General features: G+C 48.7%; 4 protein-coding genes and 1 non-coding gene across 10 annotated transcripts in view; 2 read left to right on the forward strand and 3 right to left on the reverse strand.

Moving 5' to 3' along the window:
• The window catches only part of CST7 (cystatin F), a 14,180-nt gene extending 10,770 nt beyond the window's left edge, over positions 1-3,410 (forward strand). The window contains exons 2-4 of the mRNA XM_054468190.2: positions 133-305; positions 1,790-1,906; positions 3,113-3,410. Of these exons, the coding sequence (XP_054324165.1) occupies positions 133-305; positions 1,790-1,906; positions 3,113-3,190 (368 nt within the window). The 3' untranslated portion in view covers positions 3,191-3,410. The remainder of the gene's footprint in view (positions 1-132; positions 306-1,789; positions 1,907-3,112) is intronic.
• Positions 3,411-5,807: 2,397 nt separating this feature from the next.
• On the reverse strand, positions 5,808-37,870 carry APMAP (adipocyte plasma membrane associated protein). Its single transcript, XM_054466946.1, has 9 exons — positions 34,676-37,870; positions 26,008-26,124; positions 21,200-21,315; positions 16,082-16,174; positions 14,330-14,446; positions 13,063-13,237; positions 12,407-12,541; positions 11,775-11,967; positions 5,808-6,891 (listed from the first exon to the last, which is right to left on the reverse strand). Exons 1-9 carry the CDS (start codon positions 34,918-34,920, stop codon positions 6,682-6,684), a joined length of 1,401 nt encoding a protein of 466 aa, XP_054322921.1. The 5' UTR covers positions 34,921-37,870; the 3' UTR covers positions 5,808-6,681.
• On the forward strand, positions 16,609-16,715 carry LOC129022225 (U6 spliceosomal RNA). Its single transcript, XR_008496307.1, has one exon. It is a non-coding gene; the product is annotated as a U6 spliceosomal RNA (small nuclear RNA).
• Positions 37,871-48,380: 10,510 nt separating the features above from the next.
• On the reverse strand, positions 48,381-102,940 carry ACSS1 (acyl-CoA synthetase short chain family member 1). 4 transcript variants are annotated; one of them, XM_054466948.2, is made up of 14 exons: positions 102,304-102,939; positions 92,602-92,698; positions 72,877-73,076; positions 65,564-65,739; positions 65,074-65,190; positions 63,502-63,649; positions 62,130-62,267; positions 57,225-57,317; positions 56,052-56,164; positions 55,627-55,753; positions 54,831-54,958; positions 54,620-54,683; positions 51,396-51,514; positions 48,381-50,050 (listed from the first exon to the last, which is right to left on the reverse strand). In XM_054466948.2, exons 1-14 carry the CDS (start codon positions 102,632-102,634, stop codon positions 49,871-49,873), a joined length of 2,031 nt encoding a protein of 676 aa, XP_054322923.1. In that variant the 5' UTR covers positions 102,635-102,939; the 3' UTR covers positions 48,381-49,870. The 4 variants fall into 4 exon arrangements, with proteins under 4 accessions (XP_054322923.1, XP_054322922.1, XP_054322924.1 ...); XM_054466947.2 differs by having other exon boundaries at positions 65,038-65,190; positions 102,304-102,938; XM_054466949.2 differs by lacking the exon at positions 65,074-65,190 and having other exon boundaries at positions 102,304-102,940.
• A 14,009-nt stretch (positions 102,941-116,949) lies between these two features.
• On the reverse strand, positions 116,950-127,175 carry VSX1 (visual system homeobox 1). Of its 3 annotated transcripts, none has more exons than XM_054468007.1 (5): positions 126,707-127,130; positions 124,457-124,535; positions 123,846-123,969; positions 122,700-122,880; positions 116,950-117,047 (listed from the first exon to the last, which is right to left on the reverse strand). In XM_054468007.1, exons 1-5 carry the CDS (start codon positions 127,128-127,130, stop codon positions 116,950-116,952), a joined length of 906 nt encoding a protein of 301 aa, XP_054323982.1. The 3 variants fall into 3 exon arrangements, with proteins under 3 accessions (XP_054323982.1, XP_054323983.1, XP_054323981.1); XM_054468006.1 differs by lacking the exon at positions 116,950-117,047 and adding an exon at positions 120,476-121,560 and having other exon boundaries at positions 126,707-127,175; XM_054468008.1 differs by lacking the exon at positions 122,700-122,880 and having other exon boundaries at positions 116,964-117,047.
• Between the last annotated feature and the right edge of the window lie 16,174 nt (positions 127,176-143,349).

Below are 143,349 nucleotides of genomic sequence, written 5' to 3' on the forward strand. Positions count from 1 at the left end.
AGGTGAGGGGTAGGTGGGGCCAGGAGACACACTCCAGCAGAGAACTGAGCATCACGGAGGCATGAGGCGTGACACCTGGACTGAAGGCCCCGCTAACATCAGTGTTCTTGTCTGGTTCTTTGTCTCTTTCAGATACTTGTTCCCAGGACCTTAACTCACGTGTGAAGCCAGGATTTCCTAAAACAATAAAGACCAATGACCCAGGAGTCCTCCAAGCAGCCAGATACAGTGTTGAAAAGTTCAACAACTGCACGAACGACATGTTCTTGTTCAAGGAGTCCCGCATCACAAGGGCCCTAGTTCAGGTAACGGTCTGGGTTCTGGTTACACGTCACAGACACCCCTAGGAAGCTGAGCTGCTACAACGCAACACCTAGGAGAGCAGGGCGGATCTAATGTGAAGTCCCTCCTGAGTGCAGAGCTCTGACCAGAAAGCAGATGCATATGGGGTGGGAGTGGACAGCAGCAGCTGAGGCCAGCATCCCCCAGGGCCAAGCACAAAGGTTACACAAAGCACACGGCTCCCGGGCGGTTACCAGGCCCCTGGCCCAGAGCCTACTAGGCATGGGGTAAGGAGGCGCCAGGGCCCTAATGGGGCTCCTGAGGCGGGCGCCAAGGCTGACGGGGGAGAAAGCCGCTGTCCGAGGAGCTGCCCCTGCTGGGACCAGGGTCCTCACCCGGCCTCACCCCTCACATGCCCTGCAGCCCAGAGGTGTCCTTGCCACTTTCCCCCTGGAGTGCTCACTCACGTCCCAGAGTCCCAGAGCTCTGCCCAAGCCACTGCCCTTTCCCTGACTCATTCCTACTGCGCCCGCTCAGCACCCTCCCTCCTAGAGGACCCTCATCTGTGTCCTGAGAACATCCACTTGCTAATGTGGGATGCAGGCTACGGATGACACCCACCACCGTGTGCTGGTGCCTGTAAGGGAGAGAAGCAGCCCTGTCCAAGGCAGTCTTCACAGTGTTCATGGTTATGCTGGGTCACAGGGCGGGGTGATTTTTATAACCTAATTATTTTTGACAATTGCAAACTTGTGAAGGGCAGCATGTTTTCATATGAGAAGCGTGCTACAGAAGGCAATGTGATGTGTAGCCAGGGTCCTCGCTCCGCAGCCTGGCCTCAGGGACAGGGGATCTTCCTTGGGTGATGCAGGCCCTCCCTCCTTCTCCGGGGAGGCCAGCGGGATGACCTGGGTCTGAGTCCTTAGGGTTCTCTGAGGGGGGACTTGGAGGTTGTCCCTCTCTAGCTTGGCGATATTGGGGACAACATAATTCCCCTAAAGCTGAGACTAAAACCTGAGGAATTTTTCTTCAACTCCTCTAAGACCACGAATGAGAATGAACAAGGCGGCTGCCATATCCAAGTGGAGAAGGGCTGTCCAGAAACTCAAAACTCCCGACCCCAGGAATGGGGAGGGGAAGCCCGCAGACCCCAGGCCTGACACAGAGGCCACAAGAAATAGCCATCATGGGGCTGGAGTGAGGGCTGCAGGGCGGGCCCAGCAGGGCATGCAGGACACCTAGTGTGACATCCCTCCTGAGTGCCGAGCTCTGGGCAGAAAGGAGACATCTGTCTCAGGAAGGGGCACAAACCCAGCACGGGGCAGGGAGGGGAGTGGGAGGGGTCTGCAGGCTCTGCCGAAAGCCCGAAGCATTGCCCCAAGATGCTGGCCCACTTCCCTTCTCCTCGGTGGGCACCTGCACCACTGTCTTGAGGCCCCGCTTCCTAGTGGAGGAGCCTGCCCTCCCTTCCCTGTGCTCAGTAACCCAGTCCCTTTGCTCCCTCCAGATAGTGAAAGGCCTGAAATATATGCTAGAGGTGGAAATTGGCAGAACTACCTGCAAGAAAAACCAGCACCCGCGTCTGGACGACTGTGACTTCCAAACCAACCACACCTTGAAGCGGGTAAAGCAGCAGGCCCTTCTCTCAGATGCGCCCTCTCTTCCCTAGCCCACTCCCTCCCAGGGCTGTGAAAAACACCCTGTCACCACGTCTCTAACGCAGCGCCCCAAACCTCACCCCTGAGGAAGCCAGGCCTCCCAGACTCCCGCACGACCAAGGATCCGGGAGAACAGGAGGTACAGCCTGTGCCAGGAGCTCCTCAGACAACATCCTCCCGTCCCAGAGGTGGAGACACAGCTCTGGAAGAGCGTCCTGGGGTGCAGGTGGAGAGGGTTAGAGTAAGAAAAGCTTTCAAACAATCCAGAAATTATATATATATCATATACATACATATGATATATATCATATATATCATATACATACATATGATATATATCATATATATATCATATACATACATATGATATATATCATATATATATCATATACATGCATGATATATATCGTATATATATCATATATATATCATATACATGCATATATATCATATATATCATATACATACATATATATCATATACATCATATACATACATATGATATATATCATATATATCATATACATACATATGATATATATCATATATATGTCATATACATATGATATATATCATATATATGTCATATACATACATATGATATATATCATATGTCGTATACATACATATGATATATATCATATATCGTATACATACATATGATATATATCATATATATCGTATACATACATATGATATATATCATATATATCGTATACATACATATGATATATATCATATATATCGTATACATACGATATATATCATATATATCGTATACATACATATGATATATATCATATATATCGTATACATACATATGATATATATCATACATCGTATACATACATATGATATATATCATATATATCGTATACATACAATATATATCTATATATAATACACATACATATGATATATATCATATATATATCATATATAGCATATCTCTGCAGAGAGAGCAAGAGAACGGGAACATAGCAACATTTAGCAATTATAGAGGTGAAAAGCACATCTTAAATCATTCTTTCAAGTTTTCTGTGGGTTTGAAATTTTTCAAAATGAAAAATAGGGGCAGGAGAAGAGCTCCTCCATGAGGAACACCCCTCCACGAGCAGAGGGCTCCCCGCAGGGGAAGTCTGAGCTCTCAGGTGTGCCCTTCTCTGTTTCAGACTCTGAGCTGCTACTCTGAAGTCTGGGTCGTGCCCTGGCTCCAGCACTTCGAGGTGCCTGTTCTCCATTGTCACTGACCCCCGCCTCTTCAGCAAGACCACAGCCGTGACAAACACCAGGATGCATGCTCCCTGTCCCCTCCCAGCCGCCTCATGACCCGGCCTCACAGACCCTCTCAGGCATCTGACGAGTGAGCGGATGAAGTGCCGCTGGGTCACCGCAGGGCAGCTGGAATGGGAGCACGGTAGCACCTCCTAACAGATTAAATAGATCACATTTGCTTCTAAAATTAACTCCTGTTTCTGAGGCTGCGCACCTAGATTCCGGGTCCGGGTGTAGGGGACTGAGTCAATGGAGGGAGTTGTGAAACTAAGGGATGATCCCCTGTGGCTACAGGCCCCCAGGAGAGCAGGGGTACAGCTCTGGGTCTGAATAATCGGCAGAGCTGTGGGTGGGGACCCTGTTGGCCACTGGGTGCCTTGGCCTGTTGTGATGAACACAGCTGGGAATCAAAATGAACAGCCAGCAGCAGCCACGCTGGCCCTTTTAGGGGAGAGTCGGGAGGTGAGGCAAGCCTTACCAGGGATCCCCCTTACCAAGGGGTCTGACAAGTTGAAGTTACTTCCTCTGGGGGCCTGGCCAGCCTGAGCTGCTAGCTATAAGCCCCCGAAGGCCAAAGCCCCAGAACAGGTGAGCTGTCCACACCAGGAGCAGCAGCGCCACAGCTGTGCCTCCCTGAGGTTCACGCCTCCCAGGGACTTGCCCTGCCGCCTGAGTGGGGGAAGAGCAGCAGACCGCTGCCCAGAGCCCTCCAGAGAGGATGCCCCACTGAAGATGAGTGTGTTGGGGGTGCAGGAGGAGGGGAGGCCACCGAGGGCTGGAGGGCACCAGGATTGGAAGAAGACTGGGCTACCTTGAGCCCTGGGCACCCCAGAGGACTCTGCTGTGCAGCCAAGGTTCGAGTAAGTGCTCTGCCATGATCCACAGGCTGCAGGGGCCACTGCCCAGTCAGGCGCTGTCACCCTTGCTCCCAGCTTCACCCGCACTTTCTCCAGTCACATCCCCGGGAGGCTGGCTCGGCTGTGCTAGCTGTGACTCTGGCAGTCACTAACCTAACCCCTCGGAGCCTCAGTTCCCATTGGTGCAATGAGGCCATGTCTTCGGGAATCATTTAGAGTCAGCGTATGTGAACAACTTTCAGAACTACAGACCACTCTGCAAGTGTAAGCTGATGATAAAAATCTCAAACTGAGATCTCTGTCCTATGAAACGTAATAGTTGAATCTTGATGGAGTTTCTGTAAGGGATAACAGAGGCACACAATCAGTCACCTGATTAAGAGCATGTTAGTAATTCACGTTAGAACGAATCCCTTTTATGTTTACAGCAAAAGCATATCACATATTTAAACCTAATAAGAAGACTCTATTTCACACCTCACCATGTCAAATTACCAGATAAAACACAGGAAATGACACTTGGAGACAGAAAATCAACAGCTAAGTCAAAATCAAGACTCCATTGCTGAAAACTGTGAAAAACAGTTTGCCAGCTTCTTTATATTTCTGAAAATTAAGCACTGAAAGCAAAGCTCTCTGTTCTCAATTTAAAAAGGGAAGTCTACCTATAAGCCCAGCACATTTAAATTGTTTGTATGACAGAATGATTAGGTATTATCTTATTTTCTTCGTATACTTGACATACAAGGCACATCATTTGTTACTAAAAGTATTTCTAATGACCACTAATTTTCTTTCCTATAGAGTCACACAAAAAACTTTGAGTTGTTTATTTGACACAATGTGGGTCACACCAATTAGACAGAAGCCAGTCCTTGCCTCTGTCCTACTGGTGCTGCCTCCAGGAGCCAGCCTGGAGAAGCGGGGACACTCCCGACTCTCTTCCCCCAACACGGGGCCTGACCAGCACTGGGGGAATTAACCATCAGACTCCCAACTCTCTTCCCCCAACACGGGGCCTGGCCAGAGCTGGGGGAATTAACTATCAGACTCCTGACTCTCCTCCCCTAACATGAGGCCTGGCCAGTGCTGGGAGAATTAACCATCAGACTCCCGACTCTCTTCCCCCAACATGGGGCCTGACCAGCACTGGGGGAATTAACCATCAGACTCCTGACTTCCCCCAACAGGGCCTGGCCACCACTCAGGGGAAAGGAGGGCACAGGAGTCCAAGGCCAGCCAGTGCACACAGATGGTCCCGATGTTACCATAGCTATCAGTTCTCTGAATTTTTGTATCATTACATATTTATCGGATTTTTTTCTGACTTTTATATCTATTTAAAATACTGTCTCTGTGAAGTTATTCCAAACATCTTTGGAGATACAATCTCTTGTTACTCTCACAAATACCCAGGAAAGAAAGGAACAGATGTCAGCCCCATTTCGTAGGCTGGAAAACAGGAGGGAAGTGTAATATCAACTTACGCCAGAGGGAGTCAACATCAAGAGCAGATGGCCTAAGGCCGCCTGCTCCCTGCCTGAAGACGGCTGCCTGAGAGAAGTCCCGCAGCTTCCCTCCTGAGCTAGTCGGATGGACTGCTTGGCCTTAAAACATCATCCTCACCAAGACAATCCTTACATCAACACCTGATGGAATTAAATTTCAGTACTGTTAGTTAAAGTAGAGAAGAAACTCCCAGGCCACACTATCAAAAAAGGTTAATCAGCAGAAGTCGATTTATCATTATTTATTATCAAAATCATGACCAGTGTGTAGACATACTTGTGAAAATATACAGCAAATCGGGGCTTATAACACATGAGCAAAGATGACATTAACACGTGCACTGTTCACATCTTGGGGTCTAGAGGTCAAGAACAAAGGTCACAGACAAGACGTTACAAAATGGACCCCTGCAGTAGGTCCCGAATTGCAGAATCATCCAATTCCAGCACAGTCAGTGCAGAGATATTCACAGAAAGAAACCCAGCAAAGTCCTCTCTGAGCCGCTAGAGTCAACATGCTTTTCATACACACTATGGAGAGCCCACGTCCCACACAACCCTTGAGAACATAGTTCCACGTCTTGGCTTACACAGCTCTCACCGCTGGCCTCAACACCACTGGGCCATGCTCCCTCTGCTCTTCCATCCCCACCCCAACAAAGAAAGGTATGACCGCACATTATATAATAGTAAAGAAGGACTTTGAGGCCGCAGGACAGGGCCACAGCAGCAAGTTCTCTGGGTAGTGCGTTACTGCTCCACCCACCTGAGCCCTGTTCCAAGTGCAAGGAGCTTCCCAAGTCCTAGAGAATGATTGTACTTAGAAAGCTTTGTTTTGTTTTTTTAAGAGAAAATGGCTTTACATGAATTTATGTTCCTCATGGCAGATATGTTACGCTTCCCTCTAAACAGAAAGACGAGCCCAGGTGGGGCCCGGGCATCCTCGAGGGATGAAGCAGCCATGCCCACCACCCCTCAGGGACTGACAGGTGCATGTGGACACTTGAACCACGACTGTGTCCACAGCTCCTCCTGGACCAGGCCTGGTGCCTGAGTGTGAAGACTCCTGGCCTGTGTGGCAGGGGCAGCTATCCGGGAGGGCTAAACAGCCTGGAGGCTGAGTCTGCAGAGGAAGGGGGACCTGAAAGAGCCCAGGTACAGGTGCCCATCGTGCTCGTGCACCTCACTGATGTAGGTGGCTACCAGCCCGTCGGGATCATGCAGGCTTCTCCGGAAGGCACCGCTGTCACTGAGTTCTAGGACGAGGCTGTACCGCGGCACAAACTTCATCACCGTCTCTTGACTAAAGAGCTAGAGGGAAACAGTGCAGGGAGAGTTCACCAGCTGGCCAAGAACGCTGTGCGCAGATCAATCGCGCTGCCCCCACCATCCAGGAATGGGGTCTGACTCCTTCCCATGACAGGGCAGCCCCACAGGGCAGTGCCCCACAGGACAGCTAACCCAGCTCCCACTCCCAGCCCAGGGGCCCCAAAGCAGGCCCCACCCCACCCCTGTCCCTGTGAAGATTAGGCCAAAGAGGCTCCCCAGCACAAGGACAGCAGCGCAAGCACATCTCTGCATGGCCCAGCTGAACTCAGAGAGACATATCACATCCGAGGTGGTCACAGCACTGGAGCCAAGGCTCAGAATGATCTCTACTCACCAGATCACAACCAGCACAGCTTCCCTGGAATACACAAGTCTTCTGTTTAGATTTAAAACATTTCAAATAGGCAAGGTGCAAATGATGGAGATTTGAGAGCAGCTCACGTTCAAAAAAAGTGAGCAGGTCCACAAACCACACAACATGGCTTCCAAAACAGAAAGCAAAATCCCACTGCTTTCCTCAAAGCGGGGCGTGCAGATCCTGAGGGACGCCACCAGGGACGGAGACAAAAGAGCTTAGACCTGGACTCTGTGGTCACATGGGACTGTTGAAGAGTTTTAAGCAGAGAACAGATGGCGAGAGGTGTGATTTCTGGCAGAGCAGAAGGACACCTGGTCGGAAATTATGACAAAGCACTCCACTGCCTAAGACCAAGGAATGGAAATTAACAGACAGATTTCTAGCTTTTAATACAAGGGAAAATACCCAAACAAGTGTCCAACGAATAATTTCTCCCAGTCACTGAAAATGTTCAAGCAGACAGACAAGCTGACTAGACTCTAGGTTCAACAGCGATAGATCAACTGCATTACAGCTCAAAAAATTCCCAAGGCTTCCCACTACCCACGAAATGCCATCTCCTGCTGTTTGGCCGTGGATCCTTCCCACTCTCCTCTCTTCTCTCTTCTCCCTAAGAGATCTCATCCTCTCTCACTATTACAACTAGTCACTTTCCCAGAAAGCTCTCAAATCGCCATCTCCATTTCCAACACCAGTGCTAAGTCTCACTGTCTGGGACCCGTGTCTGCCTGGCCTTTCTAATAGCACTTCAAATTCAACAGCCTCCCCATCTCCGGAGACAGGGCCAGGACCCCAGCCCTCCCTTGATCCCAGTCTCTCTGTGCCCTACAAGCCCAGCTGCCAGTCTTGCCATCTGTTGTGTGTGTCCCTGGCCTAGGTCCTGTCCTGCCGCCTCTCCCCAGTCACTGAGACAGCTTCCACACAGGCTCCCAAAGCCAGCTGAGCCCTGCTGCAAGCTGTTCTCCTTGCAGTAGCTGCAGTTCTCTTTAAAAACATTCTTTGTACTACATCGCTCCCCTCCTAAACAACTCCATCAGGAGCATGGGGCTGAGCAGGGTACATGTGTGCCGGGGATGGCAGACCATGGTGACCCAGACCAGCCCACTCTGCTTGGGTGAGGAGGTGTCCCTGCAGGGGGGTGGCCTGGCACGGGCTGTCAGGGCCCATACGGGGTGAGGAGGTGTCCCCACAGTGAGGCCCAGATCAGGCTGTGAGAGCCCATGCAGGTGAGGAGGTGTACACCCAGGGACAGCCCGGTGCAGGGATCACAGCCCTTGAGGCGAAAGGCAGCCTCCCGCACATGGTCAGGGAGGAAGGGGACAGCCCAGCGTGGGGTGCTACAGCCCTGGATGGGGCCATGTGATAGGGCACAGCAGCCATAGATTGGTCACATTCACAGAAAATGGTTGAACAGGTAAACCTAGGGAGGACAATGGGATCCAGGTTTCTCACTGTTACAGAGGTACAAATAGGGGGAAAAATAATGGGAGAAAACTTGGATCAGTCCTGCGGTGCTGTCATGGTTTTCAATTTACACATGACAGATGCAGGCATAAGCGTGAGTGGTGTGTGTGTGATGTCTACGCATGCAGGTATATGTGAGTATGCATCGTGTGCTTGTACTCCCAGCGTTGTCCCTTGGGGACCTGGGAGCAGCGACACCCAAGGCAGTGAGTACACTCAGCACCCAGATCTCCTCCACAGGGAACCAGGGCTCCTGGGAGAAATGGCCGATTGCAGAGCTGGAGCAGGGACAATACAAGAGGAACCTGAAACGACTTATGTGCTGGAAAGTGAGGAGCTAGCCCAAGACAACAGGACATGCCCAAAGGCCCAGAAGCCACATTGAAGGGGCTCCTCCTGGCCACAGATGGGTAATCTGAGCATCAAAATCAATGATGACTGTAACACAATCACCATTAAGAACATGGGAAACCATAAGATGGCACTGGTGATTACTTACAGAAACCACCTCTCTGCGAGAGACTCAGTAATTAGACATGAAAGAACCACGTCCAGGTGGAGACACCTGGCATTCTCTGCCTGAATCAGGTGGCCGAAGTTGCCACCACCCCAACAGAGCAAACTGGTATTGCGCCCTCATGACAGCTGCGCCAAGATGAGCACAGCTTCACTGCTGTGCCACTGCTGCCAACAATGTGAGACCAGAATCCAAACATGAAAAACAAACCCTACCGGAGGGACATTCTGGGACACAGCTGACCTGTACACTTTCAAAGGATCAAGGCCAAAAATTCAAAAAAAGACAGGAGCTGAATATCCCCTAGACTGAAGGAGATTAAACAGAGCTGACAACTAAACACCATTCCTGATCCTGGGTTGAATCGTTTGTTATAAAGGACAACACCAGGACAACTGGCAAAATCTGAATGGGGCCTGCAGACCGGACAGTCACAGGGGAGCTGTGGGCATCTCCTGGTTTTGATCGGTGGTAATGAAGGAGAATGTGCCAAACACATGCTCAGGCATCTGTAGTGAGTGACAGGGCATTAGGCCAGCAGCTAACTCGAAAACAGTGCTGGGAAAAAAAATCCCTTGTACCCTCCCTCTTTCCGCAGCTTTGATACTGCCTCGAGATTAAAAAAAAAAAAAAAATCAGGCCAGGCATGGTGGCTCACGCTTGTAATCCCAGCACTTTGGGAGGCTGAGGCGGATGGATTACTTGAAGTCAGGCGTCCGAGACCAGCCTGGCCAACATGGTGAAAACTCGTCTCTATTAAAAATACAAAAAAATTAGCCGAGCGTGGTGGTACACGCCTGTAGTCCCAGCTAGTCAGGAGGCTGAGGCAAGAGAATCACTTGAGCCCAGGAGGCAGAGGTTGCAGTGAGCCAAGATCGCGCCACTGCACTCCAGCCTGGGTACAGTCTGGGTGCGAGACTCCGTCTCCAAAACAAAAAACAAAAAAATCTTCAATGACTTGGATTACATTTTGAATAAAACTGAACCTTCTTTCCAAGTCCATGGGGCTGTGGTCCTCCCTCTCACCCCTCCTCACCCAGCTGCAGGAAGACTCCATGTTCCCTCATGCTTGCAGCCCCCTCCCTAACTGTGCCCTCAATCAATGGTACGTCCTCGCGCCTACATGTGCCAGGCACTGTTGCAGGTGTGGAGGACGACAAATGAACTATGCATGAACTAAACAGAAAAATACCTGCTCTGATGGTATGCACATTCTATTCAGGGGAAGAGACACAACCACCACTCATACTACCCTACGCTAAGGGCACTATGTGCAGATTCTCACTAAATGTTCCCAGCACCTGATGAGGCGCTATTATTCTTTCCACTTTACAGACAGAGCACCTGAGGCAGAGTCCAAGTCCCCGGCCCAGGATCCCACAGCTGGTCCGGCAGCCTCCAAAACCCCTGTGCTAGCCCATCTGCCATTTTGCCTCCCCCTAGGTCCCAGCAGGAACAGATGCTGTCTCTGGAGCCAATAAGGCAAAGAGAAGGACAGATTTCTCAACAGATTAGGACTTCCCACACAGTGACCCACAGAACTCACATCACTGAAGGCCGTGAGCCAGTCTAACTGAGAATGTGTGCGCAGCCCCCAGGAGGGGTCCAGACACACAGCCCAGCAGCAGGACTCAGCAACTGCTGCCTGTCAGCCCCAGGACCATAAGCTAGTATTTCCGTATCTGTTCAAATATTCAGTATCAATTTAAAATACGTATTCAGCCTGTGACATGGAGCTTGCTGGAAAAGCAGATCTCTGTATTACACAAGTGCCCACGTCAGCAAGTGACCCCTCCACAGTGTAAACGTGCTGAGTTATGATGTGGGGTGCTTCATGGAAGCCACTGGGAAAATGGCAAGATTTAAAGGCTGTGTTGAAGGGGCTGTTGTGTTGAAGGGGCTATGGCTGGCCATTGGTGGGGGTGGGTGACTTTTTTTAAAAAAGGGAACGATTTGGGTGTGGTAAGAGATCAAAGGGCACCAGAACTCCATAGAGAAGGGTGCCTGGCAGTGAGGCTGCAAGAAGGCAGCAGGGAGCAGGCGGGACGGCAGCTGTGGTGACTGGGTTACAGGGGTGGCCACACCTGCAGGGAAGGGAGGAAGGGGCACCTGCCGACTCTTTCCCTGAGGAGGCAGAGAGGAGGGTGGAGAGCGGAGAAGGCCTGGCACAGCCATGGCAGATGGAGGAGCGAGACTGACAGGCACGTGGATGCCCACAGCCACGATGGTGAGGGTGGCAATCAAAACACCCAGAAACAGGGAACCAGAGACTGACAGGCAGGCAGATGTCCAAAGCCGCGATGGTGAGGGTGACAATAAAAACACCCAGAAAAAGGGAAACCATAAGAACCAAAGGGTCCAAATGTTTAACTCTGCATTTCAGGATGAAGAATGAAATGTGTTTCTAAGTGTCATTCAGAGCCAAATACTACAAGCAGAACTAGATTTTTAAGCTATAAGGGTCAAAAAAAATATGATTCAATTCATTTCCATTTTCTTTCTTGGAATAACAGTTTTTATAATTACCTTAAAAATCATCCTTTTAATCCAGGGTCTCTCAGATAAGAAATCCAGCATGGAAAACCCAGGGTTAGGGCGGATGGTTGACATGCCCACCCAGTACCCCCCAGAGCTGCTGGGCCGGATGTTGTCTGGAAATCCAGGCATGTTCTCCACAAACAGATCAGCCCCGCCCTTCATCAGGCCAGAAACGTAGACTCTGAAAAATTCACCCAAGCAGACAGTGAACCACAGCCCCTCAATTTCAGAAAAAAAATTTTAGCCAAGCACCAAACTGGTCTTGGTCCAAATATATATATGGAAAGTGCTCTATGTCCATCATGAACAAAGGCACAGCTGCTGAGAAGAAACCTTTGTGCACAGGGCCCAGTATGAACAGAGGGGAAGCAGGTTGGGGGAGGAACAAGGCCCTGCCAACAGGGGAATGGGGCCCGGGCTGCACCAGTCGGCCTTAAGACTCTCCCAGACTGCGACTCGCAATGGGAGAAAGAAAGCGCACCCTTGAATTTTCTTTAACATGCCATGCAGAAGGTGCGCTGCTGCCTCTGATTTCTGTCGATCCCATTTCCGTGCCCATCCCACCCCGGCCATGATGTGCTGTGGCCAGTAACTGATGGCTCAGCTAATCCCGCACACACCTTCGTATCCTGGCCATGGTTGTTTCTGCCACCAGGACAAAGTCTTCCGCAGGAGACAGCTGGACTCCATTCGGGAACCGCAGCTGGTCCAATAAAACTTTTACTTCCCTGGTCACAGTATCGTACTCCAGCAGGCTGTGGAACACCAAAAGCAGAGGGTTATGGGGGAGAATCCCTGGCTCCCACTCTGGGCCTGCAGAAGGTGACTCCGCCTCACCCTGGAGCAACAGGCCCTGGGTGCCCTGCTCAAACTTGATTCGAGGTTGGCCCCTGGTGGCCCTTCCCCATCCAGAGCAGATCCAGTGTCCCCTCCAGGGAACCCCAAGGTCAGTTATCTTGCTGACCTGGGAGCTGGACAGGAATCCCCCTCAGAGAGGCAACCCAAAGCCCAGGCCTGCCTCCGGGGTCTCTCCCGACTGCCTAGACTTGCACCCTCAGACGGACTGGCCTGTTTTATTTCCTCAGAGAAAACGAAAGCACCTTGTTCCATTTTGTGACATCCATCACCTGCCTCCAGAAGCCACTAAGGTCCTGTCCTAGAAGCTGAAACATGATGCTGGAAATACTCCCTTGGTCCCTAGAAGTAATAGGCTCTGCTGAAGCGGCTGGCCTGGCTGGTGAACTCAACAAATGGGAGACCTGGAGCAAGGCCTCACCGCCCGTCATCAGTGCCCTCCATCACCAGAAGCAGGTAGTCTCGTCTTTGCCACTTGCTGCTAGAATCAGTGAAATAAATCTTCCTCCCATCCTGAGTGACTGTAAGATCATTCACAAAGGACATTTTCTTCCCCTCAATGGGTGTCTCGGAGGACAGCAGCAGTTTCACTTCACCTGAAGTTTAAAAAGAAAGAAAAAGATTGACTTGAACTAGGAACTTCTCAATAATTTCAAAATACTAACTAGCCTAACTGATTTAAAAAGAAAAACTGAAACTTCTCCATGTCATTTGTCAGAAGATTTATTCCTTCTTATAGTAAAAACACTATTAGGTGTTAAATGATTTTTTTTAGACTAACTTCATTAAAGGCAGAATCTTTTCTATAAGGATGAAGAATTCTTTCTTTTACTAAGGCCAACTGACTTGATAACATCTACTGCAAGTGTTAGGCAGGCTTTAGTTCTATTTGTTAGTTCTATTTGAGAGAAATGACATTCTACTCATCTGCTTTTAGAAAAAAAAAGTAGTAGTAAGTTTTTAAAAATAATAGAAAGAACATGGATTGAGTGCTAAACACCCTCGAGGTGTGATCACCTTTAAACCTTCGCAACAATCCCACAGGCAGGGCTACTATAACCCCAATTTGATGAGGAAGCTGGGCACAGAGCAACCAAGGGACCTGCAGTCACAGCTGGTGCCCAGCAGAGTGGAATGCCCCCAAGCAGCTGGGCTGCAAGGCCTATGTTCGGGACCCCACGCACTGCACAAGACAGCGGACTCCTCCCCAGCAGGAACCTCCACTGAGACACACAGCACGTATTACAGCCTGGTCAAGGGGACTCACAAGCAGTCAGGGGAGAGAAGAGTAGGAATTACAGGAGAAAATAGAAAGGAAGAGACAAAGGGGAGGGCCACAGAGAAGAAAGACAGAAAACAAATAGACAAGATGCAGAGAGACACACAGAAAAATAAAGACCGAAAGAGGTCTAACTTCCTCAAAATAAGTCCTTTTGAGACCCTGTGGCTAAAATATAAATACTAGGAGGAAATTAGGGTATGGACCAAATGGAATCATGGGTAGGGAGTTTTCTGGTGTTTAAAACTAGCTGACTTTTGCAGGCAATGTTTTCAGTACTGTTCAGTGAATAAGAAATATCAGAGTCTTTAGTAGATTGTTGTTAACAAATCCTATTAAGTCTACACATACATATATTGTTTAAAAGATCTAAAATCTTCATAGAAGGAAACAAGATATTGTCACATACGTTTCCAGGGATTTACTTCAAATAGTCCCTTGTATGCATCAGCCACAAAGAGAGTCCCATTGGGCCCTGCACGGATACCCAGGGGTCTCCCACACACAGGCTCATCATCTCGGGTTTCTAGAAAAACAAACAGATGGGGATTGGTAGCTGGTCCCAGATTCTACCTGTGCTGTTCTCAGTATCCAAGCATCTCATCCATCCCTTCCCATACATCATGCTGTACAGAACAAGACTAGACCATGGCATTAGAGCTACAACTGCCCTGCAGGTGCTCACTGCAGGTGCTTATTGCAAGGTGTTCATTGTGGGGTGCTCAATGCAGGTGCTTACTGCAGGGTGCTTACTGTAGGTGCTTACTGCAGGGTGTTCACTGTGGGGTGTTCACTGCAGGGTGCTCACTACAGGTGCTTATTGCAGGGTGTTCACTGTGAGGTGCTCACTGCAGGTGCTTATTGCAGGGTGTTCACTGTGGGGTACTCACTGCAGGTGCTTATTGCAGGGTGCTCACTGCATGTGCTTATTGCAGGGTTTTCACTGTGGGGTGCTCACTACAGGTACTTACTGCAGAGTGTTTGTGTGGAGTGCTCACCGCAGGTGCTTATTGCAGGGTGTTCACTGTGGGGTGCTCACTGCAGATGCTTATTGTAAGGTGTTCACTGTGGGGTACTCACTGAAGGTGCTCACTGCAGGTGCTTATTGCAGGGTGTTCACTGTGGGGTGCTCACTACAGGTGCTTATTGCAGGGTGCTCACTACAGGTGCTTTTGCGGGGCATTAACTGTCGGGTGCTCATTGCAAATACCACTGCAGGTGTTCACTATAGGTGCTTACTGCAGGGTGTTCACTGTGGGGTGCTCACTGTGGGGTGCTCACTGCAGGTGCTTACTGTAGGGTGCTCACCATGGGTGATCACTCCAGGTGCTATTGTAGGTGCTGACCATGGGTGCTCACTGCAAATGCTTATTGCAGGGTGTTCACTGTGGGATGCTCACTGCAGGGTGCTTACTGCCAAAATGGCACGGAAAATGGCAGGTTAAAGAACTGATGTAGAGTATAATTCCATCATATGTGTGGGTGTGGATGTCCATGAACAAAAAAATGTCTGAAAAGTCAACCACTAAAATGTTCATAACAATTACATCTGAAAAGACTCAGGTGATTTTTATTTTCTCCTTTGTGCCTTTGTGTTGTTTGTGTTTATTAAAATGCATCATTTTAATAAAAACATTCCAGCTATTAAAAAATGGTAACTATTAAGTCTATAGACTATCAATTTTCAACAGTGAGTCTTCTACTCTAGTTTTTCAAAATTTGAATGACTTAAGGGTATTCTCACTTACAGGGCTGAAATTCCTGAGACCAAGGCAGAATAACACTTACACATCCAAGTAATGACAAGGCCACCTGCTTTTCCACAGCAGCACTGTGATAACACCTATTAGCCTCTGAAGTACCACAAAGGTAAACAGGGACCCCAGTAAAATGGTGAGGGGCGAGGCCCACACAGTACCAAGCAGGGGCCACAGCCACTGCCTAGCTGCAAAATGGGGACTGTAGGTGACCATCAGGCACCGTGAGGCCCAAGGACCACCAAGCAAATGAAGAGCTCATGGTGACGTCATGTTCCATCTACTAGATGGTCAGAGGTTCTTTTTCTCCCACAGGCATTCTAGGGAAAAGCAGTTCCACACAACGATCCGACATCTTTCTGAAAGACTGGAAGAGACACGTCGAGGGATTATCACCAACTTACTGCAAGGGCCCGAACCAAACCGGGCAATGGTCTCTATTTCACCATTTTCAAGTTTTACGACCCGGCCATCTGCTGTCCCGGTAAACATCACATCTGTTTAAAAACACAAAGAGGAGGAAGAGCAATGTTAGCCTAAGAAATGTGACTAAGCCGCCTTCTCCTACAAGAGGGCTTGTTTACGTGTTCCCCCTGCCCTCTAGAGGAAATGCCAATTCTCAAGATGGAAGAGAAGCAATTTCCGGGAATATAAAAAAATCCTTAAAACTTACAGCGATAAAACTGCGGGGGCCTAGAGAAGCAGCCTGTGGGCGTGAACCTGACTCAAGAGCAAGGGTGCAGCAGATACCAGTCAGTGATGAGAACTGTGAGGATTTTCTCTAGTCCTGAAGCACTCAAGCTGACACTCAGCACCTAGGGGCATGAGTTCATATTCACCTCACATCAATGTCTGCTGCTGATATTGATTATATCCAACTAAAGGAGAAGAACTGCCAGAAATCCTTTAGGAGAAAATTACAGCACATTAAGTGCTTACTTCAGCAGCACATATACTAAAATTAGAACGATACAGAGAAGACTAGCATGCCCCTTGAGCAATGATGATACACAAATTCATAAAACATTCCATAGTTTTCAAACGTATATTGCAAACTCAAGGGTAACCACTACAAAAAGTAAAAAAAAGAAGTATAACTGATATGCTAAGAAAGAAGAGAAAATGGAATCATATAAAATACTCAGTTTAAAACTACAAAAGACAAAAAGAGAGTAGAATGCAAAAATAGAAACAAAGAATAAGGGCAAAGAATAGAAAACAGTAACAAATATGGTAGATATTAATCCAATATATCAATAATCACTTTAAACATAAATAGTCTAAATATACCAACTGAAAGAGAGACATTGCCAGAATTATTCAAAAAACAAGACCCAACTCTATGTTGTGTACAAGAAACCCTCTTTAAATATAAAGACATATATAGATTAAAAGTGAAGGGATGAAGAAAGTACATCACGTTAACACTAACCAAAAGCAAGCCAGAGTAGCTGTATTAAATTCAGACAGAGAAGACTTCAGACCAAGGAAAGTTATCAAGGATAAAGAGGAGCATCACACAATGACAAAGGGGTCAATTCCTCAAAAAGACATAAGAACCTTTAATGTGTATATGCTTCACAATAGAGCACCAATATGTGAGGCAAAAACTGATGAAACTGCAAGGAGAAACAGAATCCACTATCACAGTTAGAGACTTCAACAATCTAAACAAGAATAATCACATGATCATATCAACAGATACAGAAAAAAACATCTAGTAACATCCAACACCCATTCATGATTAAAAACTCTCAGCAAGCTGGGAGTAGAGGGGAAACTTTCTTAACTTGATCAAGAACATCTACAAAAAAAATCTACATATAACATCATACTTATGGATGACAAACTAGAAGCTTTCCTGCTAAGATCAAGAACAAGGCAAAGATGCCCCTATCACCACTCCTTTTCAATATCATACTGGAAGACCTAGCTAATGCAATAAGACATGAAAAGGAAACAAAAGGTATACAGATTGAGAAGAAAGAAATAAAACTCTCTTTGTTTGCAAGTGACATAACTGTCTAGGTAGAAAATCTGAAAGAATCAACAACAACAAAAAACCCTCCTGGAACTAAGCAATTATACCAAGGTTGCAGGATACTGCAAGATATTGACTCACCTTCCTTTATACTAACAATGAACAAATGGAATTTGGAATTGAAAACACAACACTATGTACATTAGCATCCAAAAGACTGGCATACTTAGGTATAAATATAACATAATATGCGCAAGGTCTATATGAGGAAAACTACAAAATTCTGATGAAAGAAATCAAAGAACTAAATAAATGGAGAGATATTCCATGTTCATGGATAGGAAGACTCAATATTGTCAAGATGTCAGTTTTTCCCAGCCTTAATCTATAGATTCAATGCAATCCCAATCAAAATCCCAGCAAGTTATTTTGTAGATACAGACAAATTAATCCTAAAGTTCATATGGAGAGGGCAAAGACTCAAAATATCCAATACAATATTGAAGGAAAAGAATAAAGTCAGAGGACTGAAACTACTCAACTTCAAGATTCTCTATAAAGCTACAGTAATCAAGACAATGTGGTATTAGCAAAAGAATAGAAAAATAAATCAATGGAACAGATAAAATTTTTAGCCCAGAGACAGACCCACATATATACAATCAACTTGATCTTTTGACAAAGGAGTAAAGGCAATACATAATGGAGAAAAGAGTGTTTTCCACAAACGGTGCTGGGACAAATTTGTTTGCATCCACATGCAAACAAATAAGTCTAGACACAGACCTTATACCCTTCACAAAAATGGAATTCAAAATGGATCATAGACCTAAATGTAAAATACAAAACAAATTCCTAGAACATAGGAGAAAATCTAGGTATGATGATGAATTTTTACATATAACACCTGGGTATGATGATGAATTTTTAGATATAAAACCAAGGTGAGATACATGAAGAAGTAACTAATAAGCGAAACTTAATTAAAATTAAAAACTCTTGCTCTACAGAAGATACTGTCAAAAGAATGAGAAGCCACAGACTGGGAGAAAATATTGGCAAACAACATGTCTGATAAAGAACTATTATCCAAAATACACAAACAACTCTTAAAACTCAACAATAAGAAAATGAACAACCCAGTTACAAAGATGGGCAAAAGGCCTGAACAGACACATCACCCAAGAAGATATACAGATGGCAGGTAGGCACATGAAGATATTCCACATCAAATGTCATCAGAGAAATGCAAATTAAAACAATGAGACACCACTACACACCTATTAAAAGGGCCAAAATCCAAAACACTGACACCACCAAATGCTGGCAAGGACACGGAGCATCAGGAACTCTCACTAATTGTTAATGGGAAGGCAAATGGTACAGCCACTTTGGAAACGCTTGGTGGTTTCTTACAAAACTTAACTCTTACCATACAATCCAGCAATTATGCTTTTCAGTATTTACCCAAATGAGCTGAAAACTTAGGTCCACACAAAAACCTGCCCACAGGTGTTTATACCAGCCTTATTCATAACTGCCAAAACTTAGCAGCAACCAAGATGTACTTCAGTAGGTAACTAAACTGTGGCACATCCATACAATGGAATATTATTCAGTGCTAAAAAGAAATGAGCTATCAACCCATGGAAAGACATGGAGGAACTTTAAATAAATGCACACTACTAAGTGAAAGATGCCAATCTGGAGAGGCTACATACTGTATGAGTCCAACTACATAGCATTCTCGAAAACACAAAACTATGGAGATGGCAAAAAGATCAGTGGTTGCCATGGGTTAAAAGAAAAGAGTGGGATGAACAGGCAGAGCAAAGAGGATTTTCAGGGCAGTGAAAACACCCTGTATGATACCATAACAGTGGATACATGGCATTTGTCCAAACCCATAGAATGTATAAAACCAAGAGTGAACCCTACCGTAAACTACAGACTCTGAGTACTATTGATGTATTGATGTGAGTACATCAGTTGTAACAAACGTACCCCTGTGGTGGGGGATGTTGATCATGTGGGAGGCTGTGCATGGCATGTGTGCAGAAAAAGTATTTGACGAAATGCAACACCCAATCGTAATAAAAACTCTTTTTCAGAAAATCTCTGTACCTTCTGCTCAATTTTGCTGTGAACCTAAAACTGCTCTTAAAAATAAAGTCTACTTAAAAACAAATAAAATAAAGACTGCTATAGTTGGTGATTACTCTCTCCCAGCACTCCCCAGAGCTAGTACCTCCTTCCACTGTCAGCAACCTGCCAGCCAACCCCCAGGGCAGCTTCCAAATGAGGTGGCAGAGACAGCAATGGCAGGTCCCTGTGGCTCACACCCACCAGAGGGGACCCCACTGTGCCTGGCCAAGAAATGTCACCAGCTCATCAAAGAAAGAGATAAAGCTGGGACCTGGTGACAAAGTACAATGAGAAGTAACCCAGTGAAAAGGAAAAAGACAGGGAAGTGCTCTCTTTGGGAGGTAAGATCATTGATTTGCACTTCAACTGCTGTTAAGCTTCAGTTTTAAAGAGTAATATTTGATTTTTCACCAAAAAAAGCTAAAGCTTTTAAAATTTACACAAATAAATGCCAATGTCTTTTTAAGAGAAATACAAAGTTCTATCATGATATTTACTCTTCTTGAAACAATTTTGACTTTGACAGCCAAGAAAACAAACCAACTGCAGAAATGGACCAGTCCTTGGGGCCTGTGTCAAATAACAGGGCCCGGGCAAGAGAAGCTGGTCAAACGTCACTAGAAGAGAGGCCACTGACCGGCCTTGAGAGCACAACAGAAGCACCCTGTGTGCACATATCCACAGCCACCCACTGCCTGGAGAACAGAGTGTGTTTCAGAATAACAAGCAGCACTTCCAAAGAAGCTGCTCAGCAAGCCCACACCAGATTAAGTTTTAAACTATCTGTGACTATCTGTGCCTTCCCAATACTAAACTTAATTCTCATTTTAACAAACAGAAAATGCCTTACTCAAGGTCGCTAGAGATGCAAGTATTAGAACCAGACCCAATTCTAGTTCTGAGGCGGGGGCAAGTGTGATGCAGATGGGTACGCTTAAGTGTACCCATCAAAGTGAGCTTTCAAACATACAGACAAAAACAGTGGAAATATTGAGAACCATTTGTCTTCATTTCACAGTGAAATCTATACAAAGCAAATGGAACTAAGAAATACTGTAGTGTCAAATACCTATTTAACTTTGATAAATGAACTAAACATCAGTATCTGTATTTGGCCTTTTTCCTTTCACAACACTTTGAGCACAACAAAGTGTTCCATAGAAATGAATTCAAAATCACCCAGTGCTAAAATGGCATGCAACCTGGGCAGATGAGACCAGCAGAAAGAGCCACTAGGGCCTCCCATGTGATGTCTGAGGGCCAAGTCCCACGTCCGCAGCTAAGAAGGATGTGCAGGGCCCCGGTCCAGGGGCAGCGTGCCACTGCAGCTGCTCCCACAGAACCCGCCCCCTCAGACAACAGACAGCCTGGAAGGCCCCCCCCAGCTCAGACTTACCCCCAATATGTGCTATGGACTCCGGTCCAATAAGTTGATTTTCAAACAGCCTTTCTGCCTGTCGCAACTTCGTATTTGGATGCAGAACACCAAGCAAGAGCGGGGGTTCTTTGAAGCTGCAAAATAATGCAATTCCAGAGATTTGTCTATAAATACACATGTGAAGAAAATGTGTACCGAGCACCTACTCTCGGTTCTTTGATAAAGATGGCACTTTCTAACAACATCCTCAGTTGCCAGAAATACAAATGTTAAGAAAAAACTATTCTAGGATATCAGAAAACATCATGATACAAAAGAAATATAAAAATATAAATGTGCTAGTGCAAGGCCTTCAGCAGTCCTGTCACCTGAGAGCATCCTGGGGCCTGTGCCCACCCATCCTCCAGCCTCCCCAGCTCCCCACCCCATCCAATGCCTCAGGGCAGCTGGACCTCCTCACCCCTGTGACTCACAGCCCTACAGCCACTGGAGTCTACCTAGGGTGGTGGGGGGCAGTGCCCACGTTTCACACCTGATGATCCGGCCTCGTATTTCACAGAGAAGATGGAAGGAGCTAGGGGAGACCTTCCTGGGACTGGAGCCACCGTCCCATGGTCCAGCACAGGGCACTCCACCTCCCGCTGACACTCTCAGGGCCCACCAGGCTCTCCCTGAAGCAGGAGCCTGAGCTGGGCCCTGGAGCCCTTCTACTCACAGACACGGCTCCAGAAACTCCTGCCTCTACTCCTCCTTTCCATCCATGTGCCAGTATGTCACGCCTCCCAACCCACCATCAAGTTCTGCTGAGGCCACTTTGAAAAGACACCATTGAACCCTTCTCCCCATGTCCTCCTTACCACCCTGGCTGGGGCCACCATCCTCTCGCCTCGCCCCTGCTCCCTCCCTTGACCCCTGTAGTCTACTCTCAATCCAGCAGCCATGCTGGATCATGAGCTTCCTCTACTCAGAGCCCCACAATGGCCCCTCTCACCTAGAGCCAAGTCCTGGCAGCAGCCTCTGAGCACCGCAACCTGGCCACAGCACCTTCTTGCCCCCTTTCTCCCTTGTGCCTTCTGCATCCCTCACACCAGCCCCTCCCTGCTGGGTCCTAACCACACCAGCATCTCCCTATCCGGGGCCTTCTCACCAGCTCTTTGCTCCACTTGGAACAGCAACCATCCCCCACCCAGGAGGCCCACTCTGACCACCCAACTGAATATCCGATACCTCCCCCGAACCCAGGCCCTTGCCCTACTCCATGCTCCTCATAGCACATACCAGCTTCTCATGCCCTGTGTAATCTGCTTCTGTTATGTTTATGGTCTGTCTGTCCCCACTAGAACATACGCTTCATGACATCAGGGATTTCTTTCTGTGTTTTTCTCTACTGTATTCCCAGCACCTGACACCCAACATGGCACACAGAAGGCTTCCAATGAGCACTGCTGGAGGAAAGCAAAGTGGAGAGGAGTATCTTCCAATTATCCCCTGCCCCCTGCCTCCAGCAAGGCAGAGAACTCAAGCACAGGAAGGAGAATTGGGGAAAAGTTTATGACAACAGCAAAAAGAGCTTCTTTAAAGCTCTCTTCACAGCAAATGAGGAAGGAAGGGAAACCCCACCTGGGGCAAGTGGTGCCATGCCACGATGACAAGCAGAGCTGCCAGCTTCGCTCGGCCTCGGTCACCTCTACACGCCAGGCAGTGCGGGGCCACCATGGTCAAGAGGATCAGGCCAGCAGACAGGGCAGAAACGGCCACTCAGCTGATGAACGGGTGTTTGGGAGTCTACCCAGGGTACTACATCACTCCCGTGAGAGCTTAGACCACACTTAGAAATCTCTAAAAAATCAGAGAACAGGCAGACCAGGAGTATGGAGGGACAAAGAGAAGGATGGTGGCTCTTCCAGTCTGGACTATTACACAGCTGGTTTCAGTACTTGAGGACAAAGTCACCAGGAAGGCTGCAGGGCTTTGCCAAAAACCTGCCCTGCAAAGCCACTTTCCCTTCTTTTTGGAAAGACTAGAGGGCTATCACAGACATAGCATATATGACATCCTGATTCCTATAGCATGTACAGAGTGGTTTTCAAGATCCCTGTGACAATGTGGGGAGATGTGAACAGAGTAACAGGGCATCTGTATGATCACGGATGGCTGGCACAGGTGAAGAAAGCCTGCACTAATGCAGTGATACTCAACTGCAGAGAAGTGACCCACTGTGACCCACAGACTGCACAATGGTTTTCCTAAGCACTTCTGAGAACCAGTCCTCTGAGGTCCCCCACATCTCTCTCCCTAACACAGGAAGCCAGGGTGTGGGGCACTGCTCTCTCCCTCCCCAGGGGGTCTCTTGTGGGCCCTGCCTGAGTTTTATACAGTGCTTCTATTTGGTCTTGATGTCCCAGACCACCCATAAAGGTTGTTGCTATTTTTAAATGTCTCTCAGTCTGACAGTTTCACCCGGTAGTAAAATGTGTAGTTCTAACAGTACTGCAACTTTCATCTCTCAGTAGAATTACTCTTTCTGTTGGTCTTTAAAATTACAGCAACCAAATCCATTCTCCAAAATGCTCCTGTATTTTTTTTGTTACCATAAATTTGACTTTAACTGCTATTTTTTCAGTGACTAGAAACATCCATATCCTTCTATGAAAAATAAACTTTTTGTTCCCTTCTGGAGAGAAACCATGTCCTTTCACAGAGTGACTGTGGGCTGAGAGGGCTGCAGCTGAGTCGGCACCCGCTGGGATGGCGTGCATGGGGCATGGTCTGTGTCGCAGTCACATGTACTTGCATGAGACACACCAAGCTCTGTCACGTACCAGGCTTCTGCTTCTGCTCTGCATTTTGGGGCCTATCTTCCTGTTTTTGAGTGTGCCATTCTGAAAGCTGAGTCCAGGAGAGAGGTCCCTGTTGGCTGTGATGGTTCCACTGCCATAAGCTGAGCCCAGGAGACAGGTCCCTGTTAGCTGTGATTCCAATGCCATAAGCTGAGCCCAGGAGAGAGGTCCCTGTTGGCTGCGATGGTTCCACTGGCATTCCGAAAGCTGAGCCCAGGAAAGAGAGAGACCCCTGTTGGCTGTGACAGTTCCACTGCCATTCCGAAAGCTGAGCCCAGGAGAGAGGTCCCTGTTGGCTGCAACGGTTCCACTGCCATTATGAAAGCTGAGCCCAGAAGAGAGGTCCCTGTTGGCTGCGATGGTTCCACTGCCATTCCGAAAGCTGAGCCCAGGAAAGAGAGAGACCCCTGTTGGCTGTGACAGTTCCACTGCCATTCCAAAAGCTGAGCCCAGGAGAGAGGTCCCTGTTGGCTGCGATGGTTCCACTGCTTCTCTTCCTTTCCTCCCTCATCAGGCTCTTCTACTCAACAGACAGAACTCACTTTGTACAAACAACTTCCAATCCCCAGTAGGCCCTACTTCCTTTCAGTGTCTGGCCAGGGCTACATACCCCATTTCCCAGTGCATTTCTTCACCACCCTTTCAACACATAAAATCATCTTTCCTGCAATCAAAGGTCTTCAATCATTGAGGCTCCAACCTCTCTCTCCAACTCAAAACTCAGTCTCAGCCTCCTTTTCCAAGGCCAGCCTCCCAACCCAAGCTTCTAATCCCCGACTGTGGACACAGTTCACTCCCCCACCTTAGCCAACTGGACTATCCAAGAAGGCCCAGGTCAGTTTCCCTTTGGGTAGAATGAGACATCGTGCTCTGTAGAGAAGGGTTAGAAAGAGAGAAGCCCCTCCCTCAACACATCAGGGGATCTCCTCCCCACCCGCCACCCGACGCCCGTCCTTTGGAGACAGGATGTCCTCAGGCCTGGCTCAGGCAGAAAAACGCATCTGAGGACCCACTGGCACACCAGGAATTACAGAGCTGACACTCTTGGGGCTGACTAGAGTCCCCAGTCCTTCACCCATTCTCAATTTTACATGAGCAAATTGTGTGTTTACAGCAACTTGTGCCTTTACTATTCTAAACCCGACAACAAAAAGTTCACTCAGCTACACATGTCAATCTAAGGTCAGAATTGTGTCCTCTACATTCTTAGTGAATCAGATCCAATATAAAGCCTTAATTTTTATGGATAAAAAACTACATTATTCAGTTAGTATGTTATATTCACTCTTTAACTAGATATGATTCTTATCTGAAGTTTTTAAAGCCTTACCTGGACTAACTCATTTAAAATAAGCTTCAGATGGCTTCACCCCATCAGCAGTTGTAAGGGGAACCAGGAAATTACTGAACCAGACTGCACAACCCTCCTGCAACTATGTCAACATGGAAGTCATAGATCGTCACATCGATGAGAGCCTGGCTCTATCCCACTATAATTATAAACACAAATCTATTTCAGGGGGCTCTACATATACAATAGTTTTTTCAAATTATAATGGACTGCATTACTCATAGATCTCTATCGGTGAAAGGTAACTTAGGAAAAAAAGAACACTAATTGTGGGTTTTGTAGAAAATCAGTTACTTATAAAATATAAATGAGCTAACTGAAGCTCCATTTGTGTGTGTTTTTGCTACTTGAATTACGGTTGACTGTCTAATGATTATTAAGCTTCTCTAATTCTGAATTTTTGTTTTTGGTTTATGCAGTTTTTTTAAACAATGACAGGCAAAATACCATGCATATTTCCTGAGTAACATCTAATTCAGCATAAAAATCCAGGTACTAAAGAAATCACAAAACTCTGTTTCTCCTAACTTACCTTTCAGATCAGATTGATTTAATCACCCTCCTTTCCTTGGAAATTATTTCAGCCTATTACATTTTGTCAAGCAACCCCTCCTGAGGACTGCGGGGCAGCCTACCTGAGAGGCTGTGGATCTATAGGAGATTCCAGCAGCATCATGGCTCCAAGCAGGGGAACGGTGAGAGAAACAGCCAGCATCAAGAAGGTCACTCGGAAAACTCTGCCGCTAAAGGAGCTGCCAGAAATAAAAGATACAAAGGCAATCAGCTGAGTCTCAGACAGTGACAAGGTCGGCTGGTCCGAAAGCCCTCCCGGCAGGAGCAGGGACGCTCATTCAGTTTCCCCACTGCAAGCTGGCCGACCTCTGGCCTGTGATTAAACTTTAGCACTATTTGCTAGGATTGGCAAACACACTTTTGTTGTTGTTCTTTTTTTTAATCTTCCAGCTTCCCCTGTGTGGGATACGTTGGATCAGTTACTTTCCAGATCTTGAATCCTCCAGCAGGGTTTTAAAGAAGGCAAACTCAAAGAACTGATGAACACAAAATGTAATGGGGAAAAAGAGTTCTAATGACATAAATGATACACACTCATCCACAGAAAAGTTCTCAAAAGCTACGCGTTCCCAGTGCATGGATTCAAAGCAGCAACACTCAGTACTGTGCAGCCCTAAGATTCTCACAGATAGAAGAGACAGCTAAAGTCATGAAGGAAATGGAATCAGAACAACTTCCTGAGGATCCAATTCCCCAATCACTTTTCCCAAACTACTTTTAAGAATTTAAAAGGAAATCCCAGCTCTTCAACCTAATAGAAGAAGTCTGACAGATACTGACAGTTATCCACACAGGATCTATAAAATTACAATTCAAAGTCATCACTCCTAAACCCTTGGGAAGATGTGAAAGCTTCCCTGGGAATCCTGGGTGAAGTTTTTGGACAAATGACCAGTGCCTTAAATATCTCTGAACCAGTCTTCACATACAGTATTTCTTATCTGGCAAACAAGCGAAAACATCTGGCCTCTTGCTACTAAATAAACCTCACAGGATCATTACTTGCTTACATGAATTGAACTCGAATTTACTAAATGCTTGACATTAATGTTAACTTAAAACAAAATCATGAGTTCCTAAGGTAGCATTTTTTTCTTCCATCAAAAAAATTAAAGTGTTGACAAAGAAAAAAGTCAAGACTCACACTTAACAAAACAGACTTGATTTAAGGTGGCAGGGTTTGATTTTTGACAGAAGTGTAGTCTTCTGCCATTTAGATGTGTTAAACTCTGTTCCGGGTATGGTGTAGAAACATATAGGCCAAGCCCTCTTTCCCAACAACCAGCCAGGGAACTGCAGGCCAGTTTCTCCACTCCAAAACCCACAGTTTCCCCCAGTGTGAAACGGGGTATTGGGCAGGGTAACTTCCTGAACACGCATGATCCAGTCCTGAACACGCATGATTTTCACAAACGAATAAAGCAGAAAAGAAAATAAATCCCTCTATTTCTACTGGGGTAGGTGGAAATAAAGACAAAGGAAAGACTAAGGGGAAGAAGAGGGAGCAGCTTTCATAAAGTGTCCCTTGCATTTTGGATAGCACCTCTGTAGAGTGGCTGGGTTCTGCCACCAACCTGAGTGGGCAGGAAACAGAGCCTCCCCAGAGCCTCCAGAAACACAGCCCTACTGACACCCTGATCTCAACACAGTGAGACCTGCCCAGGACTTCTGACCTACAAAACTATTACATAATAAATTTGTGTTGTTCAGGACACTCGTTGTGTGGTAATTTGTTAATGGCAGCCATAAAAATTAACACTTTTCTAAGTAAACTAGTTTCCAGCACCCTGGAAGTGCGGTGTTGCTGTAGCAAATATCTAAAAAAATGTGGAAGTAGCTTTGGAATGGAGCTGTGGGTGAAGGAAGGAAGAATTTTGAGGAGCAGCACAGAAAAAGCCTAGATTTTCTTGAACACAGTAGTAAAACTACAGATGTTAAAAGGCTGTTCGTGAGGTCTCAGAAGAGAGGAGCATAGCAGGAAAAAACCATCGCCTTGGAGAACACGTAACTGGGCACGAACACTGTTGGCACTGCTGGGGAGGGTGCGGAAGGATGTCAGGAGCATGGGATTGGAAACTGGAGCAAAGTGGATCCTGGAACACAGTGGTAGAAAGCTTGGCTGAATCGTGTCCTGCAGTTATGTGGAAAGCAGAGCTTCTAAACACTGAAACTGGACCCAGCTGAGAACATTTCCCAGCACAGTGTTGAAGGCAAGGCCCAGTTTCTCCTGCTGCTTCCTCCTCCAGAGCAGGACAGGCCCGAGGGCAGTGTTAACCACTGCCTTCTTCCTTTGGCATTTCCCTTTGCTGATGAGAATTCTGTGTCTATTTTTCTTCTAATAATCTTCTGAAAATGAATTTTGTCCCTAACTTCCTCCTCTTCACTCATAAGGGGTTCAGAGCTCACCCTGTACACCTGAGACCAGGTAAAATGCCACAATGCCAGTCCTTACCCCTTTTATTAGGTGGGAAAGGAGGTGGTCCAGGCCCTACAAACCCAAACAGAATGCCACAGACCCAACCAGGGAGAGGCCAAGAGAGCCCAGCTCCTGGAAGACGGCAGGTGAGAATGAAGGGGAAAGTCAGGTCAACCTCTCCCTCCCAGTCTTGTCTCCAAACCCCAGGACCAAATAATCTTCTTCTAATGTGACTGACTTATACCAGTCAAGGGTATAAGCACCACCGGCATAAAAATGTCTACAAAGCACAGAACTATGACCTGATACAACGGCAGGCTCATGCAACCTGAGAGGTCTGCAGCAGGGAAAGGAGTAAGGGCCAGGAAAAGAGGAATGGCAAACAGTCAAAATGAGAGTATGCCAAGAAATGTGCTTTACGTGGGCAACCAGATGGAACCAGGTATCTCTCTCCTTCACAAATGAGGGAAGTGGGCAGGGAAAGGCTCAAGTGGCTTTCCCACAGCCAATGCAAGAGCTGGAAAAGCACGACGGGGAGCCAGCTGTGACTCTATGGCTGCGGTCACCATTAGAAGCGCTGCCTGCCAAGAGCAAGAGGAGGGAGTGGAGGATGCCCAGACCTAGAGCCCTCAGAGCGGGAGTTTGAAAGCTCTGTGAAAATTCATGGTGATTTGCCTATTCTAGGCATTTCATATAAGCGGAATCATACAACACGTGACCTTTCATGACTAGTTTCTTTCATTCAGTGTGTTTTCTAGGCCCATCTAAGTTGCAGCATGTATCTGTACATGGTTCCTTTTACCGGTTGATTATGTATGTATATACCACAACTTGCTGCCCACTCATCTGGCTTTTTGTTTTTTAAATATAAAGACACGGTCTCAGTATATCAACCAGGCTGGAGTACAGTGGCATGATCATATCTCACTGTTATCTCAAACTCCTGGGCTCAAGTGATCCTCCTGTCTCAGCCTCCCAAAGTAGCTAGGACTACAGGTGTGCACCACCACGCCTGGCTAATTGTTTTACTTTTCGTAGAGAAAACATCTTGCTACATTGTCCAGGCTGGTCTTGAACTTCTGGCCTCAAGCAGTCTTCCCACCTTAGCCTCCCAAAGTGCACCCTGAAATGAGCAGGCATGAGCAACCACGTCCAGCCCCACTCATCTGCTGAACATTTGTGTGGAAGGGGGAAATGGGAGTGATTACTTAATCAGTACAAGTTAAACACCTTGCTTTTATGGGGTGATGAAACAGTTTTGAAAGCAGAGAGAGCTGGTGGTTGCCCAACATTGTGAATACACTAAATATCACTGAACTGTGCACTTTAAAGTGGTCAATTGTATGTTATGCGAATATCACCTCAACTAAAAAAAAAAGTTGACAGTGACAAGAATGTTCTAAACTTGGATTGTGGTAATTACTGCAAAACTGGCCATTATACTAAAAATCACTGATTTGAACATTTTAAGTAGGTTAATTTCATGGTATGTGAATTACATCTCAATAAAGATGTTAAAAAAAAAAAAAAAAAAAAAAAAAACAAAGTCAGTGACTCCACCATGCAAACTGCCACTCCAGTGGCTAGGACACCCTTCAACCCAAGTGATTTTCTTCAAGTGACCTAAAGTCTTCCAACACAATAGAAATGAAGTACTTGTACAATAAAGCAGGGCTGGTTACAAGTAAATGACAGAAATGCTTCTGACAGTGCAAACTCCAAAGAGAGACAAGCACATGGAAAGGTGGATGGTGAAGATGTGTGGCTGCCAGCCCTGAGAGCTGCCCTCACTGCACTCTGGTACTGAGTCCAACAGGGGCGTGCCAGTCCTTAAAGAAATCTGATGCCATCACCCACCCCATTCCCAGGAGAGGAGAGTCCCTCTAGGGAAGGTACATTGTGTTTTCACCTCATGACCTTCATTACAAACAATAACAATCTTGCCAAAGCGCTACTTTGTTTTTCCTTGCCTAACATCATTTTACCTAAGGCAGATTTTCCTCATCTGTCTTGACTCCAACATTGTGACCTCTACTTTACCACACCGCAGCTTACATTTTTAAAATCTCGATGTGGTAATCTGATTCAGAACTGGTGGCACCCCATCTAAATATCTGGTTGCCCCTTCACACAATAGTTAGAGGCTCAATTACGTCCCAAACAAAAAGTCCAGCCAGGACTGAAAGCCACGGGGCTTACAGCCAGAAAGGAGGCCAAAAATCCATTGACAAAGATTTGTGTCCCAATGCTGGGGGATCTACCAGTAACACTCTCCTAAAGCTGGAGAAGAATTTAGAGGTCACTCAGTCTACTGTTCCCAAAGGCAGCCAACTCCTGGATGGGCTACATCAAGATGACCTGGGCCAGAGATTCTGGTTTGGTAGGTACAGGGTGGGCCTGCGAACTCTTTCATCCATTGTTCCTCATGTGCAGCTGGACACCACTAACTCTATGCAGCTCCCTTCCCAGTCAGACTTCACCAGCACCTCCCCAGCCTCACCTGATCAGCATCCAGCCTCCACTAGAAAGTTCTGTGGTCACGTATTAGAAATACTAGCTTAAATTTAAACAAAACTCCTTGAGCAGCACTGTCCAATAGAACTTTCTGCAACGATGGAAATACAATAGCTACTAGCCACGTGTGGTTCCTGAGCACTTGAAATGGAGTTAGCTGGTTATACAAATGAGATAAGCACAGCTCCTGGGCCCCTGCTCTGGGCACCACACTTATTTTAGCCCAAGGTCCATTAACTTTTTGGCAGGCCCTAATCAGTGTTGCTTCCTGTAAACTCACAGTTAACCACAATTCTTTTGTCTTTTCTCGGTGTCTGCCTCCCTCTTACTCATTTTTTAACTTAAATAAAGGACACTGTATCGATCCCTATCCATTTTCACTGACAAAGCACTGCAGGTTCCCAACCTGTGCTGACACATCCAGGAACGCTGGCAACTTAGTTCCCAGGCGCAGTTTGAGAAATCAGTTTGTTTGCCCCAATCTCTCGGAAGAGCCTGGAGGGATGCCCATCTCCATGAGGACATCTGCACCCTGAAACTTCCTATACTCTCTAAAGGCACAACCACAGTGATGCAACAGGATTTGACAACTGCTGTTGGCTGGGCCATGATTTACACAATCTTCTGTAGATTCACCAGCCAGTTTGGCAGACTTTGAAGGGTATCCTCTAACTCTGCACACAGGGCATTAGGGCCTTGGGTCCTGAACTGAAGTCCCAACAAGCAGACTCCAAGAGATCAAAATTCACCTGTGATTGTTGTGGAAAACCTGACAGCCCCAAATCCATGGGGTACTAGCAACCTCATGTGTCAAGGTGATCCCTGGAACCTGAGAAAGTCAAATAGCATCAACCCATCTTTTTTAATGACAGCATCTTGAATTTGTTCATTTTTCACAATCCTTTAAACTGGGGCTCCTAGATTCATCAATTTATCCTTGAAAAAAATTAAGAAATCAAGAAATAAGTTTAAAAAGCCACCTGAAAATACACACCTGGGGCAAAGCTGAGACAAACACTCCAGCTGCCTTACTCCTCATGAATTCGTGAATGCCCAATCTGTTTCTCCATACTTCCTCCCTTACTCTTCAGTCTCCAAGAGGAAAAAGGAAAATGGACCTAGCAGAGACTTTTAATTAGACTAAAATCCTTCAGAAGTTTATTGAAAAAACAGAATTATATGGAATTTAATGTACTGAAATATATTAAATCCTCAATATATTTATTCTGCATCCCTAAACAGTCATATGTGGACATTAAACAGTTCTCTTCCTAGATAGAACTGTGTTTCAAACAGAAAGGAATAGTTCCACAGAGTACAATTAAGTTTCTAAAGCATTTCGGGAAATCAATGTCAAATAATAATGATAAGCTTGCACTTGTATGTTAAAGTACTTAGCTCATCTATGTTCCACACTGAATAAAAGAATTTACCAACCAAATTCTCCATTATATCTCAAATACAATAATTCAAGAGCTTTGGCATAAAATCTTATTTCCAAAGCATAATTTTAAAAATACACTTCTCAATCATTGTCCAGCTGCCAGTTCTATCCTTCTTCATTCATTTTCATTTCTCTTTTGACTCTATTCTCTGTAACTTCATATAAACCACCTCACACACATAGACCTCAATGATCTCATCAGCAAAACAAAGCAAACACCCACCTTTCATGCCAAGAGTTGGGAGACCACCCAACGTATTGCTAGGGGTCCCTACCACTGCTAAAATCTATGTCTTAGTTCTGTCAGTTTAGTAATATGTCTTTCAAGGCTTCCTTTATTCTATTTAGCACATCTAAAGTGCTAAAGTTTATTCTAATAGTTTCGTGTTTTTACTTCTGAATTTAGATTCCTTTACTTCGCCCACTATACACAGGCTTTCCTGGCTTATGTTGAACCCTCGACTTTTAAGGTAATCAAGAATACTATTACATGAACTACTAGAAATGACCACAAAATAAATGAAAAATATAGGAGAAATGCAGAAGAAAAATAATAAAAACAGCTACCATGTTACAATAATAATTGCGGAAAGGAAGGGTGGTGACAAGACCTCACTTTGAAAGAGATCATTACAGATATACAGAAAAGGGATAAACAAACAAGAAGGACAAACACAGGGAAACAGGAACAATGTTCATGGACAGGGAAGTCAAGGAAATAAGTAAACACAAATGTAAAAGGCACACTGGAAAAGATCAGGCAGTAAAATATGACTTTAGAATCAGATTTACTTACTCATTAAGGAAGAAATCCCCACAGAGAACCTGAAAAAAACAATTAAGTCTGCCTGCTTGCCCTGGGGCCAGAAGTGTGAGCCAGCCGACTTGAGAGTTGGGACCACCTAACCGGTCTGTAGGCCGTGGTTTTCAACACACTGCACCTAATGACAAACTCAGGCCACTGCTCTTTCATTTCTCAGGTAAAAATGCCTTGTTTTCAAGATTTCCATAGGAAAGTGTTGCCAATTCTTGCATGTCCATTCTAAATGGCTCCTCAATCATCAACAGATGATTAATTCACAATATTCACAGTAAGTAGGGTGATCAAATTGTCCCAGTTTGCCCAGGTTTAGCACTGAAAGTTCTACATCCTTGGAAACCCCAGTCCAGGGCAACACAGGATGGTTGGTCAGGATATATGGGAGCATCTTCCCGATCTTTTCACTGGCCCAAGGAGTCAACTATCACTGCAAAGTCTTCTCTATAAATTGCCTCTCTAGAGCCTAAATGCTCCTTCCTGCCATCGCTCTCCTTCAAATGTGGGCCTCTTATCATCAGTCAATAAACTCAGTCTACAGGGGCAAAAACTGCCTCTCATTCATATGTACCCCACCACCTCTTGGCACACTACTGATGAACAAATATTGCCAGTATTTCTATCAAATATAAGTCAATCAGTTCCACAACTTCAAGCTTGGTCTATGGGGCCTCTTGATTCTCCCTGAAACTTAAAAGTTATGAAATTCAGGACACAGAATTGAAAAGTGAGTTTTAAGTATCTTATATTGAAATCTATGTTTACGAATCATGATTCAGTTTTTAGCTAACAAAACACAGCATTCTTATATTCTGGAAGATGGGAGAGGAGGCAAAGGGCAAAACCTGATATTTCTTAGGTGTCAACAACTACAGTTTCCTATGTTTCTCCATCCCTATCAGGAAAAACTGCCAGGCTGAATTCTCACACAAATTGCCTACAATGTCACTTCTGTTCTCTACTCTTTCCAAGAACCGCGGTGAGGACTGGTCACGCAGCGTGAGGGGGGCAGGTGCAGCAGAGCAAGTGTAGAAGCCATCTCTTCGCCGGATAACGAGGACCCCAGCATCTCGTGGGACCTCCTCCCTTCGAGAAAGTGCGAGCGGGGAACCAGGAAGACGCAGGGCCCTGGCCAGGTAGCTGTGCCCAGGAGGATCAGATAAGCCAAAGGAAGGACAGCGCGAGGAGAGCGAGGGAAAGGCGAGGAAGCAACCGCTATGCAGGGTGGGGCAGGAGTGAGGGAGGGAAGGCACAGGAGCGGCGCGAGGCGGTCTCGGGTTCCGGAGAGCCGAGGACAACGCGGCGACTGGGCGCAGGGTGCACCGGAACCTGAAAGACCTGGCAGGTACATCCGCCTTGTCGGAGCCTGCTTCCTCCTCGGAAAAATGAGTTTTTCTTGGGGATGAAACGAGAAGGCTCTGACAACGCGCTCGGCACCGCATCCCCGGGTTACTGTTAGTGCCGTCGCCGCTGTCCAAGAGGGTCGCCCTCCACTCCTAGCGGCCCGGCTCCAGCCCCCAGTCTGGGAGTCCGGCCTACCTGCCGTCCTTAGCCTCCGGGGCCTGGCCATCATCGTCTGTGACGACCTGCGGCCGCAGGGGCCGGCGTTGTCGCAGCCCGTCCGCCTCGCTCATGGTACGGGAGCCAACCTCACCCGCAGAAACCACCCACTCTACACTGAGCAGCGCCGGCTCAGGCTCCAGGCCCGCCCTCCTCCGTGCGCGGAAATGACGTTGCGCCCAGGGACCATTCCGCAGCGTTCTCCCCGCCCCTTCCGGCCTCATGGGCGGGCGGTACCCGCGCGTCGCTGCTCCGCGCTTGGAGGCGAATTCTGACCGCCCGGAAGCGGGGCTCGGAACCCGCTCAGAGCTGGCACCGGGCGCAGCGGACGTCCCCGTCTGTCTCGGACTCCGGGGCCCAGAACGCGAGTGGTTCAACCTCGGGCTCGCCTAGCCCAGTCCCTGCGCATGCCGCCTTCGTCTCACGTATCTGAGGACGGGGATGCTCATGGCGCACTTGGGAATTGCCAGCACGAGATGTTGGCCACTTTTATCGTTGGAGAGGATGGCGCTGTTTATTAAATGTCAGCGACCCTGCTCTTACAGGCAGCGTCAAAAATAATGCATTCACACCCTTGGAACGAAGTCACCTCTGCCTGAAAATTACATCCTTCCCCGACTCATCCGGTTAAGGGGAAAACTTGGGCTAGAAAATGTTTCCCTCTGGTTAAGGCCAGATGTTGAGTGTTAAATCTTTTTGTGACGATTACAACAGGTATTTGATAAGGTTTGTTAAGTTTTGATAAAGTTTATTAAGGATTACCCTTAAGTAAAGTCCAGGTAGAAGTAGAAATTATCACTAACAAAGTTTAAGAAAGCATAGAGAGGCATCGTTCTTTCAACAGTATTGCAGGAAACCAGAAATGTTCCCAGGTGCTGGGAGATGATGGTGGGCAAATCACAGACAAGGCCCCTCCTTATAGAAATTAAACTAGTGGGAAAGATGACTTTAATCAGATCATCATCATAAAATAGACATGTAAAATTATCAAACATAATAATTGCTTCAAAAGGGAAGAACTGGATCTTGTGAGAGCATTTGACAGGCACAGGGGTTGAAAGAGGAATCGAATCTGGAGGAAGTGACAGGCAGAAGAAATCAAAGCCCGTTACCAGTGGCACGAGGAATTATCTCTGGAAAAGCCACGTTCAAAATGCAGTGTTAAGAAATAATTTCCTCTTGGAGACTTTCCTGATGGAAACATGCCTTTACCTTTTTAAGTGCTAGATGGCACTAGAATTCCAAGTGAATGTTTTTTATTTATTCATTCAAAGAGCTGAAGAACCAGCTTGAGGGAAGTGGAGAGCTGTGCAAATCCAGTTCTCCAGAGATCCCAGGTAATAATTCAGGCCTCGGCAACATTTTACTTCATTCTGTGTCATTGAGAATAGCCAATACAGCTATTAAATCAGGGATAGTGTTGACAAAGTACTGTATGGTCTCATGCCTTCCTGCCTGTCTGGACTATCCCTCTTGCTCCCCACCCCCCATTTCAGACACTCAGGATGGCTTACCATGTCTAATCACATGCCTGGCTGCCTTTGTCCTTGAGGTTCCTTCTTCCTGTGATACACTCTCCTTCACCTCCACTTGGCCAATTATTTTGATCATTCGGGACCCACTTCAAGTATCCTTGCTGAAAATTCTTCTCCCAGTTTCCCAAGCAGAACATCTTCCTCTTTGTCTTCAAAGCACTTTAAACATGCCCCAGCCGTAACATCGAACTCACTGCATTGGAGCTATTTGTGTTCCACGCCCAGTTGTAAAGCCCACGCACTGCAAACACCCAGGGACACATTCAGAAGAAAAATAATGGCAGTAAGTTGGGTTTACTGAACTTGCTGCAGCAAAGAAATGCACCAGAGGATCGGTGAGGCTCCTCAAAATGGGGGAGTCATGGGAGAGTCCTTGTGGGGTTTGGGGGCTGGAGTTAGTCCATCGATAGTCTTGCCCGGGATTGGTCAGAATCCGTTAACAAGGGGAGTCACTGGAGGAACCGTGGCCTTAGCTCTGGGACATGTAAGTCCATTCGTAGTTACCAGGAGGTCAGCTCGTGGGCTTATCATGAAGCAGGTAGGTAGTTGGTGTTACAGTGGTCTGAGCTAGATCATTTGTGCTGCACAGCACAGGTTCAGTACAGTTTGTCTGTTTTCAAGTCGTGGTGAAGCCTGCTTTGCTTGTTATATTTGTTTCAGTTCTCAGTTCTCCCACCCCACCTTCCAACCAGACCGACTTTGTTTCTCATCGTGCTGATGCCAGTTGTTAGCAGAGGAATGGGACCACTATGATTAATTTGATCAGGTTTCTCAGCACCACTGATATTTTGGGCCAGATAATTCTTTGTTAGGAGGCGGAGGGCGGCCTCTCCTGTGCGCTGGTGTTTCAGCAGCATCCCTGGGCTTCCCCCACTAGATGGCAGTAGCATCCCACCTAGTCGTGATGATAAAAAATGTTGCCAGACATTGACAGATAGCCCCAGGAGGACAAAACAGCCCTTGGTTGAGAAGCACTGAGTGAGACCAACCAAAACCCACACCCAACCCTGGCACTGGGGATGAGGCTCACTTCCATCGGAACACTGGCCCACGTGGAGGGCATTTATTTCAACAAAAGCAGGCTCTGCCAGCATGGAAGAAGAAGCGCATGATGCTGGCAGGGAGCCCACAGTGTGCCTCGCAGCTCAAACCAAAAGCAAACCCTAGTTCTAGTCCAGTGCTTTTTCCCAGTCCCATGCTGTTTCAACTCCTTCCACAGAGATCTCCTGAAAGCCTGCCAGGTGCCAAGTGCAGTGACAAAACAAGGGTGAAATACAGTGATCCAGCCTGCACAGGCGTTATCATCTGGGAGAGGAGAGAGGAAGCGTAACGAACGACACTATAAAGCACTGCTGCAGAAGAGCCGCAGGGTACCTTGGGGCTGCAAGGAGGAACAAGTGCTATTAGATGGGACTGACCAGAGATGGCTTCTTGGAGGAAGGGGCTTTGCACCAGGACTTAGATAAATAAGATTATAATGGGGGGGGGAGGTTGGGGGATAGAGAAGGACAAGAAACAGGCTAAGAGGGAAGAATGGGGTGCCCAGGGATTGTTAAACAAGGGGGTGATGATCAGGGATGTACATCAGGGTTACTGAGTGATCAGAAAGAATAACCACAAATATATACGCCTGTTATGTACCCACAAAAACAAAAAATAAAAATAAATATTTTTAGCAAAGAAAGAATAGTCTGAAAAGGGCAAAGCAGGGCAGGACGTAGCTGAACCTCTTCTTCCCCACAAGTCCAGGAACGCGCAGAAGGCGCTGCCAACTCGGAAAAGGGCTGCGAGGGAAGTTGTTCTGTCGTGATGGGAAGCTCCGGTTTTAATTCAGGTGGGACAGTGGAGACAGTAAAGTTAGGCAATGTACACTAGTTTGTTCGTCGCAAGAAAAGCACCTTAAAGATCATGCAGCTACCAGAAACAGACATCCACCAAAGCTGGCGGAGGATGAGGGAGGAATACATTGGAAGGATCTGGGCATATCTTATGGAACTCAGGCTCAGAAAGTACAGCCAAGCCTCACAGGGACTGGAACAAAGACCTGGGAACACAGGGGCAGAGTCACCGTCTGCCTCCTGGTGCCTCACACTGTCCTGTCTCTGCACCTCTCCGTGCTCACATGGCATGCCCTCCTGGGCTGGCCCCTTCTCTTTTGCTGCCCTCCCCTGGAGAGCTGGGAAAGATCAGTGTTACTCATCCAGCTGTCAAAGCTAACGCAGCCATAGGCAGTATTTTGGCACAAGATAAAAACAGAAATATAGGGATTATTTTGACCTTTAGGAAAGTTTTTGCATTTCTGATAAAAGGAACAAATGGGACTAGCACTGCCCCTTCTTCTCCTGCCTGGAACCCGAGAGTTAAGCATGGAGCAGCAGCATCTTAAGACCACAGGAATACACCTTGATGTCTAAAAAACACACCCAGAACAGAAGAGCCTAGGTCCTTAATGGTGCCCCTGAGCTGTTCACCACAGCCAGCAACCACCTACCTCTGGGCTGCCTATCACATGAGAGAAACAGTCCTTTTATGCATTGAGGCAGCTGTCAGGGGAGCAATTTGCACTGCCCCTCAGGGCCAACAGGCTAGCATTGTCTACCTGGACATATCCATGGTGAAAAAGCATCGCCTAAGCCCAGCTCTCCCTGGCTCTCCCATTTCAAGTATCCCACACCAACTAAGTATGGTCTCCTTCTCCAAGACTAGATTCCTGGACTGAGAATCTGATGTTCCCAACTTTGGTGAGGTTGATGATCCACGTTAGAGGAGAAGATCCCGTGGCCCATTGACCATTCAATGGGAACAACACAGCAGCCTCCCTGTTGTAGGCAGAAGGGCAGGACAGGCTCACTGAATGCGTAGTCACCCCATGAGAAGGAGGGAGGAGCAGAGGTGAGCACTGAAGAGAGGCTGGCCAGGAAAATTGCCCTAATTGCCCACGAGGAGGATTCTTAAAGTCGACCTAGACTTGGCAGGAAAAGTGCTCAGAAGGAAAGACGTTCAGCAGTCACCTCCACCACGGGTGTGTACATTCCTGATTGTCTGTTGTTGAAAAGTGAATGGCCAGCCCCTTTGTTCCCTTTGGAATCTTAACACTGACATTTCATGATTAGCACAGATCACTCATTAATCATGTTTTACTACATCCAGAAACCATCTCTTGAGAGTAACTACACTTGACCCTTGAACAACATGGGTTTGAACTACACAGGTGCACTCACAGGAGAATGTTTTTTCAATAAGTTACACCAGCCTCCCCTTCCACCTCCTCCACCTCTTCTGCCTCTGCCACCCCTGAGACAGCAACAACCCTTCCCCTCCCTCCTCCCCCCAGCCTACTCAATGTGAAGACAATGAAGATGAAGACCGTCATGATGATCCACTTCCCCTTCATGAATAGTAAAAATATTTTCTCTTTCTTATGATTTTTAATGCCATTTTCTTTTCTCTAGCTTAGTTTACTGTAAGAATACAGTATATAATACTTAGGACGTACAAAATATGTGTTAATCCAATGTTTACAGCTATCAGTAAGGCTTCTGGCCAACAGCAGGCTATTCATAGTTAAGTTTTGGGGGGGTCAAATGTTATACGTGGATTTTCAGCTGGACTGGGGGTTGGCACCCCCAACCTGCACTTTGTTGAAGGATAAACTGTAATCATTTCCATTTTGATGATTCCTGTCCCGCTTTTTTTCTGTTGGTTGAAAAATTTATGCATATTTGTAAGAGTTCAATGTTTCTTTGGCTCTCAGTAATGAAGAGATGTGTTGTTTGAGTAAGGTGATGTCCTTCTTTAGGAAGGGAATTGGCCCCATGTGTTTATTCATTCAGAAGGCTGTGTGGCAAAAGTTTGGATCTACAGGAACAGAGAGACTAGAAAACCCAAGATTAACCAACTGGTGGCTCTTGCCAGAAAAGTTCCACCCTGTTGCAAAAGAAGTTGGCAATGTTAGTTCTCTCACAAGGTTTCCAAACTCAGGTGCGTACTGGTAACGTCCTAGGGAATGGGACACCCAGCTGTCTTCCGTCTTCTACTTCTGGGTTTGTTTAGGATAGGCTTCTTGCCCTCTGGCTTGTCACCTCCATAGCCAGGGGTGGCTCCCTGTGGTCCAGTTCCATGGGCACTAACCAACAACTTTTCTTGTATCTGGAATAAAGACTGGCACAGGTGGGAGCCTCAGGCACCCACAAGTGGCAAGTTTGGGGGGTAATGGCATTCCTGAAGGATGGCTGATAGGGAACAAGTTGACAGGGAGGCCTCCACTCTCCCATGGCCTTAAGAGAAGGAGAAGCAGCAGCTGGACAACTGAACAAAAGCATGACTCTTCTCCCCCGGATGGATAAACTGAGCCTATCTTCTCTGTTTCTTCCCTTTCTGCCCTCCAGAGAGTAGGGTGGGTGAGGACACCCTCATTTCCTCACTCTGATGCTTGTGAGCCAAGGCAGCAGGCAGGAGGATTTTCGTGTCCCACATAGGTCTTGCCTTCTTCATAGGTCTGCCCTGTGCCTTCATAGCAGTTTATTCCACTTTCTCCACTGCAGAACTCCAGAGCCTGAGTCAGCGCCTCCATCCCCTGCCTTTCTCCACCAGGCCAAAGCTCTGTCCTTCCCACACATCAGCTAGGTCAGTGTGACGTCTGTTCACTCTTCATTCTACAGATATCAGTGGGCACTTGCACATGCTGGGCACTGCTATAGGCACTGGGGATTCAGATTGGTGTTATTCGCCATGTTTATCAGTATGTGACTGCAGACGCAAGCTCTGAACACTCTCACTTTCACTTCAGTAAGTGCCACAGAGCTCCTAAGTCTTTATAGGGAAGCAAATCATTTATGAACTCACAGGAGGAAGGTCTCCTGACCTCAGTAATTGACTTAAAGCATTTGCGTTTTCTCAGGGGCCAAGTTTCTTGCTCCACTCTTTGTTTACATGCACACACCAGAGAGGCAACCCTAAGGAGACGAACACCTTCTCCTTCCCTTCCGACGGCTGAGGTCCTGCTTCTCCAGTTTCCTTCCTCCGAGTGCCCTGTGCCAGGAGGCCATGACAGTGCTGGGCTCCAGAATGAGAGTGTGGGCACCTTCACAATGGCAGCAACTGGACTCAGAGGCATTCCATGGAAGGGAAGAGGAGCTGCGTATGCCAGGCAGCAGAGGCAAAGGCTTCAACCAGGCATTGTGAATTGTGGCTGTGCTCGATTGTGTCACCCCAGAGGGGCTGAACTTTAAGACAGTGGCTCTCAACTTTGGCTGCATGTTGGAATCATCTGGAAAGATGCCTGTATGCCACTCCAGAAATTCTGGTATCACTGGTCTGGGGTACTGCTTGTGCATTGGGAGTTTTAAAATACTTTTAAAAACTAAATTTGAAATAGATTAGCACTTTAAAAGCAAATAGGAAGTAGAGAAATACGTAGAGCATTCCAATTTGGGGAACCTGAGTCCAGTGTCTCTAAGACTGGAGACCTTGAAGAATCACTGCTGCCACCACTTTGTACTGGGGACCTGAGGGACTGCCCGCCTGCAGGAGACACCTGAGAGGCAGCTCTGGGCTGGGAGGGGCTGCAGGGATGTAGGTGAGACGCTGACGAAACACCCCTCTCCTCTGCTGGGGTGGGACTCTGCAAGGCTGTGATTTAGCCGTGGGACACAGATTATGATCAGGAATGGGCGGGGGTGGCATCTGAAATGCTGATGTTTTGTATCATGACCTTGGAGGGGGTTACCTGGGTTTTGTTTTACAACAGCTTGTTTAGCTGTATATTTATGTACACTTTTCTATGTAAGTTTGTACACTTGTACACTTTTCTGTATAAGTTTGTTATATTCCATCCTCTCCCCAAAAGTCTAAAAAATAAAACAAAAACAAAAACACCTGTTGCCTAGCTTGAAAGTTCTCTCTATCCAGGTCCCTATCTTAAGTTGAAATAAAACTTAGGCTTGGTCAGTGATCTCCAAACACTGGTTGACTGGACCAGGGCCTGGCTGACTGTGCAAAACACCTGGGGAGTTGTTAGAATTTACAGATTTGAAGACCCCAGCCTCCTGAGAGTGGGAGGAGTTGAAACAGCATGGGACTGGGAAAAAGCACTGGACTAGAAGTAGGGTTTGCTTCTGATTTGAGCTGTGAGGCACACTGTGGGCTGCCTGCCAGCATCATGTGCCTCTTCTGACATGCTGGCAGAACCTGTTTTTGTTGAGATAAACATCCTCCACACGGGCCAGTGTTCTAATAGAAGTGAGTGCCAGGGTTAGAGGTGGGTTCCAGTTGGTCTAACTCAGTGCTTCCCAACCAAGGGCCATTTTGTCCACCAGGAGATATTTGTCAATGTCTGACAACAATTTTTATGATCACGACTAGGTAGGATGCTACTGGCATCTGTGGGGGAAAGGCCAGAGATGCTGCTAAACATCAGTGGAACATTATGCAATATTTTCCATTTAGATGATGACTAATTAGATAGGCTCACACTCCCAAAGGGGACAACAATGAACAAAATATTTAAAGCATTTGCTTGAAGAAATTGGAGAGCCTGAAACTGGTATGGAATTGCTAGACCAGGATCTGGGAATAACAGAGACCCAGGATGATGAGCCTGGTGTGTAACCAGTTTTGTTTTTTTACACAAGGTCTCGCTCTGTTGCCCAGGCTGGAGTGCAATGGCACAATCAGGGCTCACTGCAGCCTCAGCCTCCCAGGTTCAAATGATCCTTCTGCCTCAGCCCTCTGAGTAGCTGGGACTGCAGGCATGTGCCACCACACCCAGCTAATTTTTTTTTTTAATTTTAGTAGAGATGTTTAGTAGAGGTCAATGTTGCCCAGGCTGGTCTCGAACTCCTGAGCTCAACCAGTCCTCCTGCCTCAGCCTCCCAAAGTGCTGGAATTACAGGTATGAGCCACCACACCTGGCCTTGTAGCCATTTTTCCCCTGGGTGTGTATGCAGCTTCCACAGGAGAAAGTTGAGATGCCAAGCCATATTTCTTTTTTTTCCTTTTCTTCTTTTTTTTTTTTATTATACTTTAAGTTCTAGGGTACATGTGCACAACGTGCAGGTTTGTTACATATGTATACATGTGCCATGTTGGTGTGCTGTACCCATTAACTTGTCATTTACATTAGGTATATCTCCTAATGCTATCCCTCCCCCAACCCCACAACAAGCCCCGGTGTGTGATGTTCCCTACCCTGTATCCAAGTGTTCTCATTGTTCAATTCCCACCTATGAGTGAGAACATGCTGTCTTTGGTTTTCTGTCCTTGTGATAGTTTGCTCAGAATGATGGTTTCCAGCTTCATGCATGTCCCTACAAAGGACATGAACTCATTCTTTTTTATGGCCGCATAGTATTCCAAGGTGTATATGTGCCACATTTTCTTAATCCAGTCTGTCATTGATGGACATTTGGGTTGGTTCCAAGTCTTTGCTATTGTGAATAGTGCCGCAATAAACGTACGTGTGCATGGGTCTTTATAGCAGCATTATTTATAATCCTTTGGGTATATGCCCAGTAATCAGATGGCTGGGTCAAATGGTATTTCTAGTTCTAGATCCTTGAGGAATCACCACACTGACTTCCACAATGGTTGAACTAGTTTACAGTCCAACCAACAGTATAAAAGTGTTCCTATTTCTCCACATCCTCTCCAGCATCTGTTTTTTCCTGACTTTTTAATGATCGCCATTCTAACTGGTGTGAGATGATATCTCATTGTGGTTTTGATTTGCATTTCTCTGATGACCAGTGATGATAAGCATTTTTTCATGTGTCTGTTGGCTGCATAAATGTCTTCTTTTGAGAAGTGTCTCTTCATATCCTTCACCCACTTGTTGATGGGGTTGTTTGATTTTTTTCTTGTAAATTTGTTTAAATTCTTTGTAGATTCTGGATATTAGCCCTTTGTCAGATAGGTAGATTGCAAAAATTTTCTCCCATTCTGTAGGTTGCCTGTTCACTCTGATGGTAGTTTCTTTTCCTGTGCAGAAGCTCTTTAGTTTAATTAGATCCCATTTGTCAATTCTGGCTTTTGTTGCCATTGCTTTTGGTGTTTTAGTCATGAAGTCCTTGCACATGCCTATGGCCTGAATGGTATTGCCTGGGTTTTCTTCTAGGGTTTTTATGGTTTTAGGTCTAACATTTAAGTCTTTAATCCATCTTGAATTAATTTTTGTATAAGGTGTAAGGAAGGGATCCAATTTCAGCTTTCTACATATGGCTAGCCAGTTTTCCCAGCACCATTTATTAAATAGGGACTCCTTTCCCCATTTCTTGTTTTTGTCAGGTTTGTCAAAGATCAGATAGTTGTAGATGTGTGGTATTATTTCTGAGGGCTCTGTTCTGTTCCATTGGTCTATATCTCTGTTTTGGTACCAGTACCATGCTGTTTTGGTTACTGTAGCCTTGTAGTATAGTTTGAAGTCAGGTAGCGTGATGCCTCCAGCTTTGTGCCAAGCTGTATTTCTAACAGCTCATTGTGAGTGAGTGAGTTCAGGGACATATTTTATAAGATTCTTCCTGAGTCCTGAGATGGAGCCCAAGTTGTCTGTCACACCAGCTGACTCAGTCAAATACTTGTATTGGTTCTTGCTCCTTCCCTGTTCCATACCCCTCATTCCTCACATTTGTTCCTAGAATCACATCCCTAAGTAATGTACCTGCATGCAAGCCTTTATATCAGGCTCTGCTTTCCAGGCAACCCAGGCTAAGGCAGCAAGAGATACAGAAATTAGAATGTGAGAAATTTCATCATATGGGAAGTTGGGGTCCTCAACAAAAGAAGAGAGAATAGGCAAAAATGATATTTAAAGAGATAATGGTTGAGATATTTCCAAAATGTTACAGACATCAATACAGATCTAAGAAGTCCAAAACTGATACAGACATCAATACAGATCTAAGAAGTCCTGCAGAAGCCAACCAAGATAAAAAAAAAAAAAAAGTCAACAAAAAATAAAACTGCAAAAACCAAAGACAAGGAGAAATATTAAGAGCAGCCAAAGGAAAAGTGGTAGATTACCTTTAAATGACCATTTGTTAGTTTAACAGCCAACTACTCAACAGAAACATGGGAAAACAGATACCAATGGAAATGAGATCGTTGTAGTGCTGAAAAAAATAATTAACAGGCTAGAGTTATACACCCAGTCAAAATATCCTTTAAGAGTGATCATGAAATAAATACTTCCAAGTAGACAAAAATTGAATGAATTTCTTATCAGCAGACCTTTATTAAAAGAAATGACAAAAGTCCTTTCAGGCAGAAAGTAAATTATTCCAAATGGAAGTTTGAAAGTATAGAAGAGATACCAAAAAATGATAAATATATGGGTAAATCTAAGTTAACATTGTCTATATAGAACAATAATAAGATGCATACAACTATAATAATACTGCCTTGTAGAATTAAAATAGAGAGAAAACTAAAATGCATGATTTGTAAGTTGGAAGAGAGGTTTATCTGTTGTTAAAGTGTGTTCTTAAAGTCTTTGTATTGACTGGAAATAGGGTAAGGTACCAATTAATATTGAAGGCTGCAACTTATAATCTAGGGTAACAATTAAAATGGTAAGAGTTTATAACTTCAATCTAATGGGGAGAGGGCAAAAATTAGAATAATAAAAAATAGTCACCCTAAAGGAAGGCAAAAAAAACAGAACATAGAACAAACAGGGCAAATAAAAAGTACTGAGTTAGATGGTGGATTTAAACCCAAATATATAAATAGTTACATTAAATGTAAGTAGACTAAATGTATCATTTAAATGGCAAAGATTGCCAGAGTGGTCTAAAAAACCAAGGTGAAGCTACATGCTATTTAAAAGAGACACATCAAAAACATAAGGCTATAATAAGATTAAAGTTAAAGGAATGATCCACTGGACACAATGGTTTCCTCCTGTGGTCCCAGCTACTTGGGAGGCTGGGGTGGGAGGATTGCTTGAGCCCGGGAGTTCGAGACCAGCCTGGGCAACACAACAAGACCATGTCTCAAAAAAAAAAAAAAAGAAAGAAAAGAAAATTAAAGGGATGGAAAAAATATTCCATGCAAATATTAACAAAAAGAAAGCTGATGTGCCCATGCAAATATTAACAAAAAGAAAGCTGATGTGACTATACTAATATCAGATGAAATACATTTTACAGCCAAAAGAAAGCACATTTAGAGACTAAAGGGGGATGCCTCTTTTAGAGTCAATTCGTCAGGAAGTTATAACAATTTTAAATAGCACCTAATACACAACAAATAGATAAATACATAAATAATTGTGCTAGATAAATATGTAAATAGATAAAGTTTCAAAATGTCCAAAGCAAAAACTGACAGAACTAGAGAAATAGAGAAATTCACAGTGGAAGTGGGAACTTTTAACAAGTCTGTCTCAGTAAGTGATGAAACAAGTGAGTAAAAGTGAGATGGGACATGGATTTCAACAACATGATCAGCAAACTGGACCCAGTGGATATGTATACAATCTTCTACCCAATGATTACAGAATACTTCTTTTCCATCTCAAATGGGACCTTTCTAAAAATTGGCGATAGGCTAAGGCACACAGCAGGCCTCAACAAACTTCAGAGCACAGAAGTCATAGGAGAGCATGCTCTCTGACCACAGTGTAAATAAGCTAAACACCAATAACAAAAACTATAAAATAAAAAAAATTAAGTGTTTAGAAATTTTAGAAATAGGCCAGGCGCGGTGGCTGACACCTGTAATCCTAGCACTTTGGGAGGCCAAGGCGGGTGGATCACCTGAAGTCAGGAGTTTGAGACCAGCCTGGCCAACATGGTAAAACCTTGTCTCTACTAAAAATACAAAAATTAGCCAGGCGTGGTGGTGTGCACCTGTAGTCCCAGCTACGTGGGAGGCTGAGGCAGGAGAATCACTTGACCCGGGGAGATGGAGGTTGCGGGGAGATGGAGGTTGCAGTGAGCTGAGATGGTGCCACTATACTCCAAACTGGGTGACAGAGCAAGACTCCATCTCAAAAAAAAAAAAAAAATTAGAAATATTTTTCCAAACAATCCATGATGCAAAGAAGTCATAATGTCAAGTAGAAAAGCCAGAACTGTACCCCCAAAAGAGCAGGTACCTCTGCAGACCTGGCCCTGGCACAGGATATCTGGGAGCAGGTTGGAAAGCCAGTCTGTTTGCTCTGCAGAAATTTCTTTGTGGAATAGCAGAGGGGTATTGCAGCGATGCCAAATAAACATAGAACAGGATCCTAGACGCTGGAGAAGGAGGAACCCTTGGCCAGAAGCCCTGGAGCAGCTCTGTTTGTTAATTATTTCTGTAGTAACCAAGGGAACATTGGTGAGCACCCCACAGAGTAACCACAGATCAGCATCAAAGTAGGCAAGTAGCTGGCTGGCAGTATTTCACAGCATCTTTGCTTTTCTTCCCAAATCTGCAGTTTGAGAGAGGCGGCTTGCCCTGGGAACTCTGCTGGTAGGGCATCATGCAGCATGGTCCAGAATCCCTTTCTTTTTTGTCACAACTTCTGTACAATATGAAGTAGGAAAGTTGTATTCGTTTGTATTCATTTGCTGCTGTAACTAAATATCATAGGCTGGGTGGCTTAAACCACAGAAATCTGTTTCTGTGGAGGCCAGGAAGTATAAGATCAAGGGGCTGGCAGATGGGTGTCCGGAGCAGACCCAGACCACTGAGATTCCGCCTCTGTGGCACTGATTCAGTGTGTCCTGATGAAGGACCAGCCCACCCTAGCAGAGGGATGACCCAGGGACCGGGCCATGCTCCTCATGCACGCTACTCAGAGCCAGGTTGTCCCTCGCTCTTGCCTGTGCTCTAGCCCAGTGCCGCCTGCGGCCTCCAAGTGATGGTGGCAGTGTGCCTATCTGACCTGCTGTGCATGGCCTCTGGGCACTTGAAATGCAGCAACTGCAGACTGGGAACCAAATTTCTATTCTGTTTAAGTTACAGTTAAGTGGCCACGTGTGGCTGATGCATCAGTGCAGTCAGCCATCCTTGGTAAGGCAGGTGAGCTCACCAAGGAGCAGTCAGGGCTGTGAGTGTGAACCCCCCAGGAGAAAAGGCCCCTTCCAATTTTGTCTGTAGGATTATATTCAGGAAAAAAAAAAAAGAGTAGCATTATTGGACCAAAAAAAATCACCACAAACAGGAAATGAACAAAATAAAGCTTTATTTGAACTCCCTCCCCTACAGATCATTCAGATGCCCGGGACCATGTCCAGGTTCCTCTCAGCAACATGGAAAGCTAAGCCATTTCACAAACACACAACTGTAGCTACACTACAGCCCCCCATGCCCAGGGCACAGCTTTGTTGCTAAGCCTGTAACAAAAGACCACCACTCAGTATTTGTGTACGCTGCAGCCAACACCACCTCCTGGGCATCACAGGCTCACTCACCCAAGAGGCCAGCACAGCCACGACCGAGTGGGTACTCAGTAGCCCAGACACCCCCCGAACACTGGCACTGCCACAAGGCCCTGAGGGGTAGACTTTGGGGCAAAGAGGACAAACTCTCCCTGCCCTAAGAGACCCGGCTCACTGGGCCTCCTTCCCCTGCCAACCGCCAGCCCCTGCATGCCTAGCAGGGAGGTAAGCACCCACTGGCGTCGTGATTTCCATTATCTTGCTAATGTTGACAGCACCTAAGTCACATTAAAACAGAGAGAGACTGGATCCAGACCTCCAAGTCTCATCATTGGACCTCAGTGGTTCTCACCACCCCAACCACAGAGTGAAGGTCAGGCAGCGTTTGCCAGGATTTGGCTCTGACCAAGTTAGTGCTCTAACAAGTCACCTGAGTTTCTAATAGCTTCCCTGAAGAACCCAACTATTTGGAGTATGTTGCCTCTCCTATCAAGAGGCATCTGGGGGCACAAAAATCTTTCTGGATCACAGCTTGAAGAAACAGAACATAACTGGAGTAGCTTCAGAACTAAGGTGGCCACATTCACCCCACTGCTTAGGAGTTAGCTCCATTATACACAACCAAGCACAGGAGAAACACCAGGAAAGGATGCCAGAGGCTTGGAAGTTCTCAAGGGAACTGTTTAGACAGAGGTACAAACATCTCCAATTCAGACAATAATTAAAAATGTGGCCTCTGATCCTCATGTTTCCTCACCAGTAGAGGCAAAAAAGGAGATTTTCCTAACTACATGTTAAAAAGAACATGTTCAAGTAAATCCACACACTACATGTGAGTGTTGCATGTTGTTCTTCCACAATATAAAAGTATGAAAATAAGATTTCTGCCCTTTGTATCTAGACAGATCTGGAGAAAACACGGTTGCTACTAGCTAACTAGCCCTGTGTTATCTGAGCAGGTGCGCTATCCCAGGGCCTCACCTTCCTGTGAGAGGAGTGGAGATGGCAATACCTTTTCATTCCAGGAAACCAAACTCAGGATGGCAGAACCAGCCCTAGCCATGTCGCATAGCCTCTCCATGGGTGACATTCCTGGGACCTCCAACGGATGGGAGAAAGGGCTCTCACCCAGCTTCACGTGAGGGCGGTGTGGGTCATGTGTGGGGTGGGGGCTGCTTCTGGGACTTAGGAAGACGCCAACCTCAGGGGTACCTTCTGGGAAGGACAAGCCAGGGCTTGGGTGCCCGCCCATCCCAAGAGCCCCACAAGGCGCCAGCTCACTTAGCGGCAGCCTGCTTGTCCTTGCACTTCTGGTAGACACTCAGGATCTCCGTGATGATGCTGGGGTCCTCCAAGGTGGTAGTGTCCCCCAGCTCCTGGGCCTCACTAGTGATGATCTTCCTCAGGAGCCGCCGCATGACCTTCCCAGACCTGGTTTTTGGAAGACGTTTCACCACCTGGCAAGGAACAGGTATGGTGTTAGAGCGTGGATGGTGCCCAGCCTGCGTGCTAGTGTGGACTGCATTGAGATCAGAATGGCTCTGCTCAGGGGGGATGCCCTCCCAGGGATCCACAGTGGATGTCTAAGCCTCCACCCCAGAGAATGGTGAGGCCCGAGGTCTTGGCTTTATCCTCCTACTATCTGGACCTAAGCTGAAATCCACCCCGATGCCCTCCGCCAGGCAGGGTCCACCCAGGCCAGGTTAACCCCGTACTGCCACCTGTCTGTCCTGCCACTGTGCCATGTGCAGGCACCCAGGTGACACCCACTGGGTGCCTCATCTCCATTCCCTGGCCTGGGACTTAGCACTTAGCAGGTTTTGTCTTACATCAGAGGTGAGAACTACTTAAGAGAAAAATTTTGTCTTAGTGTTTGAAAAGCTAACATGGAGCATGCTCAAATAACTACAGCCCATTCACTGCAAACGGCAATGCATTAAGAGCTGTGTTTGGGATCTTTGACAGTCATTCTGTCTTTTGAAATAGTTCAGTTCACCTAGGGTGAGTCCGGGTCTCCTGAAACTCTGGTCACTGGGCCAAATGTGTCAACTCTCGTAATACCAAGTGGAGCCTGGCCCTGCTGCCTCCGAGGGCCGCCAAACCCAGAGTCACTGCGCGCAATGTTCATAAAGGAGGGAATGAAAAGCCGAGGGCTGAAGAGACAGCCCAATCCTCCCCTGATTCTGACCCCCTGGGTTGGGGGTCTGCGATCTCCGTCACTGCCCCCAGGAAAAGTGCTCAAGAACCACACAGGGGCTGGAGAACCCTGGTACTGTCCCCATGTCTCTAATGAAAATCCCTAAGCTTCTTCACCAGCAGCCCCATTTCTGTGACTAGCCTGCACATGCCAACATACGAGAGCAGAAGCCTGCCTAGGTGACCTCCTGGACAGGTGAGCTGGCTGGATGTGGAAGCCTGCCTACGTGAACTCCTGGACAGGTGAGCTGGCTGAGTGTGGAAACCTGCCTAGGTGGCCTCCCGGACAGGTGAGCTTACTGAGCATGTAGGCCTGCCTAGGCAACCTCCTGGACAGATGAGCCCGCTGAGCATGGAAACCTGCCTATGCGACCTCCTGGACAAGTAAGCTGGCTGAGCTTTTGGAACTACATCTCCCACCCTCTCTTCTCCCTCTATGACAACACAGAGACACACCATCCTCACCACCAGCCAGGAAAACCAAACAGCTAGTGTCAGTTTTGATGCTAATTGGAAAAGAGTAATATGCTCCTAAAAGATCATTGTCACTTGACAGTTGTGGGAAGCACAGCAGCACAGCCCCACCTTTGTGGGAGGCCCACTCACCAGGATCTCATCAGGCACAGCATATTTGGCGATCTTGGTGGCCACCATGGACTTGAGCTCCTGCACCACCACATCTGAGTCACCCGCACTATCTTTCACCACAATGAAGGCAAAGGCGGCTGAAAATAAAGCCAAGTTTCGGGACGTATTAAATATTAGACAACGAGCCAACTCCCGAGGCAGGGTGCTGTGCACAGACTGCCAGAAATCCGAAGGGCTTTTGAATCCTATGTTAGTGACATTGTAGCAGCTGGTTTCTTTAGTTGCAAACCCAAAGATGCACTTCAGTTTCACGAAAAGTGGCAGCGATTCTAACAGCTCCACAGATGTTCCAGGTGAGTGCACATGTGTGGCTGACAGCTTGGTATCTCAGCTCTAATGCTGACTGGCTGTGTGTGACCTGGGACATAGGACCTCCACTCTCTGTGTCCTCATCTGTGAAATAACCCATAATGTGGTTTGATGGAATGAGACTTCCACGAGAAGGTGCACAGATGCACAGCAAGTGGGCACCACCAGCCTTTGGGGGCGTGTGTGCAGCACGGGCCAGCCCACATTTTAGCATAAATACTAGGTTTCATTTTTCAGTACCCTGGCATGTTCCAGGAAGGGTTCACACTGTGAAGAGGGATCTAATTTGATTGTTTTCCATATAAGGAGTTGCTCGTCCCGGTGCCATCCCTGATAGCCTACCCATCCCCACTGGCCTGTAAGGTGCTCTGTCTCTCCCTCGAAGCTTCTATATATGTGTGGTCTCCTACTGCTCATCTGCCCCAACCCCATGCCACCTTCACCCATTCTTCCCCTGGCATGTAGCACCTAACTCCCCATGCCACCTTCACCCATTCTTCGCCTGGCATGTAGCACCTAACTGACTGTGTCATTTCCTTGGTGATCATCTTTCTTGCTCTTTGTCTCTCTCCTCTACTCTTGACCCCTCCAGCATGCTAGCTCTATGGGGTCAGAGACCTTCTCACTCACTGCTGTGTCCCCAGCATCTAGAACCATGCCTGGAACACAGGAGGTGCTCAACACATGGTTGTTAAGTGCATGAATGGATGATTGGTTTTCTGAACAAGCTACGATCTGTAAAGACCTACAGCCTTTGCCTGAAAGGCCTTCCCATATCCATGTGGCAAACTCCTATTCATCCCTCAAGACTCAGTTCAGCCGCCTCCTGCTCTGTGAAGCCTTTCCTGATGCCACCCATGAATCTAGTTTATGGCACATGCTATGCCGGAACAGTTGTCAGTCCCCCTGCTGCCACCCCACTAGGCTGTTAGATCTTTGAGAGAATGAACACCATTTTTCTCTTCTTGGTCGTTGATATGGGATCAGAAGTAGGCCTAGACTGTTGAGTTCTGAGGATGGTGCTGGAGGGAGGAAACCTTCCACATGGGTGGAGGAGCCAGTTAAGAGCCAGGAGGAGGCAGGCAAGGCTCAGGACACTGGAGACAAGAGAGACAAGAGCCTGGCCAGCAGCACCAGAGGCTTGCTGGGTCTAGGTCCTAGACAAGGTCCAGGGGCTGCCCTTTTTCAGAGCTGGTGCAAAGCAGAGAGAGTGGGGACAAATATATGATATTCACAGGCAGCTTTAGAGCCAACCAAGAGCTGTTCATCAGCTCTTCATAATTATAGAAGGGATACTCAAATTCATTAGAAATCAAGAAAATGCACATCATCACACACGATACACAAATTCTCCCCACACATCTGGCAGACATTAAGAAGCCTGGCAACACCAGACTTGCAATAGCTCCACACACGCAGAACATGCCCTGGGCAGCAGCGTCCACAGCAGACCATGCCCCAACACCACCCCAACAGAACTAAGGCTAGGCTGCCCTATGAAAGACAGTGATTGTGATGCCCAAACGTTTGTCTAAAGGTCACTTCCATTGTCCTTTCCTTGATCTTGCACTTGCTTTATGGAGTTCAATCCAGGGGCTGCTGAACCCCCAGACACAGTGGACCATGCCCGGACCCCTCTCAGTGGCCCCAGGGAGTACTGGCTCAGCCACTGGACGCAGACATAGATGGGGCTTTCAAATCCCAGGACACATCAGTGCCCTGTGGACCCCCAGCCCAGAGAGGTGAAATGCAGGAGTCCTCAGAGGAGGGGCCCAGGCTCCTGCCAGAGCGAGGTACCCTCAGGGGGGCACTAAGTTACCCTAGTCACACCTGAGAAACTGTCCTTGTCTCCGTCCTCTCTGACCCTCCTGATCACATCTGGACATGTCACCGGGCAGGGGTCCCTACCAGCTCTCTCCCACATCCCAGCCTTACCAGCATAGCCTTTCCATGGCAACTGAAAATGCTGTTTGTAAAGCACTGAAACAAATTCTCAATCTTGCAATGCATCAATTTAAAGAGAGCATTTAAGCAAATAATGGAACAACGGCACATAGAAGTGCAGGGAGGCAGGTGACATCTGGGACACACTGTGACACAGGGTGGCCTGCCAGCGGGAGGGCAAGCCTGACCCCAGGCCACTGGGCAGGGCAGGAGAAACCAGTCTGCCCAGCAGTGCCCTGGCATGGGGTCAGTGTGTGTCCAAGTCACGCCAGGCCAGGCAGTGTGCCCGGATGGACCTGGCATTGCAACACCTAGGTGCTCCCGCCCCTTCCCAGACCCAGCCACCAAGAAGCTGGCAGACTCGAAACAAAGCAAGGCCTTGGTAAAGACCATTCTAGTCCCTCATTCTGCATTCCCCCAGCATGTCACTGTGCAGTGGGAACCACAGGTCAGATTCGTCCAAAGAGTCCCAGCGCAGCACACAGCCTGCACACTCCAGAGTACACTCTGGCACACACGCATGGCGGCTGCAGAGCTGGCTTGAGTGCTATGACCAAGCCCGTGAGGACACGTGAGGCTGGACATTTTCTCATAAACTTTCTGTAATGGGGCTGGACGGTGTCCCCACCAGATACACCATGGACAGAGGGGGAAACCCCCCAAGCTTAGCCAAACCCAACTGGGTCTTGGCCACTGTGGATGTGTGTCCTGAAAGGACAGCAGAACCAGGGCATTTCAGAAACCTGACCGAACACGAGTGCTGTTCAGCGTCCTCCCCTACAGTTTCCACTTGAGAGAGAAGAACACCGAGAGCTTGGCCCACAGTATCCCCTATCATCCCATTCTCCAGAGTCTGCTCCTCGTACAGAGGTGCCCATAATGGGTGTGGGGTCAGGAATCATGGAGGAGCTCATCTCCAGAACACTCACCTTCTCCTTTGATGTCATGGGGGTAGCCAATGACAGCACTTTCCGGCACTGCAGGGTGGTCGGCCTGTGTACAACAGAGAACAAAAGGGTAAAATGTGGCGGCCCCGGGGGCTAGAAGTGACTCGGGCCAGGGACTCCCACCCCGACTTGCAGGTCCACAGGGGCATCAGGGAGGTGCAGGAGCGAAGGGGGAGGCCCAGCCTGTGCTCACGATGGCGTCCTCGATCTCTGCGGTCCCCAGCCGGTGGCCACTGATGTTGATGACATCATCCATCCGCCCTGTGATCTGGTAATAGCCGCTCTCAGTTCGGTAAGCCCCGTCTCCAGTGAAGTAATAACCTGCACCACAGCAGGGAAATTCAGCACCAGGAACCCTGAGCCAGGACCCACGTCCCCACCTCAGTAGGCGTGAAGCTCTGCAGCCCAGCACGCGGCCAAAGTCTCGCCCATTGGCCCTCCTTGCAACTCCGATGCTTTCCTATGTTCTAGAGCATGGGCAGGTGGCTCCAAGACATCGAGACTTTGGGGAGCAGAAGGTATACAAGCAGCACATCCATGATGCTTCTCCAAAACACTGAGTCTTGTTTACAAGCTTGAGACTGAAAATTACTGGTTCCAACAAGACAGAGGAGATAGCGTTCATACAAATTTCCAACCCAAGGACAAAAAGGGAAACTGGGAAAAAATAAAAGTAAACTGGAAGAAAACTCCCAGCCGTAGCTAACAGGATCCTACCACAGGCCTGGCTGCAGTGCAGGACTTCACACCCACACCTAAGTAGCCCCAAGAAAGTCCCCGAGCCGGGAATCACTCCCAATGTCAAGATAAGGAAAGCCAGGGAGGTACAGCAAAGGGAGAGGGGGGCGGAGTCAAACTCTGGCCTCGGGAGCACCTGTTCCTGGCCACTGTGCTATGCTGCACTCAAATCCCATTAAAAATGTTTTCTGAGAATAAGATTCCAGCAGTCAGCTGAAAAGGAATGAGAGGGTCCCTGACAGCCTGCTCACCTGGGTAGGCCTTGAAGTAGGCATCCACAAATCGCTGGTGGTCGCCATAGATGGTCCTGGCCATGCCTGGCCAGGCCTGGGAGATGCACAGGGCCCCGGAGACGTTGCTGCCCTCCACGACGCTGCCCTGTAGACCCCGGACATGCACATGAGAGAGGGCATGCTCTGGGTGAGAAGTGTGCCAAAAAATGGCAAGCCCTGCCCTCAAGGGAGCTGTCCATAGCTCTCCCCTCTGCCCCTGAGGAGGGCCCCAAGCTGCCTGTGTGGCCGCTACCCAGTGCACGATACCAGCTGCAGTGAACACTGTGAGGTCAGCAGCCTCCTGCCAGGTATAGACCTGGGCACACAGGAGGGAGCTGGGCTGGGCAGGCAGGGACAAGGGAGGGCAAGCACATGACCCCCATGCGGGGGAGGCCCATACACACCTTCTCATCCATGAGGACAGGGACGATGCCAAAGAAGGGCCTCATCGCCATGGCAGGGAGGATTTCCGCCCCTTCTTCTGAGGGCCGTGGTGCGATGCAGATGCCACCTGTTTCTGCAGGTACGACAAGAAAGAAATGCATAATTGGCCCCGGACCCAGGGATACGTGTATCCAGAGTGGGTGGTGGGTGGGACTGTCCCTGTTGTAGGCAAGGAAACGCCTCAGGGGCACAACGATCTTTGAGGCAAACCAGATGTGGGTCTGGTGCCCTCCACTGCGGATACGAGAGGCGGCCCCACGGTGGCCTCAGCCCCAGGAGCTCTGGCATCTCACAGTCAGGTGCAGGCCCCCTCGCCATGTCAGGCCCTTGCTTGAAGTGGGAAAGGGCAGAGCCCACTTGCACATGAAGATGGGGAAAAAGAACTGCTTCTGGGCCAGCGCCTGTTTGACATGAACCCAACAACGAAAAAAGATGCCCTCAAATCCTACCCTCACATTATTTCCAGCCTGTACCAGGAAAATGCCCCAGAGACTCAGCTAGAGAATCTCTGTCCCGGGTTTTCCTGAATGGATAGGACTGTCCCATGGGAACACCTCATTTTCTGACTTGAGGATGAGCCCTCAGATAGTTACATTCATTACATCTATGGTGGCCTCTCGCCCCAAGCCTCCTAATAAGTCAGATGCCCAAGAGAAGGGGGAACAAATCCAAACAAAATGTCATAGGAAAAATTTCTTTTCCCACTAAAAGTTAAATTTAGACTCATGCTACCTTAGAAGATGGGGCCTGTCTCATCAGATGTTCCCCTGTTCAGAAACGGGCACTAGGAAGGGACATGGCCCCTGAGCTCCTGCTGCACACCAGGCCTTGGGCAGCAAGCTGGGCTGTGTCACCTCAGTTCACCCTCACCCGGGCGTGTGGGGGGCACCCCCACCTCACAAAGGAGGAAACTGAGACTCAGAGAAGTTGTGGCAAGAGGTCCCACAGCTGGGTAACAGCAGCCAGGCGACCTCTGAGTTCCCTCACTCTAGGCCCCAGGGTTTCCGCAATCTCGGGCGTTGATGCGTCTTCTATCGCACCTGCTGTTGAGAGCTCGGACCCCAGTCCCAGCCTCACACCCAACCCTGCAGACCCAGCACTTAGACCGGAACCTGTTCCCCAGGCCTCCTCACCTGTCTGCCACCAGGTGTCCACCAGCGTGCACCTGCTGTCCCCCACCACCCTGTGAAGCCACTCCCAGGCCTCACAGTTGATGGGCTCTCCAACTGAAACCACACAGAAAAGAAAAAGATGTTAACAGGCTGCAAATAAACCTGAAACCAAAAGGAAGTTTTGTTTTTTGTTTTTTGTTTTTGTTTTTCTTTGAGACTGAGTCTCACTCTGTCGCCCAGGATGATCTTGGCTCATTGCAACCTCCACCTCCCAGGGTCAAGCGATTCTCCTGCCTCAGCCTCCGGAGTAGCTGGTATTACAGGCGCCTGCCACCACACCCGGCTAATTTTTTGTATTTTCAGTAGAGACGGGGTTTCACCATGTTGGCCAGGCTGGTCTCGAACTCCTGACCTCAGGTGATCCACCTGCCTTGGCATCCCAAAGTGCTGGGGTTACAGGTGTGAGCCGCTGTGCCCAGCCAAATAAAGAGATTTTTAAGGAGAAAACAGCTCCGTAATTTTTGTTTTTGAAGAACATACAAGGAGACCTGAAAATGCAGTGAGACGTACCATATTTATGGTCATCAGAGAAATGCACATGACCGTGACGTGTTTTTACCATTAGATGATTGATATCAAAAAGCCAGTAAGAATGTGGGGAAAACAGGATTTCACAGACACCATTAGGAGGGTAATTTGGTTCAGCAATTTTGAGGAGCAATCTGGATGTTTCTCTTAACATTTAAAACTCCATACATCCAATACAACTACTTTGAGCAACTGCTTGGGGCAGAATCTACTACAGCTAAACACCTCAAAACATGACCCCTGACGTACACCCCACAGAAATGACTGCAGATGCCACCAGAAGTGGCTATGTAAAGGGTGTCCTCAGCAGCTCTGCTCATGTTAGAAACCACACACATCCCTCAGGAGTAGGTGGCTAAATACAACATGGCACGCTCCTGCAGAGGAATGCCACATTGCAAAGAAGATGGCGAACCTCCACGACCCACAGCGGCATGGGTGAGTCTGAGGCATGATGCTGAGCAAGGGAGGGGTGCGCTGTGTGATCCCACCCAGCTGAGGTTCAAGTGCAGCCAGATCTGTCTGTGGTGATGCAGGCCACACTGTGGTCATGGCTCGGGTAACTCCCGTGACTGGGAGGAGCCATAAGGGGGCTTCGGGGGACTAGGAATTTCTGTAGCACTTATACACGTAAACATCTCTCAAGTTGAACACTTAACATCTGTACCCTTTAGTATACATTATATCAATAGAAAGGAAGAAGATATGTGTACACCCTAGGATTCTCAGTGTCTACCTCATGACATTTCCACACCAGACCAGCACTCAGCCAGAACTCACCAGGCTAGATGTGCTGTCACTAAAACACTGAAATACTCTCCTGCTCGTGGTTGCCTCTTGCTCAGGACAACTTACAACCCACAGCCTGTCCCGGCAGTGGCCCCCGCGTCCATGCTGCACGATCAGTGCTGGCCACATGGGTAGCTCAGTGTCTTGTGTGTCACACCTGCACTCAGAACATCCACAAGGGGCAGGGAGATGCCCCGCAGCGCTGGTGGACACACTGGGAGACCGACAGCCTGCACCCAGCCACGGGGATGTGACCACACAAGCCAGGGCAATCCCCACAGCAGGGCAGATGCATGTGGAAAAATGCATATTCTACAATCTTAAAAGAAACGTTACAGCATAATAGCACGGTGTGGTAACTTTGGTGTTAAAGAAAACATCATTTAACAGAGCTGCATCCACTACAGGAACTTAACTGCGGAGACAGGGCCGAAGGCACAGGAGCAACAACCCCTGGAGCGGAGGTCGAGGAAAACTTCAGTTTTTTTTTTTTTTTGAGAGAGAGACAAGGATCTTGCTCTGTTGCCTGGACTGGAGTGCAGTGGCACAATCATGGCTCACTGCAACCTCGACCTCTGGGGCTCAAGGATCCTCCCATCTTAGCCTCCCAAGTAGCCGGGGGACTACAGGCATGTACCACCACGCCCAGCTCCTAAGGACATCAGCTTTAAGTACAATGCTCCAATTTCTTCTTTTCACAAGAGCATATCCATGTATTACTTATGAAATTGAAAGTTTAAAAAAGCTTTGAGAAATACAAATCTAGGGGGAGTGTCTTGAGTGAGTGGGATTCTGACGACTCAACAGATTAAATGTGGTGAGGGCTGATCCCAGCTGCCTGGAATGGGTCTGGGCTGTGGAATTGCACCGACAGGTGTGCCAGCACAGCGCTGGCCCTGGCCAAGGTGTGGAACACACTGCCCCCAGCACTGCTCCGAGGTGCTGGGAGCCCCAGGTGCAAGACATCACAGGACGCCACACTGCCTGCCAACACTGTATACCGAGAACAGAACAGCGAGGTGTATGATTAGCACCTGGCCTCCCGCAGGGCTCTGCGGCTAGAACCGGTTATGCAACAGGAATAGGAATGTGCCTATCAACCAGCTAAATACACAAAACCCAGCTGAGCCTCTGCTGGGGGCTGGCGCCCTGGCTCAGAGGTGTTCCAAGTCTGTGGGGACCCCTAGGTGAGGCAGAGGCTGCTGGGATACACATCCCACTCTAATGCAGCTGCCAGAGCACACCCCTTCCTGAAATGCACTTAGGGTGGTACCCCTTGTCATTGGACCCCGTGAATCTTCCTTCAGGAGACAAATCCCATGAGTGTATCTGGAAAACCAAATCTTGCCCTTCAGCCCTGTCCACACCTAATGCCTAGGGCCCACTCAGGTGGCCCTGCTGAAAACACCTAGAGGATCTGGGAGAGTTTCTATGGCCCTGGCCACCCCGCTGTTTGTTCCCAGTCCCCAAGCACTGCATGGCCCAGGCAGTCAGAATCACACGGGCCTTTCAAGCCCAGCTCCAGCATGCCAAGAGAGACCACCCAAACTCACCACTTGTTATGGCTTGAATGTTTGTCCCCTCCAAATCTCACGTTGAAATGTAATTGCCATTGTAACAGTATTAAGAGGTGGAACCTTTATGAGGTGATTATGCCAAGAGGCTTCCACCCTCATGAGTGGGATTGGTGCCATTATAAAAGGGTGAGTTCAACCTCCTCTTGCTCTCTCTTGCCCTCTCTTTGCCCTTCCCCCATGGGACGATGCAGCAAGAAGGCCCTCACCAGACGTCAACACCTTGATGTGGACTTCCCAGCCTCCAGAAATGTGAACCAATACATTTCTGTTCATTATAAATCACCCAATTTCAGGGTATTCTATTACAGCAGCACAAAGCAAACTAAGATACACCACATAGAAAGGAGCCCCATACTCTTTCTGAGAGGTGGAGGGGACAGTATGGGAAGGGAAGCAGAGTGAACCAGGACCCTAGGACCTGTTGAGGGTACAGGGTGGGGGCACAGAGCCCATCAATCAGGTGGGAGGCAGAGTGAGTTTGATGGACTCTAGAACCAAGTGCTGGGTTCAACACAGGCTGCCCTACTTGCTGAGTGACCTCAGGCAGGTTCTCTGACCTCTCTGTGCCTCCTCTTCCTTCTCTGTAATGTGAAGCAACATCTGCTGTTTGCTCAAAGGATTGATGTGAAGATAAAGGCATTTAATACATATTTGCTCTTATTAATAGTATTCAAACTCCTCCTGCTTTTTAATCTAGAAAGCTCTTTGAGAAACAGAAGGTTTTTACTGTTAATGGGGAAAATAAGGGAAAAGAGGAGGAGTCATTGGGTGCCTGCTATTCCTCAGGAGCTCTCCCCATTAATCACCTCCATGCTAACCATTACACTAAGGCTCACATCTGACCCTCTGTGGCATCATCACCACCCTGTAGGTAGGTCTCATCCCCATCTCATATTTGGGAACAAGTGGTGAGCTCTGCAGGGCACAGCCCCAGCTGCTGTGCCTCTCAGCCTGTGGCCCAGATGCCCGCATGGCCTCGTGGTCACCCAGCAGTAGTGAAATCACATGTTCACTGGATGGTACATGCTCCCTTCCCAAGGATGCATGTGGCAGAATGGGACACTCTTCCATGGTCACTGCCCTGCATGCTTCCCCGGTGAAAAGCCACCAAGCAGGTGGCTGACCATGCGTGACCACACATGTCAAGGCAGACATGAAACGTGGCAGGGACAGGAGAGAGAACAGCAGTCACCGGCACCCAGTCCCTCCCGGCACCAGCCCAAAGGACAGACACTGCCGATACTGTCAAAACCATGCGACCATCACGTTTCCAAAATGTTTCCATGTGATTTGGCAATATCCATCAACATTACTAATAGGCCTAAGCTTTGAACCGTCTGCCTGGAAATGTCTACAGTAACAGCAGGGCAAAAGTGCAGGATGGTATCCACTCCACGGACTTGGAGACAATCAAAAGGTCCAACTATGGGGCAGTGTTTAGCAAACTGTAGTTATACTATTATTATTATTATTATTATTATTATTATTATTATTATTTAGACGACTGAGTCTCACTCTGTCACCAGGCTGGAGCGCAGTGGTGCAATCCTAGTTCACTGCAGCCTGAAACTCCTGGACTCAAGCAATCCTCCCACCTCAGCCTTTGCCACCACACCCAGCTAAGTTATACAATTAAATCCCATGCAGCCACTAAAGAACTGACTTGGCCCTTAACTTATTGAGTGGGTAAGTATTCCTAATGAAGATTAAGCCACAGAAATTGGGCACAGAAACAACGGCACAGAAAATGTCTGGAATGTTGTTCCCCAGACTGGTAACTGCTGCCAGCTCTGGGGAGGGGCTTACAGGTGGGAAGAAGTGCTGGTGCTTTCTACCAGATCCGGTCTGGCATTGCATGAATTCACACATACAAAGCCAGGCAGCTTCATGACTGAAGTCCTGCTGAAGCCTGTATTGGCTCTGAGGGTCTAGGGCAAGCACACCCTCTCCTGCTGCAGGGCAGGCCGCTCACCTGACCCCAGGGTCCGCAGGGAGGAGCGATCGTACTTCTTCACCCAGGCATCACCGTATTTCAGCAACAGCCGGACAGCCGTTGGGGCGCCATAGAACTGATTGATCTTCAACCTCTCTACTGTCTCCCAGTACCGACCTACAGAAAGGCCGAAATTCACTGTCAGCAGGAGAGCTGACATGATTTACTTTAAACTCAGAGATCAGCCAAGACTTCCTGAGTGCTGGGCATGTGTAGACGCACGTATGTCCATATAAAAGGGATCCCCCCAACCCCCCACCCCTGCCAGTGAAAGATGGAAAGAAGCCCCATGGGACAGGTCCCCAGTGGCTGCTCTCCTCCAAGCACTCCCCAGATCCATGAGTGGCACATTCAGGAACGGTCTTCACCTGGCTTAGGGTGATGGCCTAGTTCAAGGCGATACTACGTGGATTTAATAACCCATGGAGCATTAACACAGAGCTTTCACTCAGTCACACTTACATGGGCTCTAAAGTGGTGACTGGTGCTTCCCCTGGTGACAGTAGAGCTGCCACTGCATGTATCCTAGGGAGGAGGGCCATGTGCCCTGCATGCACACCCCTGATTCCTGTAAACCCACCACCCACACCATCCCCTCCACATGGGACACTGAGCTTCCAAGGGCTGAAGTGGTGGCCTGAGACAGCACCTAGGCCATGGCCCTTAATCCCTGGTCTTGCCCCTACAACTTCTTCCTTGAGTACACCCAGCCCCCGAAGGCAGGGATGGAGCACTGGGAGGTGATAACACAGTCCATGCACAGTTGTCAGCGCCATGGAGCAGCAGCCTTTGGGCAGAGCCACCATGATCTGCTTACATTAAAGAAAATATTTGAAGACACTGTGCTCTGTGGGAGGACGATGCCCAAGGGAGCCAGACATCACCTTGTCCTCAAAGTGATCTCAATTTAATGGAGATGGTTCTAGGCCATGCATAATGTGGTCTGACGGATGGCCCTGAAGGCTCAGGGGGCAGGGCTGGGGAAGCAGAAGAGGCGGGCAGCTGGCCCTGGCTTCGAGAAAGGGCTAGATCTGGGCAAGCGGCCTAGAGGTGAGAAGGATGCCAAAGCGATGGCCCGAGGCGGGCAGTTTAAGTCAGAGGGCAGGAGCACAGGAGCAGGGGCCTTGAGATGACCTCCAGCACCAAGTCAGACTCCCTGCTGCTGCCTGTCGGATCTTTCCGAAGACCCGGTGCCTGGCCCCACCGGGCATTTCGACAGCAGGACCTGGAGAGCCACACCCTCTCCAGAGCCCAGGCGTCCCGCTTCCATGAACCTCTCCACAAGCCTCGAGCCTCAGGCTCTCTCCCCTGACACCAGCATGGGGTCCCAAACAGGGTTCACCATCCTTACCAGCATTGGGATAAACTGGGGTGCTCTCAAAAAGGACGCTGGTGGCACCATTGCAGAGAGGCCCATACACCACGTAGCTGTGTCCTGTAATCCAGCCGATGTCGGCCACACAGCCGAAGATGTCACCTGGCTGGTGGTCGAACACAAGCTGCAGAGACAGGAAAGGAGCATCAGGAGCTTGCCCCCAACCCCACCATGTTCACACCAGGTCACTAGGAAATAGGCATGCGTATGCTGCAGTCCATAGCTGTGAGAGGCAGCTGGCTCCTCAAATGGCCTCCAGCAGCAGGACAGGTGGGCACACCGCAGAGTCCGTCTAGTTGTATGTTTAACACATGGACACCTTTTTGCATTACCTTATGCCACGATTTTTTAAACCCCTTAAGAACTACAAAAAATAAAAGCAAAAAAGGCCAAGAATGGCATCAAGCATCATCAGCTTCGAGGAACATGAGAGGACAGACATCCGAATCCCCTTTATTCTTCCACAGCAGCTGAGTGGAGCCTGATCCCATCTCAGGATCTAACTGCCCATGTGCAGGAAACACAGAGGCAGAGGGACAACAGGCACAACCCAGACCAAAGGACACCAGAGAAAAATGGCTGGACATGACAATGGCCAAGTGTAAGGAAATGGGTGAGCATAGGCTTAAAAAGACTTAAAAGACATATCAACAATATTTTAGGCCGGACACAGTGGCTCACACCTGTAATTCCAGCAGTTGGAGAGGCCAAGGCGGACAGATCACTTGAGGTCAGAAGTTCAAGACCAGCCTGGCCAACATGGCAAAACTCTGTCTCTACTAAAAATACAAAAAAAATTAGCAGGGTGTGGTGGCAGGTGCCTGTAATCCCAGCTACTCAGAAAGCTGAGACAGGAGAGTCACTTGAACCCAGGAGGCAAAGGTTGCAGTGATCTGAGATCACACCACTGCACTCTAACCTGGACAACAGAGTGAGACTCCATGAAAAAAACAAAACAAAACGAAAGAAAAAACAATATTTTAATTGGCAACAGTAAGCTACAGTGCCCATGGATGCTCATCTGGGTCACAAAACTATCAAAATAAAAACACAGGGCAGGGGCACAAGACGCATCAGGACATGCTGGACGGGGCTGTGGCCACATGAGCCTGGAAGGGGCTTCTGAGAAACCGGCGGCCTTCCACTTCTTGATCAAAGTGGGATTTGCCTTATAATAATTCATTAAGCCACACATTTAATTTGGGCGGTTTTCTGTATCTGTTCTAAAAAGAGTTTTTAAAAATCTTTGGGTGAGTGGCCCTTAGTGTCCTGCTGCTGTGTTACACGGTTAGATTATCTGGAAGTTTCCAGACAGTGCAGTGGGGGCTTGAGGCAGCCAGGGCCCTGAGGAGCTGTAGGGTGGGAGGACTCGAGGGGCCCTGCCCCAAATAGGCCAGGAAGAAACACTGACCTCTCACACCTACAGGCCTCGCTCTGCAGCAGGAGGACTTCCAGCCCTGCCCCTGCCTGGAGCCCTGCCGAGGGCCCAGCACCGCCCGCACAGGCCTGTACCTTGTGGGTCAGGGCAGCATAGAGCAGGTAGCCTGCCTGGGTATGGACGATGCCCTTGGGCATTCCGGTGCTCCCTGAGGTGTACAGCATGAAGAGCATGTCCTCACTGCCCATGCTCTCTGGGGCGCACACAGGGTCCTCCTTGGCCATTTCCTGGCAGGGAGAAGAAACAAACAGCCCACCAAGGGCACTCAGCCTCTCTGACAGCAGCACTCCCCCTCCGCAGCAGGACTCCGCACACGGGATTCAGAATTCACCTGCTCTGATCTGTCCAAATTCAATTCCAAACGTGGAAAGGACACAAAACAAAAGGGTGGGTGCAAGCATTTGTGTTACAGTAAGTGTTCCAACATGCTTGTCGTATTGGAGTTATATCTTCCCAGTCAGGACTCAAGCTCACCAAATACCACAGAGGAACCCTGGGCACCTCTAGGGAACCCAAATTGAGAACCACAACCCGAGAAGCCTCAGAGCCAGCTAACTTGATATGACCTCTCCTCAAACTGTGCAAAGCGAGGTAACCCACCTGCTCCAGCGGGACGTCCAGGTCCCCCATGTGGACCTTGTTGTCTGTCCTTTGAGCCACCAGGACGTGCTGCACGGTGGGGCAGTGCTTCACAGCCTCATCCACTATTTTCTTCAGCTCCACCACACGCCCACCCCGGAGTCCTTGGTTGAAGGTGATAACCACCTTGCACTTGGCTAACAGAGACAACACAGACATTTCTGATCAGTCTCCTCCCGACTTTAACCCTCATAGCTCTGACTCACATAGGACATCTAGGCCTAGGAGTGTGAGAAACTCAGTCCAATCTTGAGCAAAAGACTCAATGGAAAAAGTGAGGGGCTGCCTGCTCTCCAGCCTTTGTGTGCCATGAAGAAGCACCAGGCCTTTGTCCAGTTCTGAGGCTAAGGAGAAGGAACCAGAGATAAGTTAGTCTGAAGCTCAACTCTTCCTCCTTGAGTCAGCAGCATAAAGACAGTTTCCCAACCAGACTTCCACCTTTCTCTCTTGTCTGCCCATGAGCAAACCCCAGGAAAGGGGCCATCATGCCACCTGCAGCAATCAAGGTGACAGAGAAACATCGAGAGGTAGAGATCAAGAAAGCTGGACAACCAGAGGCCAAGCCCGAAGGTGTTGCCCATGTGGCCAGGCCCTGTCTAGAGTGACTTGTGTGGGCCAAGAGCCTTCACTGTCCAGAGATCAGAAACCACACCCCAGTGGATGACTGGGAGCTGCCTGCCCTCCTTTCCTTCAGGAGAAGGCCCTCCTGATCCCACACCTGCTCTTCAATGACCAGTGGTGCTCAGCCAGGCCCAGGGGGAAGCCAGGAGGACCCTAGCTTCCATGGCTAACCTAGGGGGAGGCCCAGAGCAGGGAAGAGGGGTGCACACACAATGGGCCTCAAGACCCCAGGAAAAGGAGGTGTCCTCCACGCTGTGCCCCAGTGCGGGATGACCCAGAGGGATCACAGCTGCAGGGGGTTACTACACAGCCCCTCAGGAAGAGCCTGGGACAAATGCCCAGCTGTGACCCTGACTGGCAGGGCCTCACCCACATCCCTTGGGCCTTTCAGTCATTCTGCACCAAAGGCCTCTTGCAGAGCTATGGGCAGAAGTGCTGGTGAACCCTCGACCAATGGCTCTCCATAATTGTGGTACAAATCCTGCAACTCCCTACCCTTTGTGTGGAGCCATTTGAGGCATGTGTGCCACATTCCCGTCCAGAGCCACCACTGCCCTAGCACACTTCCAAGACAGACTCTGGTCTCAATATCCCCTCTGGGAGAGTCCCACCTAAATAAATCTGAAAGCACTTTTGCACAACATGCCCACCCTTTCTCCTCCTAAGAGCCCTGGAGATGTCATGGCCATGAGGGTTCCCTGAGAATTTTCCAGCACACACAGGGCCATCCGGGAGTCAGAGAGATACCCTAGACCTGCCCAGATGCAGCCACCCCTGCATCTGGCACCAAGAGCCGTGGCTACACACACTCTTTGCCCTTCAAGCCTCAGCGATAGCTCACCTGGAGAAACCAAGTCAGTTGGGTGGAGCCTATCAGAGACTTTCCAGACCTACATCCCCAAGCAGGGGTTGGTCCAGGTGAGCCCCCTATGGGCGAGGAAGGGAGATGGACCAGCAGGAAGGAATGAACCTTTCTCAAGGGGATGGGAGACAAAGAAAGCTCATGGGGGTCAGGAGCTCTCAGGATACAATGACCCCAGCCCACGCAACATGCTGAAATCACACTACACAGCAGGCAGTTCCTTCCCTGCCTCCGAAGATGCACACCTCACTCCTGACTTGCACCTGTCCAGGGCCTCCCTGCCCAATAGGCTCTCCAGGAGAGGCCTCTAGGAGGTACCCAGGAGCTTCTGAGCACCATGAGCATGTCTGGCCCACTGGCGCCCTCCAAGGCTGGGCCACAGCCTGGGTGCTGGCAGGAACCACGTGCCACTCTGGGAGGATTCGATTGTCCCTCCCTGATTTTGAGCAGGTACCAGCATCTGCGTTCATTTTCTGCTGCTTCCATAACAAATGACCACAAACTTAGTGGCTCAGAACACTCATTTTTAGCTCACAGTTCTGTCGTCTGGACAGGCTTGGCGGGGTTCTCTGCTCAGAGTCTCACAAGGCCAAAGTCAAGGACAGGGCTGGCTCCTATGTGCTGGCTCTGGGGGAGCATCCACCTCCAGGCCATTTCACTGGTTGGCAGAACTCAGTTCCACGCGACTGTGGGATTAAGGTCGCCCTTTCCTTGCTGACTGTCAGCCAGGGGTCATTCTCAGCGACTACAGCCACCACCTGCCCTGGTTCGTGGCCCTATTTATCTTCAAAGCCAACAACAGTGGGTAAAGTTGCTTTGAATCTCTCTGACCTCCCCTTCTGCTTCACTTCCTCTGCCTCTAGTTGGAGCAAGTTCTGTGCATTAAGGGCTGTGGGATTAGATGGAGCCCACGTGGATATCCTATTGCCTTATTCACATGTGCAAGGTCCTTTCACCATGCAAGTGACATAGCACAGCTTCTGGGAGATTACAGTGTGGCCATCTGAGTGGGTCATTATTCTACCCCCACAGTCTCTCTCAAAGCCATTCTCCTGACCTCTAGCCTCCCCTGCAACACTCTCCACTCCTCAAGCAGCCTAAAGCAAGAAGGAAGACAAATGAAGAGGGATGGTCCAAGCCTGGAAGCCAGGCCAGGGGACTGAACTCTGGAACTGCGCCTGCTGACTGAGGTGGCTGCCCAGACATGTGAGAGCCTGGCAGTCAGACTCACAATATGCACCCACCTCCCAGCGGCCAACTGAAGATGGCTGTACATTCTTTCACCTGCTCTTATAGAGAAGCAGGATCCAGATCTCCTCCCCTTGAATCTGGAATGGCCACAGACTGGTTTGGCCAATCTAGTAAGGCAAGAGTGATGCCAGGCCTGTGCCAGCCTGGCCTGTAGAACACTGGCAGTTGCTATTTCCTTCCTCTTGGAGCCATGTGCTGCCATGTGACAAGCCTGACTGCTGAGGCTGCAAGGCTATGAGGAAGTCCAAGTCAGCCACGTGGAGAGGCCACATGGAGAGAAAGACAGGCCTGCCAGTCCCCAACCCTTCAAGTCAACCTGACTAATGTCCCAGATGTCATGGAGCAGAAAACAGCCATTCCCCTGTCCCCATCTGATTCCTGTCCGACAGACCCATGAATTAGAATACTAAAATTTATTGTTTTCAGTTGTATTAAGCACTAAGTTTTGGAGTAGTTTGTGACACAGCAATAGAAAACCAAAACAGCCCCTCATTCACCCAAGAGGACACAGATACCCATCTCAACAGAATCTTGTCCCCAGGAACCTGGCACCTGCAGAGCTGCACAAAAAGGCTGAAGGATATTAGGACAGAGTCCTCTTCAGGACAAAGTCCTGGCCCCTGCCCTCCCATTCTTGGTTGTTTAGGAATTCTGAGGTTCTGGGAGCTGCCCCAGCACACAGCTACTAAATCCCCACATGCTGAAGTCACCAAGAGTCAACTGCTATTGCTTGTTTCAATCTTAACAGAAGCACTGGGTGACCATGGCCACACCAGCAAGAAAGGAAAGGGGCAGCTCAGCATAATGCCGAAAGCATCAACTATGGCAGCAGAATGTCTGTGTTCAACTCCTGGCTCTGTCACTTACTAGGTATGTGACCTTAGGTAAGTCACTTAAACTCTCTGCGTCTCAGTTTACCCATCTTCTTCCCTTTCTAAAGACCAGAACCAGATGACTTCACTGGTGAATTCTATGAAATATTTAAAGAATTAACACCAATCCTTCTCAAACTCTTCCAAAAAATTGAAGAGAAGGAGATACTTTCAAATTCATTTTATGAGGCCAGCATTACCCTGATACTAAAGCCAGACAAAGATTACTACAAAAAAGAAAACTACAGACAAATATCTCATATAAACAATGATGCAAAACTCTTCCACAAAATGCTAGCAAACTGTATCCAGCAGCATATTAACAGAATGCACCATGACCAATCAGGACTTACCCTAGGAAAGGAAGGGGTGGTTCAACATGCAACAATCAATCACTGTAATACATCACACTACTACAGTGAAGGAAAAAAACACATCTCAATTGATGCAAAGCAAGCATTTGACAAAATCCAATACCCTTTGATGATCAAACACTTAAAACCAGGACTAGAAGGGAACTTAATTGATAAAGAGCATCTGAAAACCCACAGCTAACATCATATTAATGGTAAAAGACTGAAGCCTTCCCCCTAAGATCAGGAACAAAACAAGGATGCCCACTTTTTACCACTGCAATTCAACATTGTAAACGAAGTTGTTGCCAGAGTGATCAGGCAAAAAAAAAAAAAAAAGAAAAAGAAAAAGAAAGAAAAGACATCCAAATTGGAAAAGAAGAAGTAAAACTATCTCTATTCACAGATGACATGATCTAATATGTATAAATCCTAATGAATCCACAAAAAACCATTTATTAGAGCTAATAAATCATTAAATTTGCAAGATACAAGATCACTATGCAAAAATTAGCTGTATCTCTATATATTAGCAATGAACAATCTGTAAAGGAAATTAGGAAAACAATTCCATTTATAAAAATTCATAAAAGAATAAGATACTTAAGAATAAATTTAGCCTAGGATATGCAAGACTTGTACACTGAATACTACTAAATATTGCTGAAAGAAATTTTAAAATACCTAAATAAATGGAAAGATATCCCATGTTTGTGGATTAATATTGGCAATATGGCAATACCTTCCAGTTTTTCTACAGATTGAATGCAATCAAAATCCCAACATCTTTTTTTGCAGAAATGGAAAAGCTAATCCTAAAATTCCTATGAAAATACAAGAAACCCAGAAGAGCCAAAACAATCTTGAAAAAAGAAGAGCAAAGTTGGGAGACTCACACTTCCTGGTTTCAAAACTTACAAAGCTACAGTGTCAAAACAGTTTGATACTGAGATAACAATAGATACATAGGTAATCATATGATAAATAGAATAGGATAGAGAGCCCAGAAATAATCCCTCACATATATGGTCAAACTATTTTCAACAAGAGTACCAAGTGCATTCAACAGGGAAAAGAACAGCCTCTTCAACAAATGGTGCTGGGACCACTGGATAGCCATAGGACAAAGAATGAAACTGGACCCTTACCTCACACCCTGTACAAAAATCAACTCAAAATTAAAGATCTAAATGTAAAAAGGTAAAACTTAAACTCTTTGAAGAAAACATACAAACAGGGAGGCCGAGGCGGGCGGATCACAAGGTCAAAAGATCAAGACCATCCTGGTCAACATGGTGAAACCCTGTTTCTACTAAACCATAAAAATTAGCTGGGTGCAGTGGCACGTGCCTGTAATCCCAGCTATTCGGGAGGCTGAGGCAGGAGAATCACTTGAACCCAGGAGGCGGAGGTTGCAGTGAGCTGAGATCATGCCACTGCACTCCAGCCTGGCGCCAGAGCGAGAATCCATCTCAAAAAAAAAGAAAACATAGGAAAAAATATTCATAGCATTAGATTTTGCAATGTTTTCTCAAATAATACAGCAAAGGCACAAGCAACAAAATAAAAAATAGATAAATTAGACTTCATTAAAATTTAAAACTTGTATACACCAAAGTTTACTACTGAGAAAGTGAAAAGACAACCCACAGAATGGGAGAATATTTGCAAATCATATATCTGATAGAGGTCTAATATTCAGAATATATAAGTAACTTACATACTCAACAACAAAAAGACAAACAAGCAATTAAAATATGGGCAAACAGCTTAAGTAGACTTTTTCCAATGAAAACATACAAATGGCCAACAAGTATATAAAAGATGTTCAATATTATTAGTCATTAGGGAAATGCAAATCAAAACCACAATGAGATACAACTTCATTCTTACTATGACGGCTATAATTTTTTAAAGTGAAAAACAACAAGATGCAGAGAAACTAGAGCCTGCATACGCTATTAGTGGAAATGTAAAATGGTGCATCTCCTTAGCAAAACAGTTTTACAGTTCTTTGATAAGTTAAACATTGAATTACCATATGAGTCAGCAAGCCCACTCATAGGTATATACCCCCAAAATTAAAAACAGGTGTTCCTATACATGAACATTCATAACAGCTCTATTCACAATAGCCAAAAAATGGAAACAACCCAAATGGCCATCAATTAATGAATGCATATTTTTCACCTATTAAAAATATGAAATACTGATACATGCCACAACATGGATGAATGGAGAATGTCTGCTTAATGGGTGTAAAGTGTACATTTTGAGTGATGAAAAACTTCAGGTACTAGATACTGATGATGACTGCATAACACTGTGAATGTACTTAATGTGACTGAATTGTACACTTTAAGATGGTTACAACAGTAAATTTAGGGGAGGGGAATAATAATAGTATTATTGCATAAAATACTTATGAAGACTAAGGTAAATTAAAGGACATAATCTTTGTAGAGTGCTTAGAACAGTGCCTGGTACACAGTTGGTATTACAGAGTTCTAGAGAGAGGAAGAAAAACAGAAAGAGGTGGCAGCGTCACCCTTGAACGTGGGGGAAGAAACTGAAAGGAAGGGGAAGGGCTTCCCAGCCTTTTATACAGAGGGAGGTCAACAGGGGTCTGAGAACTCTACCCATTAGTTCTATTTACTATGAGACACAAGAATTCTCAATGGCCCCTGGAACCTGGCACCTGCCTTGCGAAGCCAGCTCAGGGGACTCCCTCTAGGAGACAGCAGGGAGCAGAGATCAGACCGCATGGACATAGGGCCACCATCCAGACACTCAGTCCTTTGACAACAGCAAAACAAGGAAGTTATTGTTCTGCACAGTGTCCAAAACACACTGACCCACATGCAGACAGAAAGACCCCCTTCACCTGACTCCAGATCCCCAAAGATGGTCCACCCCTTCGCTCCTCAGGATAGAAGCCTTCCAGTTGTTGACCTGCAGGACCTTCCCTGTGCATCTCCAGCCTCATCCCACCTCCACACTTCCCTCCTGCTGCACTACACCCACCTCCACTAGGCCCTCATGCTGCGCTCCTCCTCCACTTGGCCTGTGCCTCTGCTTTTCCCTCCAACTGGAACTCTCCCTTTTTCACCTGGCTAAATACAATGCACTCAGATCTCAGCCCACAGAACAAATTCTCATTCGGCCATGTGCCTGTCCCTAGTACGATCTGTCATTTGTCTGTGAAACATTTTATTAATGTCTGCACTCTGGTGGTCTCTGCACTGATGGCCAGGCCCCCAGGAACAAGGATCGGGGAACTCCAGGGTTCCTCCCTCCTCATGTCCACCTCCTCACCATCATTGATCCTCCCAGCCAAGGACTCCGCACTGAAGCCAGCAAAGATGACTGTGTGGACAGCTCCGATCCTGGCACAGGCCAGCATTGCTGCCACAGCCAATGGGGACACGGGCATGTAGATGGCAATACGGTCCCCACGGTGGACTCCATGCCTCTTCAGCGTGTTGGCCAGGCGGCACGTGGTCTCCAGCAGTTCCCTGCAGCACAGGGAAGAGAAAGTCATCAGAGACGGAAGAGGGCCAAAATGCAGAACAGTCTGGGGGTGGAGCAATACTGCAAATTTTATGTCGTATACACCCAGCCCAGTGCCAGGATAACAGGCACTTGAATACTTAATGCATGGAAAGTACTTTTCCAGAAAAAGAAAAGTTTTTAACATTTGTAGATTGCTATTGGCAGAGATTCACTGCCACATTGCTAGGGTGACAAGGCTATCCTTAAGTCCACTTGTGGCAGGGTTTTGTTAGAGGAACAGAAGCGTAGGGGAGCCATGGTGACACCATTTTAGAATCAATTCCATCTTAAAACTAGCAAGGCACATTCCTTGCCAGTCATGACCCACAGTCATAAGATGTTTACAGCTGAGGAAGCAGCTTAATACCTGCAAAGACAACCTCTTGCAACAAGAGAATGTCCAGATGCCCCAATATTGCATAACATATGCTTTTAAGATGATTATAGGCATGCTTTGATGTACTTATGCACTAAAATGCCAAGGATAGCTTTCTTTCAATCAACAAAGTAATAAATGTCACTTTGTCAGCCTACCCGCAGGGAGACATAGCTTAGCTTTTACATAGATAAGACCCCTATATGAGAAAAAAAAAAAACAGAGGCATTCCTCCTCTTGCTGAGGACACCCTACTATGTAACTGAGAGGCTTTCAATAAACTATCTCTTTTCACCGCGCTCTGCCACTCGCCTTGGATTCCTTCCCAGCAAGATCCAAGAACCCTCTCCTGGGATCTGGATGGGGACCCCTTTTTCCAGCAGCAGCTTCTCAGGGACCACAAGTGTCTGAGGCATAGATCATCATGGTTCCAAAACTTCCGAAAATGTTTGCCTCCAAAAGAAAGACTGATCTGATAAGACATTTAGTCGAGAAACAACAGGTCCCAGATTTCTGAATCAACACAGTCCAGGGGCACCAAACAACGCTCTCAAGGAGCAGGCCCCCAAGCCCAGATAGGGCGGACTCCAGCTCTGCAAAGCCACAGTGAGTCGGGAGTGAAGGCCGCATGCAGGGCAGCCACATCTCCCTGCAGCCCCGAGACAGCACTGGCGGGTAGAGCAAGCACCCTGCTTTCTCCCCAAGCTAGGGGACCATGGACAAGGGGAAGGGAAAGCACTGGGCACAAGGTAGGTGAGCAGCACCCCCGCCCAGCCCTCATGTCGTCCACCACGTCGCCTAAGTCTATGGGGTGTGCGTGCCCTTCCTCTCTGGCCACTCTGGGCCCTATCACCAGGTTCACCCACCACTCAGGGCGCATCATCATCTCTCTGGGCAAGCTGATTGGCTCAGGGCTGACACGTGACCCAACCTGGTCCAGCCAGAGTCAACCATACTCAACTCTGGGAAACCTGGGAGCAGGCGAGAGCCGCCAACTTGCCGGCCATGCAGCGGGAAGTGGAGGAAGTGGAAGCGATCCCAAGGTTGTCTTTCCTTTCGGCGCCTCATCCCTCTGACTCTGGACCTGGCAATTGCATTAACCACTTTCCCACTCTTGCTGTACTGACTTTAATTAATTATTTGCAATAAAAACAGCTAACAGAAGGAAGAATGAGGGGAAGCCAAGGCCCTTTCTCTCTGGGCGGGGCAGGCCACCAGCCCGCGACCCCTGCCCTCTGCAGGGGCCCAGAAAGCAGACCCTCCTCGGGCTCGCAAGGCCCCTCGCAGCGTGTTTGCATAGCTCTCCTCTGTTCAAAGGGTAGTCAAGGAAAGGGCTCCCAAGAACAGTGAAGCTCAACGAGGCCACCCGGGAAACCACAGCAGAATGAAAATGAGCTGTCCGCATCACAGGCAGGGGCCTCAAGGAGGCCTTTGTTTCTTCTCAAGGCCATCTGCAGAGGGGACCACATGAGAACCAGATCGCAAGGCCAGCCCGCAGTTCTCCCCGCAGCCAGCACGCCTGCCCAGCCTGGCTCCAGCGGCCTCTTCTGTGGGATTTCATCGTTTTCCCTTCAGGCTTTCAGAAGGAGGACAAAGGCGCCTTTCAGTGGCACCCCACCCACACACCCCTTGCCAAGGTTTATGATAAAAGACGGAACACTCCCCCGGAAAACCCCCAGCACCAAGCTCTTCAGAATCTAGGGCTCAGAAACACTCCTGCTACTCCGTGGAGGAGGCTGGGGTGGCCCGTGACCGGCTGAAGAGGGAGCCGTGGTCAATAGCAGGGAAGCGTCACTCAACATCTTTGGCCAGATTCCGTTTTCATAGCTCTGATAGCTTAAGCCTCGCTGCTATGAGAGATGAAGTCTTGAATGTATGCTCACCAGTAAATGGCGATGAAATTCAGTCCCTGTTCTGCAGACGGAGGGCAGCAATCTGAAGCCAAGAAAGGACACTGGACTGTCCCTACAGAAAGGCCTGGGGTAGCTTTCTGTAGTAGCTGACTAGGCATGGGAGCTTATCTTTCTGAGCTGTCATGTGACCATCTGAGAAACAGCAAGCACCCTCCACCTTGTACAGCTGTCACAAGTATTAATAAAAACCAAGACTGACTTGGAACTCTGCCAAACATTCAGTAGCTATCGTCTTTCCCATCAGATGGAAACTCTCAGAAATCTTTGTTTGAAATCGTTTTCTAAAATGACAAAAATCAGCTAACTCACTTCAGTGAATTCCTGAGATGTTAAAAATCCCATTCTAGGCACCTTAGGAGTGAGTGGGGTGTTTGCACTGGAGAAAGGAATTGACAGGGAGAGTGTCCTCCAGGAGCACAGCTCCCATGAGGAAATGACGGCACATGTGAAGGTGTACAGGGCACTGAGCAGCTCAGCTTGGTGGTACAGCCACTGGGGGTGGCAGGGAAGAGCAGCAGGGAGAGCTTTCTGGATAGATTGGCTGTTGGGAGGAGGACTGGGGCAGAAAGAAGAGTGGATTTTCCCTATAGGGGCAGAAGTCACCCAGTCATTGGAGCTGGACAGCTAAACGACAGCCTCCAGGGAGGGTCTAGAGACCAGGTTTCCGTGGAAGACTGAGGGGCCTCAACATGGGCCCAAGAGCTGAAGCAGGGTCTGGTGAGTCTCACACTGTTGCTGCTGAGTCCAGAGGAGGGGCTTCTGATGAAGGATTTGATCCAGGTAAATCTCAGAGCTCTCTCCCTTCCTATTTTCTCTGCCAAGGTCATAAACCTTGAAGTGGAAAGGATCCTTGGAAGTCAGGCAGTGCAGCCTCCTTGGGGTTCTGAAATCTGGCAGCCACATTCTGGCCTACAGCAGCCCAGCCTCTGCTTAAACATCACACTGCCAGAGCTCACCTCATGGGGCCACCTCTCTGTCACTTTAAAAGGGAAACAGTCTACCAAAAATTGGACCAAGATTTGCAGCTCTTCAAACTCCACCCCTTAGTCCTACTTCAGACCTTTAAAGCTTCCCAGAATAAATCCAATTTCTCAATGACAGCCTTTCAAATTCCTGAATACTCCCTGCCCCTCGTCCTCTTGGAAGGTTTTCCTCCCCCAGGTTCTCTGGTCGAGCCCTCCATGACGACACTCAGTCTCAGTAGATACCCCCAGACTTCCAAGTGGACCCCCACATTCTCATGGTGCCTTCCCAGAGCTGAATGTGGGTACCCAGACCCTTGACCTCAATTCTATGTTTAACCATCTTTTTTTTTTTGAGGTGGAGTTTCGCTCTTGTTGCCCAGGCTGGAGTGCAATGGCATGATCTCGGCTCACCGCAACCTCCACCTTCCAGGTTCAAACGATTCTCCCACCTCAGCCTCCTGAGTAGTTGGGATTACAGGCATGTGCCACCACGCCCAGCTAATTTTGTGTTTTTAGTAGAGATGGGGTTTCTCCATGTTGGTCAGGCTGGTCTTGAACTCCCGACCTCAGGTGATCCACCCACCTCAGCCTCCCAAAGTGCTGGGATTACAGGCATGAGCCACCACCGCACCAGGCCGACCATATGGATTTTTGTTTGCTGTTTTTTTTTTTTTTGAGATGGAGTCTTGCTCTGTTGCCCAGGCTGGAGTGCAGTGACACAGTCTCCTCTCATTGCAAGCTCCGCCCCCTGGGTTCACACCATTCTCCTGCCTCAGCCCCCCAAGTAGCTGGGACTACAGGTGCCCGCCACCACGCCCAGCTAATTTTTTTGTATTTTTAGGAGAGACGGGGTTTCACAGTGTTTGCCAGGATGGTCTCGATCTCCTGACCTCATGATCCACCTGCCTCGGCCTCCCAAAGTGCTGGGATTACAGGTGTGAGCCACCGCACCGGGCCGACCATATGCATTTTTAAAATACCTGACAGGTGGTTCAAATTCAACATGAGGTCACTAACCTGCACCCTCCCAACTCCTAATGCATGTAACAGATGCCCTTTAACTAGGGCTTTCTCATATTATGGCCATGGAAATGTTTTGTGTTTTTTTAAAGCAGGCTTTCCATTTATCCCAATCTAATTCTATCTCAATTTCTCCCCATCTTTCCAGCTGACTTTTTTTTTTTTTTTTTTTTTTTTGAGATAGAGTCTCGCTCTGTCACCCAGGCTGGAGTGCAGTGGTGCCATCTCCGCTCACTGCAGCCTCCACCTCCCAGGTTCAAGGGATTCTCCTGCCTCAGCCTCCTGAGTAGCTGGGACTACAGGCGTGCGCCACCACACCCAGCTAATTTTTGTATTTTTAGTAGAGACAGGTTTCACCATGTTGGCCAGGCTGGTCCCGAACTCCTGACCTCAAGTGATCCACCGGACTTGGCCTCCCAAAGTGCTGGAATTACAGGCATGAGCCACCACACCGAGCCGATTTTTGAAGCCTGGATTTTTAAGTTTAAACTCTCATTTTTCATTAGCAATATCCTCCAGACATATATTATTGGAAAATACGGTCAGCAAACCTAGGTCTTCAAATCATTGAAAAATAAATGTTGTTCAAGTAAGTGATCCTGCCATTCCAAGTACTCAGGAACTATTTGAAAGCATGTTTTTGGATATTCATAATTTCTCAGACTTCCACAAACCGAAATGTTACTGTTTCTGTATCAGAAAGATAATGCAGCCACTCAGTGACTGGTGCCTTGGGCTACAGTTGCAGGAAACAGTGGCTTCCTCACTACCTGCAGGATCCTCTTATGTAGCAGCCTAGTGGGTTTCCAAACCACGGGGAAATGCAGCTTTCTGAGTCACTAAAATGAGTTAGAGTCTTACTTTTAAGTCCAAGAAGAAATATAACACTTGTTGTTCAGGTACTGAGCAGGATATTTAAGTTTGTCTGCAATGTACTCTGCCGGGTCAAGCTTTTGGTGCAGACGTATGCAAATGATGTGCACAAAAATACAAATTTGGCCTTGTGTTCCTGGTGCTTAACACTAGGAGAACGCTGACTGGCCTTGGGGAAGGAAGAAGACTTATTACCAACTCTTAACATCAATTGGGAATAACTTTTATGCAATGCTAAACATACAATCTGACTGCAAGTAATTGTGACCAACATGATAACTGCCTGAACTCAGACGGTACAAATGCACCCCTGCCCCCCACCCCCGCCTCAGAATTTAAAATTAGTCCAAAACAGGAAACAGCTGGAAACAGAGTTCAGTGAAAAGAGAGGAAGAAATACACTGGTATTTATTTTTTCATCTATCTTTCAATCAGAGCTAGTTTCGTCATGGTTAATATTGAAAGTGTCTTTTCCTCCTAGACATTTCCTGATGAAGGCCCAGGGTAAGTAAGTCCTGTGTGTGCTGTCGTGTTTAAGAAATAAACAAATTGAGGCTGGGCATAGTGGCTCACACCTGTAATCCCAACATTTTGGGAGGCTGAGGCAGGCAGATCACTTGAGGTCAGGAGTTCAAGACCAGCCTGGCCAACCATAGCAAAACCCTGTGTCTACTAAAAATACAGAAATTAGCCGGGCATGGTGCTGCATGTCTGAATCCCAGCTACTTGGGAGGCTGAGGCAGGAGAATTGCTTGAACCTGGGAGGTGGAGATTGCAGTGAGCTGAGATCCCATCACTGCACTGCAGCCTGGGTGACAGGGCTAGACTCTGTCAAAAAAAAAAAAGAAGAATAAGAAAGAAAGAAAAAGAAAGAAAGAAAGAGGAAAATAAAAGAAAGAAATTGAGATTGCATGATTGCTTATTGCTTACAATTATTCTGGCACTCAGTATTCATGAAATAAACACTAGCTAACAGACTACTTTGTTGTCCATCAAGTACAAGGTCTGCTTGGGTAGAGATCTGGGTTTTGCTTATTGGCTTCCTCCTGGCATCCACCTAGCTCATACAAGGTACTCAATAAATATTTGTTGAGCAAATGGGCACAGCAGGTGAGCATGAAGTGGGAAGGACCTCAGCCAAGAGCGACACCCACCCTGCAGACACCCTGTGTCCCCCTTCCCCTGAGGGGCTAGGCTGCTGTCACCTTGCATCACGCTGGCATGAAGATGTGCTGCCGCTCTGAGAAGCAAATGGGAAGGAGCCCCCTCTGAGAAACCAGCCTAGAGAAATGTTTCATTTTCTTCTGCCAATAAGGGAAGTAAACCCAGGTAATTGTCTTGATATGTGAAGGCCTCTCACAGACACAAAGCATTTCCTCGGGCTCAGTCACTTCTCTCCAAGCACCGGTGCTGACGGGGGCTGGGGAAGGTCAACTCCATGGTCTAGATCCAAAACTTGAAAGGATATTCCTATGCTGTCTCTAGAATTTGATATTTTCTTCAGCATGCTGTGTCAGGAAGATAGACGTAGCAAGAGAAGAAAGGATCGGCCTTAGGGAAGGGAAGCCTGGCGAGGCTGACCCCTTCTCATACAGGAGGAGCGTGGAAGGCCACACAAAGCATGGATGGCCAGCTCACGTCTCATGGACCCAGGCCTGGGGAACAGACCCCTTCTCTCCTGGCAGCCTCCTCTGGCCCTGACATTACTGTAGCCACCGACTGTCATTCAGTGGTGGTAAGATTTGCTCACTCTGCTCTTTACTACCACTGAGAGAACAGAAGACCAGGAAGTCAGCTAGCAGGGCTCATAAACCAAGTATGAAATTTCTCACGTCATTATTTGATGTCATGACCATGACATTTAGCAAAGAGAAGCTGCCGTGAAAACATAAAGTGGCAGCCGCACTTGAACTTGAATGGTCCCTTGGGCCAAGGCGGACCCAGGCACAGCCTGGGCCCCCAGGAGACATGAGCTGAGTTGCTAGTAGTGATGCCAGCTCAGCCAGTAACAAGATCACTAAAGCTATGTGTGTTCTAAATTCCTTATGGAAAGTGAAAGTCTCTTCCCTGAGGTTTTGCTAGACTCTGTGGAAAGTGCTGAACCTGCAAGCTTATCACTCAGGAGTCTCACGGGAGGCCAAACAATGACTGATCAGAGAGCAGGGTTCCCAACACAGCCCCCCACACCACTGGGGCCTGAATTGTCTCATCTGTGAAATGGTCTAATAATAGGACCCACTACCAAGGTGGTCGTGGAGACCAAATATGAAGTTGCAGGCACCTTTTAAGGTGACCTGTGAACAGTGGCCATAATGACTGCAGAAAATACAAGACATGGGAAAAAGAGAATTATTGAACACTGATGGACCTTTAAGAAAGGTGGGCACCTCAGGCACCTCCTTCTCTGGAGGGCAGGTGCAAAATGCTGGTTTGCCTTATGGAAGCTGCAGTCTCCGTGTCGCCGGCTCAGGGCACATGCACCTCAGCTGTGTGAATGCCTTGCAGGAAGCCCTCACCTGCACAGCCTGCCTGCTCCATGCCCCCAAGGCGGGTGCTGAGGGCGGGAGTAGATCTGAGAAGGATGCAGAACCTCCTACAGTTGGGGTTGCTGCCAGTCTGGGGGTTCCAGGCACTCAGCCCGAGGCCTGTGCTTCCAAAAGGCCAGAGGGAAAGCAGGTCCACTCCACATGCTCTGCACAGCCTACCACCATCTGCCATGTCGTCCTGTCACTGCCCCCCTGCTGGCTACCTAAGCTTCTCCAGCCATGACTGCCTGCCACTGCCAGCACAGGAAACCTCCTCTCCAGGCCCATGGCCTCCTACCTCCTCAGCATCCAGGGGGTATTCCCTCCCCTGCCTCTCCTCCCACTTGCCCTCACCCCACCCTCAGTTCACAGCCCCATCCCATGGAACAAGGACAGAACAGCTATCAAGCAAGTATCCTGTACCCAGGGCTGCTCCCACGGAGCAGGTTCCCATGGAGAACCCACTTAACTCTCACAACAGCCCATAGGCTCTGAGCTCCCCTTCCCTTCTTCACTTTCCTGATGAGGAAATTGAGGCATAGAGAAGTTGGGCCACTTTCTCAAGGCTATTCAGCTGAAGGAGTCAGGGCAGGATTCAAACCCAGGCCCAGCTCCAGGGGCCTTGCTGTCAGCCAGCTCCTCAGTATCAGAACCATTTCTATTACAAAGGCTCCCAAACTTCAAAAGATTTGCCATCTGCCAATGCTATAATTATTCATGTAACATGTTTCTTGAGTTAGTTCACTTTTTTAATATAAATTTATTCTAAGAATGAACCTGAGGCTGATTCTCATTCAAAAGGGAAAGTTAGCAAGAGAAGTGCCCAAAGTCCCCACACTCATGGGGGTTCAATCGAGCCTTTCTTCTTGTCCCCAGAATGGAGGACAGGGCTGAGGGTGGGTGTGGAACGGCATTTTCCTTCATCGTTCAGTGTTTGGCTCCTCGTTCAGGGCCAGCTGCCCAGGGCACGCCTCCCCAGGCACAGCCAGGTCAAATCCCACATCCTTAGTTTTTCTTTTCTCCTCTGACCAGAGCCCAGGATGCAGTCAGCTTCTAAGAAAGCCTTGTAGGACGAAAGTACTAGGCCAGACTCCAGAGAAGCTCTGTCCTCATTCCTGTTAACGCCTGGTTTTCCCTTCGACCTCAGCACTTGGCCTTTGGCCCAAGTCTTGTCTCTGGAAAGGAAGTTCTTTCCCTTCCAGACACAAAGCCCAGCTCACATGACTGCGGGAACCAGGTGTCAATGCCTGAAGAACTCTGGAGGTTCCTGCAGGCTGGCAGCCCAGGACAAGAGCACACTGGGGGACTGAAGTCCTGGAAGCCAGCCCCGAGAACAGCTGGTGCCCTGGCAGAACATTCACCCCTGGCTGGACAGACTTGTTTACCTCCTGGGAGAAAGCCACAGAAGTGAGTCCTTTCCCTTGTGGAATTTGGAAAAGGATGTAGGTTTTAACATTCTGTAAACATTCACTTTCCCCTGTGGTTAAAAAAAAACCACAGGAGATTTTTCAGGTCCCACTCCAGGTTTGCACACCCCACATGCCCTCTGTTCCGTCTCTCTGAATGGCTCTACCAGAGCCCATTCGGCTGCCACAGACACAGCACAACACAGGGCAGCCAAATTCACACAGAACACTCCAGAGCCTGGACGCAGGTTGGGGGTCCTTCTATTTATCAGGCTTTCCTGGGAGTCCACACAACATTCCAGATTAACACCTGGAGGAGAGTAAGCCCTGGAGGGGAAGTTCGCAGACACAGCCACACAGGTGGAAATCCAGAGAGCACAGCCGCTTGGCATACCTGCCTCAGGCCCGGCAACTTTCCCTGCCTCTTGGCAACAGCCTAGAGAAGCATCAAACTCCTCCAAAGAACAGGAGGCTCCTGCTCCCCAGTGCTGTGCTGGATAACAGCCAGTTTCTCTGCAAAAGAAGCCCTGACTTATAACATTTGCCAGTGATCATGGTGCAAATATTTCCACCGCTGATTTTCAGCTCCTGATAGGACTGACCGGACAAGGAAGATATGCACACACAACTGCTCCACGGAGCCCGTTCGACACTAGCCCCAGCCTGGGAGCCTGCAGCCCCAATGCCCAAACCACCCAGCCCCAGGGGCAGCCTCCTCCTCTCTCTTTGCAGCCACACCCCAGAAGCTGCCCAGATGCCCCACCCCGGGCCACCCTTAAAGTTCACTTGAACTAATTTTCCCCTTTATAAAACAATAATTGTTAATAATTTATGATTTAATTCCTTTTATTGAATAATTATTCATTTAATGATAAGTAATTGCTAATAAAAGCCTGTTAATTTGGCCGGGCGCGGTGGCTCATGCCTGTAATCCCAGCACTTTGGGAGGCCAAGGCGGGTGGATCATGAGGTCAGGAGATTGAGACCATCCTGGCTAACACGGTGAAACCCTGTCTCTATTAAAAATACAAAAAATTAGCCAGGCGTGGTGGCAGGCGCCTGTAGTCCCAGCTACTCAGGAGGCTGAGGCAGGAGAATGGCGTGAACCCGGGAGGCGGAGCTTTCAGTGAGCCAAGATCGCGCCACTGTACTCCAGCCTGGGTGACAGAGCAAGACTCCGTCTCAAAAAAAAAAAAAAAAAAAAAAAAAACCTGTTAATTTGGAAGGAAGGGGAGGAGCAAACGCATGCAGCTTTTTCAGTCCACGCTGTGTGACCTCCAGGCCACAGTCCCTCTGACCCTGGGTTTAAGATGGCATGGAGGGTCTGCATAAGCTCAGGACTGGGCTTCCATAGATGGCACAGTACTCCCGGGCATAAGGCCACGGGCTGAGAGCACGCCCACAGACTCTCCATGGCAGCCCTTGTCCCCAGGCCACCGCACATGGCCTTGCAGCTCATCCCTGTTCAAAGGCACTACTCCAGGGATGCTGGAATCTGCACCAGGCTGAATACCCCTTTGGGAGGGGAGCCCTTCCACAAAAGTGGCCCCATTCGCACCGGGAAAACATGCCAGAAACCATACAAAATGTTAGCCTGGAAAACTGTCCCACAATTTAGTTGTGAAGTCCAAAAAACTAATGGGTTTCTAATGTGAAGATAGAAGACTGTTCTTGTTGAAAGCAGGTTGGCTTACAGGGAATTCACATGAGGTGGGCCACCGTGGGTGGAATAAATACATCAGGGTGAAGACCAGAGCCTGTTAGTTACAGCAGATTTTGAACAGCTGTGGTGGCCAAAGGCCTTTGCACACTGGAGTGACTTTAAGGATTTGGTCACCTGCATGAGGAGGAAGGACGCCAGGCTCCATTCGAGTGGCCTGGGATCCAAGAAGGTACAGGTGGGATCCTCCTGCCCTAACAGTGGGTTGTGGAGCCCAGGTGTCAGCCCAGTCAGGTTCCACAACCCACCCGCTGGCCCAGAATTGCCTGTGGTCACCACAGCGTGTTCTCCCTCCCCATCCATGCCAGCCTGGCATCCTCCACCATAGTCACCCTTGCTCCCGAGGTTCTACCTGTGAATCAGCTTGCATCAGACAGCTGCGCATGGGAGCGGCTGCAAGGCGTGCTGCTGTGCAGAGCGGCTAGAGGATGCTGGGTTTCCTGGGGCAGTCCCGCTCGCTGTGAGGGTGCCAAGACACAGGTAAACCAGCAGCAACGGTGGTTTCCTGAGCCCTGGACCGAAGCTGCAGCAGTGTGTTTGGAAACTCAGCAGTGCCAGTGAGGTCTCTGGAGGCCCTTCTGATTGTGCCAGACGTCGGGGCTGAGGGTCCTTCCAGAGGCTGCTCCTCCTATCTCCCAGGGATTTGGAAGCACCCTGCCTAAACTCCCTTTCCACTTAAAAGAACAGTGAATCCTGACAGATTTCTGACAAGCCATTGCAGCAGCATTCCTGGGGATGCATTTTCAAATACAGATTCTCAGGGCCTTCCCAGAAACTCAGAATGGCCCAAGCAAGGCCTGGGTACTGTCTCACTAGAAACCCTCCCCAGGGGACTCTGAGGCATGACCTGCAGCTGGAAATCACAGCTGTAAATTCCAACCAGAGTGACACAGTTGCTAAAGCTGCCTGGCGATTTCCCTGGCATGTTTGGAGACCACGAGGAATTCCTGAGGACGTTCACGTCTGAGAAGATCCCACATGACCACTTCTGAATTCCCTGTCCACACGGCCTCCCTCCCTTGGTCGAGGCTGTTCCCCTAAAGGCTTCTTCCACGCAGAACCAGCAGGGAGAGTGGGACTGTGCTGGCCCAAACAAGGGGCAGACACATTCACCATATCTGCCATTGGCCCTGAAACCTCTTTCTAGGCTTCTCAGGGGAACTAGACTGGATTTGTTGGTGGGAAATTGTCAAGCCCCCACCCGTCCCGAACCCCTACTGTCACCATGTTCAGATGAGGTCAAGACAGCCGTGGGGAGGGTCAGGAGAAAGAATGACAGGGGAGGCCCCTGTTCCAAGAGGCCAGCAGCACCGTGCCACCACCCCCTGTCCTGGCACCAGTAACTCCACAGCCTTTGACCCTACCTCCTCTGGCAGCCGGCCCTCAGTCCCTGAACCCTGCACAAGGGGTCCTGGAGTCCCCTGGCATAAGCCCCTTAAGCCCCAGCTGGTGTCAGTGTCTGATGAGTGTCTGCTGGTCTCTGAGGCCCCAGACACCTGGAAGACATGGCCCTGGCCAGCAACAGGGCATCCTGTCTGCATGCAGCGGAGTTCAGCCTGGGCACACAAGGACAATGTTTATTTAGAGGTGTGTGGAGGGCCAGAAGCCTCAGCCGCAGAGCCCAGGGGTCCCATTCACACCTGAACTCCACTTCTGATGGGACTATAGACTCCTCAATACATCCACCACAGCCAGAGCTGGGGGACCTTTTCAGCTGCATGAACTCCCAAGTTCCTAAAGCTCTGTTGATACCAGAGTCCCCAGCTTTAAAAATCAGGGTCCCAGGCAAACATCAATATGAACTGAGATCCTTGGTGTCAGCTCCTGCCAAAGTCAGACCCACAGAGGCAGGGTAAGAGTGGCAAGGCCAGACTGTACACCAAGGAGACACCAGGTGACTTGAGGAGGATGGAGGGCTGGTGACCCATCCATCCAAGGCCTTGTGTGCAGGCCCGTTACCAGGAATTAGGGGTTCCTGGGCCAGCTGGGAGGTCTAGTCCATCCTCACCCCACTGCCATCCCCTACCCGGGGCTGCACTGGGCACCCTGCCACAGGGGCACACTCACTACTGAATGAGCTTTGGTTTCCATTCCATGCACTGGACCCCACATCTAACCCATAGTGACACCTTCACTCTGTGTCTGCCTAGCAGGGCGGGAGGCAGTGTCAAGGGCAGGAACTTGGGAATGAAGATGTAGCTCCCCCATGGGGAAGGGATGGGGGTGAGCTGAGCTGAGCTGCAGTTCTGGGCAGGTGAGAAGGTTTCACCCACTGGCCTCTGTGCTGCCCACACTGTGCTGGTGGGGACTGGACATGGGCAGGACCGAGGGACCCCACAGTGCAGCCCACAGCAAATTTGCGAGTCACTTACCCCCTGCCTAGTGCCTGCAGAAGCAGGAGGGAAAATGCAAAACAGGGGCCACAAAGCCGTGTCCTGGTCCTCGCAGACTCATCTCCAGGCGTGGCCCTCCCACTAGGGAGGCTGTGCCCCCACCAGCCCACGCCCCTCCCCCACCTCCTCACCATCACCCGCTAGCTCCCACCCCTCCCCTCAGCCAGCTGTTCCTCCCAGTCCCAGAACTGGGCCATCCCCAAAGGCCCCTGCATGGTAGCAAGGGGTCACAAAAGCTGGGATCCAGCTCCACAGCAGGCATTTGCTCGTGTGCGTGCCCTGCGAGTTAAACCTCGGCACGCTGTGCCCCAGAGAATTCTCAGAAAGGTCCCGTCCCCAACAAAGAGGTCTCTGTGGACATAAACTCCCTCAGTGTGGGTCACTGTGCTGCAGTCTGAAGATAGGGCTTTTCTAAACTACGACGTGCCAGGACCTCAGCACCCAGGAGAACGCAAGGGAGCACAGTCAGCATGCGTAGGAAGACCCCAAATATTCCAGTGGCAGCAGCCGCAGCCTGGGGCTGGAGGAAAGGTGGATGCTGCTTCAAAAATAGCCCGTCCCAAGTAACATGGGTTCCTATCAGATTCTGGCTGTAGCATGCAGATTCCAGACCAAGCATCCCAGCCCAAGTCTCAGAGGCTGCCCGGGCACCCTCCTCTCAGGTGGGGCAGCTAGGCCGGGACTCCACGCCTCACCCCACCCTGGGAGCCCCACAGACCACACTGAGTTTGCCTTCCACGACAGCCGCTGTGTCACACACGGATCAGCGAGGCTGCTCCCCCACAGCCTCCCGTGAGTTAGGATCCTCCCCCAGCTGCCCTGATGTTTTCATAAGGGAGTGTGCTCACTAGGGTAATTAACTTGGGAGGTGAGCAGAAGAGCAAGGGGCAAGGGTCACCCACTAGGGACATGGGGAGGGGGCACATTTTAGCTGATGCACGTATCCTCCCAGGCAAAGTCCCGCTGAGTACCATCACCCCTGAAATCACCACCCACCCACTCTCGGCCCCAGCAGCCACGGGGCCACCCATGTCCTGCCCTTCTTCAAGTCTGAAACCCTTTGCTGGCCTTCCTTCACCTGGCCCCGACCTACAGCTGAAACGGACCCTCATCCTCCAGACACCCCTCTGGTTTTCATCCCACATGCCCCTCTCCATGCCCAGCAGCCCAGTGGAAGAGAAGTGTGACTGCATTTTGCAAATGAGAAAACCAAGGGTGGGAGAGGTGGAGTGACAGGCTCTAGGTCCACAGTCAGGGTCAGGTTCGGCAGAGCACAGCCTCCTGCCTCCACCAGGTCCCGAGCTCTGGCCCCTCCCCCTGCCAGGGTCAGGTTGGGCAGGGCACAGCCTCCCGCCTCCACCAGTTCCCAGACCCCGGCCCCTCCCCATGCCGTGTCCTCACCAGTCCCCCGCTCCTGCCTTCACCACACTTCCCCTTCCTCTGCCTCTCAAAACTCAACCCTCCACAAAGTCTTCTCCACCTAAGTGTCTGTGACAGGACTTCCTGCTTCCTGCTCCCCCCAAGGGACCAGCCACTTCTGACCCCCCTAAATGGCTGTGTTTGATGACATCCAGGGCCGACAACAGAAACAAGCCTCTCAGAGAGGTGGCCTCAGTCTCAGTCCCCGCCCCACCACAGCTGGAGTGTGTGGCAGCTCCCTCTCCCTAGGGTGAACGGCCAGGCCCCGTCATGCACAGCCCTGCGGGCCTCCGCATCAGGTACCAGGCTGCACAGATATGCAGTAAAACCCCATGCCCAGCCCAGCACACCCAGGGTGAAAGCCTCCCTCAGGCTCCTGGGACTGAGGCAGGTGGGGTTGGGGGAGGCCTGACATCCCCTCTGCTCCTCTGGTCAGGGGTTTCTCACTGTACACGACCCCACCCAATAAAAAGGCCAGGAAGGAACAGCCACAGAAATCACCCCCACCAGTGGGAGTTTCCACGGGGGAACAGCTCCCAGAGCGGCACATGATGCCTGTGCTTCCTCGCAGACTCGGGGCCCAGCTCTGCTCCTCCATGCTTCACGCACGCCTGCCAGGGCTGGAACACTGGGGCCATCGAATCCCTCCTTTTACAGATGAGGACACCAAAGCCCAGAGGGATGGGTCCGAGGCCATAGGACAAGCCAGAGCTAAAACTTGGTCCTCTGGCTTAAGATGCTCTCATTTAAGTTCAAGTTCAAGTTCACATCCCCCTACAGAGACCCTCAGAGAAGAGGTTCACTGATTTGGAGGCTCTGCAGGCACCCCCAGCCTGGCACCCACAGTCCGGTCTCACCTCTGTGTGGGGGCACACCCTGCTGGCTGAGAAGATCTGGACCTGCACGGGGCCTCAGGCTGCTTCCTGCACCTGGAGTCCAACCCTAGCCTGGGAATTCCTGGCCCAGACCCCAGGCTCCCGGCTCCAGGCAGGGAGAAACACACCAGCTAGGCAGCAGCCATCTCAAAGCCTCGTTCATCTACCTGGGCCACCGCTTTTCCAAAAGAGAGGAACTTGCATTTCTCCACATGGCCACCCCCCAGGGTCTCTAGAACCTGCCCATGTGAACTACAGTGTGAAGGACAGTCTTCTAAAACAGGCACCGACCGGGCGCGGTGGCTCACGCCTGCAATCCCAGTACTTGGGAGGCCAAGGTGGGCAGATCACTCCAACCCAGGAGTTCCAGACCAACCTGGGCAGCATAGAGAGACTCCATCTCTGCAAAAAATAAAAAGCTTAGCCAGGCTTGGTGGCACACACCAAGCTATTGGGAGGCTGAGGCAGGAGAATCACTTGAGCCCAGGAGGTCGAGGCTACAGTGAGTTGTGACAGCACCACTACACTCCAGCCTGGGTGACATTTTTGAGCCCCTGCCTCAAAAATCAATAATTAAAAATAAAATAAAATGGGCACCTGCTGGAGAAGTGCAGGTAAACAGCCAGAAAGAGCCACTGCCCTCCCAGAGTGCTGCCTGGCCCCACAGCCTTGGGGCCAGCAGGCCTACAGCCTCTGGCAGGCACTGTCCTGCCCTGGGCTTTCAACGTGCCCTTCACCAGGGGAGAAGGGCTGCCTCAGCTGGCTCCGGGTGGAGGAAGGCTGGAAATGGAGCTGGGATCCTGGAATTGGGCGGCAGACTGCCCTGGGAGATGGGTGCAGATGTCCCAGGCTGAGCCCTTCACCTCCCAGTGGGAAGTGAGCACTGCACTTGTGAAGGAGGAAGCAGGGCAAAACCGCGGCAGGGGAGGGGCCCCTCCTTCCCGAGCCCTGAAGCCAGCCAGCATGAGGTCCAACCTCGCTGCCCAGTTATAATGCTGAAAACAGCTCTGGAATCCAGTGATTACTCAATAAATAGCAGCTACATCATTATCACGGCTATTCTTGCTTGCTAGTGCGTTCAGGCTGTTATCTCCCTGTACCTAATTTACAGTCATCTCCATTGTGATAATTACCCTGGGTGTACAGATGGGAAAGTCACACCCGGGGAGATTAGGGAGCCGCACAAGGTCACAGGCCAGCAGCAGGATGGTACTGAACTAGAACTAGAACGTGCCTCTTTCTGCTGACCCTGTACCCCCGAGGACCTGGGGAAGCAGGGACTGCAAATCCTCCACTTGCAGGGTAAAGGCCATGGGCACCCGTCCCAGGGCTGCATCTGCCTGTGCTGACCCAGTGTCACCTGTGCCTAAGGTCACGGTGGAGGTCAGAGTCGGGAGGTTTCCCTTGCCAGGTCACCTGGGACTGTAACACACAGACTTCCTCACTGCCTGCAAGCTTCCTGCGTGGACACCAGCATCCCAACCTCTACCAGCCCCACAGGGTTTCTTTAAAGGGCCCAGGCTGCTAGTCTGGACATTGATCTTCCAGCTGAGGAGGCCTGCAACCATCCTAGGCACCTCGAGTGCTGTGGCACGAGGCCCGTGGGCAGAAACGCACGGTGTTCAGTGGCAGTGATGTGTCTGTCGGGAGGACAACCAGTGCCAATGTCTGGGGGCTTTCCTCAGAGAAAGGAAGAAGAAAACCTCACATCAGAAACCTAGCATGACCAGGACAATGAGGAACTCACATCCCTCAAATACTAGCTGCAATTACAGGTAACACTTTTCACTCAAACAGTAAATAGAAATGGCCACTTGGTACTAAGCTTGGCTAAAGTCTGCAAAACCATTTTAGAAGAAGTCTGTTTATTTTTTTGGGATGGAGTCTGGCTCTGTCACCCAGGATGGAGTGCAGTGGCACAGTCTTGGCTCACTGCAACATCCACCTCCCAGGTTCAAGCAGTTCTCCTGCTTCAGCCTCCCAAGTAGCTGGGACTACAGGCGCACATCACCACACCCAACTAATTTTTGTATTTTTAGTAGAGACAGGGTTTCACCGTGTTGGCCAGGTTGGTCTCAAACTCCTGACCTCAAGTTATCCACCCACCTCACTGTCCCAAAGTGCTGGGATTACAGGCGTGAGCCACTGCAACCGGCCCCTGTTTATTTTTAGAGACAGAGTAATAAATACTTTGCCAGGGCCATTTCAGTGCCATGGACCTGAAGCTGTCCTTAGCTTCCACAGGCTGGCTGCGGTCCTGAGAATTCTCACATGGTTTATGTTTAACCACACGTCTCCACAGGGCTCCAGCCCCGCTCACAGACCGAACCGCTACTTAGCACGCACTCAGTGCGCCCACGGGCAGCGTCCAGCCGATGGGGCGTGGCACACAGCCCGCCTGCCCCGGGGTCCAGGCACACCTGACAGACTGATGGAGGGAAACTGGCCCTTCGGGGAGTGCCATGGCTGGGCCCTCCCTGCCGGACCTCCAGGTGTCCAGTTAGCTCCTTAGTCCCCAACCCCCAACAGAGGGTTTTCATCTTTTACCGAAGAACTACTCCCGGGGCAGAAGCCTCAAGTTCCTTCTCAGAAGGGGCTTTGTTCGCGGGCAAATGGAGCTGGGCCCACCGTGGCGAGGGGCGGCTGCAGCAGCTTGGGTCTTCAGAGCCAAGCACACTCCAGTGTGCAGGGGCCACCTGGGGGGCCGCTCAGTTGTCCAGTGAGGCCCGAGGCTCCCGGGCAGCAGAATGCTGCTGGCCTATGGGCCACACGGCATCTGCAACCAGGGACTAGAGATAAGAAATGCATGCTGTATAGGCTGTGAGTCTGGCCAGTGGGGGAGACGGGTCAGCAAAGGAGCCCTGGCCGAGGCTGGTGGAGCTATGATGGGCCTGAGGGCTCCTGGGGGCCGAGGGGAGGAACGAGCAGGACAGGACCCACCGGGAGCCGCAGCAGATCCACTAGCATCACTCGTTTGCCTCCAAAAGTCAGCGTAAGCGTGGTTTTAGCAGGTTTGGTGAATTTGGTCTGTGATAAAATTGGAGTTCAAGAATGAAACAGGAAACTACAAGTGCCCCTTTGCCCCCAGGTCACCCAAGTGGCAGGGCAGTGACCACTGCTCTCAGGCTGCCCAGTGCGGACCTGCCTGTCGGAATGCTCCTCCTCCACGTCCCCTCACTCCTGTGTCCCAGCCACATGCACCTTCCCTCTACTTCTGGGACCCCTGCACCAGGTCTGCCCCTGTCTCCTCAGGGCTGCTCCTCTTGGCCCACAGGACCTCAGCTGGGACGTTGCCTCCTCCAAGAGGCCTTCCTGACTATTCAGCTCACAGTGGCCACCCAGCCATGCTCTGCCATGTGCTTGGGGATTGTTTGTTACTGCAACATACCCCAGCCCATACTGACACGAAGGCACCCAGTGAAGACTTGCTAAGTAATTGGACAAGAAGACCCTGGAGCTGCCCCCAGGAGAGTAATCACGCTCAATGATTGTGTGTGATGGGGATTAGGAACTCGCAGTTTAGGGGCACAGTGGGCCTGAGGCATCTCTGTAAGGGTAAGGTGAGCCTCAGGCAAAGGGGGTTTGCATGGAGAACCAAGGTGCTGCACCGACACAGCAGCCCTTACAGGAAGCAGCTTGGTGAAGGCCAGTGCAGACCCCCCAATGCACACCACATCTGAAGCATGCTTGGCACATAGAATCTGCTTAAGGAATCAGAGACTAAAAAGATGAGCTTAAAAACAAAACAACTCTTCTGAAGATGATTTTATTTATTGTCCCATCCTCACAAGGCGCTGAGAGTGTGGCCAGGCAGGCTAGACCGGCTTTTACTGTGTTTCGTTCTGCTTGCATTCACATTTACTTTTCCTGGATAAGAGAGCACTTGCAAAGCCAAAATGCACTCCCTGAGACTCAGACGGCCCCTCCCTGACAGCCAGACTCAGCACACAGGACCGGGCTGGGCACCTCCCTCGCACCTTGAACATTCGAGGGCACACAGTACCTGTAGGTGATCCTCACTTCCGTTCCAGGCTCATCGCGCTCCCAGATCAAAGCAACGCTCTCGGGGGACTTCCGAACATGCTGGTCCAAGCAGTTGACTGTACAAAAAGAGGGTTTGCGGATGTTACACTTGGTGCTTTTGGAGTGAGAATTCGGCCAGGTTGAGGGGTTGGAGCGGGGGTCTAGTTTGCTGTGGCTCTCTCTTCTTCCACTGACAGAGACCCTGTCCTCATCAGTGATGATGTTTCTACCCCCTTGCAAGGAGAAGGATGAACAAACATGATCTCAGAGGTACAAGGTGATGTCCTGCAAATATTCTGAAGTGGTTGCTTCACACCAGTGGACCCAACCCTGGCTGCATATTGGCATCTCCTGGGCCACCCCTAGGGACCCTATCCAATGGGCCCTGGGCCTTCAAAGCCTCAAAGCCCCCATGGTTGGTTCTGATGTGCAGCCAGGGCTGGGCACTGCAGACTGAGCTGTTGGAAAGAACACTCAGTGCAAACAGGTTGTTCCCGTTTCAGGGCTTGGCTCCTGCAGTTCCCATGTGCCCAGTGCTGACCTGCCCCCAAGGTTAAAGGTGCAAGAAGGGATGAGGACCCAACTCCCCCACGTGTTCCACTGGCACCGAGTAAACCAACCTTGTTCCAAGAAGTGGCTCGTGATGGGGAAATGTCCTGGTTTTGCAGAAGGCTCTGCTCCCTCCCTCTCCATTACCCAAGCTCCCACACATGACCCTCCGGCAGAAACAGCTCTGCAGCACACCGTGAGACTGAGGATTAGCAGCACAGGGCTCCTCCGCTGGCAGGCTGGTCACTACTCATTAGATTCCAAAGCTGAGCCCCTTCTGGCAACCCTCAAGCCAGCTCTCCTCACGCACTGGCCCATCGGTGGGTCCCCAGGTATGCAGGGACATGAGCCCCATGAATGGTTTTAGGGGCAGCAGCACCCACCCACCTGGTCTCTCAGGGTCACCCCTGTAGCCCTGTTTGTAAATTACACCTCAAAAAATGTAACAAATGAAGACAGATTCCAGGAAAAAATTACTAATACTAGTAACAGACACAGGAAAGTTCTTTGAACTACTATTAACAGAAAAATAAAAGAGAAAACATGCCCAAAAAATAGAAGAAGATAAAAACAAGAAGACAAACTGAGAAGGGGATCAGTGGCAGACCTGAATTTACACAACATCTCTGTGTGTGTTGGGGGGGTAGGCACGCTAACCTCTGTTCACTGTGGTCATGCCAAGTGCAGCATTAACCCCACAAAGTTTTGCTGGGTGTTGGGGAGTCTCTTAGGAGCAAAGAGAAGGAGCATACAACCCTGAGATGGTTTAACCCAACCAGTCCTGGGTGCCAATCCTGATATCAAGGCCCCACACTGAGCACTGAGGGAAATGCCAGGGCAGATTCGCCGCCCCTGCCATGGGTGCAGGAGACAGATGCAAACGTAAGAAACATGCAAAAGTGACCAAATACACAAGGCTGGTGGCAGCAGGCTCATGACACTTGTCCAAACAGGGCACTGGAGCTGAATTTACCCTGGGAAGGCAAACCCTGGGAAGTCAAGAGCAGCCTGGGGCTGAAACAATAATTACTGCAAGAGCCTCCACGGAGACAGCGCCCGCACCACCAGCTTCTCGCATTATGGATGGGAAAACAGAGGCCCCGAGAAGTTAAGCTGCCTGCCCAAGGTCACACAGCAGCGGAGCTGGATTCAACGCAGGCAGATTGGCTCCACAGTCTGTCCCACCACCCTACCCTCCAAAGTCACCCGATAACAGTCCAGTTCTTCACCAGGCGGTGAAGAACTGCTCTGTGCAACAAGTGAGAGGGAAGCGAGCTTTGCCAGTAGTGGGGGAATTGGAGAGGAGGGATGAATCAGGCTTGGTCTTACAGATGGCTGACAGAACCGTTGAGAAGAATAGTGAGGCCAATTCAGGCAGGCGACAGGATCATGTAAACCCTGAAGGAGATGGAAAATCAACACAACTTCCAGGGAGAAAATTAATACATGGGTACAGCAGATATTAGCCAACGTGGTCCCCAGGCTGAGTCCAGCATACAGTTGTGCTAACCATCCTGACCAGGGTGTGTGGGCATGCATGTGCGAATCCAGTCCAATATTTAAAAATCAAGAGCTTTCACATGAAAGCCATGGACTTCTGGCTTCTGAACAATTCCAGGAGACCATCCTTCCACAGAGGGTCCTACACCCAGCTGCCTGACTGTCACCTCCAGTGACTCTGGGCAGCTGTGACAAGCCTGGGAATGTCCAGCTGAGGATCGACACTGTCTGTACCCACCATCCCCCGCTGGGAGCTGGTCACAAATGCAAACCTTCAGCCCCACCCAGACCTGCTGAGTCCCAACCAGCCTCATAAGAAGCCCCAGGAGATGTGAACCCACTCTCACATCTGAAAAGCTCTGCCTGACATACTTGCTGCACTCCAAATTTGACCCTGGAACCCCCCGGAAGAGTGGCCTGCCCAGGTGCAGATGAGCAAATGCCTCTGCATGGCCTGGTGACCTGCCCAAGGTCCCAGCCAGGACAAAGCAGGAAGGGCTCAAACCACGCTGGACACTTCGTCTTGGCATTCATCTCATCGCCTCACCTGCTCCCACAGCAGTCAGGGCACCAGGACACTCTTCTCAGAGAGAGTGACTGCCCGACTTCAAACAGGCCCTCACAGCCTCCCAGCCCAGCAGGACATCCTGCACCATTTTATACCAAGCAGGAAGGCAGAGGTGAGGAAGGTGGAGAGGGGCAGGCCAGCCCCAGGATGGACAGCACCCAGGTGCGGCTGGGTGGCCCGTGAGATAAGCCCTGTGTCCCTGTCTTTCCAGGGCTGACAGGTGACCTGAGTCCAGCAGATCAGAACGGAGTCCCAAACACAGTGTCCCCCAGGTGCCTCACCACATGCAGAAGGTGCTCAAAAAGTGGCCACCAAGGCCCCAGTGACCTGCCTCTCCCTGCTGGCCGGGCCACATCTGGTGAGCTCCCCTGCCCTGGGGACTTTGCTGTGGCTTCTCCCTGCCTGGGGCGCTGTGCCCTCCTCACACCCACACTGCAGGTCTCAGCCCAAGGTGCTCACTCTCCCGAGCACCTCGCTGTCCCGGACCCTGCGCATCCCCCAACTCTTCCAGATGCTCACTGCCTGCTGCGCTCCCTAGGGCGAGGGCTGAGTGTCCTGCTCAGGTCTAGGTTCAGGTAGCCTGGTCCAGAACACAGAGCTGAGGAACAGACCACTTGCGTCCTCAAGCCAAAGGGTCATATTGGGGTGTAACTGGCACCAGGTGGTCCCCTCATGCCCAAGGGAGGGAGCAGACCTCTTCTTGTCTTTGTGGTTTCATCCCTCAAGTAGAAGACGTTCTCTTTTTTGGCCCAAATCAGTGCTTCTCAACCTTGAGTAGCATCAGAAGTCCCCAGAGGGCGTGTTAGCTGCAGCCGGTGTGCCCCGCCCCCACTCTGGGCATCTGCATTTCTAACAATATCCTAGTGATGCAGCCACTGCTGGTCCTGGGACCCGACTCTGACAATGTGTGCACATGGAGCTACATGCACATCCACTTTCTACGCAGATGCCAGATTTCCCATGGTTTTCTTTTTCCTTTGGGACAGGGTTGATTACACATACTTGCCAGCCTCATGAGCCAGTAGCTGGCAGCCTGGAGTCACCACTAAAAACTCAGGGTCTAAAGTCCAGCCCCTGTCCAGCCACTCACTAACCACAGACAATGCACATATCATTTAATCCAAACCCATTTCCTAATCCTTGGAGTGGGTATAATGATCCTTGGTCTGGGTGGGACTGGAAGGATTAGGTGCCATTAGGTTGCTTCTGGCTGTGGGTCAGATGGAGTCAAGGTGTCCCCCAAGAAGGCAAACAGAACAACCCTCCCCCCGTCTTTGTTCTGGCCACCACAGCTGGTGCTCAGACCACACAAGCACCTGGAGAAAGCTCCATGTGGGGTTTGGGGGGGACAGTGGCCCTAACACCCATGTGACATGGCTCTTCGCACATAGTTATGGTTCCTGCTAGTGCTTCGATTTCAGGATGAAAAGGTGGAAGGGAGGGGGAGGAAGGAGGTAAGAAGGTGAGGAAGGACGGAAAGGAGGAAGGAAGGCGGGAAGAGAGGGAGGAGGAAAAGAAAGTTTAAAAAAAAATCTGCCCAAAGAACTGGGCAGTGAGACAAGAAAATTCCATTTCTCAGCATTTCCAAGAAGAGTTGGGCAAGGACCTATGGCAATTTAAGGTGTAGCTGAAACTCCACCTCCTACTTCCGGCCTTTCCCAAGTTTCCCAGCACATGATGGATGACCTGTCCTTCCCCTCTCAGAGGCCCACACCATTTCACACTTCCCCATGCTGCCCAGTGGTCCCCATTACAGGGCACAATGCCATTCCTCAAGGGCAGGGACCGCGTCCCTAAGATTCCTTTATCATGGAGACCGGCGTTGGGAATTACATCACAATTCCCCTCCCACCCCAGTGTGGACTTACTCATTTACTGACTTACGGTTCATCTCCTCATTAGAATGTGGGCTCTGTGGTATTGAGCATTTTCTGGATTATTCATTGCTATACATGAATTGGAGCCTTTATTTCCAAATCTGTGCAATGGGACCACCAACCACTTCATGTTGGTGCCATGAGGATGCGACAAGCCATGCGGAGCAGAGGGCCGGCCGGCCAGCCAGGGCACTCCATCTCGCTCACAGATGCCCAGGGCCCCACCCAGGGCCTAACACAGCTGGATGCAGTCAGCCAATGCCCGTGGCTGGGGCAGGGGTTTTGTATTTTGTTTTAAAAAGGCATTATAAGAGTATTGGGATTTCCATTACAATCCTGACACACATGTAGGAATTTTCAAGTACTCTTGTTGGTTATTCAAATACATCCCTCACACTCACACACCCTAACTGAAAGTGGAACCCAGCATACAGAAATTCAATTTGAATAGGGAGTTACTATTCACAATGGGCTTTTTTTTTTTTTTTTTTTTTTTTTTGAGACAGGGTCTCACTCCATTGCCCAGGCTGGAGTGCAGTGGCGTGATCTCAGCTCATTGCAACCTCCACTTCCTGGGCTCAAGGGATCCTCCCACCTCAGCCTTCCAAGTAACTGGGACTACAGGTGTGCACCACCATGCTTGGCTAATTTTTTTTTTTTTTTTTTTGAGATGGGGGTCTCACTACGTTGCCAGGCTGGTCTCAAACTCCTGGGCTCAAGCAATCTGCCCACATCAGCCTCCCAAAGTACTGGGATTCCAGGCATGAGCCACGGCGCCTGGCCCACAATGGACTTTCTTTTAATAGCAATCTTCCCTGGCAAGCTTTGAGATATTACGTCAGTCACAAAAATTGTTTTGGACAATTTTCCCAAAACATCTGTTATTTAAAGTAAGTCGTGCCCCTGACAGCTGGGGAGGACTTGGATTCCTCAGGAGGATCCTCCTCCTAAGATTAGGGGATCCTTTTTCATGTAGAGTTCCCTGAAAAACCTTATAAAAGTTACTTTAATCACTGGAATCACTAGGAGGAAAATGAAGCACAGGCGCACAGCGTCTTGCCACTGTCAGTGTCCTGCCTTCTGAACGATTGGAGGCATGCCACAGAGAGGAAACTACAGCAAACACAGAGGAACTACAGCAAAAGGGCCTCTATTCCTGCAATTAATCTCCAAAAAGCATCCAAGAAATTTCCCAGTGCTCAATGCTTGGTTACAAAGAGGATTTTTACACTCTTACTTAAGAGTACACACACTGAAAAACATCTCTTAAAATTGGGGGTTTTAAAAATAGAGCTTAGCTGTGTGTTTTGAAAGCAACACGTCATTACCCTCTGGTTCTGCATTTACAACTTCCTGACATCTTGAGTTGGCATGCCACAGGGCAAAAACAGCTGCAGAGCCCTACAAAGGACAGAGCCAAATTTCACAGATGGGAAATAATGCCTTTTAGAACCTGGCTCTCCAAAGAACCTTCTGCAAGGCAGTTTTACACAATAGAAGCAAGTCACAGAAGGGCACAGACACTCTATCTACCCTGCCTGGTGAGTCTCAGACACCATAACCTCGCCTGGCTATTGGAGTTGTGGGATGGGCAGGATACTATGGTGCTTTGAAAGCCACCTCAGCCACCTGTATGCTCTCCGAAGCCTATTCCCCACCTATCCCAGGCCGATCAGATGCAAGCCCATGTGGTCCAGTTCAGATGAAGCTCAGCTCTCTCAGCAGCACTGCTGAAGGCCAAGCACAAGGTCACAGCCTCCCCACATGCTTCATTAATAAATAACAAATGGCCAGTGATTGGGGATGTATAATGTATTAAGAAAGTGCTGAGTGCCTTACAAGCGTTTCCTCATTTCATTCTAACAGCCCTGGGATGGGTGTGCTGATAGATACTCCTGTGGATAACAAAACAGGTGCAGACAGTCAGGTCCCCTTCCCCAGGTCAGAAGATGCCTAAGAACATCTGTGCTGGTCTCTTGGACCTCTGGTTGCAGGACATCGCCTGGGCCCAGCCACCATGCTGTGACAAGCCCCAGGAGGTGCTCTGGGCCACAATTCTGGCTGAAGCCAGCCTGCAAGTTGTCCCAAACCAGGCCCCAGACTTGGGAGTAAGAAACAGGCAGATGACTCCAACCTCAGACACTGAGGAGCAGAAGCAAGTGTTAAATAAAATGTATAGGAGGCCACTGGTCTGGACTGAGCTGCATGAGGCCCAATAGATCACACAAAAATGGAGTCACTCTTGCTAAAGTGCTGTGTCACCAAGTGGAAACTAAGTTGTTTATCCAGCCTTCTAAGAAACAAGGAGAGTGAAAGATAGCTAAATCTCCAAACAAGCTGGCGTGATAAGGGAGCTCCTTCCACTTTCACCTTTACAACAAAAGTAGCTTTGAAATAACCAGTCCACTTTTTATTCTCCATGTCTGCATTCTTCAGCCCCTTCTGTCTATAAAACCATCCTTCTCTGTTCAGCTCATCAAACATTCATTCTGTTTTATGGAATGGTGTGTTTCCCAATTCTATAATCACGAATAAAGTGAATTAAGATCTTTAAACTAAATTTGTCATAATTTTGCCCTTTGACATGAGTCATCCCCATCGGGCCCTGTCCAAAGTCCTGACCCACAGACTCTGCGAGGAATATAAAATTGTTGTTATCTTGTGCCACTAAGCTTAGGGGTGGTTTGATGTACATCAGTAGTAACCAGGACAGAATTCAGTTACATACTGCCCTTGTTTTACAGATGAGGAAACATGCAAAGTACAGTACAGGGAAAGCAAGAAATCAACCCGAGTCATGATTCTAAAGACACCTGGAGCCACGAAACTGTGTTGCACCATCCACAGCCCATTGTTTGCTTGCTGTTTGTTTAATAGGGCAAGGGCCAGGACACTAATCCCAATTCTGTTTTAGAAGTGCCTTCATCTGCCCTGGTTTGAGGCGTACAGACCAGTGGTTCTCAAGCCTGAGTGTCCTCTGGAGCACCTGAAGGGCTCGTTAGAAACACGGGTGTCAGGTCCCACCCCAAGGTTTCTGATTCCAGATGTCGAGGATGGGCTCCAGAATTTGTGTTTCTCAAAAGTTCTCAGGTAATGCTGATGCTGCAGGTCTGAGGACCATGTGCTGAGAACGACTGGTATTCTTGAGGGGGTGAGGTGAAGCTTTCTTCAAGAGTGATATTCCTTTGGAACAAACCATCTGACTTTATCACACACAGCTGACAGATCAGGCCAAAGTGTTCTCACCCATCCCACGACTTTCTAGAGGCTCCCAGAAGAGTCATGGCCTGGCCTGGCCCTTTTACGTACTGTCCCCTCTATGGTTTGCAGACACCGGCAAAGGAAAGAGATATTGCTGACCCATGAACAGGAGGGCATGCACATCCCGGGGGAGAAAGCTGCTGAAAAGCTGTTTTTCAAGTTAGTTTTCTGAAGCTCAATTTCTGGCTAAGGTAGCCATAAAGGCCATATTATCAGGAGAAATAAGTAAAGGAAAAGGAGACAAAAGAATGCTTGCTGACCACACCCTGATTCTGACCGAGCGAGGTTCAGAAGGTCCTTGCTGTTGGCCCCAGGAGTTCCGCCCCACTGTCTTATCTGAGTGGGGCTGCAACTGTGCACAGGCCAACTGTGAATGTTCCCCATGACCTTGGCCTCACAAGTCCAGAGCAGGTCACTTTCCACCTCTGTCCTTGGGCAAGCTGCTCTAGTCTCCTTCAAGGGCACATTGCCCCAACTCTGCAAACCAAAAGGTTTGGTTTTTCTCCCACTAGTTCAAGGGCACTTGCTGCTGACTCAATGTTAAAGAAAACACTTATCTAGTAAATGACTCATTTTAATTAAACCAGCAAAGTAATATACAATATCGGGGAGGGGGGTAGGTTCAAAGTTCCTTTCAATTTCTTTGAAAAATAACTGCAAGACACTACCTATAATTGTATGACTATTTCTGAAGTTAAACTAAAATCGCTACTGCTTATGGGTCACCAGTAAGCGCTGGGTCTGCTGCACACCTTGCAGCACTCAGCCTAACCTCTGAGCATGACTGCCCCCATCCTCACAACGAGGAGACTGAGGGCTGGGGGGGCAGAACAACAGGGACAACTGAGGGAGGAGTTGGAGAAAATGGGGCCCTGGTGACCCTGCCATAAAGACGCGCAGGTCCTTTCTTAAACACTCCCAAATCCAGCAAGCTGGTTATGGCCACCCTTCTGGCCTGCATCCCTCTAATCAACACCGTGTCTGCCAGCCCCTCCCCGCAGGCCCCACACCCAGGCCCACCCTGCATCCGGGGCCCACCTCGCACTTGGCACCCACCCTGCGTGGCCAGCCCTGCCTGCAGTTCAGGGCCTCCCCCTCGCTGCCCAGTCAGCGCCTTAGGTGGGGGCAAGGGTGCTGTGTACGACCCCCAGCCCCAAATCTTAGCAGAGCAGCAGGGGCCTCTGCTCAGCAAGTTCCAAACAACTGACCACCGGCCACTGCTGGGGCCAGTTTCCTGGGACCTCAGACCCCGCGGGTCCAAAGCAGGCCCCAGGTCGCTGGGGTGCAGTTCTCTGAGGCCGATAACGAGAACGGGGAGGCCGCCGTTACTTCCTTCCCGCCCACAGGCCCCAGGCCCGCAGCGAAGAAATAACTGGTTCCAGCTGCCACGCCGGGTTTCCTCCTCCCCAGGTCGCCCGCCACAGCTCTGTTTGTTTACGTGGGCAGGGCTTGTCCCCAGGCTGATCCCTGGGCACCGCAGCCCGCAGTGACAACCGCCACCACTTTGTTTTTCCCTCCACCCCGGTATGGGAATGGGAAAGTCCCGACTCCGGGGCGCTCTGGTGTAGCCCTCGGCTACCCGCCGGCTCTTGCTCCGCGGAGCTATGCACCCGGTAACGCAACTCTGGAGTCCGCAGAGCGAGGAGCCGCGCCGAGCAAGGCCAGCAGCGGGGCGTCCCAAACGGCCGCCGGGTCCCCGCGGGCGCCGACCCGAGCTGGGCACGTGGATCTGGGGCCCGATGGGATGAGGGACGGAGTGACGTGGAGCCACTGCTTAGAGCGGGCGGAGCGGACGGAATACCGGAGGAGGAGCCCCTGCAGGGCTGCGATCCGCGCTGCCCGGGGACGGCTGCCGCTGGCGAGAGGCTCCGAGTCCCCTCGGGACCCAAGAGTTGGGGGCGTTCTGGGTCTCCCGAAACCCACTCACCAGAGACATTTAACTGGCCTCCCAGGAACCAGCCGATCTTGCCAGTGCTGAAGTCGCAGTCCCAGACGGTGTGGTAGGGGGTGTCCCACATGAGAGTGTCCCGCGCCAGAGGCCCCCAGAAGGCGGCCGGCTCCCGGGCTGCCTGTGCACTCAGCGCGGGGTACGAGCCGGGCTGTGCTGCCGCTGCAACTGCGGGGGCGCTGCCCGAGGGTCCCGAGGCCGCCCTGCGCGGCGCGCTCACCCCGCACGGCGGCCGCGCGGGCTGCCCCGAAAGCCCTCGCAGGCTGCCCAGCAGCCTCCCGACGCCGCGGCCCAGGGTGCGCGCCGCCATCTAGCCAGACTACCTGAGTTCTCTGTGCTCCCAGAGTGGGTGTCTCACTCCCGGGGCCCCCCTTGGAGTCTCCGCGGGCCCCGCCCCTGCTCCGCCCTTCGGCCACCATCCATTCCTCCAGGGCCCCTTCCCGGAGCCCGCCCGGGTCCCACCCCTTTTTCTGCTGCCCGGGAGAGGCGGGTCCGCTTAGGAAGAGGGGAGCAGCGTGGGGAAGGGGTGCAGGGGAGCGCGGGGCGGAGCAGGTTCCAGGCCCTGGCCCAGGCGCTGCGCTCCGGCGGGTCTGCAGTCCCACCCGGACGTTCCTCGCGTCGGCCTGTTTTGGTTTCAGTTTGCACGCTCTCCTGCAAGCCCCGACAGCTTCTTCGAGCTGCCAGAGGCACGTGCGGCCCAGGACGCAAGCTCAGGGCCTGGGGCGAGGGGACCCTCTGGGATGGGGAGGAGCCGGGAGGAAGCCGGCAACAACGTTAAGGGGGCTGGTGCACCCAAGCGCACTGGTGGGTCCCAAGACAATAGGTCGGTCAGTTCCGCATCTCAGAGGCTGAAGCCAAGGTTTTCATGCCTTTGTGCACCCCTGAGAGTGAACCCCTCCCCTGGCGTCTCAGCGGCACGCGAAAGGGGCTGGCGGGGAGCCTAGAAGCCAGGAGGCTGCGCAAGCCTGAGTCAGTGGTCTGGGGTCCCATGCTCCAGCCCCCCAGCTGCCGGCCTCCGTCCTGGCGGGGGTCACGTCCTGCTGGGGGTCGGTGGTGGGTGATATGGGGCGGTGAGGACTTTCTCCAGTTGCTGCAGCATCTGTAGCCTGAGTTCAAACTCTGTGACCTTGAGCAAGTTCCTTAACTTCTCTGTGCTTCGTTTTCCTTTAGGGGAAGACGGAAGTAATGTCTCCCTGGGGGGCGGGGACGGCGGGGGTGGGGAGCTGCAGTAAGGAATACATTAGATAATGTCTGTCAAGCGTCTACTCTTGCGTGGCCCCATAGTAAGCTCAGTAGTGGGGATGATGTTTTTGCAGCTGTGGAGCCAGGAAGGACAGAAGGAAACGTATAAAACTGGTCTCCACCGAGTTCTTAAATATTTTGACACCCAAGAAGTAAATTCATAACAAAGGGGTAAACACAGGGAAGAGAGGTTTTGGAAAACTGGTTTCTTGAGTTCTTTGTAATGAGAAAGTTTCTTTCCCTTGAGCTGTAGGGCTTACAGAGGGGAGGAGCCTGCCATTGGCGGAGCCTCCTCGTGGGCCAGCCACCAGCCCCTGCTGGGGAATGCTGCTGTCTGCCAGAGAAGACAGGAGTGTACCTAGGGCTGGAGAATCAGTGACATCTACTAGCATAACACATGCCCTGCACAGTGCTAGCGCTTGACCTGCATTTTCTCCTTTGTTTATTTATTTATGATACTTTTTTAGAGATAGGGCCTGTAGCCCAGGCTGGAGTGCAGTGGTTCCCATCACAGCTCGCTACATCCTGGAACTCATGAGCTCAAGCGACCCTCTTAACTCAGACTCCTGAGTATCTGGAACTACAGGCGTCTGCCACGGCACCCGACTAGTCTGCTTAATTTAAAACTTATCTAGTGCTGTCCACCCCCACCAACTGTCAAACTCCAGGTGGAAAAAATGAGGAAACTGAGCCCAAACAAATAAAAGGACTTACTAAAGAGCATGCGGCTGGCTAAGGGAAGAGCAAGACTAACACCCAGTGCCCCCAGTGCGGAGCTCGTTGGCCTAAGTTCCCATTTGAATAGAATATTAAAGACACCCAGTACAGGGCACTGAGAGGCAGAGGTCAGTGGGTAGTAAAATTGTAAACTGAGAAAGCTCCTAACTGTGGCAGGGGGTCCCAAAGACGGCCACCAACTCTTCCTTCCCACGCCTGCACGTGATGGTGTGCTGCTCTGTCCAGAGGAGGACCCTGGCTGGCTGTATTGCTTTGGCCAGTACAGCCTGGTGGGAGGGATGTTCTGACAGTTCCATGTGGAGGCCCTGAGAGACCCCACAGCCCCAGCTTGTCCTCCCATGGAACCCAGCTGCTAGCTGTGAGGAAGCGGGGCTGGCTTTCCAGAGGAAGGGACCCAGGGAGAGGATGAAGCTGCCCCATCCACAGCCAGGACCAACTCCCAGACAAGAATGAGGCCAATGGGGAGGCTCCTGCCCCAGCCAAGGCAGCCTCATGAGTCACCCCAGGTAACACCTGCGATGCAAAGGAACCTCCCAGTCCACTTACAGAATTGTAGAAGGAATAAATTTTTGTTTTAAGCCACTAAATTTTGGGATGGTTTGTAACTCAGCAGTGGTAACTGATACAACAACTGAGGCTGGAAAATGCATGGTTCTTTCACCCACTGACCATTGCCTCTCAGTGCCCTGTACTGGGTGCCTTTCCTCTCTCTGCCTTCCAAGTGTTGAAGTGCCCAGGAGCTCAGCCCTCAAATCCCCCTTTCTCCCCTGCCCCCTAGGAAACAACAGCCAGCTCTCTAGCCTCTCACTTTCATATTGACACCTCCTGCCTGGACCTTTCCTCCACATCTCAGTCCTGTATTCAAATGTCTCATTCACATCTGAAACATACCAAGTCCTGGGATTCTTCCCCACAACACAGATCTTCCATGTCAGTGAATGGAAATGGCATTTTCCTGTTGTTTGGGCTCATACCCTTGTCATCCTAGATTCCTCCCTCTCACACTCCACATGCAGCCTGTCAGCAAATCCTGTGGCTCACCTTCAGAACACCTGCAGCACTAACCTCTTCCCCCATCACCATCCCCTCCTGCTACCATCCCAACCACACCCATCTCTTTTAGGATTATTCAGTAGGCTTCAAATTGCTTTCACCCTTGCCCTTGACAGCCTAACCAGCAGCCAGTGCAATTCCTTTAAAACAAGAATGAGAGGAACTTGCTCTGGAGCTTAGAACAATCCAAAGGCTCCCCAGTCTCCTCAAAACAAAGACCACATCATTCCCTGGCCCACAGGCCATAGCCTCACTACTCAACGTGTGGTCCATGGGCCAGCAGCATCACTTGGACACTGTAGAAATGCAGAATGCCAGGCTCCATCTCAGACCTGCTGCCTCAGAATCTGCATCTTAAGCCCTAGGAGAGCTGCATGCACATTCATGTTAGAGAAGTGCTGCCCTCCCTGATCCAGCGTCCCCTCTTCCTCTGCTCTCCCTCACTCACTGGGGCTCCAGCACATCAGCCTCCTCCTGTCCTTCCCATCACCCGGCAGGCTCCCACCTCAGGACTGCCACACGATGTCCCTTCTGCCTGGAATGCTCCACCCGGATGTACACAGAGACTCCCCCTCACCTCCTTCAGGTGTCTTCAAACATCCCTTCATCCAAGAGCCCTTCCTTTCCTGTCACCCACATAAAGTTATACCTCCGCCCTCATTCCCTAGTCCCAACCCCGACTTGATTTTTCTCCATGGCTGTTACTTATTAGCTCTGTGTTTATCTTCCCAGTCCTCCTACCAGGAGGGAGCCCTGTGAGAGAAGAGACCAGCTATGCTGCTTGTGACTGGGCCTGGCACCAACAGCCACCCCATGGAGAGTGCACGGGGCGATGGCTCCTTCTTCCCACTACCTTCGTTTCTAAGGTCTTCTACAATTGCAATGAAAAAAGTACATAGAACTAATTCTGTTTTAAAATAAATACTACCTCGTTCCTTCTGGTTGGATAAGAAGAAGTGATCATTTCAGAACCAAACATGTCAGAACCAACCAGGTGGTGCAGAACTGCACTTCTTGCTGCCCGAGTTAACTAGAGGTGGCCTTGAGACCTTCCTTCTGAGTGTCACAGCCCAGGCCAAGGTCGTCCCCACTGCCTCCCTCCTGGCAGCCAGTCATCAACTCTTGCAGAACAAGCACAAGGTTGAACAAGCACAAGGAGCACCTGCTCCTGGCCCTGCATCCTGGAGGACCCTCAGAGGTTTGGAGAGGGCAGCAGGCTATATGGGCAGTGCTGGTCACATCTTCTCCCTAAGAAGCCACTGGTCTCAACTTCAGGAGAGCTCACCTTGGAACGCTGGATGCTGTCAGGCAGGGGCTGCAGACACACGAAGGGCTTCGGAGGCAGGGTTCTTGGGAATCCGGGATTCGCTTCTGTCTCGGGACTGATGTTTAGGCCAGAAATGCCAACACAGCTGTGACTACTGACCCTACAACCTGCAGCAGTGAATGCTCTTGCCCTCGCTGTACATGTGTGAAAATAATCAGGAGGACAGAAGCTCACTCGAGGCCACCAGCTAGTAGGTAGCAGAGCCATAGCGTCCAGAGCATCTTAATTTAACAGCTTTAGGGACAGAGAGCCCACCAACACGGCCTTCGCCATTTGCCTTCACAGCTCCTGCCATGCCCATTACTCCAGAGTCACAGTGCTCGGATGCTCAAGAAACAGTCTTGGCTGATAACGGATCCCCACCCACTCCCTGTGCACTCAGTGGTCTCCAAAGAGCTGGTAAAGCCCTCCCTTCCTTTTCTTTCCTCCATCTCTCCCTCTTCCTGTTCTCTTCATTTGTCTCTGTGACTCCACACACACACCTCTTTCCAATGACACTCAGAAGAAACCTGTGAGCTTCTCCCATGTGCACCATCAAGAGCTGAGGGCTGTCAGTTGGACAAGGATGGTCCAGTTATAATCCCTGCAAGCAAGCAGGTCACAATTCAAATTGGAGAGAGACAGACACTGTTCAAATAGCTGAGATGCACCGTAAAACCAAAACACAGAATTAAGAAGAGCATGGCAGAGCTCAGAGCAAGTACAGGACCCAGATGCTGGGAGTCTGGAATTGGCTTCGTCACCAGTTCACTGAGTTCTTTCTCTACTCTGCATCGGCTACAAAGAAAGATCACCAGATTGGGGAAAAGGGCAAGCAGGTTTTATTCCCGGCCAGGCATGGAGAAGGAGAGAGCGCTTGCTCTAAAGACAGCTTCTTCCAGAGCGGTGGGAAGCTGGGGAATGTAACAGGGTTAGATGTGGGGCAGGGGCTATGTAAGCTTATGTAGGGAGAAACTTCAGACACGCAGGTGCAGATCATGAACAGGCTCTTCATACGACACGTGTGCAGAAAGTGGCAACGATTCTCTTCTATGAATGGGGACTTTAGCATTATAATGATATGCTAATGATCTAAAGGTGACAGGGGCCACTGTTTCTGGTTTGCTCGGTTTTGGGCAGGCCTTATCTTCCTCTGGTAATTGGCGAAGCGTCCTGAAGTTCCCAGGCCACCCAAAGTTCTTTTAAGCAAGCTTACCTATAGATAAAAAGATCAGAAAAAAAATTGCATAAGAAAAAATAAGGAGCTTCCTCAGCTATATCTCCAGGGCTGCCCTGGTGGCAGCTTCACAAGATGACAGGGCTCCCTTCCCTTCTGGCTCCTATTTCTCGATGTCCCCACAAACTCCGGGTGAGGATGAGGTATGTGGAGTCTGTGCATACATCTGCTTCAGCAGGGGGCTTGAGGATCCCATATGGCTGCAACACACCATAGCCTCATGCACTGTGGCACTGTGCACCAAGCCCTGCAGATGTGCTGTGCGCCCCTGACCCTGCGGGGTCAACCCAACAACACACAGTGAAGCACAGGATGAGAGAGGGTGGCCTCAAGTGCAAGAAGAGCTGGGAAGTGGGAGTGCAATCCAGCAACTGCCCAGCGTCCTTCCTGGGGCTGTGGGATGCCCGGCCAGGCAGCTATGCTCTCTGACGCTCTGAGGGCGGTGCAGGAGGCAGAACAGTTGGGCTCTGTGGTGGGGCAGCTCCTGGTCAGCACGAGCAACATGGTAACTCAATTCCAGCAGCACCAAATCCTGGTAACTCTTAATCACTCACCCCAGCCATCCATGAGCATGCAAGGCTGGGGACATCATCCATCCACCACCCATAGAACGGACTTCCCCACAAGACCCCTTGCAGCCCTCAGTGTTCAAGGAAGACACCATGAAAATCATTACACCTGGGAGAACAGTCCCTAACTGCCAGGCCTACAGGGCCAAGGGGGGCACAGCAATTCCCCCCACATGCCAATGCCCTTCCCCATTCCCAAGCTGCCTCTCCTGGGGGTCCCCCACTGCGGTAGCCACACTGCCTGCTCTCACTCAAGGCCAGGCATCACTTTTAGTGCTATTTGACAGCTGTAAGTCTCTGAGATCACAGGGACATCTTGGGGTCACTCCAAGGGCAAAGCTCTGAGAACTTTGAGCTGTGGCCACCGTCTTGCCTCCTGTGTGGATCAAAAATGGCTTCCTCCTTCATGGAGCTCCTGAGTGTACAGATAGCACTAGACAGGGAGCCAAGAGAGAGACCTAGAACCCCTCCTGGCTTCTGCCCTCTGTTCTGCCTCCAACCTGCCATGTAGCAAGGCCCCTGACATCTCTAGGCCTCAGTTTTCTCATCTGCAAAATGAACCAATGAGATCCAAATTCTGAATCCTTGAGCTCTAAAATTCCAAGAGGTGTATGAGTCCTATTAAGGACATGCCAGACTTAATAACCAGAGTTTCTTCTCCTTTCCTAAAATCACAGCCTCTGCCAGTGTGGGGCCCTCCACAGATTTCCCTAAGGACCACCGGACTCTGGCTCTGGAGAACTCCTGCCCTCCTTCCTTCCGTTCAGTGTCTTCTTTGTCTCACAACTGCCCCACCCCCATCAAGGGAGAGCCGTCACTCTGGGCCAGGGACAACCGCTGTTTCTCACACTACTTTAGGGCTGGAGCAGAGACATAGCCACCCAAGCCCATGTCTGAGGGATATAGACAGGAACACCCTTTGTGGTTTTCTTTTCATGTTAGTTCAACTAGAATTAACTTTATCCTGGACTTAAGTGCAAGCAGGCATTGACATTTTGGTAGATTTCCAGTCCGGTAGCTTCTGAGAATGGCAGCCAGCTCTGGCTGGGAAGGTTTAGATTTTGACTTGCATAAAACTAAAAATTGAGAGGCGAAGCTAGGAAATGGATCCTCAGCTAGAACTCAGCGTTTGCTTTAGTTTGAATTTGAGTGACAACTAGAGTGTGGACCTTAGAGGAGGAGGCTTATAGTCCAGAGGACAAAAAGGATAGTCCCAAGTTCAACACTGTGCTCAGAGAAACAGACTCCCACACCCAGGCAGAGGCACCGGCAGCAGCAGGTTTTCCACTGTGCCCAAAAGACCAGGGGCCACTTGCCCTCATGGCTTTGCCCTGTAGTTTCATCGTCCAGCAGAAGCCTGAACCAGTCCCCACACACATGCAGGGCCAGGGGTCCTGATGCCTGCTGGTGGCCCACCCTGTCCCCTGAGTGGTCTGGGAGCCAGATGCACCGCTTGAGCAGTCACGCAGATATTGCTCGGTTGCTTGTTTTGCAGCAATCACCTGGTTTCTTGATCTCTCCATGATAAGAGGCTACAAGGGGGAGAGGGAAACCAGGAAACAGCCTTTGTCTAGATCTGAGCTGTCGACCCCTTTGCTCTGTCCTGAGAAGGCAAAGGTCACTAAAACTGCCATCGCATCTCTGCCTACCGCCTCAGGAACTTCTTGGGCTTCCCAGCCTCTCAGCTCAAACTCAAGTGTGAAGGTTTATGATGCAGTCACAGCTTTGAGCAGAGACCACAGGCAGGGGAGGAATTAGTCTGCAAAGGTGCTGATCGCTAGGGCTGGACATGGCTTTCTCAGGGACCAGTTTCTGTGGGTCCCAAAGAGAGATGAAACACAGCTCCAGCCCTGAAAACACCAGCGGGGACCCAAGAGGATGTGTATCTATTGATGAGGAACTAATAGCATTAGTCAAATTTCTTACCGGGCTGAATGTTGAGAAATTGTAAAGCTGGCCAACACTGCCCCCTGGCGCTGTAACTGATGCTGCTTTCCAGCCTATCTAAGCAATCTGTCAAGTCTTCCGCAGGACAAGCCAACCAGAAGAACTCACGCATTCCTTAAGATCATATCGCCATCAAAGGAAGCCCAGGAGCATTTCCCTAATAATGAGCCCTCTCGGAATAGCTTTTGTCTCCTTAGTAAATTAATCAACACAGATTGACTATGGCCAAGGCAGTGTGTTAGTCCTGAACTCGGGGAATTCTGGATGAGGATATGAGAAATCTGTTCGCCCTCGCAAAGATACATACTCCATCAAGACGGAGGACTGGGTATGGGAAGTGTATAGATGATAGATAGATAGATAGATAGATAGATAGATAGATAGATGATAGATAGATAGTAGATAGATAATGATAGATGATAGATAAATGATAGATAGATAATAGATAATGATAGAAGATACATAGATGATAGATAGATAGATAGATAGATACATAGATAGATACATAGATAGATAGATAGACAGATTCCTTTAAAAGTCTGATAAATTGGGAAAACACAAATCCCTTGGTGGAAGAGAAATTCTGAGGAGGAGCCCCTGGCAGGTAGCAGGCAAATGGGTTGGAATTCAAGGCAGAAACTATAACTGAGGGATATAGTCAGGAACACCCTTTGTGGTTTTCTTTTCATATTAGTTTAACTAGAATTAACTTTATCCTGGACTTACGTGCAAGCAGGCATTGACGTTTTGGTAGATTTCCGGTCCAGTAGCTTCTGACAATGGCAGCCAGACCTGGGAAGTGGCTTGAGACGGCAGATGGGAGCACTGGGAAGGTGCTCTGGGGAAAGCGTCAGGTTTTTTGGCTGGGGACCAGGGCGAAGTAGAAGTAAAGTAAAGCCATGCAAAAGTTTTTGTCTGGATGGAGGAATGATATAAATGCAGGCTAACTCTACATAGTGATAGAAACACATGTTGATTAGGTATGTTTAAATTTTATGTATAATTCTTAGAAAACTAAAAAGAGTATGTGATTTCCAAACCATTGGTGAAAGAAATGGAACAAAAGTTGGTCAATTTAAAAAACAAAACAAAACAGGAAAGGGTGGAGTGGGGAAGGAACAAGCAAGGATGGCAAGTTGGGAAAATAAGATCAAGAGATATGTCCATACATCATATCAGTAATAACCGAATTAATTAAATTTTCCCATTAAATAGAAATTGTAGCATAGAGTAAAAAAGAAAGAAAATTTAGAAAAGAGGATGCAAGAGATGGGGCATGGGATAGACACACATACACCACACACACCACACACACACAGACACACACCACACACACGTACACATCAAACACACACCACACACACACAGACACACACCACACACACGCACACATGAAACACACACACCACACACACAGACACACCATACATACACCAGACACACGCACACACCACACATACACCACACACAGACACAGCACACACATGCACACCACACACACGCACACACCACACAGACACACCACACACGCATACACCAAACACACCACACACACGCACACACCACACACAACACACACAAGTGCGCACATACAAAGACACCACACGCACCACACACACACACACCACACACCACACCACACAGACATCATACACATCACACACATGCACGCACACACATCACACAACCACACACATGCACACACCACACACACCACATGCATAGACACCACACGCACATACCACACACACCATACACACCACAAACACACCCTCACACCCCCCCACACCACACACACACACCACACACACGTCATACACATGCACACACCACACACAGGCACCACACCACACACACACCACACACAACCACACAGCATGCACACACACCACACACCACACACAACCACACACACCCCTACACAACCACATCACACACACTCGCACACACACACCACACACACTACACACATGCACACACCACACACATGCACACATCACAAACACACACCACACACACGCACACACACACCACACACATTCACACACAGACACACAACACACACACACCCCACACACCACATACATACAGCACACACACACAACACACACGTGGTCACAAATACCACACACACGCACCTGCACACACCACTAACAGACACATGCACAAACACCACACACACATTACACATACCACACACTTCACACACACCACACATATGCACTCACACATACCACACATGTGCCCGCACACACATACACCACACACACATGCACACACCACACACTCCCACACAACTACACCATATGCACACAAACCACACACAGGCACACACCCACACACACGCACACACACACACCACCACACATACGCACGTGCACACACCACACACATGCACACACACACCAAATACCACACATGCACATGCTCACACACACATGCGTGCACATACACCACACAGACGTGCACACTTGTGAGCAAATACATGCACGCACACGCACACACACACATTATATATGCCCACACGCACACCACACACACGTGTGCGCACACACACCACACCACACACACACCGAACACATGCACACACCACACATATACCACAGGTGCATGCACACACCACATGCACACACACCACACACACACGCACATGCGCCCACACACATTTGGAGTTTTGGAGAGAATGGGGAGAGGAAATATTCAATGAATTAAAAGCTGCAACATTTCTAGAATTAATGAAAGACAATACTCAGGCCCAGGAAGTACACAAATTCCAATCAAGCTAAATAAAAACGAAAGCAGCACCTCTACACATGATTGCGAAACTGTCACAAACCAAAGATCAGCAGCAAGTCTTTAAAGAGCCAGAGTGAAGATAGATTACCTACACAGGAATGGTGTTTAGACTGACAGCTGACAGCTGAGTAAAATCTTTAAAGTATTTCAGGAAAATAATTGTCAAGTTTGAATAGTGTAGTTAGTGAAATCATCTTTCAAGAACAAGCACAAAATACATTTTCAGACAAACAAAAACTGTAAGCTTTTCACCCTATTACTTCAGGATTACTTCCAAAAGAAGGAAAATTGTCCCCCAAATGAGGATAATAAGGGTGGTGTGCCTGCAATGGAAAGACAATGAGCAAGGAAATTGTTACACTTGTGGGTAAATCTAAAGAAACATTAGTGATACGAAATTATAGCAATAACGCCTGCATCATGGGGTTAAGAAAAAAAACAAGGTAAAAGAAAAATCCTGAACAAGAGTGTAGAAAGTAATTAAGAAATCAAAAGTAGCATCCTATAATTCCTCGAATGTTCAGGACAGTTTTACATTTACATCAATATGCATGTTAAATTTTCTAGATTAACCACAAACACAAGCAGAATATATACCTTCTAATCTAGTAGAGGGGGAAAGGGGGTAAGAAAACTGAGCAGTTTGAAAAATGAAAATAAAGGAGAAATAGATTTAAAAGAAAGGGTAAAAAACATTTGCAAATACACACAAAAAATAAATTTGTTAAAATAAAATTTAAATGTCAACAATTATAATTGATGTAAGTGGAGTAAATTCTCTAGTTACAGACAAAGATTTTTGGAATGGATTTTCAAAATCTCAACTATATACTCCAAAATAGACAAACCTAAACCTAAAACATATTTAGAAATGTTGATAGTAAAAGTGTAGAAAACATTTACCAAATAAATGTGAATTAAATATCAGACAAAATGCACAGTAAGACAAAATGCAAGAAAGTTTAAAAGGGGAAACTTTGTATGGTAAATGTTCACCAGGAAGATCTAGAAGTTCTTAACTTGCAGACAACTCCAAAAATATGAGAAAAAATTGATAGGAATACAAGGGGAAACTGAAAAATTGACCCTCACAGTATTTTCAGGCCATGTATAAGAAATCCCAAAATCATTTTTTCAATTGGGGCAGTGACTGTATATCATCTAGATTCACAAAAGTGGCTATTTCACTGGACTCAAACTTTGTTTACAAAACTGAACTCGGTAAAGCCAGTTTGTGTTTGCAGATGGAATTTTAGGTCATAATAATTCTTCCAGATTCTGTGATGCATTCAGTCATGGCTGGGGTTGTTGTCCCTGGCATCCTCTCCCGTTCCTGCTCCCAGTCTTGTGGGCTTGTGGGTAGGTGCCTTGACTTGGGAGAGGATGCAGGACTGAGGAGTGGGAGAGGGGTTGGACAGAATGCCCAGCAAGTGTTCCTTCTCCAGTCTGTCATGCCAAGGGCAACCAGGGCTAGGTGCCCCAGGATCTTCACGTTGCTGCGTAGAATGACTTCAGAGGTCTCCATCACAGAGGCAGAAGAGGAAAATTTATCACAAGAACTCCCCTGACTGGTCACGGGCTACCTTGTGTGTGCTATGGACTTCTAGGAAGCCCTTCAGGGTCCACAGGTGGAAGTACCAGGCAGGGGTACCTAAGGCGTCCACATCTCAAAGTCAAAGAAGCCCCAGGGCAGTGTTAAAAGAAAAATCTTAGGCAAACTAAATGTAACAGAGTTTAATTGAGCAAAGCATGATTTGTGAATTGGGCAGCCCTGAACCAGAATAGGTTCAGAGAGTCACCAGTGCTGCCGCATGGCCAAAGAAGACTCATGAACAGAAAAAGGAAAGTGACACACAGAAAACGGAAGTGAGGTACAGAAACAGTTGGACTGGTTACAGCTTGATGTTGTCTTATTTGAACACGGTTTGAACAGTTGGCCCCCTGTGATTGGCCAAAAGTCAGTGATTGGTACGAGAGTAGGTTATAGCCTATTTATGCATCCAGTTAGGTTATAGTTTACTATGTACAAAGAAACCTGTTGGCCAGACTTAAATATGTAAGGAGGCAGCTTTAGACTAAACTGAATTTAACAGTGGGAAACAAGACCAGTTGCTGTGGCAATGGCCGGAGTAAGAGGTATTTGAGGAGATGTGATCTGGGGCAGAGAAGTGTCCCATGCAGAAATTTCTTGTAAGACTCATTGCATTACTTGGGAAAAGGAATGTCCCCCACCCCACCTCCTGCACACAGACACTCCTGTGCAATATTGGGCTTCACCTTGGTCATTGTTATGGAATCCCTGGCCCTCCAAGGGCTCCCTACATGGGACAGTAAAGGAGATCCCAGAATCTCCCCCACTTCCCAGTTAGTTACTGCACAAAATTGACTGTGTTAAAGAGGGTAATAGAAAAGAGGCAGCCTGGTTGGTCGAAGGACAAAAAATTTCAGTTCTGCAGGAGGAATGAGTTTAAGTCCTGTATAACATGGTGACTATAGTTAATAACAATGTACTATGTACTCGAAATCACTAAGGGGGTAGATTTTCAGTGTTCACACCACAAAAAAAAACTGTGAGGTAATGCTATGTTAATTAGCTGGATTTAGCCATTCCACAATGTATACACATTCCAAAACATTATGTCTTACACCATAAATATATGCAATTTTTGTCAATTAAAATTTAATTAATTCTTGTAAAGAAAGAGTGAAAAGGAGGAAGTACTTCTTTTTAGTAGGTGATCTTCAACAGAAGTGAAAAAAAGTCCTAAAATGTCAGTATGAAACAACAGATTCTGCAATGACAGGAAGGGTGGGTAATGGACAATTATGTGAACAAACACATTTCAAAGTCCGGGTTGAGATCGGGGATCAAAGAGGAGACGACCACGGCTGGTGACTTAGAGGGTCAGTAAGAGGGACCAGGGCAGAAAAGCACAGAAACTCCTCCACTTAAAATTTCAGGCTGCAAACTCACATGGGTGCCAAGCTGAGCACCCAGGCAGGCACAGGTCAGCCATGCGCCAGGGGATGCCCACGTGTCATTCATGATGGAAAGAGAGGAGAAGGGCAGCCAGCCTTGGGGGAACTCTTAAGTTGGAGTAGCTGGGGCAGTGGCTCACGCTGTAATCCTAGCAACACAGGAGACTGAGGTGGGAGGATCACTTCAGCCCAGGAGTTAGAGGTTGCGGTGAGCTATGATCGTGCCACTGCACTCCAGCCTGGAGAAAGAGTGAGACCCTACCCTAACACTCAGTGTCATTTTTTTTTTCTTCAAGGCATTTTGGGTTGAGGAAGTCCAGAAAAGTCAGAACAATGCCCTGGTGTGGACAGTTCCCTTTCAACAGATAATCTTGCATAGAAGCAGTTCTGAGTGATAGACAAAGCCTCTTAATAAGGAGGGGCGTTTCTGTAAGAGCAGCTTTCTGCACCTGTCACTTGGACCTAGCTGTCATGACTGCAGGTTTATTCTCATCAGCTGGTAACAGATACGGGAAAGAACACACTGAACTTGAGTGTTCAGTGTGAACTGGAGTGAACTTGAGTGTTGAAAGCATTGAGACCAATGCTTTCAACTCCCAGGTTGTTGAATTCCTTGCACATCGGGGTGCCCTGCAGGGGGCAAGTCTGGTAGCAGTGATCATCGAGGATGACACAGGAAAATCGGCATGCTTCCTGAGGCAGAACAATGCTGCCTGAGCACTTCTCCAGAGGGGCAGACTTTAGCAGCATTACAGGGTTCAGCTGAAGGTCATCAGGCACCACAGCGGGGTTTGGGGAGCCTGTGTGTCTCCTGCAAAGTCCAGTGAACAGGAGCCTCCAGGAGCAGAAGTTTGCACTGGAAAACAGGGAGAGTATTTCACAACTCTTGTATATACGTCGATAGAAAGAGAGAGGGGAAAGTGGGACTGAGAGAAAGCGAGAGACTGTGGCTTGGTGAACTTAGCTGAAACAGATGCACACAATTGTGAGCTTAAAATGATTGTTTTAAGCCACAGTATGGTGATAATTGAAGGATCTTCTAAACCAAAACATCTGAAAGCTTTATAGTTTTGCCTTTCACACATCCCACACATACACCATGTCTTTAATCCACCTGGAAGTGTTTTCCTGTAAGGTGTGAAGTACAGGTCCAATTGTATGTTTTCCCATATGGACAGTTGTCCCAGTAACTTACCAAAAAGCCAGCCCTCCCCCAGTGTCAGCCACACCCACTTTGTGTCCACACGTGTGTGTGCTGCCTGCTCCTTTTCCTGCTGCGTGGGTCCATTTGTCCCCCTGAGCCAATACTATCCTGCTGTGATGATCACAGTCTTATCAAAGCACTGACCTGGGACAGACTCAGCCATCACCTTGTTCTTTAAGGGTGTTTTCCCGATCCTTGGCTCTGAGTTTCTCATCCATTTGACAATCGGCTTAGCAGGTTCACTTCATTTCTCTGCAGCCCAATGTCTCACCCTCTGAGAATGCAAAGAGATAATGAATTTGAACATGATTCATTGACCATAGAAAACAATTGTGTTTTCATATATTGTTTTTATACGATTAAACCTAAGGAAAAAGCATTATTTGTTATATCTTGTTCTTCTATCATTTCTGAAAATATCACCTTAATTCATGAATGTCCTCAAGTCCTGAGGTTACACTGGTTCCTATTAAGAATGTTTCCAAATTCGCCTTACTAAAATTGTAATTTTTTGAAATCTCCTTTTGGATTTTAACAGCCATATTTCAGCTGTCAAACAATTTTGAACACTGGAAACAATTCAGTCCTGCTGTCAGTCTGTAGCCAGATTCCAATCTGACTTGCTGGGGGATTTGAGTGAGGGTTGAGAGGACCACGTGTAAAATCCTGCTGGCCTCTCCATCCTCAGATTGGCACTGTGAGAACCACGCAGGAGTCACTGGCAAGATGTGAACTCTTTATCCTGAAAAATTTTCATATGATATTTTTAAAAGCGTTTTTGTCTCATGTGAATTTAACCCTATATTGAGAAAGCGGTGTTAATATTTTAATAATATTAATATTAAAAATTATTTTATTTTTACATACTAATTTTACAAAACTTAGAACATATTTAAAAATTCAAAGTATCCATTTGTCCATGATCTGAAAAATGTTATGAATATTTTAAAGAATTTTCGTCTATTTTTTCATCTTTATGTACATGTTTCTTGTTTTCTCTCTTAATATCACACACACACTACTTTACCTCCTGCATAGGGATGACCTATTGGTTGGCTGGTTACCAGTCATTCCCCTTTCTTTCTTCTTTGTTGAAAGGGGCCAAATTACATTAGGTAATGGGCAAAAAGAGCGGGGGGCTGGCCACAACCCAGCCCCAGAGGTGAATTTTGATTGGACTAAACCAAACAAGGAATTCTGCCCACCTGGCTGGTGGTGATTGGCTTAGGCCTGAGTGTGACATGCAGTGCTGACCAATGAGGAGTGAGAGAGGGTCTGCTTGCAGATGGGGGTTTACTCCTTGATGAAATGTGGCCATAGGTAGTCTCCACTGTGATGTCTGGACTTCAGGAGCCTCCAGTGACCTTGCAGGGACAAGCTTGAGTCCTGGATTCCTGATGATGTTCCTGAGCGGCTCAAAGTCCTCGTCTCCAGACTCTAGTCACACAGGACAGCGGTGGTCCTCTGTGGGGCGTGGCCAGTTGAGTTCCTGGTCCTTGCACAGCCAGGGAGAGAGCAGCCCGATGACACACCGAGCCCTGCTCTTAGGGCGACATTTTGCTGTGTTCGTAGAATTCTTCTTGAGTTGTTGCTACAGACCATTCCAACAAGCTATTATTCCATGATTTATTTTGTTGGTCCCATATTGTCAAATAATGATAATGATAACAAACTTTCTCGTTTGATTTTTTATATTAATAGAAATGCCAATAATTACAGTAATAATAGTTAATATTTAATTTGCTCCTTCCTCAGTTACACCAGAAACTGAGCTAAGTACATTGCTCATGTCATCTCATTTAATCTTCAGAAAAATGAGTGTTCTGCTGTCATCTGCATTTTACAGTTGAAAAACCAAGAGATCAGAAAGGTAGTGTAACTCATCCAAGGTCACATGGCTAGAGGTGGCAAAGCCGCCTCAAAGACTCTGCTCTTATATATGTACATATAAGCACGTGTATGTATGTATACATTATAAAATATTAACCTGCCATATTGAAGAGAGTTCCTTATGTTAAGAAAGCATCCTTCCATTTTTACTGTAGTGCTTCTAGCCCCTTTCTCTCATGCCACTTCCTATTTTCTCCTTTTCCTTTGTAATATTATGTAGAGATTTGTCCACTACTTGTATATTTTGTATGCAGAACCAGTTGTTAAGGTTATTCATTTCATTTTCATTCTGTTTTACATATTTGTTTGTTTCTATCTTTTTTCTTTTTTAGGGATTTTTTTTTTACTCAGCAAAATTTTGTCAGCATCATTCCACATTAATAAATACGCCTTACTGTTACAATTTTAGTGGCTGCCCATATTGTCTAAGTGTGATGTATATAAGTTGCACAGCTTACTGGTTCCCTCTCCCAAACTCAATCCAGGATAAGCTAAGGAAGAGGGATGGAAGCAACAACTGAGGAGTAAACATGAGGAAATGTGTTGAGAACCCTCTGGGAGGCAGAACCTGTGTGGCTACAGAGCCTGGAGCCAGGGCTGCTGTCTCTAAACAGGAAAGACAGAAGAACTTCTAGAGTTCATGCCAACCGCTCATTATAGGTGCAGTCTCAGGCCTCAGTTATGATCTCTATTAGCCAGAATTAATACAAGAACATAGGGCTTATCATTTTCTGTTGCTACAGAAAGGAATTGGTGATGTTTAATTTTCCCAAGAGTATGGAACTAGCATAGGATGAGAAAAATAGGCCAAAGGGAGAGAGCTTCTGTTTTCTCACCTGCAGAGATGGGAGCACCAAGCCTAGCCTGACAGATCACTGGGTCACTTCCCAGAGAAAGCCCTCACAATGAGCAGTTCCACACTTTCCTTGTACTGCCCTTCCTTCTTCACGAAGCACCACATTTTCCCATCAACTAGAAGGTATCTCTTTGGCCTCTGAACTCCAAAGAGTGAATCAGACACAGCTGCTGCCCCAGAGGATTTGACAAAGCAACACATGGTAAGAGCTGCAGCCTGAAGAATAAAATGTGTCACATGTCCCCAGATTGAGAAGGGGTGAAGGGAGAGCCTGGCTGGAATCAGAGATAGTGGAGATGTACATGTGTGTAATAGAGGGAGTGCCTTGAAAAGCAAACACACCACAAAATGTTTATTTTTAAAGAATAAATAAATGGCAAAGGAAACGCAAAAGGAAAGATTTACAAAATCCAAGTCACTAAAGTGCTTTCAATCACAAATTTTGAAAGACCAAAAGCCTGGTCTGACCTAAAAACACTGTTTCCAGCTATCCAACAATTGTTTAAATATGATCCCATGCTATTTTTAAAGGAAATGCAGAAACGACCAGAGTATGGCTTTCTTTGATTTCCAATATGCATAGCCTATCAAGTGACACTCAGGAAAACACAAAATTACTCCCTAACAAGAAAATTGAAATATCCAAGGCCAAGTTCAAGGTAAAGACAATATAATTCATTCATGTGTCTGTATGGAGTCTTCAATATAATGATATCAGATTCTTCTGGAGATTAAACAATTTTATATTTCCTAATTGAGAATGAGGACATCAGACCTAACCTATTCATCTATACAGTACATTGAACCGCACATATCAAATGATGCCCAGTAGTGAAATCATTTTTGAACTTTGGATCCTCCCTGCTCAAGCTACAAAAGAGAATCAAAAGATTTGCACCAAGTTAACTGGTTAAAGTGCCATTAAGGAACCGTTTCCATTCTAGAATGAAATAGAATTTTCCCTAGGTCACTCATCTGTCCTCCTAAAGCAAGTGGCATTGCATTTTATCTTGACATTGTCAGAAGAAAATCAAACTGAGAGTGTAAGTCTTGGACCATTTTTGTCTTTTGGAAAATGCCAGTGAGGAATATGCACATTTTCAGCCTCTGACAGTAGGACCTGTGGGTCTCATATGGCTCCCACCTTCCCTGGCTGGGGCGCCTCCAGTGCGGTGGAGTTGGAGCCTCCTTGAGCACCAGCCCCAGGGTGCACTTTCTTGGTCTCCTGCCGGGCAGAACTGGAGAGGTCGATAGCCACATCTTCCAAGCCATTCTCAGAGTTCACTTTATCCAAGCCTCTCTGTGGTCCTGACTCACTCTGGCTAGAACCTTCTTTGAAGTGGTCGGAGCCCCAGAGTCCTGCCAACTTATCTTCACCTCCTGGCTTCCTTATCATCCCCATGGATTTTTTATGCATCCCTTGCAAAAAAAAAAAAGGAAAAATAAAAATAAAAAAATTTAAATTCAGCAATGAAGTAAATTTCCTTCTTATTGTTCTCTAAATCCCACTAGAATTGTCCTTGTCAGTGCCTATCTCTGGAGCCTACAGGAGAGGCAGGTAGGTAACTCCCACCTTAGGGGTTTAAAGCAGGTGTCTGACCCCGGGTCACATCCAGCAAAGGTGTTTTGGGTGACACAGTGATTGGCATTGGGCCCACTTTCCCCAAGGCTGCGGTCTCGTGGATGCCAGTAAGCGCCATCCCCCACCTGCTTGTGCAATTTCAGATGAGCCGGCTTGGATCACTGCCCACAATGCTCCCTCTAGTGTTTCAGTCCTTGAGAGCAAAGTCAAGACATAACCTATGATTGGAACCTCCAGTGCCCAGGATAGGGCTGCTTGGTAGCTGTTCAAAAACTGTTGGCTGAGCAAAAAACTTCCTCCATCTAAACCTAAAATGCCACCATGAGCCTCCTAACTAATCCCCCCGTGCCCGGAGGTACTCATCTGTGACTCATTCCCACAATCTGTGATCCCTGCCTGTTGGTTTCTGGCGACAGCAAACAGGGCAACAAGGGTGGAGCATCCTGAGAGTGCTGGGCCTCAGCAGTGGAAACTGTTTGAGCACCAAAAATCTAAGGGACAGAAAAGCCACTCGGCAGGTTGTTCATGGCAGAACCAAGCCCGGGGCCAGCCCTCCTGACTCAGATGGAGGGGCTCACTGTCTCCAGGGGTCGCTGCTCAGCACTGCCCTGTTTCCTATTAGCAAGTGCCCTAAATTGTATGGTTTCTAAAAATTCTAACAGCATTCAACACTTGGGAAACATATTTCATATAATGCAATGATGTCATTTCACCCTTAAATCCCAAATACATATTTAACATGCATAGCCCGGTGAGACTTCCACACAGCCTAGACAGTCTCTGTGAAAAATGAGGCAACCATCCAGATGCTGCAAGCTTTGTTATTAATTAAAAATAATAAGAACGGTTCTGGACCTGAATCTCAGTAAACTGATGTTGCTTTGCTTTGGAAATGGCTGTCTCGGTGGGGACACCCTGGGATTCCCCAACCTCCTACAACACCTCGAGCCGTGCGATCCCGGGGGCCCTTCCTTACCCAGGAGCCAGGGCGCGCAGGAGCCCAGCAGGCCGCCCTCCGCGGAGTTGAGCACGGAGTCGGGCAGCGGGATGCAGTGGCGCACCATAGCCCCGTACAGCCCGTACTCGGCCATCACGCTGCTGCCGCCCCAGCGCTTCTCCCGCTTGCGCCATTTGGCCCTGCGGTTTTGAAACCAGACCTGGTTGGAGGCAGGAGAAGCAGAGGGCACACAGAAGAGACAGTGAAGAGGGGCGCCTGGAGGAGCGGAGGCGGAGTCCCTGGGCCCGGAGCTTCTCTCCCGAGCATGATCCCATGCTATTTCTGAAGGAAATAGCTCTCGAGGGCCAACCAGCCGCCCTCAAGGAGCGCGCCCAGGAGCCCCCAGGGGCGCCCACGTGCGGTCCGGACTCACGGGCATTCAACGCGGTAGGAACAGTCGTGACCACGTCCACTGAAGTTTCCATAGAGTCAGGAATGAAAAAACTAAAGAATCAAACTCCCTTTTCCCACATTGTGTGAAGAGGTCAACTACAGTGTTTCCTGCTTTTTCTCATTGATTGGAAAGAGTTCACTGGGGCAATGGCTCCTTCCGAGCTTAGGCTATTGGGTTGCTGGTGGTATTTCTCATTAAAAACATTATGTTAATAAAAGACTATTATGAAATACGGTTTAGCTGTTAAAAAAAAGAGTTAGTGACATATCTTCTGACAAAACCAAGAGCAAAATTCTATATATGCATGTGAATGTGTGTATATATGCACGTAGATATGTATATGCACATACATACTCAGGGGCAGATAATATACTCCACAAAGTGGAGAAAGGTCTCCTCAGGCATTTGTGTTGATTTCTTTCAGGGTTTGAGATGGAGAGGTAGTCTCTTTTTTTTTTTTTTTTCATTGATATATCTTTATAGTTTCTAGTTGCAGCACACATTATCATGTGATTTTAAAGAATGATTTGATACTAAATAATAATAAAACGAAAAAAGGCATGAGGGTCATAGGGACATGCTCTTGTGGTGCCTTCAGCTAAGGGACCCTCAGTTTCTATGCAAAGGGAGCATGTTAGCTATAGAGAAGGGACTGCTGATTGGCTCACTGAATGTGGGAATGACACATTCTCTGTGGTGTCTTTGGAAAGGAGAAAAGGGACCCCAGATACCTGTATCCGGTCTTCAGGGAGCTCAGTTTTCACAGCCAGCATTTCTCGGGCATACACATCAGGGTAGTGGGCCTCGCTGAACGCCTTCTCCAGCTCTTCCAGCTGATGAGCAGTGAAAACTGTCCTGCAAGGACCCCAAAACACACACGTGGGCACGTGTCCCCTGGGGACAGCAGCCTCCCTGGCCTTAAGGACCACCGTGTCTGCTTCCCCTGCTGTCCAGACCCTAGAAGCCACTTCATGATAATGGAACACCCCACCTCTGAAAGATTAGCCGATGTAAAGTCCAGAAGTTTGATTCAAACAAAAACAGTTCTTTAGCTCTTTCTTAATGAATTCCATCAGCTCATTCTAACAAAATCCATTTGACAGACCCACAAAATTCTCCTTAAAATGCTCCCAAAAAATGCTAGCAAGATTGTAGCATTTTCCTAGCCTCCTAGGAACTGCAGAATTATCTTCCCAAATGGCTTCTGTGCCCTTCCCATTGCCAACCAGGAAACCACTGGGCCTGCCATCATGCCGGGCCATAAATTCTTAGATGCAGGTGCCATAAACCTTGGGCTGTGTCCTGAGGAAAGGCAGGCAGAGGGGACTGCCTGGCCCTGTACCTGTGCCGCCGCTTCTTCCTCTTGCCCAAGGTGGGGGATGCCTTTAGGTCATTCCTGTCTTCAGACTGGCTGTCCTCGTCTGCTGGCACAGAAAGAAGAAGAGGACTTTAAGGGTGATCATATTATCCCCTCTATTTCCTGGATTTTAATGTGAGGATTGAAGTTATGAACCTCTTGGGTATTTGAGTAGTTTACAATATGAGCTAGCATTTTTAGTGCCTACTAGATCTCAGGCTCTGTGCTTAACACTGTCCATACATTATCTCAAGTATTCTTTATATAATAATAAAACACCAAAATGGCTGCTATTATTATCATCCTATTTTTACAGATGAGGAAACTGAGGTACTGAATGGTTAAGTAATTTGCCCAAGATCACACAGGTAGTAAATGGTGAAGTTGAGAATTCAAATCCCAGATTATCTGAAGCCAAAACTACTCAGCCACTGATTGCACTTTCTATCCCCACACTGCTTCCAAACACATCCACCCCTATGCCCCCAGCCTCATCATCTTAACCTCTACACCAACATTTCCCAAAGGAAGTCTGGGGCTTGTGACATCAGAACCCTTGTCAGAACTGCACTCCTTCCCTGATGCACCAGATCAGAATCTCTGGAGGTGGGGTCTAGGAGGCTCATTCTTGACAAGTGTGCTCAGATGATTTGTAGTTGCCCTTGAAAATTTGAGAACCACTCCACTGTGCTTTACCTTTTTATACCCATTACATTAAGAAGTCTAGATGGAAAAGAAGGTTAGAAGACCAAACTATTGTGAGATTCATCGCTAGAAGGCATAATTGCCTCAAAATATCTTTAAAATGAATAAAGGCAAAAATAACTAAATAATACTAGTTTTACTCGTCCATCAATTAGTTCACCAGAAACCTGGCTTGGATTAAAACATTCTGTATTGGGCTGTCCAACCTGATGAGACATGAGACACATAAGGTTATTGAGCACATGAAATGTGGTCAGTAAGATCAAGATATGCTGTAAACATAAATCACTTGGTGGATTTAGAAGACTTAGTGCTCCTAAAAAGTAAAATATTTTTGTATTGATTATGTGTAAAATGATAATATTTGCGATCATTGTTGGGTTAAAATATAGTATTTAGAGTCATTTCACTTTTAATGTGACTGTGAGAAATTTCCATCAAACATGTAATCACATTTCATTTTTCTTGGACAGCTCTGCTCCAGACTTTCAGAAATGCTGGCAGAGTCGGATTTAGCTGCCTTTGGTTTTGTAAGAAAGAACCCATCCCATGAAAACAGTTTTTGCATTTTTAGTGACACTAATAGGGAGTTTCATTTTATCTTACGTAGAGGCTCATGAAATAAAGTCCTTTTAGAGTGGAGCAAAAACCTGCCTGCCTATTGATCTGACATGCTTCCTTTTAGTATCAGGAGACCCAGTATACTCTTTTTGCCTTGGCTGCCTGGATGCTCAGCTCTAGATTCTACCACGTAACTTCACCAGTCCACCCTTTCTTGTGTAATTCTTTCTTTTCTTTCCCACACCCAAAACCACTCGTTTCCTTAGCCCTTGTCCTTTACAGAATTTCATTGCTTCCTTCTCTTTCCCCGAGACCCGCCTGGATTTCTTTGGGGAAATGGGTAGGCCAGGAACACATCTCTAGGCGTAACTACAATGAATCCCCAAGGTTGCTTCTTTCTCCTGCACAGGGGACTGGGAGGACGCTGCGCCGGCAGAGGAGCGCGGTACCCGGGACTCTCTTTTCAGCACCCCGAGGGGCGGACAGTTCCAGGGCTCGAGGCCCCGTGCTCTTCAAGGACCCGTCAATCATTCGATCATTTCCGCCCGCGTTTCCACCTGGTACCTTGTTCGGTGCTGCTGGTGAACATCACAGGCCCGGGCCTTCCCGACCCACGCAGCTGCCAGAGGCTGAGACTGGCGCCTGGCGCTGGGGGGAAAAAAGGCCCTCTGGAGATGGTTGTTGAAGACCCCAGGGTCTCATCAAAGGGTTCCACCCGGAACCAGGTGGTGGCAGTCCCACAACGCTGAGGGAACAGGACCCCGGATGAGAGGCAGGGATTTGGGATGCAGCAAGGGGCAGGCGGCGCAGCTCCGCGAATGCCCTTCCCGCGACAGAGCCTCGCTCTGGGCTCCCCGCTTAGATCTGGGCCGCTGGGGCCAGGGGCTCGGTGGGGCGATGGTCTGTGACCCCTGCGCGGCTCAGAGCCTAGGGGACCGGGGCAGGAGCGGAAAGCGCGGGCCTGATTACCGGACGTGGAGACGCTCTCGCTGCGCTTCTGGCGGCCGAGCGCAGGCGGCGGACGGCTGGGAGCCAGCGGGGCAACGGGCTCGGGGCCCCTGGGCGGCAGGAACGGCACGTCCGTCAGGAGCAGGCAGGGCGCTCGAGCTGCCGCCGGCGGCTGCGTGCGGAAGCCACAGAGGAGGCCGAGTCCCAGTGGGAGGGCCCCACGCGCCAGGCTGGAGCCGTCAAGCCCCGGGCCCGGGCACGGCGCGACCGCTGGACCCTCGCAGCCGGATCCCTGTCCCGGGCCGGCGGGCGCCGGCAGCTCGGCCTCCAAGCCCAGCAGGTCCGTGATGGCGAAGCCCCGGGGGCGCGAGCCCCTAGGGGAACCGCCAGGCACCAGCGCCCTGCTGCTAGTGCGCCCGTCGGAAAGCGAGTCCCGGCCGGTCATGGTTCCTTAGCAAGCAAGGAGCGAGCCTCTCTGGATCCCCTTTGCGGAGGGCCCAGCTTAGAGGAAGCTTTATAGGATTGGGCTGCCGGTCGGACGCGGGAGGCCTGAAGGCCTCCAATCAGCTGGGCGAGGGCGCGTCGCCGTTCCGGACCCGGCGAGATGGGGACGCCACCAGTTCCCCTCCCCTCGGTTACCGCCCACCCAGCTGCAGTCCCCTCAGCCACCTCCTCCTCTCTTCTCTCCAGCCCACCCCACTCCACCCCCATTCTAGGAGGGAGGGGAGGAAAGAAGGTAAGGGACAATGACTCCGCTGTCTGCCTGTCCCTCGAAAAGTCGCAAGTTCTACATCCTGACGTGGTCTTCTCCTTCCTTCCAGACTTTCTAGGTGGAGGCCCCACTCCCAGCTGCCCTGAAGCTTCTTTGATGCGACCCAACTGCCTATTAAGACCTAGGACCCCATTCCCAACCACAACCAGATGGCTACCACCTATATGTCCCCAGCCAGCCCTCCACCTCCGCCGCCGGTGCCACGAAGGCCTTCCTGTAAGAAGGCCTTCTCTGAAAATCCCCAAGGGGAAAGGAATGAAAACCGTGTATTTAATCCATGGTCATTCTACCTCCATCCAAATCCACCCCCAGGTCCATCCCCAACACTCCACGGGCTGAACTGTAGGGGGTGGCAGACTCACACGAGCTGGGGAAAGGGAGAGAAGGGAGACTGTCTGCCAGAAAGGGAGACAGGAGTGGACTGCCCGGGGCTGAGACGGGCAGGGTACCAGGTTTAACCAACAAAACACTGTAGGCTCAATGAAATGTGATTTCAGATAAAAAAGGAGGGCTTTTTTTTTTTTTTTTTTTTTTTGGTAGGAGTATGTATCAGTATTTTATCCAGCAACCCTAAATTGGGGAGGAGTGGAGGGAGGTAAATTGGAATAAAATAGAGTCTGTCTACTGGAAAGCACACCTTTTCATCGGGGCTTACAATTTATTGTCCGATTTCACGATTATTCAAAGAAGGCCTGATTCTTTGAATAATCAGTGAAACTTTGATAGTCGCTAAAGTTGGCCCCAAAGCAAGTGGGTAAGTCACTCCTGGTTCGTGCTTTGAACCCTACCAGCCGTCATCGCTCGGAGCCCTGAGTCCCCCCTTCCAAATCCCAGAACCCTGGAAGCAGATCTCCTCAGTCCCACTCCCTGAGGGTCCTACAGTCCGAGGTCCCGCAGCGAGGGAGGAGCAAATGCCTGAGCTCCGCGGGAACCCGGCGCGGCTGCCTGCGCGCACGCAGGAACCGGAGCCCGAGCCCGGGCCCTGCAAAGTGGGTATCCCACTCGCTGCGCGTTCGAGTGGGGCCTCCGCTAAACATGCAGATTAAACAAGGGGCTTCCGATAAGGATAATTACAGCAGGCTGCACATTGACTTTCCATTACTGAAGGAAAACCCAAATCTCCCCTTGCAAGCTGTTCCCGGGATTACCAAAACAATCACTTTCCTTTGAGATAATTGTCTTTTGAACCGCTCCAGCTCGAGGGAGAACGCTTTAGACGCCGGCGTCGTTTTCCGCTCCGCGAGGAATTTTCTCCCAGATTTATCTCCGGGTTTAGGGAAGGCGTTGGGCACTCAGGACTGCGTAGTCGTTTGTAAATCCGAATTTGGGGTCGCAGTTAAGGAAGATACCTACGCTTCCACACAGTTTGTAGCCCGAGACCGGTCAAGCAGGCAGGGTAGTCGATTCTAAGGTGGCCCGACCGGGGTCGCCCGCGAGTGGAAAGCCTAAGGGGCGCGGGCGGACGCGGGCGCTGCGCCTGCAGCCCCCGGTGCCGACCAAGTGGCCTCACCTGGGACAGGTCTTGGGGTCTCCCTCCCCTAGGTCTCCCTGGAAGGTAGGCGATCACGGGAGTGACAGACCCCGAGTAGATAGCCAGTGATCCAAAGACACCACAAGGCCAGGCGGTAGGAGCCCAGCCTCAGACACTCTCTATGGTGACCGCGGCGCCTGGGGAAGGATCGTCTTAAACTCATTTTGCAGGTGAGAGCAACTGGGACTTATTAACCCAGTCACATCGGACACAGAGACGTGGCGAGGGCGACGCAGAGCAAGAGACTCAATCAAGGAGCCCGTGTTGGAGCTCTAAGGGGACTCAGAGATGGAGAATGAACGAACTTCTAAGGGGTCTTGCAATTCCTGGACTGGGGCGTTCCTAATGCATCCCGGGACCCCAATGCCAGTGAGGGACCTGCAGGACCCCAGCGGTGGGCGAGTTGTGTTCTGGGTCACCTTGTGTTTCGCAGCGTGGCGGTGGCAGGAGCGCAGCGCGGGAGGACACTTTCATAGCCTCCTACAGTGAGAAACGCCCCCCACCCGACGCTGCGCTAATCTGTGTCTCCGCTTTTGCCGTGGCTCTGGGATCCACTTGCGCGCCCTGCGTGGTGGGGATCCACTCAGAGCCCAGCGTCAAGTTATGCGGGAGCTTCGCTCAGCGTCAGCCAAGACCAGAGAAGCGCTTCTTGCCGTTTAGGAGACGTCTGCAAGAGATAAAGAGCTAGCCCACGATCCACCACAATCCTCGTGTCCCCGGGGTGCCCTCGCAGTTGCCAAACCTACGTGCCGCGTTTAGGGGACGCCTCCAAGTCCTGGCGGCCAAAAGAATGGGCTCCTTCCAGCTTCCCCCTCCCGGTTACCACCTGCAAATCTATTGCCAGAGGCGCAGCCGCCGCGAGCGTTCCCGCCGCGGGAGGCCCCCAGGAGTCGTTTTGGGTCCCTAAATCCGTTGAGGGTTCCGAATCCTGGTCTTCATCAGCCAGGATTACCCGGGATTTAACTAATCAGTAAAGGCTTCTCCGCTCATTATTTTCTAGGGAAGATTTCCAGCCCCTCTGTCGCCGACCGCGAATGTGCCTTGGCAGCGCCTGGCTGAGGTTGGACCTGCTGTGAGTGGCTCAGCAGACACCCCTCTTGGGCTTCTCAGAGCCGCGGCTGGCCAGGCTGGCGGGATAAAGTGCTCGGACACAATGGGGTGGGATGCCCGGAGAAGGTGAAACGGATCGCCCTGTGAGTCTGCAAAAATGACCCCCACGGCTCCGTTCTTCTGATTTTCCTCCCATTTCTGGCTGCTCTGTCTCGGATGCTTTTGTGTCTTCAGTTAAAAGTCCGGGCGCGGTGACTCACGTCTGTAATCCCAGCACTTTTGGAGGGCGAGGTGGGCGGATCGCAAGGTCAGGAGTTCAAGACCAGCCTGACCAAATGGAGAAACCCTGTCTCTACTAAAAGTACAAAATTAGCCGGGCATGGTGGTGCATGCCTGTAACCCCAGCTACTCGGGAGGCTGAGACAGGAGAATCGTTTGAACCCAGAAGGCGGAGGTTGCAGTGAGCTGAGATCTAGCCATTGCACTCCAGCCTGGGTAACAAGAGCGAAACTCCGTCTCCAAAAAAAGGGATGATAGGAGGCCTCTCCTCTTGTTTCACAGGACAGCTCTGCAGAGGCGTTTCTGCTACAAGCCCCTCTCCCTTCATGGATCAGACCAAGTCAGCTCCTTGCTCAGCTTGTTCCCACCCCGTCTTGACCCCTCATTCCTGAGACCTTGTCTCAGTATCTCTCAGGTGCCCAGACCCTGTCCCTGGCTTTGCTTCTAGCAACCTGAGCTCAGACACTTCCTGTCTCCATCTCGCTTTTACCTGGTGTTCCTGGAATGCTCAGCTCAAAGTCTACAGAGCCCTTCTTTCTCCTCAGGTGGAACCCCATGGGGCAATCACCATCTCCTCGCCCAGACCTCCGGAATCTTCTCCAATCTGGACCCCACTCTCGAAGTCCAGGCTGTTGTCTCAATGTACTCCTGCATGTCTGAACCAGTCTCCCGGGGCACTGAAATGCAGCACACCCAGAGCTGAACACAGCAGCCTCCCCTGCAGCCTGCACCTCCCCAGGTCTCCCCTTCCTCCACCCCAGGGCCTCTCTTCCTCCACCCCAGGGCCCCTCTTCCTCCACCCCAGGGCCCACACAGAATCGAGTATCATCCTCAGCCCCTCACTCTCCCCACAGGCTCTCCTCCCACGACTGAAAGTGATGACGATGGCCGACCTCTCTTGGCTTCTTACTGGGGGGCAGCTATTATTATAAACACCTTATCACAATAGCCACATTTCATCCTGACCACAGCTCTATGAGTAGATAATATTATTGTCCACATGCTTCAGATGAGGAAGTGAAAATTTCAAGTGATTGAATAATTGCATAAATTGCCCAAGGTCACTCACTATCCAGTGGCAAAGACAGGATTTGAATACAAGCAGTGTGAGCTCACGGCCTAACTCTGACTGTGGGTGACTTGCTGCCCTGCATCTCTCTTCAAACCCTCTCAAAGTGGCGTCTTCTCTCCTTTGCCTGCTCTGATTTGACTGTGTGCCCTGAAGTTCGTGTGTTGCACCTTAATCGCCAATGCAACAATGTTGAGAGGTGGAGGCTTTAGGGAGTGATTAGGTCAAGAGGGCTCTGCCCTGAGGAGCGGATCAATACCATTGTTGCAGGAGTGGGTTAGTTATTGTGGGAATGGGTTAGTTATCGTGAGAGTGGGTTAGTTATTGTGGGAATGGGTTAGTTATCGTGAGAGTGGGTTAGTTATTGTGGGAATGGGTTAGTTATCGTGAGAGTGGGTTAGTTATTGTGGGAATGCGTTAGTTATCATGAGAGTGGGTTAGTTATTGTGGGAATGGGTTAGTTATTGTGGGAACAAGTTAGTTATCGTGAGAGTGGGTTAGTTATTGTGGGAATGGGTTAGTTATCGTGAGAGTGGGTTAGTTATTGTGGGAATGGGTTAGTTATTGTGGGAATGGGTTAGTTATCATGAGAGTGGGTTAGTTATCGTGAGAGTGGGTTAGTTATTGTGGGAATGGGTTAGTTATTGTGGGAATGGGTTAGTTATTGTGGGAATGGGTTAGTTATCATGAGAGTGGGTTAGTTATCGTGAGAGTGGGTTAGTTATCGTGAGAGTGGGTTAGTTATTGTGGGAATGGGTTAGTTATCGTGAGAGTGGGTTAGTTATTGTGGGAATGGGTTAGTTATTGTGGGAATGGGTTAGTTATCGTGAGAGTGGGTTAGTTATCGTGGGAATGGGTTAGTTATTGTGGGAATGGGTTAGTTATCGTGAGAGTGGGTTAGTTATTGTGGGAATGGGTTAGTTATTGTGGGAATGGGTTAGTTATTGTGGGAATGGGTTAGTTATCGTGAGAGTGGGTTAGTTATCGTGAGAGTGGGTTAGTTATTGTGGGAATGGGTTAGTTATTGTGGGAATGGGTTAGTTATCGTGAGAGTAGGTTAGTTATTGTGGGAATGGGTTAGTTATCATGAGAGTGGGTTGGTTATTGTGGGAATGGGTTAGTTATTGTGGGAATGAGTTAGTTATCGTGAGAGTGGGTTAGTTATTGTGGGAATGGGTTAGTTATCGTGAGAGTGGGTTAGTTATTGTGGGAATGGGTTAGTTATTGTGGGAATGGGTTAGTTATTGTGGGAATGGGTTAGTTATTGTGGGAATGGGTTAGTTATCGTGAGAGTAGGTTAGTTATTGTGGGAATGGGTTAGTTATCATGAGAGTGGGTTGGTTATTGTGGGAATGGGTTAGTTATTGTGGGAATGAGTTAGTTATCGTGAGAGTGGGTTAGTTATTGTGGGAATGGGTTAGTTATCGTGAGAGTGGGTTAGTTATTGTGGGAATGGGTTAGTTATTGTGGGAATGGGTTAGTTATCATGAGAGTGGGTTAGTGACCATGGGAGTGGGCACATGAGTTTGGCCCCTTACCGCCCTCTCTTCTGCTCTTCCTCTCTCACCATGTGACACCTTCCACCACGTGATGTGGCAGCAAGAAGGCCCTCACCTGATGTGGTCCCTTGACCGTGAACTTCTTCCCAGTCTCCAAATCATGAGCCAAATAAACCTCTATTGTTTATGAATTACGCAGTCTGTGGTATTCTGTTACCGCAGCACAGAACAGACCATGACACCACCCATTGCCACAGGATGGCTCAGACCAATTGCTCACTTGCTGGAGTGGAATTTATTTTTTAGTCTAGGGCTACTCAGTATACAAATGAGTTTCAGAGTACCCTAAAGAGGTGGCTTCTAAAAAAAAAAAGAAAAGAAAAGAAAAAAAAACAGCAGGTAAAGTCCTTGTCCCACTCCTTGGCAGTTCTGTGACCTTGACCCAGGGACAAAAGGAGAGGGAGGGTTTTCTGCAGCAGCAATGGCGGGCGTCCCGTGGCTACTCTGCATGCTATGGCACACTCACTGCTGTGCCCTGTGGTGATTTGGCCTTGTTCCCAGGTGCCTGGGCTGCACATCCCTGCCCTTCCTCTCCAGCTGTCCATCAGTCTGGGGAGGGGGGTGTACGGGGGAGAAATAATGCCATTCAGTAAGGCTATTTTCTGTGTAAATTGGCTGGATGACATTTCTGTGGTTTGCATCCAATAACCCTGTCTAGGGTGTATGGCCAGGGCTTTGCCCTCTGGAATCTCCCCCTACCTCCTTCATGCCCCTCCCCGTACCCCACCACTGCCATCTTTATTCCACAGCCACAGTGATCCTTGCCTGAGCACAGCCTATTGCTCCCTACTGCAGATTCCTCAATGGCTTCCCCTTGCCACGTGGGCAATGCTAACTCCTAACTCCTTCCTGCTAGTGACTGAAGAAGTGATGGTATCACATGCCCAGCTCGTCAATGAACAAGTGGGATTTTGAGAGTCAGCAATGTGGTATATCCTACAAAACCGACCCAGGGTGCTGGGATCAGGGTTGTCCATCCTCTCATCAGCCCCATGAGAGCACCAGCACCCAAGTTCCCTTTCTTGGCTGGATGTTCTGGTTACTATTTTAAGGTAACACATTATCCCAAAACTTAGCTACTTAAATCATTTCATTTTGGTCACAGTTTTGTGGCTCAAAAATCCGGGGAGAGCTCAGCAGGCCGTTATCACTTAGATCTCTCCTGTGGTTGCTGTCTGCAGTGGCAGTCATCTGAGGGCTCAACGGGGCTGGGCTGGGTGCTCAAGGCAGCCCGCTCACATGGCCCAGGCTGATAGGCCTCATGGGCTCTCGGGGAGTTGGGAGCATACCACAAGAATCAGGCAGATGCTGCACGGCCTTTGCTGGCCCTTCCACAGAAGTCAGAGCATTACTTCCATCACGCTCTATCAGCAAGGCCATAGCATGGGTTTTGGGGGAGTGGCACTTTTGCTTTCATGGGCCCCTTCTTCCATAAAAATATTTAAAGTTGTATTTTGTGCCTATGTTGGCATAAAGGTGAATATAATCCAGTCTAGATTCATTATTGTATATTCTTTATTATTGTACTCATTTTTCCTTCTGATTTTAAAATATATTCAAGGGCATTAGAAGCATAGGCCCTGGGCATTGTACCCAGGGCATTAGTGTGCACTGGCCTTGCTGACTGGTCTAAGCAGCCACAAGCCACCAGATTCAAGGATGGGACACAGATTCAAGGTAGGACACAGGACCCACCACATCGCACCTGCAGGGCCAGGCGCCAAGCAGTGCTCAGCCATCCATCAAGGCCCAGCCCAAATGGTTCCTCACCGCAGGGCCTCCCCAGGTTTTCCTGCCCCAGCTGGAACAAAATCACTGCTGTACTCTTGAAGCACTTAATGCTCCTTTGGTCTTATTTTCTTATTCTTAAGTTCTTTTGTGTCTGTTCTCATCTCCCACCTGGCTCCAGGAGCCCAGAACTGAGTCTTTTCATTAACACATCCCCTGGACAAATGTTCTTTACCTTCCAGGACAGTGGCTTCCCTGGTGGCCTCTGGAAGAGGCCTCCTTACTATGTGCCAGTGGTTCTCAAAGTGTGGTTCCCAAAAGTGGTTCTGGCCACCTGGGCATTGGCCAGAAAAACAAACTCTTGGACCCCATCCAGACCTCCAACATCAGAGACCTTGGGGAGACCCATGATCTGTGTGTTCACAAGCCCCCCAGGGGACCCAGAGCCCCACTGAAGTTTCAGAACCACATATTCTATTAATGCTTCATGAACCATATATCCTGATTCGTTTCACAAATATGTTGTGGGTACAGAAACACCCAGTTATTCTCAAACGCTCTGAGGAGCTATGAGGAAAGCTTGAGTTCAGCACTAGGATAATAGTCAGCACCAGACATGAGCTTAGGGAATCAGGAAATTGAGGTTCTAAAAGGAGAAGGAAAAAAGAAAAGAGAAAATTTTATTTTAAAATGTTACATATCAAAAAATACATTAGTGGGAAAACTCACAGCCACCATCGGTTGGGCCCTTGGTCTGTGCCAGGCACTGCAGGGCTTCTCACGAACCCATTCACTTAACACTTGTGACAGCTCTGATGAGGGAGGTCCTGTATCGTCCCCATTCTGTGGGTGAGAAAACGGAGGCCCAGAGCTGGGACCAGCCCAACAGCCAGGGGAGCAGTCAGGACCCAAATCCTGATGGTCAGGCTGGAAGCAGTGAAATCTCCACGGGGCCTGGTCTGTGGCTTAACCTTCGTTTTGTTCTTCATGTTGCAGCGCTTGGGATCTGGAGAGGTCTGACTCTTACACTGTTCCAACTGCTGTAGATGGATGGCATTATGGGCTTGAGGCAGATTTCCCAGAGGCTCACATGCCCCATGGCCGGTCTTTTCCCTTTAGGTCCTGAGACAATAGGAAAATCCTGGGTAAGAATCCAGGTAACACTTTGATTCCAAAGAACATATTTCTCTTCCTCCTTTTCCAGCCTCTTCGCTGTCTCTCTCCTCTCCTCTCTGCTCTTCCTTAGCTTCTTCTTGTTAAGTTCCGTCTGTAAGACAAAGGAACCCAGAGCCAAGTTAAGCTCAGGAGAGGACACAGCATCCAGTCCCTGAGCTAAGCCCACTCTCTGACCCCACAGCAGAAGAGGTCATGAGCAGAGGGCACAGAAGGATCTGCCTCTCCTCCTCTCCCCCATGGCAGACAAAAGCAGGTGCACTGTGTGGACATCAAGAGGGTGAGAGGGAGGTGACACAGGCCACCCCAACCAGAAGGTCACACCTGGGCATGTGAGGGGCCACTGAAGGATAGCCCAAGAGCTGCTGCTGAGCTTCATTTCTGGTATTAAACAAGCACTAGGTCATCTCTTGGCAACTGAGAAACCTGGCCAATGATAATGTGCTTTTAACCAGCTCATATTAGAAGTGAATGTGATCACTATCCCAGCTCACAGGTAGCACCGGGGCTCTAGGCAAAGGTCAGAACAACTCTGCCAGGGTGGCGTGACTGCGGGTTCCTGCCTTTGCTTGCTGGGGGCCTACCTACTCCAAGGAGGCAGGCACCGGCCATGACCCTATTTGAAGGACATCTTTGCTCCTCCCTCTGTGCTCAACTCCCAGTCAGCTCGCTCCAAGGCACCCGCCACAATTGCAACCGTTCAGTCACCTGCTGGTTTACTGCTTTACCCGTTCGCCTTGCCAGATGCTGTAGCTGACAGTGCCGGCAGGCCGCCCTCCGGGTCACCTGCAGCCTCTGTAGACAGTTTACACACACACCATAGCTTCCTGCCTGCAGCACCTGCCACTCAAGTGGAGGATGCCCCAAACTCAGGAGTGCACCAGTTAGGGCTGAAGTCCTGGGGGGCAGAGGGTGATGCCTCCAGCAGCCACTCTTGACAGATGACAGGGGTTGATGGATGATACCTGGCCAAGGGGTGCAATGATCCTGTGGTAGGAAAATCCTGATGAGAAATCACCTTGCATAGTCACCTGAGGTTCTGGTGTGATTGAGCCTTGGGAAATGCCACTTGCTGTCACAGCTTCTCTGTGTCCCTGCCCCTCCCCTACTAGAACTCCCCAGGTTCCTCCCACATTACTTATTTCACTCAAATCCCTGTCTCAGAGTCTGCTGTGCAGAACCCAAACCTAGACTGCCCATAAACTCCAGAGCAGGGCTGGGGCTGGCCTGGGGCCCCTGCATGCCAGGGCCCCGCACACACCTGATGCAGAGCCAGAGCTTGGTGAAGGTCTGCAGGGGGGGAACAGGCCATAAGATGGAGAGTCTGAACCATATGCCTGTTGCCTGATGGGGTCTCCTGGGAGAAACTTAGCTCTTCCCCATTCACTCCACATTAGATCTGGAGTCCTCTCCCCAGTCCTGTGCCCACACTCAAGGCCTGGTCCAAGGCTGGCTGGGAGCATGTCATCCACCATAACCTGAGTGCTCAAGAGGAAAGAAAGGCGCCCCAACATCAGACTCTCACAGCCCAGCCCTGGGACTGCCCTGCTGCAGGAAGATGCTGAATATTTTACAAAATACTAGAGGAAGAGGCTGAGGAATTTACAAACCTGTTTCACTCACTGGTTTCAACAAAAGCGTGGAAATGAATGTCACTGAGCTGCCACCCTGAAACTGCTTTGTTTGTGTTGGGTTTTCACTGATGAAGGCTAGCAGAAGTGGCAGCATGGCTGGGGCACCTTGGGGACTCTGGCAGGGTTGGCTGCAGCAGCCATCTGTGTGGACCCAGTACCTCCAGTCAGTCCATCACCCTAAGTAGAGGGTTGCAGCATGCTTGTCTGATTACTGACTCTTCTTCTAGCTCACTCCCCCAAACACACTAATAACCAGACATCCTCAGATCGGTTGGAGAAATGCTCATGAAAGAGTGGAGGAAGAGAAGGAGGAATCAGAAAGGAGAGGGTACAACAATGAAGAAGACCCATCCATCGCAGGCCCCGGCCACCACATGCATTAAATCAGCCCTTCCTGGACACAACAAAGGCCACTATCCTGAGTTCAGCTCCCTGGAGAGACAGGAAATGGCAAATGCTGAGACATTTTATTCCTAAACTACCATTATAGTCAAGTCTTTTGTCTGCCAAAGGGGAAAGGATTCTGCAATGGTTTATGCTCTTCATCCTCTCACACACTTAGAGGAACTTTGAGTACATACTTCCCATACTGCTGAGAGTACATCTTCTGGTCCTGAGGGTTCTTGTCTTTCATTTCAAGTAGGAGGTAAATTTTAGAGTGCCCTGGCCAAGGAGGGAGCCCATTCAGATGGTTGCAGGGAAGCGGGGGGCCTTCGAATTTTATTTTTGGTTTACATAATACTTAAGATGCATGCACCTAACAACAGAGTATCAAAACACAGGAAGCAAAAACTGATAGAACAGCAAGGAAAATATAAGCTATATAAAATTCTTTACTACATTAATAGTTGGAGACTTCAACACTCCTGTATCAGTAATTGATAGATCTAGTGGGCATAAAATCAGTAAGGATATAGTAAGGAACAGCACCATTTATCACTGGATCTAACTGACATCTATAGAGTACTTCATCCAACAACAGCAGAATACATATTTTTCTCAAGATCACATGGAACATTCATCAGATAGGCCATATTCGAAGCCATAATGCATACCTTAACAAATTTAAAAGAATAGAAATTATAGAAAATATGTTCTCAGAGCACAGTGGAATTAAACTAGAAGTCAAAAACAAAAATCCACCAGAAGCTGAAAAAAAAATCCCCAAGTATTTGGAGATTAAGCAATGTACTTCTATTTTACATAAGAATTAAAAAAGAAGTCTCAAGAAAAATTAAAAAGTATTTTTAACTTAATGAAAATAAAAATACAACTTACCAAATGCATGGAATGCAGTGAAAACAGTGCTTAGAGGAAAATATGTAACATTAAATTCATTTGCTAGAAAAGAAGGAAGGGCCGGGCGCAGCGGCTCACGCCTGTAATCCCAGCACTTTAAGAGGCCAAGGCGGGTAGATCACCTGAGGTCAGGAGTTCGAGACCAGTCTGGCCAACATGGTAAAACTCCATCTCTACTAAAAATATAAAAATCAGCTGGGCATAGTGTTGCACGCCTGTAGTCCCAGCTACTTGGGAGGCTGAGGCAGGAGAATCACTTGAACCTAGAAGGTAGAGGTTGCAGTGAGCCGAGATGGTACCATTGCACTCCAGCCTGGGTGACAGAATAAGACTCTGTCTCCCAAAAAAAAAAAAAAAGAAAGAAAAGAAGGAAGATCTTAAATCAATCATCCAATCTTCCAACTTAGGAAATTAGAAAAAAAGAAGGGCAAATTAAATCAAAAGTAGATATAAGAAAATAAATTTAAAAATTAGACAATAATTCAATAAAATGGAAAGTAAGAAATCACTAGAAAAAATAAATGAAACCAAAAGCTGATTCTTTGAAAAGATCAATAAAATCAGTAAACCTCTATTCTGGCTAAGTGAAAAAGAAAGAGATACAAATTGCTCATACTATAAATAAAAGAAGGGTCATCACTGCTGATCCCATGAACATTAAAAAGATAATATAGAAGTATTACAAACAAATATATGCATACAGTTGATAAGTTGGATGAAATGGATCAATTTTCTGAAAGACACAAATTACCAAAACTCACAAAAAGAGAAATAGATATTCTAAGTAGGTCTATATCTACTAAAGAAATTAAATCAATAAGTAATAGCCCTCAAAAAAATAAAGCACTGAAGCCCAGGTTATTTCACTGGTTGCTTCCACCATTTAAGGAAAAAATAATACAAATTCTCTAAAGTCTCTTCCAAAATAGAAAAACAAAGGGAATTCTTCCTAACTCATTCTATGAGGCCAACATTACTCTAACACCAAAACTAGATAAAGACATTACAGGAAAGGAAAAATACAAACCAGTATCTCTCATGAACATAGATACAAAAATCATCATCAAAATATTAGCAAATTAACCCAAAAGTGTATAAAAAGAATTATGCCAGGGACAGTGGCTCACACTTGTAATCCCAACAACTCAGGAGGTTAAAGTGGGAGGATTGCTTAAGGCCAGGAATTAGAGACCAGCTGGGCAACATAGAAAGACCCCTGTATCTAAAAATAAAAATAAATTAAATAGCCAGCCATGGTGCTGTATGCCTTTAGTCCCACTACTAGGGAGGCAAAGGCAGGAAGATCCTTTGAGCCTAGGAGTTCATGATTCCTAGCTATGACTAGAGCTATAACTATGCCACTGTACTCCAGCTTGGGTGACAGATTTAATCCTAGGTATGCAAGCCTGGTTCTACATTTTAAAATCAATTAATGTGGCCAGGCGCAGTGGCTCATGCCTGTAATCCCAATACTTTGGGAGGCCAAGGCAGGCGGATCACTTGAGGTCAGGAGTTCAAGGCCAGCCTGGCCAACATGGTAAAACCCCATCTCTACTAAAAAGATACAAAACTTACCTGGGCATGGTGGCAGGTGCCTGTAATCCCAGGTACACAGGAGGCTGAAGCAGGAAAATTGCTTGAACCCGGAAGGCGGAAGTTGCAGTGAGTCAGGATGACACCACTGCACTCCAGCCTGGGCAACAGAGCGAGACTCTGCCTCAAAAAAAAAAAAAATCAATTAATGTAATCTATCACATAGAAATGAAGAAATCATATTGTCATATCTTCAAATGCAGAAAAAATGACAAAATCTAACACCCATTCAAGATAAAGAAAAAATCCTCTCAGAAAACTAGGAGCAGAGGAAGACTTTCTCAACTTGATAAAGGACATCTACAAAAAACCTACAACTCCACAAAACAACCAGAAAACAACAAAATGGCAGGACTAAGTTCTTACTTATCAATAATAACATTGAATGCAAATGGACAAAACTCTCTAATAATAAGATATAGAGTGGCTCAACGAATTAAAAAACAAGACCTACAAGAAACACATTTAGTCCATAAAGACACACATAGACTGAAAATAAAGAAATGGACAAAGATATTCCATGCCAATGGAAACCAAAAAAGAGCAGAAGTGGCTATGCTTATATCAGACAAAATAGATTTCAAGATAAAAACTACAAGAAAAGACAAAGACGCTCACTACATAGTAATAAAGGGGTCAGTTCAGCAAGAAGATATAAAAATTATAAATATATATGCACTTAACTTTGGAGCACCCAGATATATAAAGAAAATATTATTAGAGCTAAAGAAAGAGATAGGCCCCAATATAATAACAGTTAGAGACTTCAACCCCCTACTTTCAACATTGGATAGATCTTCCAGACAGAAAATCAGCAAAGAAACATCAGACTTAATCTGCACTACAGAAAAAATTGACATAAGAAGTGGAGGTCATTATGTTAAGTGAAATTACTCCCGTGTTTTCAGGTATCTTTATAGCAATGCCCTACATCTCTGGTACCAATTTTCTGTATTATTCCATTATCACACTGCTCTAAAGAACTACCTGAAACTGGGTAATTTATTTTAAAAAGAGGTTTAGTTGACTCACAGTTCCACAGCTATGTAGAAGGCATGGCTGGAGAGGCCTCAGAAAACTTACGATCATGATGGAAGAGTGAATGGGAAGCAAGTATGTCTTCACAGGGTGGCAGGAGAAAGAGAGAGAGTGAAGGGGAAGTGCTATACACTTTAAACAGTCAGATATCATGAGAACTCAGTCACTATCATGAGAAGAGCAAGGGGAAAATCTTCCCCCATGATCCAATCACCTCCCACCAGGTGCCTTTCTCAACACTGGAGATTACAATTCAACATGAGATTTGGATGGGGACACAACAAAACCATGCCACCCATAAATGTATACACCTACTATGTACCCACAAAAATTAAAAATAAATTTTTAAAAAACCTACAGCTAACATCATACTTAGTGGTGAGGAACTAGATGCTGTCCCCTTAATTTTGGGTAAAAGGTAAGAATGTCCCCTGTCACCACTCCTATTCAATATCATACTGGAAGTCCTAGTCAATGCAATAAGAAAAGAAAAGGCATACAAATTGGGAGGGAAGAAATAAAACTGTCTTTCGTTGCAGATGAAATGATTGTCTATGTAGAAAATTTCAAAGCATCAAGAAAATAAACTCCTGAAGCTAATACACCATCATAGCAAGGTGGCAGGATACAAGAGTAATAGGCAAAGTTAATTGCTGTCTTATATAGCACCAATGAGCAAATGGGATTTCAAATTAAAAATATAACACCATTTACATTAGCACAAATAAATGAAATATTTATACCTAAATGAAATGTTTAGGTATACATCTGAGAAAATGTGTACAGAATCTATATGAGGAAAACTATAAAACTTTGATGAAAGAAATCAAATATCTAAATAAATGGAGAGATATCCATGTTCATGAATATGAAGACTAAATATTGTTAAGATGTCAGTTCTTCCTAACTTAGTCTATAGATTCAAAACTGTCCCAATCAAAATCCCAGCAAGTTGCTTTCTGGCTATCAACGAAGTAATTCTAAAGTTTGTGTGGAAAGGTAAAAGACTCATAAAAGCCAACACAGTTGCATTGGCTGAAATAGAACAAGGCCAGAGGGCTGACACTACCTAATTTCCAGACTTGCTATAAAGCTACAGTAATAAAAACAAAATGGTATTCATGAAAGAAGAGACACATAGGTTAATGGAACAGAACAGAAAGCCTAGGAGTGGACCTACATAAATATATTCAACCGATCTTAACAAAGACACAATTTACTGGAGACAGGATAGGCTTTTCAACAAATGATGCAGGAATAATTAACACCCACAGTCAAAAAAATAACGTTACTACTTACCCAAAAAAATAACTCAAGATGAATCATAGACCTAAATGTAAAATGCAAAACTATAAAACTTCTAGATGATAATTTAGGAAGAAATCTAAATGATCTTGGATGTGGTGATGACTTTTTAGATACAACCCCAAAAGCACAATCCATGACAAAAATAATTGACGTTAGACTTTATTAAAATTAAAAACATCTGCTCAGTGATACCCATTGTTAAGATAATGAAAAGACAAGCCACAGACTGGGAAAAAAATATTTGCAAAGCACAGATCTGTTAAAGGTCTTGTATTCAATATATAGAAAGAACTCTTAAAATTCAACAAGAAAACAAGCGACCCAGTTTTTAAGTGGGCAAAAGATCTGAACAGACACTTATGAAAGAAGATATCCAGATGGCAACAATTATATGAAATGATGCTCAACATCATATATCATTAAGGAACTTCAAATTAAAACAATGAGATAACACTACACGCTGATCACCATGATGAAAACCCAAAACACTCACAACACCAAATGCTGATGGGAATGTGGAGCAACAGGAACTCTCATTCATTGCAGGGAATGCAAAATGGTGCAGCCAGCTTGGAGGACAGTGTGGCTGTTTGTTCCAAAGCTAAACAGAGTCTCGCCATGTGGTCCAGCA

This window comes from Pongo pygmaeus, chromosome 21, assembly GCF_028885625.2.
Source record: "Pongo pygmaeus isolate AG05252 chromosome 21, NHGRI_mPonPyg2-v2.0_pri, whole genome shotgun sequence".
NCBI lineage: Eukaryota > Metazoa > Chordata > Mammalia > Primates > Hominidae > Pongo > Pongo pygmaeus.

Coding starts and splice junctions, on each gene's coding strand:
- APMAP (XM_054466946.1), bottom strand. CDS start 34,920: ATGAGGCCGGAAGGGGCGGGGAGAACGCTGCGGAATGGTCCCTGGGCG. Junction 26,125..34,675: donor CCGGAGGCTAAGGACGGCAG/GTAGGCCGGACT, acceptor TATTTCTGGCAG/CTCCTTTAGCGGCAGAGTTT. Junction 21,316..26,007: donor ATAGATCCACAGCCTCTCAG/GTAGGCTGCCCC, acceptor ATTATTTTGCAG/CTTCAAAGAACCCCCGCTCT.
- ACSS1 (XM_054466947.2), bottom strand. CDS start 102,634: ATGGCGGCGCGCACCCTGGGCCGCGGCGTCGGGAGGCTGCTGGGCAGC. Junction 62,268..63,501: donor CCCAGTTTATCCCAATGCTG/GTAAGGATGGTG, acceptor GCCTTTCTGTAG/GTCGGTACTGGGAGACAGTA. Junction 50,051..51,395: donor CTGTGCCTGATGAGATCCTG/GTGAGTGGGCCT, acceptor GTTCCTTGCCAG/GTGGTGAAACGTCTTCCAAA.
- VSX1 (XM_054468006.1), bottom strand. CDS start 127,130: ATGACCGGCCGGGACTCGCTTTCCGACGGGCGCACTAGCAGCAGGGCG. Junction 122,881..123,845: donor TCCCTGAAGACCGGATACAG/GTATCTGGGGTC, acceptor GCCTCCAACCAG/GTCTGGTTTCAAAACCGCAG. Junction 121,561..122,699: donor CTGCGCGCCCTGGCTCCTGG/GTAAGGAAGGGC, acceptor TTTTTTTGCAAG/GGATGCATAAAAAATCCATG.